This window comes from Leptodactylus fuscus, chromosome 6 (assembly GCF_031893055.1).
Source record: "Leptodactylus fuscus isolate aLepFus1 chromosome 6, aLepFus1.hap2, whole genome shotgun sequence".
In the NCBI taxonomy this organism is placed as follows: domain Eukaryota; kingdom Metazoa; phylum Chordata; class Amphibia; order Anura; family Leptodactylidae; genus Leptodactylus; species Leptodactylus fuscus.
In genome coordinates, this window is record NC_134270.1 from 127,570,661 (window position 1) to 127,714,839 (window position 144,179).

The following is a 144,179-nucleotide window of genomic DNA, read 5'->3' on the forward strand; positions in this document are numbered from 1 at the left end:
GGGGCATTATACTGTGTGTGGGCCACAAGAGGGACATTATACTGTATGGGGCCACAAGGGGGCTTTATATTGTTTGGACATCACAGTTATTGCTCCCCTTTCCCTCATTTGAAAGTTGTGAGGTATGGCACCATCGCTGTACTGCTCTTTACCTATGCTTGGATGAACTGCTTCATTCAACAGCAGGCTATTGAATTCCATTGCATGTTTCTGGCACATTGTGTGTACTGTACAGAGACCAGAAGTCTGCTAGACCTGTTATATGTAAGGATTTATACATCTGTATTAGTTTTCTCATTTTTCTGTAATCTTTATTTTGGGGAGGGTTCCTTTTTTCATCCATAAAGATATTGTCTCAAGTTACAGTATTTTCAAATTATAATAGTCATCTTACACAAATTAATAGAGTAACTGGGGCAGAGTACATTGATAGAGAGCGCCATCTGGTGGTCATATTAAGTATTTCAGGGACAACTGTTTTCCCATCGGGAAACAAAAATAATTATAGGCATTTATGTTTTTCCAAAATTCACAAATAGGAGTTTTTGTAGGGTGTTTCCACTTATAAACCTTGTTTTTAAGATTTCCTCATAAAGTATACTCTACCATTCAAAAGAGTGGGGTTCTGCGACGGTTTTAAAGGTAGGCGCTCTGCTTGTATGACTATTTCAGCACCTCACATAGACCAGAACATATAGCATTACAGCTGGTCTGAATTCTGAGACCCCCTTTCTCCCAAGCATTTGGCATATCCGGTAAATATGATGGGAACACCCCTTTAATTAATATTTCTACACAAAAGGGAAAAATTACATTTTTATTGGTCTCCCAATAACAGAACTGCCTCCTTTGGATAAAAGTTCCTCATCTGGTTTTGGAGGAATCCAAGCCATTGAAGAAGTCTATGCATGAAGTAACCATGTACCAATCACAAATTCAATTAATTGCATCCATTGACCCGTTAAGCTAATCAGCTCCAGAGTAATTGAAATCCCCTTTGTGAAACTTCCTATTTGCAGTAAAACTGAGCTGTATCCATAAGACTAATAAAGTGCCAGGATAATTTATTGTATTGTATGTGTCTCTTCTTGTCACATTTAACTCTTATGAGCGGATATACTTGGTTTTAAAGGGAGAATGTTGTTATTAAATGGGAACAAGAATATGTAACAGGATACTTGCAGGTTATGGATATTGATGACCTATCCTTACAATAGCTCATCATTATCAGATCAGTTTGGGTTGGATACCCAGCACCCACACCAATCAGATTATCACAGCATTAACACTAAGAACAGAACCAAAAGCACAGCTTTGTTCTTTTTGCAGTGCTCATGCTAAGTTACAGCAGCTCAGATATTATTCACTTGGAGCTGCCATAGCCAAGCTCAGCCACTACACAGAGAACCCAGATATTCTTCTGGATCAGTTCTCAGCAGTGATTGACAAGCCCACCAGAGTACCAGAGGATACACAATAATGGACCAGTGAAAGACACCCAAATTTGAAGGGTACTATGATCTACTTCCTAGGGCAGGGGTAGGCAACCTTTTTTGTTCGGCGTGCCGATTTAAATAAAAAAATCAAAGATGAGGTCCTCGGAGTGCCGGGCAATAATTGTAAAGCTGATGACACCTACACTAAAGTCATATAGCACAAACCACAACATAGGGGTGCTGTCATACTGCGCTCCCAGCCACATGCGCTTACTACTATTTGCCTGGATACACATGTTCTTTTCCATTAGAAGCAATGTAAGTACATGCGTAACCCACAATTAGTGGTAGTGTATGTGACTGGGAGCAGAGTAAGGTCATACCTGTAAAGCGCTGACACACAATGTACTTGGATGCTCCATCCAGTCCCTTGGCCCTTCAGTTTTCTGTAAGTGAAACAGATTAATTTCAGTCACTTTTAGTTCCTGGTGGTGCAGTAACCGCAAAACCCTAGCCAGGAATTAATGGGTGTCACACTTACACCAAAGTGACCGCACTGGTGCCCAGGAACTGGATTTGGCTATAATTGCATCTAGTTACAGTGTCACCACCCAATAGAATCACACCAAGTCTGAGGCCCCATATTACAAAAATGCAGCTTTTTTTGTTGCAGATTTAGCTGCGTTTTTTTTTCCGTCAAAGCCAAGAATGACTAGAAAAGGAACGGGAAATATATAGAAAGCTTCTTATATGTCTCCCTCCTGCTCAATCTACTCCAGGCTTCGGCTCAAAAAACACAGCAAAATCTGCAACAAAAAAAAGCTGTTTCTGCAACGTGGGGCTTTAGCCTAAGGCTGAGGCCCCCATGTTGTGAGAACACAGCTTTTTTGTTGAATATTTTGCTGCGTTTTTTTGAGCCTAAGGGCTCGTTCACATCTGCGCCCGGTCTCCGTTCTGCAGGTTTCCGTTTCCTGCACAAAACAGAGGCAGGAGACGGAAACCTGCAGGTCGTGAGCGTCGGTGAGCGTTTTATGCTCTCCGCCGCAAAACCGTTTTTTTTAAATCGGACACAGAGTCGGACATGCAGTACTCTGTGTCCGATTTTAAAAACCGGACATTTTGGCCCAGATACACAGCCACAAAAAATTGCTGTATATATGGGTCAATTGAAATGTATAGGTCTGTACTCTTATCCAAAGTTGTGGATAAAAAGTCTGGTCATGTATATTACAGCTTAGTAACTCATATTAATAGCAGTTAACCCCAATATGTCCCTCACATTAACCAACTGTGTGCTTTACATAAGGGATACTGATATGTGAGACATATGGAGGTAATAAGTGAACATCTTCATTATATAGATCCTTTATTAGTACCCCTATATGTCTCAAACATCAGTAACCCTTATGTGAGCCACACAGGGGTTAATATGAGGGATATGATGGGGTTAACTGTTATTAATGTGAGGCACATGGAGTTACTAACACTAAATTAATAACCCCAAATGCCTGACATTAATAAGAATAGTTAGTAACACACGTACCTGGTGTTTTTACTTTCACTTTGCTTCCTCTCCTCCTCTCCTATTCAGGGCTGCAGACGGCAGGAGCTCCTCACATGTAGCAGCAGGTCCAGGGAGCCCTTATCCTGTGCAGTGAGAGGCTGAGAGGTTCATCTCTGATTGGTGGCAGGGAGGGAAGGGGGCGTGTCCTACACCTCGGCTTTAGCCGAGCTTCTGAAAGGACGCTCTCTCTCTCAATTTAGTGCATGAAGGTTGCAGGCTGGCTGCCGTGCCAGCAAAATATGCCTCGCGTGCCACTCTTGGCACGCGTGCCAGGGGTTGCCGACCCCTGTCCTAGGGATTGCTGGGCTGTAGTGTGGGCCCCCAGAATCTTTTTATCTAATGGACCCAAAGACTTTGTCCGACACTGGTTCTCAGTGTTAGTTTTTGTGCTATCAGATGCCCAGAAACACCATACCCATTTATCAGAATATACAATGATGAATTTGTGTGGCAATGTACATACACACTTCAGCCTGTAGACAAACAGGTTTTTATAACAGGTTATTTCTAAAATGGTCAAAGAATGATCATAATCTCGACAAAATATAACTAAATAAATTGTGTTTAATAAATGAAGAAAGATATTACTGGTGTCATACTGATAATAATACTAGTTACAGTTGTTTACAAATAATTAATAATTCTTCATATGATGAAATGGGGCCCCGTTGTATTACATCCTTAAGACAAGGGCATCGAACAGACAGGTCTCTCACAAAGGTACACTACACAAAGTAGCCTCTGAGAGCTTTTTTTTTTGTAAGGTAGGGGGAAGTACTTTTACACCTTCTTGTGTCAAGACCCAGTGTCTAATCAGACCAAGCCTGTGATCAATTATGTTGTAATAATAATTTTTTCCATCACCACTTTCCAAGACCCATAACTTAATCATTGTTTTGCTTATTATTTTGGAGGAAAGACATGAATGTTTTTTATTTATGTAATTTTAAGAATGACAATGACCGACTGGCACAGTGGGGTAGAGGGCCCTGCCCGCGAGGGCTAACAATCCATGAGGGAATAGGGATAGAGACAGAAGGAGAGGAGGAGACTGTATAGATGGTGGTGTGGTGACAATAGTGTTATTGGAGGTTGTAGGCCTTCCTGAATAGGTGAGTCCTCAGGGCCTTCTTGAATCCTGTGATTGTGGGGGTCAGTCTTATGTGTCATGGTAAGGAGTTCCAGAGTATGGGGGATGCACGGGAGAAATCTTGGAGACAGTTGTGTGAGGAGTGGATGAGAGCAGAGCGGAGCAGGAGGTCATTGGAGGATCTGAGGTTACGTGTGAGCAGGTAGCGGGAGATTAGGTCAGAGATATATGGAGGGGACAGGTTGTGGATGGCTTTGTATGTCAGTGTTAGTAACTTCAACTAAATTCCCTGGGCAACGGGTAGCCAGTGAAGGGATTGGCAGAGGGGATCAGCTGATGAAGAACAGGGGGAGAGGTGTATTAAGCGAGCAGCACAGTTTAAGGTGGATTGCAGGGGGTGAGCGTATTCACTGGGAGGCCATGGAGAAGGGTGTTGCAGTAATGTATGCAGGAGATTATGAGGGCATGGACTAGCATCTTTGTAGTTTCAGGGATGAGGAAGGAGCAAATTCGTGTGTTTGTGGCATAGCCTAATAGGCATCCGTAAGGACCTTCATTACTCCCAGGGTTTCCATGAAAAGGCATTGGGCCCCTCTAATCTCATGCTCGTGGTGCCTATGCCTCCAGGGGGGAGCCCCCTCTATACAAAATGGCATCTAAGGGGATAAACACTGGTGATCAGTTGGTTGCAAATCCCAAGCATTAGGAACAGATTCCTGAGCATATAGGAGATGCCACATTATTACGTTAGTCATTAATGGGTTAAGAGACTCCTTAATAATTCTTGGGAGGTCACATGCACCAGAACTGAAATCTACACCAGCCAGGGGTAACTTTCAGCTAGAACTCACTCACATCAGTTTTCAGGTGTGTTATAGGACAGTACATTCTCCACATATGCCACATGGAAAATCTCCTTGCGGAGCTAAAACAGAATGACACTGCCCACCAAGATGTATAGCTCCACTGGAATACCTTTTATTATGCTGTCAAATTCCATTCTGCCTTTCCTACCCCTTCCTTTCTAAACCCTCTCCCTATCCAGTCACCTTCTTTTTCCTCTCTTACCTTAGTTTTCCATTCTCTCTTTCTGCTAGAACTCATCTCTCACTTTTCAAACAACTGCGTTTCTCTATATACTCATGGTGGGAGGGTATCCTGGGTTGTATCCTGGGAGGGTATCCCTGGGGCTGTTTCCATTCCCCCATCCCTTACCAATGCATAGCAATACGTTTGAATTAATGTTTTTGTTATTTTACTCTCCTGTGACAGAGTATTTGTTCAGTCTCCTGCCCCCGTCTACTCTATTTTTGCTCCCCTTCTGTTGTTGTACCCTATGTCATCTACCCTCTCCCCCTTCCCCTCTCCCCCACCTATGCCTGATCTAAAGCTTCTTCTGTTGTTCAATTTTTGTTACCCTTCTTATGAAAATTAATACAATTCTTCATGTAAAAAAATGTATTGAGGGACAACAAAAGGACAAAGTGGCACATCTTTGGTGTAAATCATTGCCACGTGCTAAAGATGCTCCAGTACTACTCTAGCTTTCTGGCATAAATATATGAAAAATACATATAGATAGATAGATAGATATTTCTTTTAGCCTTATAGCCAGTGGAATAAATACCGGAGTAGCAGCGGTAGCAGCTGCCACAGGGCCTGGGACAGTAGGGGGCCTAGCGGACTCCTTATGTTTTTTGATTTATTGTTTTTTAACAGGCCGTTACCTGCTGGAGTAACCTCAGCAGGTAACGGGCCCTATTTACTTACTGATCCCCGCTCCTGCTCACAGCCACAAGCGCTTCTCCTTCTGCGGAAGTGGAGGCAGCTGTGATCAGGAGTGGGGGTCGGTAAGTGAGGCCAAGGGCCCACAAACCCCAACATACACTGCTATCATTATACTCTGGGGTTTTATGAGACCCTGGAGTATAATGATTGGAGACCCAGGGTAGGTGAGGGAACATAAAAAACACTTTTACTTACCTCTCCTGCACTCCAGCATTCTGCAGCCCTGTCTGGTGTCATCCCAGATGTCACATGGGCCAGGCTGACGTCATTATGCGTCGTGACACAGGCCTGCCTCACGTAACCTCTGGTTCAACATTGAAGACGGAAATGTGGCAAGGAGTGTGCCGGAGCCAGAGAGAGGTAGGTAACATTATTTTTTATGTATCCTCCCTTCAGTCTCCAATCATTATACTCTGGGGTCTGCAAAAACCCCAGAATATAATAATTGTTCATGGGTGATCCACAATGTGGGCCATTATGGGGCATAACACTGTGCAGGGGCCACTATGGGGCATAATATGGTGTGAAGGGGCCACTATGGCAAATAGTAGTGTGTGCAGGAGCCACTATGGTAAATAGTAGTGTGTGCAGGAAGGCAGTTTGTGCAGGGAGGACGGGGTGGGGGGCCCCATGTAAATTATTCTCCGTGGGGCCCAGCTATTCCTAGTTATGACACTGCAAATAGTACAATATTTTTGTACCTTTTTTGGAAGATAGGAGAACCTGCCCCTCTAATGCACTGCCCATACTTAAGACAGCAAGTCTAATTGACAGATCCACTAAGTTTTTGCAAAATCGTTGTGTGACAATCACTTACAACCTATTACTGCAACCAGAGAACACACACAATAGAAAAGAACAGTTTGTCTTCCCTGCTCTCAGTTACAACACTCTTTATTCCAAGGGCTTTATAAGCAGCCATATATACTGTCTCAGCTCACGTACAATGTGATATGGGGCTATTAGTGTAATCTCAACTGAGTTTTTATATTATGACTTGGAATCTCTATTTATATCTTCATTTTTGCAGTCTATTATATTATTTTAGGATATGTTCACACAGCAGTAATACGAGTCAGAATAATATGCTATTGTGCCTGCTAGAGAAATATGAGGCTGATCCTTGGGTTTCTGTAGTGGTTTGTAGTTTTGAACGTCCGAAGGTCTGCACTATTCAGTGGGGCTTCTCAGTGTGACCACCCACCACTATTTCACAACTGTTTTTGATCAGAAGGCAGATAGTAGGCATTTTGCATATTGTAATCGGGAGGGGGGGAGGGGTTGTGGTGGAGTCAGTGTGACGATACTCTTATTCAAGAGATCATACTATATCAGATTTCAGGATTCTGACCAAGTTCATGTGACAGCTCCCATCAGGGCTGACATCACCCAGCTTTCCAAAAGAACAGGCAACTCAAGAACATTTCTATTGGAAATTCTCATGAACCTTGATTCTTTCCCTTTCAAACACCACCTGCAGTCCCCCTGGCAGAATACAGGTCTGGCTACCCCATATATCTTGATACGTGAATCCCTACTGATCAGATATTTATGGGATATGCTGTGGATATTCCATAATTATTTATGGTGGGGAAACCCTTTAAACTGTTTGTACAGTGTTAACATTAGAATTCACTTATCCCTCGTTCACATCTGCGTTTGTATTTCATTCGGTGTAGTCCGCATGGGGACCCCCGAACGGAATACCAAACACATTTGCAAGCGGAGTGTATTAAAAGCACACTGACCCCATAGAGTATAATAGGGTCCATGTGCTTGCCACGCATTGTCCGCACGAATCATGCGGACAGGAACGTAGACTGTGAACTACATGCGGACTCCCCCAAAAGAATAACAATGCAGATGTGAACGAGGGATAAGGGTTCTCATTTTTAGGCTGTGGCTTAACAAGTGACCCTCCATGTCCCCATAGGAAAACACATATTGTGTTGTGACGAAACCATTGAATTGCTCAAAATCCGTCAGCCTTGTGTTAAAAGAGAATTATAAATGGAACCTAAAAGGAAATACATCATTGCAGAGAGATTACTTCAGTTTCTTGCATGAAATGATCACATTATTGAGTGTTACTTGTATGTAAAGTGCTTCTAATGGTACTGGATAAATACCCTGACACATACAGACCTTGTGCTTTTCAGTCCACTGATGTTTTACTCTATGTTTCTATCTCCACAACAACCACAAATTCACTATAAATCACTTAAACAACCAACCATAAAAACACAATCAAGGAAGCCCTAAAACTAATGTTGCAAAAGACAAACTGCAGTAAATCGAGGACAATAAAACATAGATTTATATTAGTTCTCAGCTAAAATCTTCATCCACCGTGAAAGCTTCATGGAAAAAGTGTCTCATTTTTCCTCAATATCAATTCAATTAAATACGGGCTAAGTAATTACAATTAACGCAGGCAATTTCATATTGTAAATGTTTATGTTGCAACAGCCTCTTGGTTTATGCTCTGAGCATATGTAGTAGAAAGACTAGAATTTAAATACCACCAAGGAACATATTTCTCTCTCCAGGACTTATTTCAAGTTATTTCTAAGACTGTCACTATAGTTCAATGTGACAAAGTGAATAAAAAGCGTAAAATACATCGCAAACAAAATGTCTGTTAGTGTACTAGCTCTACAGTGATATTAAAGGCATTCTCCAGATACCATATATGACCTTCACTTATTCTAGATTTCGGAAACCTTTGTCCCTCTATATTAGGATGACTAGTAGGCCAAGTATTCGTGCCACCATACCATACTACTCAATGGAAGGTATGGAAGCCGCCACATTAACATGCTCACTTCCATCTGTAACTCTCGTAAACTTGTATACATCAGGAATCCATTCAACTCCACTCCAAGGCAGCAGTAATATTAAGGATAAACAAGGAATAATCTTCACTTCACTGGAGGTCTTAAGCACAATTACATGTCTTCAGGGACTCAGACTACAGATAAACTCAGTGTGTAGTTTGATGCTATCTATTAACACCTTTTTATTCTGAGTGCAATTTACACCATTCTTTACATGCAGCACAAGGGTAAATACTCAAGGCTCGTTCACATCTGCGCCCAGGGCTCCGTTATGCAGGTTTCCGTTTCCTGCACAAAACAGGGCAGAGACGGAAACCTGCAAGCATCTTTCAAACCCATTCATTTGAATGGTTTTGAAAAGTGTCCGGCCGTGAGCGCCGGTGAGTGTTTTATGCTCTCAGCGGTGAAACCGTTTTTTTTTTTTAACTGGACACAGAGTCGGACATGCAGTACTCTGTGTCCGGTTTAAAAAAAAGTGCGGAGAGCATAAAACACTCACCGGCACTCACGGCCGGACTTGGCATGACAGGTTTCCGTCTTCTGCATGCAGAAGACGGAAACCTGATAACGGAGACCCGAACGCTGGTGTGAACCCAGCATAAGCTGGTCCTGAAGCAATGCTTCGGTGCATCAGGCAGGGCCGGTTTAACCATAGGGACAATGTCTCACTTACACGAGACTCTACAGTAGCAGAGGCCCCTTTGGACAGCAGGGCAGTCCTGCATTTGCTGTCTCGCTCTCGAGGGCAGCGGGTCCAGGCTGGGAGCAGGAGGCACAATGTAGTGATGTCACTTTCACGCACCTGTTGCTTCTTCTTCTAAGGGGCATTATAATATGTGGGGGCCATTGAGGGGATATTATAATTTGTGCATGTCAGGTATTTCTAAGTAGTGGTGATAGGGGCCCCACTTACGAATTATTTGCACAGGGCCCACCAATATGATAAAACAGCCCTGCCATCAGGCCTTCATCAGACTCTAAGTAAAAGGAAGAGGTGGTTGGTGCAGAACAATGTGGGCTCCCTAGCAGAACAGTCTGCATTTCTCTGCACCAACCCCATCTTCCTTCATGAATGCCTGATGCGTCGAAATGTTACTCTTGTACCGTATGTGGATGGCTTGAATAATAAAACATTGCCATACTGTACACTAACAAGGTGCTTATATTCTGTTCTGTGGGACCCTACTTGAAGCCCCCTAACTTCTACAAGTCAAAGTACTGCACACGCCTGTATTACCAAGCTGGTCCTGTTATAGTGGCGCAGTGGTGTAGCCACCTGTAGATACGTTTCTTGGCTCATGCTTACTTACAGTCTCAGTCTCTCATTTGCCTTTGATCGGGCACAGGGTTGGATTTGTTGGAGTTTAAACCATGGTCCGGAACAATACAAAGCCACTAGTTTCTTTGTTATAGTCTTTCAGACTTGCCATCCTCTGTGGCTTTCTTTCTGCAAGTGAACACTTGATGGCTGTCAATTTAAAGACAATGCTCACTCTCAGTCACTCTTTCAGCTTACCCAAGTACCCTGCGGTGACAAACCAGGCCTAAACACACAAGGTTATACGGTCAACCTTCAACTTCACCTGATGCAACAAAAGAGTCCTTGTAAGGGTACACGTGTGTGAAGAAGTCGGGACCGATAGAGAGATGGAGTAGTTCTCCAGTATCGGGTGTGCCACAGTGAGTTGTAGTAAAATAACTAAGAAGCTCACACCTCTTAATACTTCTGGCACATCTTGGATGGTCCATGTGCCAAAACACCAGCTGCAGACTGGTGTGGATGTCAGGAATTATTTGTTCTTGCACAGATCATGTTAAATTTGTCACTCCATGAACCCCACTACTCTTCTGTCCACATCCTTCCCACTTTTTAGTGCTGAGTGGGGGAGAGTAGTAAATATGACTGTGCACCCAAAATTACAACTTTTATCATACACTTTATGCTACAAACTGGCATAGATTATATTTCACCCACTACCTTCCATTCTAAGTTGTGTTTTTTTCTGTTTAAGTGACAATTAAAGCTATTAAGCAAATTATCTACAATGCTTTAGGGTGCATATGCTCACAGCACTGCTAAGTCCTGGGTTTTATAACATTGTTATCACATTTAGTGAATAGTCACATTAAGAATCACAACCAGACTTCATCCTAATAGCAGGAAACCTTCCACTTACGCAAAGCCTTATCTTATAATAAGCTAATAATACAGGAAACATAGTGAGGAAGAACTGGGTGCGTTCACACGATGTAACGTGCCGCGTGATATGTCACGTATACGGCGTGTGAGAGTTTGCGCGCTGTAAACGCTCCCATTGATTTCAATGGAAGTTAGGATCATATACGCCGCGTTATTTTGCGGCCGTGATTTTGCGGCCGCAGAATCACGGCTGCAAAATAGTGCGGCGTATACGATCCTAACTCCCATTGAAATCAATGGGAGCACTTACGGCGCGCAAACTCTCACAAGCCGTATACGTGCCAGATCACGCTTCACGTTACATCGTGTGAACTTACCTTTAAAGGGGAATTTCTAAAGTCACCTTTACTGGAGCTTGCATTGGTGCAATTTGTGACCAAACTTAGCAAATATTGCACAATGTTTGATAAATTTGCCACATCTATAACTTTTTTTTTTTAAGGGATTCTATCATTAAAATTGTATTTTTTCTGCCTACCATGTCGGAATAGCCTTAAGCAGGCTATTCTTCTACTACCTTTAGATGAATTCTCCGCGCCGCCGTTCGGTAGAAATCCTGGTTTTCGTCGGTATGCAAATTAGTTCTCTCGCAGCACTGGGGGCAGTCCCCAGTGCTCAAACAGCAATGGGGGCGTCTCCAATGCTGCAAAAGAAATCTCCAGCGCCGCCTTCATCTTCATCTGGAACGGCCTCTCTTTGTGTCTTCTTCCAGAGCTGGGTTCAAACTTCTAGGCCTCAGGCCTCGGGCAAAGCCGGTGGGCATGCACAGTTTGAACCCAGTGCTGGAAGAAGACGCAAAGAAAGGCCGTTCCAGACAAAGATGGAGGCGGCGCTGGAGAGTTCTCTTGCAGCATTGGGGACGCCCCCAGTGCTGTTTGAGTGCTGGGGCCGTCCCCAGTGCTGCAAGAGAACTCATTTGCATACCACCGAAAACTGGGGTTTCTACCGAACGGGGGCCCAGAGAAGACATCTAAAGGCAGGAGAAGAATAGCCTTTCTTAAGGCTATTCCGACATGATAGGCAGAAAAAATACAATTTTAATGATAGAATCCCTTTAAAGTGGAGTGAGGGCTGCAAAAATCCCAAAATTTGCAAATGAGCTAAAAAAAAAAAAAAAAAGTCACAAAATTTGACTTTTCAACATTTTGACACCAAATTCTTGAATGCAAGCCTTAATAACTTAGCTCCCCTGTGTATACTGAATGGCCCTTATACAAGAAAAGCCAAGAGTATGCAGAATAATGGACAGTCCTCATTTCTAATGAATTCATGTTTTTGATTTTTTTTGTAAATTTTTGCCTTTAGCTTATTGATATGTGTCCTTAAAGTAGACGTTAATTTAATGTATTGAGGTTTAGAAAGAATGTTGTTTTATTCCAACACCACGACTACAGTGATATAATAAAAATACATTTATTTAATCCAAACGTTAAAAGACATACTGTGAGCATTAAGACATTGTACAGAGCATTGCACCAAGGAAGCCCACCCTTCTTACATATTTCAAACTCACACCCCTAGGTCCCTATGCTCAGTTCACATCTGCAACCGGTCTCCTTACAAGCATTCCATTCGCCTCTCCGCATGAAAATTGTGGGGAGAAAAGCGCAGCAAGCAGCGCTTTTCTCGCTGCATTTTTCATCCTTTTAGTGCAGAAACCGAGCGGAAACTACATGGACCCCATTAGAGTCTATAAGGTTTCCTAAAGTAACCGCATTTTTATGCGGATTTGGTTTCCGTTCGAGGGATTCCCAAGCAAAGCCACCCGAATGGAAACCCATGCACAGATGTGAACCAAGCCTTAAAGGGGTTGTCCCACAAACTTTAGACTGGATGACCTTTCTCTCATTCCTGATTGCAGCCAAGGTTAGCTTGGATAGGACTGGTGGTGGTCGATGGCCCCACCCCTGCACTCCCTCACCACATTTCCACCACAGTAGCAAGGGCAGCTTAAAAACCAAATTTACACTAAAAATTGGGACTTTTTATGCCTTCTACAGCAGAAAACTGATGAACAAGGCATAATAAATCTAGGTCATCATATTTTAGTTTCTGGAAAGGTCACTATATTGTGAAGGGCATTGATACTGAAAGCCCCTATGATCAGCTGCTATAGAAGTGTTTGTGCACTTTTTTTTGCCATAGCACTTCTTTAGGAAAAATAAGGTATTACAGCCACTGATATGAACTTGTTATTAATGCTCTAATCCACTTTATTAACTTAGCACCCCTAATAGGGTATAAAGGAAATCATCATCTAAACTGGACAATAATGTCCCCAGCATATTCTATGAGATATTTTGGAATGTGTAATCTAATAACACTTCAGATAGATATCCCTCTCCTTGTATATTTCCCTGATGTAATAAACAGCTCTCTATCTGGTCAATGAAGCATCCATTATTATCTATTGATGACCTTTCCTTGTAAAAAGTTTCCATTCAGAAATCCCACTCTATAAACATGGTCATTTACATTGGTTTAATTACTGTACATCACAGCCTGAGTATCAGGTTAAATTGACTCAATAGGTGCTAATGAAGCAAAAATAATGAGTTCAGCTCTTGTACATCTGGCATGTATCTGGGCAACCTATACGTGTATGTCACAGGGTATATAAAGTTGTGTCACTCGCCATGAGAGTCAGGAGTACAGGAGACTGCTCACGGTAAGCAGCATGGAGTCCTCACTATTAATGTGCCTGTGTTATATAGCATTGCTATGTATAGACTATTCCTTGCATTCTATTGGCATATTGATATGGTTGTTGGAGGTTTATCTATTTCTCTGCAGTGGCTTTAATCCTAACCTTAAATATAGATTATTCTGCATACATTCTCTTACTCTGTGATAGGACACCATCTGACATCTTAACTGGGTAAGAACTGTCACATTACAACTGCAGTATCAAGTACAGAGCAGGAAATCTAAGGATTGGTACATAGTTTGGTGGGAACAAAATTTGCTTAGCTTTTGCTTTTTCATATAATTCTATCACTCTCAGCCTAGGAGTTATACAGAGGGTCCAATTCAGTGAATGTCAGATAGTTCTCCATAGGAGATGGTTGTCAAACACTGAATAGGCCAACTGAGAGACTTGAATGATTAAATCACAAGTTAGGCTTGGTTTACACTACCATCATTATAGTCTGTTATTCTGATTGGTCATAGGATCAGAGCAATGGACTTATATGCCATCTAGCTTATAACATTATAGTAAATGGGTTCCCCATCTGCATTAGTCATTCTATTGCATTTCAGTCAGATCTTGAAAGGAATCAGAACAACAGACTTAAATTACAGCAGTAATTTTAGAACCATAGTTTTCTCCTTTGTGCTACAGAAGTCATATCTTGTATTGTGTGGGGCTAGTTCTATTTTTATAGAAGCCAAGTATATAGCAATTATGTGAAATTAAAAATAAATAAATAATAATATTACATTTTTTTAATACTCTTTGACTTTTCTATATATTACCTGACTTTTCACTGTAAAAGCACTCAGATGCTGGCACTATATAGCGGTATTATTAAACACTTTACTGTAAAATCTAACTAATTTCTTCTTTTCTGCAGATTAAAGACAAAATGATGACCACAAAATATTTAGCTGTCTTTTTCACCTTTATTGCCTTCAATACCATAGATTGTGAAGAAACTAATATAAGGTAAATTGGACACTATATAAAACACATGAACAGTATACTTCTATATAATGAGTGGTCAATAAAGTATATTCATAGAGATCTGAGGGTTTATCAATAGAATTGTTACACTTGTTTGTTACAATCATTTGGTCATTGATAACTGATCTTATAATTGAAAGATCTGTGACAACCACAACCCAAGGCAGAAAAGCATCCCATGAAAGCTTATACAGCCTGACTGCTACTTACTTTCATGTCTGGGACCCCAGTGTAATGTGGACCCTCGCCATATACATTTTACATATTGTAATTGTAACTCTTCTCTCATCTAGAGCGTCAATGAGCAGTGAAGAGGCGCAGCCCGTACAGAGACGATACTCAGAGGCCATTCTAGCCAGTGACTACAGCAGATCAGTTGATAACATGCTCAAAAAGAATTTTGTGGACTGGTTGCTGGGCAGAAGAGAGAAGAAAAGCAAGTATGTTTCCTAAGCCCCATTTTACACAATCAGTATACCAAATCCTTGATATTTTATTGTAAGGCTGAGGCCCCACACTGGGAAAATACAGCTTTGTTTTTATGTAGATTTTGCTGTTTTTGTTTTTGAACCAAGAATCGCTACAAAAGGTATGAACGGTCCCTTCTCCCATTGAAATCAATGGGAGCGTATACGGCCCGCAAAAGCTCCCGCGGCGTCTACGTGCCAAATTATGAGCCAAAAGACATCGTGTGAATGCACCCTTAGACTTACGTATAAGCTTATACATGTTTGCCCCCTTGCAATCGTACCTTGATAAGGAGTTACAATGCTAGTCAGTATGCCTTTAAAGTCTTGCCAGAAGCAGAACCTAATAGGCTGAAATATACAATATACTGCAATATCGTAGTATACCGTGTGGAGGGGCCACTATGGGACATTATACTGTGGATCATAATATTGTGTGGAGGGGCTACTTTATGGTATAATGACTTTAGTATAGGGGTTGTGAGCTTTATTATTGCACGGCACGCCAAGTACCTCATCAGTAATTTTTTATTAAAATTGGCACACTGTACAAAAAAAAGGTTGCCTACCCCTGATATACAATTTGAAAATTCCTTTATTATCCAAACTAGGCCATATCCTTAAAGAAGCAATGTTTTTCCACAATGGGAAATTATTGCATATTTTTTGGATATGCTTTATTTGCTTTTCTCTGTCACCCTCAAAGAAACCCCACTTTTTCTTAAACAATCGAACTGTTAAACCAGAGCTTTGCTCACTTGTTTGGGAGTTAATGGCAATGTATAGGGTAGAGCCTTGGGCATATGGGGCAGATAAGTACTATTATTGTAAGCAAGTGTTCACCTAGGATCATGCATGCACACAATGATGTATGCTTGACTTTCTAAATCTGGCTAAGTAACTTGATTGAGTACATATATGTCATATATACATATCATGTATGCTGGAACCACAGCGGCCACTTCTCTGCTGCAGTAGTAACAGCCTGCCCAGGCGGGAGCAATATGCCCATATACTCTATATGCCCATGTAGGGTTTTATGTGCCATATAATAAAAATGGCTGCTGCCCATTATTTTTGTGGTTATTATGTTGTAAAGAAAGAAATGTGAACCCTTTGACCCGTGCCTGTTCTCTTCCATAGCAGTATTTCTGACTTTGCCAAAAGACAGGTGGATTTCCAGATACCAGATTTCAGTACAGACACCGAATCACTGGAAGGTTTTGAAGGGAATAAGAAATTTATGCCCTGGATCTTGAAATACAAACAGATGAACAGGTAATAAAATGAAAATCTTTACCATATATAATACATAATATATAGAAATCACCTGTACACATGCTACCAGCGCCATGTCTATGGACAGTAGGTCATTTTGTTGCCCCTGTTTTGGTTGATCATTTGCAGTGCTCAGAATGATGTGAATGCAGCAGTGTGCCAGCAAACCTTGGATCTACTCATGGCGATGGATTTATGCAATGCTAGGTGAGCTTTAATCTACTAATATGTAGCAAATTGCACTAATGGTGTCCATCCACTGAAAAATATGACACATTACTGTGCATCATCTCAGTATGTCTATGTACTTCAAGAAAATGGCAGCAATGTGGACGACCTTAAGTTGCAAAATACTTGGGATAACACAAAGAGAATTTGTTCCAAATAAAGGACACCTGGAACAAAGTGTCTAAATGTACTTTTTTTTTTTAACTTAATGGGGGTTAAACACCTCCCCCAAAAAAACTCAACTGCTACCACCACATTTCGGTGATAAACACCATACTTTTATTATATATCACTTTTTTTATTTTGGAGAAAATAGGGGTAACGGGCCTTCACTAGTGACTATACTACCCATGGCATTAAAAATATATGAACTGGAATCAGTAATGAATTGCTATTTAACATTACAGCTGCGCCATATATAAAACCATACTGCAAATTTGGCTGATCCCCAATATCCGCCACCAAGGCCAATTCTAACTTTTCTGCTGTCTGAGGTGGAAATTGAAATGGCGCCTCCCCCAACCCCCTCCTATAGTTAGAAAATTAGGCTTGACTACCACTACACATGGGCACCACTCAGCCTGAATGAGATATGTCTTGTTGAATGAAAACATTGATAAAAATAGTGCCCATGGCATAGTCTTATTATATCCGGCAAGTTACTACATAATAGTATGGTGAAAAGCATGTTGGGTAGAATGTTATGCTAATACAAGAATTGTTTTTACCTCCACAGATTCCCCTAAGCAGCATCACATCACTCAATTCAAGAACAGTTGTTGGAGAGATAGTGGAAATATTTGAAGCTTTATTATTGACCAGCATTAAATATGTATTCACAATGCAATAAAAACATTCATATAAAAATAATCAGCTTTCTGGCTTTTCTTGACCTTTTTGATAACATTTACTGTCAAAGGGGCTGCCCTACAATCACAAATTGTCATGTATTCACCAATGGTAACGGTCCTGTGCCCCCAGTTTGGATGGATCACTGGTCCCATATGAGCACTCTCGTTTTGTCTATGTAATTTAGGAGATAGCCTAGTATAGCACAGCTATCTTCAGTCCCATAGACTGAGTGAAGTGGCATCATGCATGTGTGACTGTTGGTTAATTCATATAGGGGGGCACAGGACCCATGTTCTCATAATTAGTAGGGGTCCCAATGATCAGGCAATTAACTATCCTGTGGATAACTAATAAATTATGAGCATATATCCCATGCAAGGGATTGTAATAGCTAGCTGCATAGTGAATTGTGTGCTAGACCAATAAAGTGGTTGACTAGGAATTGACAAACAAGACTGTTTTTTTCCAATACTAGCACCATATCTGTTGTGATTGGTATTGCAGCTCATGCCGATTAAAGGGGTTTTCCAGGCAAATTTTTTTTTTAAAAAAATGGTCTGTTAGTGCTACTAATGGGTTAATAAGTTTACCCAAATACCTTTAGCAGTGTTTTGAGTGATTTCTGGCTTTCTCTGGGAGCTCCTGGTATCCTTTTCATTTGTTTACATGGGTAGTGTAGTGTTGTAGTGAGGATATAGGTCTTCTGGAATAAGTCCACTATGAGATGGTTACTCTTGTAGATCAGAACACTTTATTCCATGCTTCCATCATGGCTCCCTGTCTAGCAACTCCCCCCTAAGCTTAGCTCCTCCTCCATTACTACCTCACTGTTGCTAGGCAGACAAAGCAAGATAAGTGAGCAGAAAAGAACATACAGAACATACTTATAACAACATCACAGGTAGCTTCCTGCTGTTTTAGCCTACAACTACTATGATGCACTGCAGTTCACTCAGATCTCCCTCATAACCTCCCCTGTTTCCCTAGCTAGCCACGGACTACTAGCCTTACCTACCTAGCTAACTTGGTACCCAATCCCCTCCCCACCCCATCATGTCTTCTTACCCTGGAGATGACTTTGAGGTGCTGCTGTCCCCTCTTCTGCCTGCAAAATAGAACGCTGGCAGAAGCAAAGAGAAGCAGTGGGCCTGCCACGCATGCGGAATGCAACGCTGCTTCTCTTTGCTTCTGTCGGAGTTCTATTGCGCAAATGTCGGCTCCCTTGTGAAGGAAGCGACACCTAGCAGAAAAAGAGGAAGTGAGCATCGGCGAGTATGATGGAGATGGGGATGGGGGAGTATGATGGAGATGGGGATGGGGGGGGGAGAGAAAGAGGAGCACTGGTGACCTCCCGACACCGAAACAGCAAAACTGGACGTCACCAGGAAATCAGAAAATGTGCCTGGGGCGGTGTTTCCTGCACCCCTGTATTTTGGAAGCCTCCTGGAGCTTTCACGAGAGTTGACAAACTAGTTTAATCCTGTTCATACTATGACAAAGATAGTTATAGCATACCTCCCAACCGTCCCGATTTCCGCGGGACATTCACGATTTTGGTGACGTGTCCCGCGGTCCCGGTTGGAGAGAGGTATGTCCGGATTTCAACTCAGATCTGCGTTCGGAGGATGCATATCTGAGTTGAATACATACGCGGCTAAAGCAAGGAGCTGTCACAGTTCAGCTCCTTGCTTTACCGCATCCTCCGGCTACTGGCTGTGTAGACGCGATGTGATGACGTCACATCGCGCCTACAACAGTATTAGCAAGACTGCGGAGAGAGCAGCGGGGGAGCGAGGAGAAGGTAAAGTGTAATGTGTGTATACATTGAGGTGGAACATGAAACTGGGGGCAAATGAAGGAGAGGACGGCATGACACTGGGGGGACATGAATCTGGGGGCAGAGATGGGGGGACATGAATCTGGGGGAAGAGATGGAGGGACATGAATCTGGGGGCAGAGATGTGGGGACATGAATCTGGGGGCAGAGATGGAGGGACATGAATCTGGGGGCAGAGATGGAGGGGACATGAATCTGGGGGCAGAGATGGAGGGACATGAATCTGGGGGCAGAGATGGAGGGACATGAATCTGGGGGCAGAGATGGAGGGACATGAATCTGGGGGCAGAGATGGGGGACATGAATCTGGGGGCAGAGATGGAGGGACATGAATCTGGGGGCAGAGATGGGGACATGAAACTGGGGGCAGAGATGGAGGGACATGAATCTGGGCAGAGATGGGGGACATGAATCTGGGGGCAGAGATGGAGGGACATGAATCTGGGGGCAGAGATGGAGGGACAGGAATCTGGGGGCAGAGATGGAGGGACATGAATCTGGGCAGAGATGGGGGGACATGAAACTGGGGGCAGAGATGGAGGGGGAACATGAAACGGTGGCAGAGATGGAGGGGACATGAAACTGGAGGCAGATGAAGGGTGTATATGAAACTGGGGGCAGAGATGGGGGGAACATATAATTTATGGGTGACTGTAGGAGGATTATACTGTGTGCGGGCACATGAAAAATTAATGAGACTGGGCAGGGTCAACAAAAAGTGGGCGGGGCTAAATTTGCCACCGCACGCTACACATGCCGCACATTTTGTCCTTCTTTCGGTTCTTCAAAAGTTGGGAGGTATGGGTATGGTTATAGCTTTCTTTATACTTTTATAAATTGATAATATTTTTCATGACTTTTTAGCATGTCCTGTTTTGTACTCATATCAGATATGTTACAATGACACGTCACCTGAAGTACTCTGATAAAAACTAGTTATATTTATTAAAACCTAGCCATCAAACAACTCAAAACTGAGGAAATATCATGACATAGAAGGAGAACATTAGCTAGTCTACATATACATGGCCGCCACTACGGACACAGCTAGGACACATTATGAAAGGCATTTGTCATCTCATCTCCCCCTAGCGTTTATAAATATGTTTATGGTCATGTCGTCATCATCTGGTGTCGGTGTCGCACGGTGGTGACGTAAGACAAGTGCGGAAGTGAATCTGTGAGCTGCAACGATGCACCGGAGAGGGGTGGGAGCGGGGGCGATAGCCAAGAAGAAGCTGGCGGAGGTGAACGGGCTGGGGTTAACCGGGTCTTGGCCTCTTCGCGTGTATGTAATGTGTAGACGTGAGGGAGGCTCGTTTTGCACCCGGTGTTTCTCCGTACATTAATGCAAAAGCTATAAATTAAAATGGTGACGTCACCAGAACACGTAATGAGAAATATGTATTAAAATGGCTGCAGGGGAATAATAGCACTGTTACCCATAGCAACCAGCCGGGTCCTTTATTATGATTGGTTGTTATGGACAGCACTGTTTTCTATACTGTAGGACAGCCCACTGTTCACATTAGCGGTTTATGTGTATTATCTTACATGTAACAGTCTGCAGTCCTGTAATGTCCTCTCATCAGTCAGTAGAGGAGAACACCCCAGAGGCTGGAAGCCGGTCCACACTGGTTAATGGATAGCCGATCACCTAGACTGGATTAGTGGCGTGATACCCCGACAGACTCCATTACTAGTCACCCATAGGGGTTAATAGCAGCAAACCCTCAATTTAGCTTTACAAACCAGCACAAATTTCAGTGCATGAATGCCAATAGGGATTACTGACCACAGAGAGGTCCTATGAAAGTAGTGGAAAGCTCTTCGTTATGAACTGTTTAAGGGTCAGTGCACACAGAGTTTTGATGCTGAATCTGCCTCCAAAAAAGCCTTCCAATAGAACTCTTAGGACGCTGATTTTTAGGCCGATTCAGCATCAAAATCAGCGCCCAAAAATTCAGTGTGCACTGACGCTAAGGCGTAGTTCACACGGAGTAAACGTGTGTGTATTTTGGCGAAAAACGTGTAAAAAATACGTGTTTAAAAATAAGACTCCCATGACTTCAATGACATTTTACACGTGTAAAAAAAAAAAAAAAAAAAGTGTCATTGAAGTCAATGGGAGTGTTATTTTTACACGTGTATTTTTTGCACATGTATTTTGCCAAAATACACGCGTGTTTACTCCATGTGAACAGGCCCTAAGGGGTATTTCCAGCTGGACATTCGTGGCCATGTCCTCAGCATACGCCATATGTGTCCCAGCTCTGAAACCCACAGAGAGCCCCCTGACTCCCATCTTATGGCAACAGGTTAAAGAGCAATGACTGTGCATATGTAAGTCTATATAATAACGCTACAGGAGTTCTGAAGATGGCTGAGGCCGCCAATTTCTTTTCTTGAGATGACTGCTGGTCGCAGAGGTGTTTTTGGGGGCGTCAATTTCATTTCCTGACTCTTTATCCATAAATGTCCTCTTTAAGCTTTATATACCACAAATGAAACTTCTCTCCTATGCACAGGATAGAGGATAAATGTGTGATCAGAAACATGGATCCTCAGTGTGAACGGAGCTTTAATACGCAATGCGTGGCCACCTTTCCATACACTTCTATGAGACTAACATATCTCTGTACTTGGCTATCACAAGCAGTCACATGGCATTGAAGGGATCAATGGTCTTCATTAAGCAATGGATTGCTGTTTTTGTGATTGGTGTGTGTCCCAGTTGGTCAGACTCTTATCCTCCATCCTGTGGATAGTGGTCTTCCTTTAGCCTGTGTTGTCTCACCTAGGGCTGTGCAGTGAATCAAATTAAGTTCCTCAAAATCTACTTCAAACCTTCCTCTCCACCTAAACTTCTTCTTTTCTCCACTTAGAGCCAATTTCAGATGACCGTGGCCGATATCCATGTGCTGCACGTGTTTCTCCCAGATAGCACACTGACTCATTCATTTCTATGGGCCTGTACACTTGACCGTGAATTACACAGTCACTTTTATGGGCTGACAGTCCAGGCCGCAAAATATGCAACAGGTCCTATTTTACGGCCCTGCTCCTATTGATTTAATAAAAGGGGGCAAGGACGGCACATGGGTGCTATCTCTGTGTGCACCGCCCTTTAATTCACGGCCGGTTGTTGGGCCACAGTCGTCAGCAGCTGACCTAACTGAGGAAAATAATATAGTGTCATGCCTTGTCTTTGGGCAGAAAATTTTCCACAATCATTGGGAATCAGAAAAACCATCAGCATCAAAATCAGCTTGCAAAATTAAAAAAATTTTTTGGGAAATGCACGGATTGTGGAAACAAATAGAGATGAGCAAGTACTATTCGAAACGGCAGTTTTGAATAGCATGCTCCCATAGGAATGAATGGACAGGGCTGGCGTCCTGCCGCTTAACCCCCTGTGTGCCGGCTGCTCCCATTCATTCCTATGGGAGCGTGCTATTCGGAACTGCCGTTTCGAATAGTACTTGCTCATCTCTAGAAACAAACTTTACAATTAATATTTTTTTACAAGGGTGGGGGACCTGTGTCCTTAACCCTATAATGAGAGCAAACAATCTGAATATATATGTTTATGGGGGTTATATATTTGTATTGTGATTGATCCAAAAACCCCAAACTCTATTTTGATTATAGGATTTGATTTAAAGAGCATCTAATATTCCCTCCCTTCTTTTCAGGCCAAGTACAAAGAGCGAGGGACTGTCTTGGCGGAGGACCAGCTTGTACAGGTAACTAAAGCCATAGCTGTATTTTCGATCAAAAAACCCTTCTGTAGCAGACGTGGACAATTCTGGGGCACCACATTGCTATTGTTGCACTTGTACTGGTTGTCTTGGAACATAACAGAGGGGTTAGTTTAAAAAAAACAACAACATAGGAGCCACAGCTGTACTTGCTGTGGGGTGCTATGACTTGTAAAACTCCAGGAGAAGGAACATTAAGGGGCCAATTTAATGAGACTACTCCTACTCCTCTGCGTCCATTGTTTTTAGAAAGTGGTTATTTGGGTGCAAAAGGCAAAGTCATAATTTTTGCACAAAAGCACAACCTGTGACTTTTTTATGCCACATCTAGAAAAATCGTGTACAAGGCATGATCAATCGCCCGCCAAGTTGTTTCTGTTTGGTTCCTTATCTAAACATGCCACATAGTGTAGGTGACACAACTTTCCATGCACCTGATCCTGTTGTGTCACCTGGTATACATGCGCATAATGAGTCATCAGGACTTGTGGTCAACCCAGTGAGGTCTTTTGGATAGCCACTAGAGTGGTTACTCAGGAGGGGTGGGGCACATTAACTACACAAAACCCACGACACTGTGAAACAGTTAAGGACTGCATAGGAGACTTGGGATTGTAACTCTTACACGCATCATACTTTTTCTTGAACATGCGACTGATAGGATTAAGTTTGAAGGGAGTTTTTTTTATGTCCAAATTGCCTCCTAAACCCATAATAGTGCTATGTAGGGGCCTTTAATGGGAACAGAAACATACCTTTAGCCCACAAACTGATGTAGCAATGCAGAGATCATTTTTATAGATCTCCAGATCAGCTGGCAAGTGCACCAGAGGCGGGGCCTGATTCGGCAGATTTACTTACAAAAGGCTGTGATCGAGGGAAAGGCTGAAAGTGTAATTCACAGCTATAGGGAAGCCATTAGGCTGTGCATTGAGAGAAGAGCTAAAGCACTTGCAGATGTGTGAAGGTAACATTGGCAAGTAAAGCACTGGATGCACTTGGAGGCTGATTTGCAGATCCCAGAACGTAATGCCCTTTCTCTACATTGGCTCATTTGTTTGAGGTCGTAAAGGTATGTTTCTGCTCCTATTGAAGGTTCCTACACATTTTGAACCTGACGGATTCCCTTTCCACTGCTTTACATGTAATCTATGTAGTACAGTCAGCAGTGTTGAGGGGTCAGAACTGCTACTAGACTCTATTTATTGTATTTGCTAACAAAAGCAGCATGAGCATTAGACCCCAATGCACATGACCAAGTTTACAGTGAAATGCCATCCAAGTGCATTCTGTGATGTTCTCACCTCAATGGGGGCTTCCGATCCGTTCTGTTCTGATGAAACGGACCTGCTCTATTTTCATCAGAGCAGAATGGACCATCAGATGCCCTCGGACATGTGCATGGAGCCTTACATTTTCTTAGCACTGCTGCCACTTTGTTGTGGCAGGTGACATTAGTTGGATACCCCACAGATGGGTATTTGATATGCCACCAATGTCTGATGTGACAGCCCTTTCAGCTTGGCCCAAATAATGAAATAATTGTAATCAGACCCTGTTAGTGATAGTGATTTGCTGTGAATCACTTGTTCTTTTTCTTATTGTAGATGTCTAAGCAGCTAGAAATGTTCAAAACAAATCTAGAAGAATTTGCCAGTAAACACAAGCAGGAAATTAGGAAGAATCCCCAATTCCGGGTTCAGTTTCAAGATATGTGTGCAACAATTGGAGTGGACCCTCTGGCCTGTAAGTTTTACCTGTCTGTAGTAATGTCATGTGTATTCATTCCAACTGGCTCAGTCATTTACATGCTACATGGGCTTTATATGCAGGTATGACATACATGTCAGAGAGTTACATTTCAGGTCTAGAGTGACTGTTGTGTTTTGTTTTCCAGCTGGTAAAGGCTTTTGGTCAGAAATGCTGGGTGTCGGAGATTTCTACTATGAGCTTGGTGTCCAGATAGTAGAAGTGTGTCTGGCTCTCAAGCACCAGAATGGAGGTAAGTGTTAAGTGGGGGCTGTGCCTTGGGCGCATCTCTCTACTCAGTTCAAGGGTGGAGCAGCAGGACTATATGAGTCACAAATCTTTCATTTTTTTCAAGTGGAATCCCCGAGCGCAGATGTGAATCCAGCCTTGGGGGACATTCATATCATGTATTGATCATCAGTTTAACTGATCTAAGAGCAGATGGAAAGTGATGGCCATCAGTTTACATAGAGTTAAATAAAAAGGGAACAGTTTCTCTCCATTTTTTGGAGGATACAAAAGTGGTGTATCTCCTACAGTAAGTGATCTATTTTTTATTTAACATGGACTTTATGTAAATTGATGGTCATTAGAGATGAGCGAACACTAAAATGTTCGAGGTTCGAAATTCGATTCGAACAGCCGCTCAATGTTCGTGTGTTCGAACGGGTTTCGAACCCCATTATAGTCTATGGGGAACAGATACTCGTTAAGGGGGAAACCCAAATCCGTGTCTGGAGGGTCACCAAGTCCACTATGACACCCCAGGAAATGATGCCAACACCTCTGGAATGACACTGGGACAGCAGGGGAAGCATGTCTGGGGGCATCTAACACACCAAAGACCCTCTATTACCCCAACATCACAGCCTAACAACTACACACTTTACACACTCAATACCACCTCTCTGACAGTAGGAAAACACCTTGAAACATGTGTATTTGGCACTTGCAGTGAGGAGAGCTTGTCACCAGCAGTGAATTTGGCCCTTGTAGTAAGTTGAGGTTGGCACCAACATTTGTTTTGAAAATCAGGGTGGATTGAGCCTCTAACCAGCAGAGTTTGGGCAAATTCATGGTGGAGGGAGCCTCTAAACACCCCAGTTTGGGCAAATTCATGGTGGAGGGAGCCTCTAAAAACCCCAGTTTGGACCAATTCATGGTGGAGGGAGCCTCTAACCAGCCCAGTTTGGGCAAATTCATGGTGGAGGGAGCCTCTAAAAAACCCAGTTTGGACCAATTCATGGTGGAGGGAGCCTCTAACCAGCCCAGTTTGGGCAAATTCATGGTGGAGGGAGCCTCTAACCAGCCCAGTTTGGACCAATTAATGGTGGAGGGAGCCTCTAACCAGCCCAGTTTGGACCAATTAATGGTGGAGGGAGCCTCTAACCAGCCCAGTTTGAACCAATTCATGGTGGAGGGAGCCTCTAAACAGCCCAGTTTGGGCAAATTCATGGTGGAGGGAGCCTCTAAAAAACCCAGTTTGGACCAATTCATGGTGGAGGGAGCCTCTAACCAGCCCAGTTTGGACCAATTAATGGTGGAGGGAGCCTCTAACCAGCCCAGTTTGGACCAATTCATGGTGGAGGGAGCCTCTAAACAGCCAAGTTTTGGGAAATTCATGGTGGAGGGAGCCTCTAACCAGCCCAGTTTGGACCAATTCATGGTGGAGGGAGCCTCTAAACAGCCCAGTTTGGGCAAATTCATGGTGGAGGGAGCCTCTAAAAAACCCAGTTTGGACCAATTCATGGTGGAGGGAGCCTCTAATTAGCCCAGTTTGGACCAATTAATTGTGGAGGGAGCCTCTAACCAGCCCAGTTTGGACCAATTAATGGTGGAGGGAGCCTCTAAACAGCCCAGTTTGGGCAAATTCATGGTGGAGGGAGCCTCTAACCAGCCCAGTTTGGACCAATTAATGGTGGAGGGAGCCTCTAACCAGCCCAGTTTGGACCAATTAATGGTGGAGGGAGCCTCTAACCACCCCAGTTTGGACCAATTCATGGTGGAGGGAGCCTCTAACCAGCCCAGTTTGGACCAATTCATGGTGGAGGGAGCCTCTAAAAAACCCAGTTTGGACCAATTCATGGTGGAGGGAGCCTCTAAACAGCCCAGTTTGGGCAAATTCATGGTGGAGGGAGCCTCTAAAAAACCCAGTTTGGACCAATTCATGGTGGAGGGAGCCTCTAACCAGCCCAGTTTGGACCAATTAATGGTGGAGGGAGCCTCTAAACAGCCAAGTTTGGACCAATTCATGGTGGAGGGAGCCTCTAAAAACCCCAGTTTGGACCAATTCATGGTGGAGGGAGCCTCTAACCAGCCCAGTTTGGACCAATTAATGGTGGAGGGAGCCTCTAACCAGCCCAGTTTGGACCAATTAATGGTGGAGGGAGCCTCTAACCACCCCAGTTTGGACCAATTCATGGTGGAGGGAGCCTCTAAACAGCCAAGTTTGGACCAATTCATGGTGAAGGGAGCCTCTAAAAACCCGTTTGGACCAATTCATGGTGGAGGGAGCCTCTAACCAGCCCAGTTTGGGCAAATTCATGGTGGAGGGAGCCTCTAAACAGCCCAGTTTGGGCAAATTCATGGTGGAGGGAGCCTCTAACCAGCCCAGTTTGGACCAATTAATGGTGGAGGGAGCCTCTAACCAGCCCAGTTTGGACCAATTAATGGTGGAGGGAGCCTCTAACCACCCCAGTTTGGACCAATTCATGGTGGAGGGAGCCTCTAAACAGCCAAGTTTGGACCAATTCATGGTGGAGGGAGCCTCTAAAAACCCCAGTTTGGACCAATTCATGGTGGAGGGAGCCTCTAACCAGCCCAGTTTGGACCAATTAATGGTGGAGGGAGCCTCTAAACAGCCAAGTTTTGGGAAATTCATGGTGGAGGGAGCCTCTAACCAGCCCAGTTTGGACCAATTCATGGTGGAGGGAGCCTCTAAAAAACCCAGTTTGGACCAATTCATGGTGGAGGGAGCCTCTAACCAGCCCAGTTTGGACCAATTCATGGTGGAGGGAGCCTCTAAACAGCCCAGTTTGGGCAAATTCATGGTGGAGGGAGCCTCTAAAAAACCCAGTTTGGACCAATTCATGGTGGAGGGAGCCTCTAATTAGCCCAGTTTGGACCAATTAATGGTGGAGGGAGCCTCTAACCACCCCAGTTTGGACCAATTCATGGTGGAGGGAGCCTCTAAACAGCCAAGTTTGGACCAATTCATGGTGAAGGGAGCCTCTAAAAACCCGTTTGGACCAATTCATGGTGGAGGGAGCCTCTAACCAGCCCAGTTTGGGCAAATTCATGGTGGAGGGAGCCTCTAAACAGCCCAGTTTGGGCAAATTCATGGTGGAGGGAGCCTCTAACCAGCCCAGTTTGGACCAATTAATGGTGGAGGGAGCCTCTAACCAGCCCAGTTTGGACCAATTAATGGTGGAGGGAGCCTCTAACCACCCCAGTTTGGACCAATTCATGGTGGAGGGAGCCTCTAAACAGCCAAGTTTGGACCAATTCATGGTGGAGGGAGCCTCTAAAAACCCCAGTTTGGACCAATTCATGGTGGAGGGAGCCTCTAACCAGCCCAGTTTGGACCAATTAATGGTGGAGGGAGCCTCTAAACAGCCAAGTTTTCGGAAATTCATGGTGGAGGGAGCCTCTAACCAGCCCAGTTTGGACCAATTCATGGTGGAGGGAGCCTCTAAACAGCCCAGTTTGGGCAAATTCATGGTGGAGGGAGCCTCTAAAAAACCCAGTTTGGACCAATTCATGGTGGAGGGAGCCTCTAATTAGCCCAGTTTGGACCAATTAATTGTGGAGGGAGCCTCTAACCAGCCCAGTTTGGACCAATTAATGGTGGAGGGAGCCTCTAAACAGCCCAGTTTGGGCAAATTCATGGTGGAGGGAGCCTCTAACCAGCCCAGTTTGGACCAATTAATGGTGGAGGGAGCCTCTAACCAGCCCAGTTTGGACCAATTAATGGTGGAGGGAGCCTCTAACCACCCCAGTTTGGACCAATTCATGGTGGAGGGAGCCTCTAACCAGCCCAGTTTGGACCAATTAATGGTGGAGGGAGCCTCTAACCACCCCAGTTTGGACCAATTCATGGTGGAGGGAGCCTCTAAAAAACCCAGTTTGGACCAATTCATGGTGGAGGGAGCCTCTAAACAGCCCAGTTTGGGCAAATTCATGGTGGAGGGAGCCTCTAAACAGCCCAGTTTGGGCAAATTCATGGTGGAGGGAGCCTCTAACCAGCCCAGTTTGGACCAATTAATGGTGGAGGGAGCCTCTAACCAGCCCAGTTTGGACCAATTCATGGTGGAGGGAGCCTCTAAACAGCCCAGTTTGGGCAAATTCATGGTGGAAGGAGCCTCTAACCAGCAGAGTTGTGGGAAAGCAGGGTGGAGGGAGCCTCTAACCAGCAGAGTTGGTGGAAATCAGGGTGGAGGGAGCCTCTAACCAGCAGAGTTGGGGGAAATCATGTTGGAGGGAGCCTAGTATTAGCAGAATTGTGCAACGCTTATGGTGGATGAGTATGAGGATGCGGAGGAATTGGAGAGGTTGAGTACAGACATGGAGTTTCATGTTGGGGTGCTTTACACAGGTGGGCACAAAAATGACGGCTCTACCCAGTGGTGGTTCATTTTTATCAAAGTGAGCCGGTCGGCACTCTCAGCTGACAGACGGGTGCGCTTGTCAGTGATGATGCCACCGGCTGCACTGAACACCCTCTCAGATAGGACGCTGGCGGCAGGACAGGACAGCACCTCCAAGGCATATAGGGCAAGTTCAAGCCACAGGTCCAACTTCGACACCCAATACGTGTAGGGCGCAGAGGGGTCGGAGAGGACAGGGCTGTGGTCGGAAAGGTATTCCCGCAACATGCGCCTATACTTCTCACGCCTGGTGACACTAGGACCCTCCGTGGCGGCACTTTGGCGAGGGGGTGCCATCAAGGTGTCCCAGACCTTAGACAGTGTGCCCCTCGTTTGTGTGGACCGGTGAGAACTTGGTTGCCTACTGGAGGAACTGCCCTCCCTGCCGCCACTGTCACATGCTGGAAACATCTCCATCATATTCTGCACCAATTGCCTGTGGCAAGCATTGATGCGATTGGCCCTCCCCTCTACCGGAATAAAAGACGAGATGTTGTTTTTATACCGGGGGTCAAGGATAGCAAAGATCCAGTACTGGTTGTCCTCCATGATTTTGACAATACGCTTGTCGGTTGTAAAGCACCCCAACATGAACTCAGCCATGTCTGCCACAGTGTTAGTTGGCATGACTCCTCTGGCCCCACCGGAAAGTTCAATCTCCATTTCCTCCTCATCCTCCATGTCTACCCATCCGCGCTGCAACAATGGGACGATTCGAAGTTGCCCGGAAGCCTCCTGTATCACCATCACATCATCGGACAACTCTTCTTCCTCCTCCTCCTCCTCCTCCTCCTCCTCCTCCTCCATTAAACGCAGTGAAGCGGACAGATGTGTGGACCTACTCTCCAGCTGTGACGGATCGGATGCTATCCCTAACTCCTCTGTGTGATCTGAGTTATCCCTGATGTCAATCAGGGATTCTCTCAGAACACACAAGAGCGGGATTGTAAGGCTCACCATCGCATCCTCAGAGCTCACCCTCCTTGTGGACTCCTCAAAGACCCGTAGGATGTCACAAAGGTCTCTCATCCATGGCCACTCATGGATGTGAAACTGAGGCAGCTGACTTTGTGGCACCCTAGGGTTTTGTAGCTGGTATTCCATCAAAGGTCTCTGCTGCTCAACCACTCTATTCAACATCTGAAACGTTGAGTTCCAGCGTGTGGGGACGTCGCACAAAAGCCGGTGTTGTGGCACATGCAGGCGTTGCTGGAGAGATTTTAAGCTAGCAGCGGCTACTGTCGACTTGCGAAAGTGGGCGCACATGCGCCGCACTTTCACCAGTAGCTCTGGAACATTGGGGTAGCTCTTTAGGAAACGTTGCACCACTAGGTTGAAGACGTGGGCCAGGCATGGAACATGTTGGAGTCCGGCAAGCTCCAGAGCTGCTACCAGGTTCCGGCCGTTATCACAAACGACCATGCCTGGGCCCAGGTGCAGCGGCTCAAACCATATTGCCGTCTCATCGAGGAGGGCATCCCTCACCTCGGAGGCAGTGTGCTGTCTGTCCCCCAAGCTGATCAGCTTCAGCACAGCCTGCTGACGTCTACCAACGCCAGTGCTGCAACGTTTCCAACTCGTAGCTGGGGTCAATCTAACAGCGGAGGAGGAGGCGGTGGCGGAGGAGGAGGCGGAGGAGGAGGCGGTAGAGGAGGAGGAGGAGGGGGGTGTTCTTCTCGTGTCCCTGCCAGGAATGTTAGGCGGGGAGACGAGGTACACCGGGCCAGTTTGGGAAGCAGTCCCAGCCTCAACTACATTCACCCAGTGTGCCGTCAGTGAAATGTAGCGTCCCTGTCCGCATGCACTTGTCCACGCGTCGGTGGTCAAGTGGACCTTTGTGCAAAGCGCGGAACTAAGGGCCCGCCTGATGTTGAGTGACACGTGCTGGTGCAAGGCGGGGACGGCACACCGGGAGAAGTAGTGACGGCTAGGGACGGCATAGCGAGGTGCCGCAGTTGCCATCAGGTCCAGGAAGGCGGGAGTTTCAACAAGCCGGAACGCCAACATCTCCTGGGCCAGCAGTTTAGCGATGTTGGCGTTCAAGGCTTGCGCGTGTGGGTGGTTAGCAGTGTATTTCTGCCGCCGCTCCAATGTCTGAGAGATGGTGGGTTGTTGTAAAGAAACGCCTGATGGTGCCTTTGATGGTGCAGGAGAAGGAGATAAGACAGGACCAGGGGAGGATGAGGTAGAAGTCAACAAAGTGGCGGAGGCAGATGAAGTGGTGTCCTGGCTCGTCCTCTGGAGTGCATCGCCAGCACAGTCAGCAGTGGCAGTGGCAGAGGCAGAGGCAGTGGCAGTGGCGTGAACGGCAGGCGGCCTTTGTCCTGCCGTTGCTGCCTGCCACTGATTCCAGTGCTTGGATTCCAAATGACGGCGCATTGAAGTGGTGGACAGGTTGCTCTTCTCAGAGCCCCTAATCAATTTCGAGAGGCAAATTGTGCAGACAACACTATATCTGTCCTCGGCGCATTCCTTGAAAAAACTCCACACCTTCGAGAAACGTGCCCTCGAGGTGGGAGTTTTTCGGGGCTGGGTACGAACTGGAACATCTTGGGAGATTCCGGGTGTGGCCTGGCTTCGCCTAAGCTGCTGACCTCTGCCTCTGCCTCTAGCTACCCTTTTTGGTGCTGCACCTGCCTCAACATCCACACTACTTTCCCCGCTTGACATCCCCCCTGTCCAGGTCGGGTCAGTGTCCTCATCATCCACCACTTCCTCTTCCAACTCCTGTCTCATCTCCTCCTCCCGCACAATGCGCCAGTCAACTGGATGCCCTGACGGCAACTGCGTCACATCATCGTCGATGAGGGTGGGTTGCTGGTCATCCACCACCAAATCGAACGGAGATGGAGGAGACTCTAGTGTTTGAGCATCTGGACACAGATGCTCCTCTGTTAGGTTCGTGGAATCGTGACGTGGAGAGGCAGGTTGAGGGACAATGAAAGGAGCGGAGAACAGCTCTGGGGAGCAGGGACAGTTTGGGTTATTGTTCTGTAAAGCTTCGGAATTTTGGGAGGAAGGAAGACAAGACTGTTGGGTAATAGGAGGAGAGGAGGCAGAGTCTGACTGGCTGCTGGACAATGTGCTGTAAGCGTTCTCTGACAGCCATTGCAAGACCTGTTCCTGGTTCTCGGGCCTACTAAGGTTTGTACCCTGCAGTTTAGTTAATGTGGCAAGCAACCCTGGCACTGTGGAGTGGCGCAATGCTTGCTGCCCCACAGGAGTAGGCACGGGACGCCCTGTGGCTTCACTGCTACCTTGCTCCCCAGAACCATTCCCCCGACCTCGCCCACGGCCTCGTCCACGTCCCTTTCCGGGAGCCTTGCGCATTTTGAATTCCTAGTTAGAAATTGGCACTGTATACCAGTAGTAAAAATTGTGGGTGCACGTAACCCCAATATATTCTTTGAATTCCCAGTCAGACACTGGCACTATATGGCAGTAGCAAGAAATGAGGGTATTTGTATTCCCAATATACTCTTTGAATTCCCAGTCAGACAATGGCACTGTATACCAGTAGTAAAAATTGTGGGTGCACGTAACCCCAATATATTCTTTGAATTCCCAGTCAGACACTGGCACTATATGGCAGTAGCAAGAAATGAGGGTATTTGTATTCCCAATATACTCTTTGAATTCCCAGTCAGACAATGGCACTGTATACCAGTAGTAAAAATTGTGGGTGCACGTAACCCCAATATATTCTTTGAATTACCAGTCAGAAACTGGCACTATATGGCAGTAGCAAGAAATGAGGGTATTTATAACCCCAATATATTCTTTGAATTCCCAGTCAGACAATGGCACTGTATACCAGTAGTAAAAATTGTGGGTGCACGTAACCCCAATATATTCTTTGAATTACCAGTCAGAAACTGGCACTATATGGCAGTAGCAAGAAATGAGGGTATTTGTATTCCCAATATACTCTTTGAATTCCCAGTCAGACAATGGCACTGTATACCAGTAGTAAAAATTGTGGGTGCACGTAACCCCAATATATTCTTTGAATTACCAGTCAGAAACTGGCACTATATGGCAGTAGCAAGAAATGAGGGTATTTATAACCCCAATATATTCTTTGAATTCCCAGTCAGACAATGGCACTGTATACCAGTAGTAAAAATTGTGGGTGCACGTAACCCCAATATATTCTTTGAATTCCCAGTCAGAAACTGGCACTATATGGCAGTAGCAAGAAATGAGGGTATTTGTATTCCCAATATACTCTTTGAATTCCCAGTCAGACAATGGCACTGTATACCAGTAGTAAAAATTGTGGGTGCACGTAACCCCAATATATTCTTTGAATTACCAGTCAGAAACTGGCACTATATGGCAGTAGCAAGAAATGAGGGTATTTATAACCCCAATATATTCTTTGAATTCCCAGTCAGACAATGGCACTGTATACCAGTAGTAAAAATTGTGGGTGCACGTAACCCCAATATATTCTTTGAATTCCCAGTCAGAAACTGGCACTATATGGCAGTAGCAAGAAATGAGGGTATTTGTATTCCCAATATATTCTTTGAATTCCCAGTCAGACAATGGCACTGTATACCAGTAGTAAAAATTGTGGGTGCACGTAACCCCAATATATTCTTTGAATTACCAGTCAGAAACTGGCACTATATGGCAGTAGCAAGAAATGAGGGTATTTATAACCCCAATATATTCTTTGAATTCCCAGTCAGACAATGGCACTGTATACCAGTAGTAAAAATTGTGGGTGCACGTAACCCCAATATATTCTTTGAATTCCCAGTCAGACACTGGCACTATATGGCAGTAGCAAGAAATGAGGGTATTTGTATTCCCAATATACTCTTTGAATTCCCAGTCAGACAATGGCACTGTATACCAGTAGTAAAAATTGTGGGTGCACGTAACCCCAATATATTCTTTGAATTACCAGTCAGAAACTGGCACTATATGGCAGTAGCAAGAAATGAGGGTATTTATAACCCCAATATATTCTTTGAATTCCCAGTCAGACAATGGCACTGTATACCAGTAGTAAAAATTGTGGGTGCACGTAACCCCAATATATTCTTTGAATTACCAGTCAGAAACTGGCACTATATGGCAGTAGCAAGAAATGAGGGTATTTGTATTCCCAATATACTCTTTGAATTCCCAGTCAGACAATGGCACTGTATACCAGTAGTAAAAATTGTGGGTGCACGTAACCCCAATATATTCTTTGAATTACCAGTCAGAAACTGGCACTATATGGCAGTAGCAAGAAATGAGGGTATTTATAACCCCAATATATTCTTTGAATTCCCAGTCAGACAATGGCACTGTATACCAGTAGTAAAAATTGTGGGTGCACGTAACCCCAATATATTCTTTGAATTCCCAGTCAGACACTGGCACTATATGGCAGTAGCAAGAAATGAGGGTATTTGTATTCCCAATATACTCTTTGAATTCCCAGTCAGACAATGGCACTGTATACCAGTAGTAAAAATTGTGGGTGCACGTAACCCCAATATATTCTTTGAATTACCAGTCAGAAACTGGCACTATATGGCAGTAGCAAGAAATGAGGGTATTTATAACCCCAATATATTCTTTGAATTCCCAGTCAGACAATGGCACTGTATACCAGTAGTAAAAATTGTGGGTGCACGTAACCCCAATATATTCTTTGAATTCCCAGTCAGAAACTGGCACTATATGGCAGTAGCAAGAAATGAGGGTATTTGTATTCCCAATATACTCTTTGAATTCCCAGTCAGACAATGGCACTGTATACCAGTAGTAAAAATTGTGGGTGCACGTAACCCCAATATATTCTTTGAATTACCAGTCAGAAACTGGCACTATATGGCAGTAGCAAGAAATGAGGGTATTTATAACCCCAATATATTCTTTGAATTCCCAGTCAGACAATGGCACTGTATACCAGTAGTAAAAATTGTGGGTGCACGTAACCCCAATATATTCTTTGAATTCCCAGTCAGAAACTGGCACTATATGGCAGTAGCAAGAAATGAGGGTATTTGTATTCCCAATATATTCTTTGAATTCCCAGTCAGACAATGGCACTGTATACCAGTAGTAAAAATTGTGGGTGCACGTAACCCCAATATATTCTTTGAATTACCAGTCAGAAACTGGCACTATATGGCAGTAGCAAGAAATGAGGGTATTTATAACCCCAATATATTCTTTGAATTCCCAGTCAGACAATGGCACTGTATACCAGTAGTAAAAATTGTGGGTGCACGTAACCCCAATATATTCTTTGAATTCCCAGTCAGAAACTGGCACTATATGGCAGTAGCAAGAAATGAGGGTATTTGTATTCCCAATATACTCTTTGAATTCCCAGTCAGACAATGGCACTGTATACCAGTAGTAAAAATTGTGGGTGCACGTAACCCCAATATATTCTTTGAATTACCAGTCAGAAACTGGCACTATATGGCAGTAGCAAGAAATGAGGGTATTTGTATTCCCAATATATTCTTTGAATTCCCAGTCAGACAATGGCACTGTATACCAGTAGTAAAAATTGTGGGTGTATATAGCCCCAATTCTATTGCTAGGGGACTTGCAGGGTATTTCTGGGGTGAAGGTGGGGGGGCACACCGTTGGAACGGGTATCGGGGTATATATCGGGTATACGGGAATACACTGACAGTGTATTCCATTCAGGATCCTGGGAAAGCTGGGTTGCGGCGATTGAGCCCGTCAGTGCCACGTTACACTGACAAGCTTCTCCCTGGAATTTAGCTCTTACAAGAGCTGTTGGTTGTCTTCTCCTTCCTATCCTAGCCTGTCCCTGCCTACCCAGAATCTAAGCCCTAGCTAGCTGGACGGAAACCTCCGTCCTCGGTGAATTGCAAGCTCAGAATGACGCGAAGCTGGGCGGCGCTGTTCTTTTAAATTAGAGGTCACATGTTTTCGGCAGCCAATGGGTTTTGCCTACTTTTTTCAACGTCACCGGTGTCGTAGTTCCTGTCCCACCTACCCTGCGCTGTTATTGGAGCAAAAAAGGCGCCAGGGAAGGTGGGAGGGGAATCGAGTAATGGCGCACTTTACCACGCGGTGTTCGATTCGATTCGAACATGCCGAACAGCCTAATATCCGATCGAACATGAGTTCGATAGAACACTGTTCGCTCATCTCTAATGGTCATCACTTTCCATCTACTTTCATCCATTTTTCACATAAGTGTTTTTTTATATCTGCAAAACTGGTGATCAAAACATGATGTGAACACTTCTAAGGGGCCGTTCACATGGAGTAACGCGCCGCACATTCAGGCACGTATACACGTGTCAGAGCGCGGCGCTTCAAAACAGATCCCATTCATTTCAATGTGTGCCGGCATACGCGCGATACACATTGAAATCAATGGGAGACGGAAATCGATGGGAGAGAAACTGGACAGGAGACTGAAACCACTTGAATGGGTTTGCAAAGTGACCGCCCGTGAGCGTCTTGTGCCTATCCACAGCGAAACCAATTTTTTTTTAACCAGACACAAAGTCCTGCATGTCTGACTTTGTGCTTGGGAAAAAAAAAACTGTTTCACCACAGAGAGGCACAAGACGCTCACAGGCGGTCACTTTGCAAACCCGTTCAAGTGAATGGGTTTGAAAACTGACCACCAGGTTTCTGTCTCCTGTCCAGTTTCTCCTGGGCGCAGGTGTGAACCCACCCTTAAGAGTGCAACTAAACTTTCAAACAACGTTTTATTTTCTGACAGCATTTGTGACTTTAATAAAGTGTATTGCAAGATGTAGATGCAGCTTCTTGTCTGTATTCATAGTTACATAGTAGATGAGGTTGGATAAAGACATTAGTCCATCAAGTCCAACCTATAACCCTACAATTCTTTCCAGAGATATCATTGGTTGGGTGCACAGTCAGGATTGGAAGCCACTACAGCTGGTATATAAATATGCCAATCCTGACTGTATTGTCAACTTTTTGACACTAAAATCTCTACCATAAGTTTTTATAATTCCCAAGATAGAACTGCTTGAAATGACCCCAAACTGCTTCGCCTCAACTTCCCTGCTTTATAGAAGTGCCCACCCAACCCCTCTTCAATGGAGAGCACGATCCCATGAATGTTCAATTGGCAAGCAATAACTAAATAAAGGTAATGCTCGCTGAATTACAGCGTATAGATTGGGGAATAGGTTCCTAATGAGAGTGAAAAAAAGTTGCGCAAGTTCTTTAACAAACATGGCAGCATATTTGAAGGTGAAGAATCCCTCTTAAGTTTCATTATTTTTTTGTACCAGATGAATAGACATCTTGTGTAATGTAAAGCTGTGTAAATACTAACCCCTCTCTCACTATTAACTTGTCATATTGTTTTCCTAGGTCTGATAACCCTGGCTGAGCTCCACCAGCAGGTTTTGAAGGGAAGAGGGAAGCTGGCTCAGGACGTCAGTCAGTGAGTAACCTGCACATAGAGCAGGGTCACTGGGACATATTATTTAGCCCTATTTTTGTGTGTCTGTCACGTAAAAGGTAATATTTGGCAAAGTACCAGAGTATTAGTTACAAACACATAGAGCTGTTGGTATGTTATTGAAGACGCCTTCACTGGTCCAGTCCCATATGGTGGCCATGATGCAACTGAAATCCATGTTTACATGAAAGTCTGTGCAGTTTTCAGACTAATTGGTCATTTTTATGGTTGAATGTTGATTCGATGGCACCATTTTTTGGTACATATAATTTACGCATTACCATTAAATACATTTTTGGTGGTGATAAAAACATTTCTGACGTGTTTTTTTCTTTGTATTGTTTAAGGTGGTAAGAATAACATGTTAATTTTCTTCTACAAGTCTGTGTGACTTCGGTGCTACCAAAAACGTATAGTGTAGTGGAGATTTTTTTGTTTTGCACCATAAAAATAGGTTTTATACATTTTTTTTAATATATTTATAAAGTCATCTTTATTCTGTGGCTCATTGTGACAGTAATATACATGATCTGTATGATTCTGCTGCTAATCCTGCTGGTACATCATGTGATCAGATCCTTGTGCTACTACGGTGCAGGTACTTGAAGCACTCCTGCCTGATCCGTACTATCACGGTAGGCGAGTAGGCAATGTTGTTTAGACAAACTTTGCATAAACCAATACTACAGGTGAATATAAGGAATTTTGTAATTAATGTTATGAGAGAAATTTTTTCTCTTATTATGCGGTTTCTCTGCTCTGAAAATCCTGTGTTATCCATCACGAGATGGGCTGCAGGTCACATGTCAATGGAAAGGGAGGGGGCTAAACAGAGGGAGATGGGAACAGAGGTTTCTTCTGATGCTGGAGCCAGATAGCTTTTTGTCACAACCAAAGTACTTTCCATTAGTATCCATTTCAGTACAGGTCAAGTACTTCCGTGTGTATGTCCTGCATGGTCCCAGGGTTGCTTTTACATAAGAGAGAGAGCATATTCTCATCTGATTACTTCACCAAACAGCTCAAAGAGAAGTGCAGACTATAGATATAGCATGTAAAGGGGAAAACCCTTTCTGCACAATGCAAGTCATATTATAGCCAGACACAGTGGTACGCCTCATGACTACACAGCAGCTTATCATTTTAATGAAATGTCAGGAATGCTTTAAAGAGGACCTTTCATCACCTCCAGTTACTTGTTGTGCCTGCACTAATTCCAGAGATTTCTCTCTAGCTCCCAACTTTCCAGAGCAATAGGTGCTGTTAGGTTTTTTTTTTTTTTTTGCCTGATATTCTACTTATTATCTCAGTTGGTGGTGTCAGGGCAAGGGGTGTGATTCAGAGTTAGCCAATGTCAGAGCTAAGAATCACACCCTTTCCCTGCTGCTGTCTGACACTAACTTTCTGACTATATAGAGCCTAAATAGCATATTTCATGCTTCACAGCACTTACTGCTTGAAAATGGTGGAGGCTAGAGAAAAAATTCCAACTATGCCAGAACTAGTGAATGCAAAGAGTTGGATTTAGTGAAGGTGCTGAAAGGTCCTTTTTCAGCTACTGGAGTTTTTATGGAGTGAAAGAAAAAAAAAAAATAATTAAATCAAACATTTCGATGGTATACATGGCATTCCTGCATCGCTGTGCTTGTTTTCTAGTTACATTACATGTATCCATGTTTGCTGCTTTGGATGTTCTTCTCTGATTGATTTTACTGAGCTCATTTCTTATTTTAGGGATGATATCATCAGAGCAATTAAAAAATTAAAAGTCCTCGGTAGCGGTTTTGGTATCATCCCGGTTGGTGGAACCTACCTGGTGCAGTCTGTTCCTGCCGAGCTGAACATGGATCATACAGTGGTCTTACAGCTGGCGGAGGTTAGTAAGATTGGCAGCAGTTGGTGGTTTATACATTTCAGATGTGTATTATACCAGATTCTGCATTTCATTGTGTGTGGGCTTCACCATAGGCCCCACATTACAGAAAAGCTACTTTGGTTTTTTTGGGTTTTTTTTTTTTTTTTTTGCAGATTTTGCTATGGTTTTTAAGAGCCAAAGTCGAGAATGACTTGAAAAGGAAAGCGACTTCTGGCTTTGGCTCAAAAAAATGTAGCAGAATCTTCAACAGCAAGTAAAAGCAGCTTTTCTGGAACGCTGGGCCTTTACCTTTAGGCTAAGGCCCCATGGTGCGGAAACGCAGCTTTTTTTGTTGCAGATTTTGCTGCGTTTTTTTGAGCCGAAGTCAAGAATGGCTACAGAGGGAATGCGAAATATATAGGAAGTTCATTTAGTCCACTCCTGACTTTGGCTCAAAAAACTGCAACAAAATCTGCAACAAAAGAAGCTGCGTTTCCGCATCGTGAGGCCACAGCCTAAGAATGGTTTTGTATAGAGAAGTGTGTTCATCATTTACCCTCTCTTTTCTGCAGAAGAAGGGCTACGTGACAGTCAGTGAAATTAAATCAAGTCTGAACTGGGAAAAAGAGAGAGCTAAACATGTGCTGGTAAGTGTTGTCTATTCTATGGAGACAGTGCTGACCTCTGGAGCACTTACTTCACAAGTAGCATTACTAGTTATTTCTGTCCCTAAGTTACAAGTCTGCACAGAGTTCATACAGTTTTTTGGCGAGGATTTTGGAGAGGAAAAAAATCCGCTTCAGGAATTAGGAAATGCTTTTTTGAGATGTTTTTTTTACGAAGCATTTTTTTGAGGCGTTTTTAGTTTTTTTCCTCCAGCACAGTGCATAGACCTTGAAAAAACCGCTAGTGGTTTTTTTTTTTTGTTTTTTTTTTTTTTTTTTTTTGGGGGGGGGGGGAGTGTCAAAAACCACAATGTGGTTTTTCCACCTCCCATTGTTTTTTTCAGGTGGAATCCGCCTGAAGAGAGATCAGCTTGTTTCCTTTTTTTCTGCTAGCGCATGCTTTAGAAGTCAAATGGGAGGCGTTTTTTGGAGGCGGATTCCACATCAAAATCCGGACCAAAAAAACTCTGTGTGAACCCAGCCTAAGATGTCAGCGAGTCTGATGTTTGTCACTACACTGGGATAAAGATCATGTAAGAACCAGCTCCTTCTCTATATCATTCTACTGTCTCTATCCACAAATGTCAATGCAGAGCTTTAGGGTGAATTCACATTATTTTTTGCAGAAATTAGACCTATGAAATTCTGCAACGTACAATGTAAATCAATAGTGTTTAACATAGGCAAAGGGGCGGATTTTGACAGCGGATTTCGCTTCAAAATCCGCCCCTTTACAATGGTGGTCTATGTAGACCACCGGGCTTTTTTTTTCCGCTAGCGGCGGGCTGCCGGAGGAGAAAAGAAAGGACATGCCCTTTCTTCAGGCGGAAGCTGCGCGGGCTCAGCCGCGCGGCTTCCGCCCCCGGCAGCTCCCTCCTATGTCGGCTCATTCATTTGAGCTGACAGCGGAGGGGAAAGCCGCGACCGCGATGGTCGCGGCAGGCAGGTTTTGACAAGAGAGATGCGGCTCACCGCGTCTCTCTCGGTGTCAAAACCCGTGCGGGCAGTTCACGTGTGAACTGACCCTTACACGGCACAAAATCTGCAGAGCATTCTAAGGCGTGCTATGGACACTCAAAACCACAACTTGTTCTGCTTCTTGAAGAAATGTTGTGTGTTTTCACCACAGGGAAATCCACATGTAATATATGCAGACTTCATTGTAGATTTGGTTTGTATTTGTACAATAACTGTAGTTTTACGCTGTGAACTTGGTCTTGTTTAGTTTTTGAATACAGGAAACTAAGGATCATAGAGAGGCTTGTCACAGAGCTTATTCTCACAAAATCTGATTAATATGATAACCAGATAGGGCACTCAGTGTGTACTGCCAAGCTCTTGCCTTATCTGCCCCCAGTCTTAAGTTTGAAGCTGGGTCCCCATGTGGTGTAAACGCGAATCCTATCCACACATTGCGGAAAATATGCTCAGTGGGCATGCTGCGATTTCCAAAACCATTGCTGTTTAGAAAATCACAGCATGTCAGTTATACCTATGGAAACACGTGGGGTTTAGCCTGAAGCTGAATTTGCAGTGATAGGTGGGAAGTTTGACTGTATGCACAATGGATTTTTCATTGTGGATTTAGAGGGTGAAAAATCTGCAGTTTTTAGAATAGCAGCAAAGTGGACTAAGCTTGAACAAAATCTTATACACGCTGCAGAAAATCTGTAGTGGCAATTGATCTGTGATGTGGATTTTAGTTATGCAGAGAGTTAAAGAGGACCTTTCATGTCCTTGGGCACATGTGGTGTAATACACTGCTAGAAAGCTGACAGTACGCTGAATTCGGCACACATTTGGCTTTCCCCTTCTGTGCCCCGCTGAAGACCTATTGGATGTCGTTACTGTAGCTCTTCAGTGTCAGAAGGGCGTTTCTGACAGTCAGTCATGACGCTGAGCGGAGAGGAACACCCCACCAGTACTTGTCTATAGATGAGTACCGTATTTTCCGGACTATAAGCCGCACATAAAAACCTACGATTTCCTCAGAAATCGTAAGTGCGGCTTATAGTCCGGTGCGGCTTATATATGGATGGAAGCGGCGGCAAAGACTGCGTGCCGCTTCCATACATACATAAAAGGCACCGTAAGGGTGCATTCACACTACCGAACGCCGGCGTGTATCACAGCCGTACACGCCGGCGTTACAGCAGGGCTGCCGGACACTTCCTATTCATTTCTATGGGAGCCGGCGTGCGAGCGCTCCCTATAGAAATGAATGGAAAAAAGCAGTCCATTCATTTCTATGGGGAGCGCTCGCATGTCGGCTCCCATAGAAATGAATAGGAAGTGTCCGGCAGCCCTGCTGTCACGCCGGCCTGAAACAGAACGTGAAACTTACCCAGCGGTGCAGGGCGGGCATCCAGGCCTCCTCTGCCTCCGATGTTCCGTCCTTCTCCTCCGGCGCTCGCTGATAATGGCCGGGGCGCATGCGCAATATCATAATGCTTCTACTGCGCATGTGCCCTGGCCATTATCAGCTTGCGAGCGCCGGAGGAGGACGGAACATCGGAGGAAGAGGAGGCCTGAATGCCCGCCCACCCTACACCGCTCGGTAAGTTTGACATTCTGTTTCAGGCTTTTATTTTAAAACGGGGGGGGGGGGGGGGGGGGGGGGGTAGTTTAACCTAACATTTACGGTTGGGCTCTATCAGCATGATTTTGCTGATAGAGCCCCTCCTCGCCTGCCGAGCGCTTCCAATAGAAGCGGCTGGCACGCGGGGGGTTAAGCGGCCGCTGGCAAAGTCTGCCTGCCGCCGCTTTCAATAAGATATAATGCGCACCGGACTGCGGCTTATAGTCCGGTGCGCCTTATATATGAACCGAGACGGACTATAAGGCGCTCATGGGCAATGCGGCTTATAGTCCAGTGCGCCTTATAGTCCGTAAAATACGGTACTATCAGGAGTAGGGGGCAATCCAGCGTCATCACTGGGCGGTAAGGAACGCCCCCTCTCAAAGTACAGCGCAATAGATGCTACTATGAGGAGGGGCGCTCCTGACTGACTGACAGACACGCCCTTATAGGTGTCAGCTAGAAAGGTTAATTGTTACTGTGCCGACAGCCATAGGGCAGTTGCGGATTGGCAGCATTCTTATCATGCCAGGTCCCATTATAGCCACATTACGAAGATTCTGCCATAAATACATTTATACTTATTATTATACAAGCTAATAATGTAACCTACCTGAAATACATGAGGCATACTGAGTGATTCCTGTGTCTCCCCTTCCAGGAGCATTTACTAAAGGAAGGCTTGGCCTGGATCGACACACAAGCAGCAGGGGAACCTCAATACTGGCTGCCAGCTCTCTTTTCTGAACTTTATTCGCAACAGATTACCCCAGATGAGAGCAAGGTGGAGGCTCCCTGACACCTGTTACTCATGACAGAAATCTCCACTACCTCAGACTCAACTGTCTATAAAGAAAAAAGCCTCTGAGGGAAAGTTTTCTGCTGGGGTGTAGCTGACATGGCTGCAGAAGGTATATTTACCTCTTTCCTATAACTTAAGCACTTCTATTCCCATTTTTCACTGACTACTGGTGATTTTCTCCCCAAAGGGCAGTAAGTGTGATGTTCAGCAGCGGGCTGGACGTCCTAATCTGTACATATGCAGAGTATCTATAGTATCCCTTCCCATGTTTCTGAGGCTCTGTGAGTACCCAGCAATGTATGCAATCCAACATGGAAGGTCTAAGCTTATAGCAGCATCAGCTGATCCAAAACAGCCTGGATGAAGAGCAATCTTGTGTAACAATGTAATATACTTTATATTAATAAAATCTTGGAATATTTAAGTTTTTGGGTATAATGTGAGTGTTTATGGGGATTTTGCCATTTATGCAGGGTGGAATCATACATTCAGGTTTTTAGATGCTGTTTTTGAAACAAATACTTGGAGTGGATTGACAAAAAAAAAAAAGTAGCCTGTTCACTATAATTTTGCGATCTACAACTGATTTTTGGCTTCTAAAGCTGTATCTGAAAAACCTGAACATGTGAATCCAGCCTTCCAGTGCATATGACACAATATACTTATGCAGCAGTAGACAGAATCCACTGTATAGCTTCAGCAGTAAGCTCTACGGTCAGAATAACGCACCGTCACAGGATTCAGATGGTAATTTCTTTATTCATAAAAGATTTAGGGTTACCAAATAAATCCTTATTGTACTTATAATCCATCTACCGGTAATAGACTCCTGACTTGACTGGCAATGAACATCACAACATAACAGAAGCAAGCAGTGTTCTTGAACGTCATGTTATTGAAAGGAGGTTGGACGTGACCGATCAGAGCTGCACTTAGAAATACCAACACTATGACGTGATGGATCCAAGGGACACAAATGAGCGTTTTATACAAGTACCTGCTGTGTCATTTACCAGACTGTGATATACGTATGATTCCTCAATATTTTCTTCTCTGCAGAGCTGTAAAGTTTACAGGGTCTGTTAAACAGTATTCATGTTGCTGCAAATAGATTTCTAGAATGGAAAGTTATACAATATTCTAATTTATTTTCTCTATCAATTCCTACAATCTTACAACCATTTAAAGGGAGTCTGTCAACAGGGGGAAGCGTATTAAACCAGAAACACAGATGGGTCAGGCTTACCTGAATGTAATGCCTTTCCCCTCAATGCCTTTTTTGGCAAGATATTCATATATTTTACAATATGCAATTGAGAGATCTGAATGGAGCCTAACTGTGCTGCTGGTCTAATATGCTTCACTCTCTTTAATAGTCCTTGTTTCCTTCCTTCGGGCCTGCTGCTGAATGCACTATTATGTAGTATATACACCTGTATAATAACCAGAGAATTAATGACTGCATGGGGCTTCCGGAGAGTGTGGATGAACCTTAGCGGTACTATCAATGTAACAAGCTGTGTTCCTGTGCGATCATCACATGCATAGGAGGGATTTTATGTGCTGAAAGTAAACAATCCAGATTCCTATTGAATGACAGCAAGCAGGGATCTTAAAATGAGAAATTGAAGCAGAAACTAAGCTGAAATATGTCACTTTTTACGTAGACATGCCATGTGTTTGCTGAAACCAAGATACCCTTGAAAGAACTCTTTAATGTGGCCAATATACTTTGATTAGACAGATTACTATGCAAGCAAGAGAGAGATCGGATCATAAGAGGGCCAGCAGGTTCCCACTCAAGTTACTACAGTGGAACTTCAGCTTATTCATGTGACAGAATTATCAAGTCATTCAGATATTAATCAGGATATATAATTTTTTCTTTTTTCACTGTTGTGATTCTGCACACAGGCAGAATGTGGTTCAGAAAATCCAGACTATATTGATGTATTTCACAGACCGAATCTGGTTGGGAGGCAAAGACTCCAAATCTATGCTAAGAGTCCCTGCCCCCACACCGTTCTGTTCTTCTGCACTGTATATAGTGTGACAGAGCCACAGGTAGGTATGGATTTCCCAGACTGTATCTGCCCATGTGTAGTAGGCCTAAAAGTATCCATATGTCAGCTTCTTACTGCTACTTCTTATTACTACCCTTTTAACTGCAGCTATGGGTCTATTGCTGTACCTGTAAGCCTCACTAGGTAACAGCCCATTCTTACATCAAAAGCAATGTAAGGTCACAAAGTGACAGGTTGGTATTGGTGGCCAGCTAGTTGGGAAAGCATATGCAAGACATTCACAAATTGCATATTTGGAAGCGAAAACCAGAGAAAACGTAATAAAGAGTTAAAGTTTTGTCAAAAGAGTTAGCATCTAATGAGTCTAGGTACTGCGACATGACAATCACAAGAAATCCAATGTTAGATTTTGGTTGCAGGTCACATGCGACTTTCACTATATAGCCCTAGCCATATAGTTTCAAAGGGTTGCATTTTTTTGTTTGTTCTGCTTTTGTCCACACTTACTCCAAGGCCCGGGTCACATCTGTGTTAAAGTTTTCATTTAGGGACTCTGCTTGAGGACCCCCTGAACAGAAACCTATCTGCATAAAAAAGCAGTTACCTAAGGACACTCGCAGACCCCTCAGACTATAATGTGGTCCATATAGTTTGTGCACCAAAAATGCTGCTTGCAGGATTTTTTTCTCCGCATATTTTGTGGATAGGGGAACAGAATGGCCTGAAGGCAGATGTGAACAGAGCCTTCGTGCAATATTCTGTACTGATTAACTTAATATATTTATAGCAGTCTGGGCTCTATTTTTCTGACCCCAAATCTAAATTGTTACAATCTGGCTGTTACTACTAGGGGGACGTAGGAACTTACTGCTTACTATATTATTATGAAATACAATATGTAAACATTTTTCCCCTAGTGCTGTATCAAAGCAGCTACAGTTTAAGGCTAGGGATACTTGGCATGACAGTCTGTGCCTATCGCACAAGTTTTCTTCAATCTGATTGTAAATATACAGACAAGTTGCTGGCATCTTCCACTTAAGTCTGTACTTAAAAAAAAAAAAAAAAAAAAAAAATTGCATGTTCCCTTGTGACCAATATGCAACAGTTTGGATATTCTGTTCCGTTCCATTGCACCATCTTTGCATTGCTTTATAAGTTTGTGGCCACAGCGGTCGTTGCTGCTCCTATTAAAGGCCTCTATACACCACTATGATTGGTTTGGGAGGCATTTCAGTACCTGACAGACTCCCTTTAATAAGTTAACACTATGGCTACAAATGAGGGTTGAAGCTCTGTATTACAGAATTATCGCTCCATTATACAGAAATCAATCAGAACACATTTGCAGCCTGTTTAGATGGAAACTGTGTAGTGGTGGACATTCACTTTAAGGAGGTAGCTATCTAAGTTCTCTCCATCCAAAGAGCAGGACAATACCAACCACAACAGCTAGTAGAATTTTTACTACAGAACAACAAGTTTAACTTAATTTCTATCAATGTGATTCCCACCAGATATCGCTGTGTGAACACTCACTAGGCACTTTGATGTGATCAGACACGAGAGTGAGCGCACGCCTTTAGAATACAGTCTAAGTCTCATCATTGTTATATAGAAGATCTGCAATAACCACACAGGGAATATTTTTTTTGTAGAAAGGCTTAGATGATTTCACTTTTACTGAGCATACTCCATAGACACAGCACAGGACCTCATTTTACTCTGGAAATGTGGCAATTACAAAGATCTAAATGACATTTCTGTAGACTATTGGTAGAATAATCCAGAACAAGTCAAACAATTGATTCTGATCCGTTGTTGATGTCAGCATCTGCTTTTCTAAGGCTTTTCTAGGTGTCTATGGCTCTATTCACATCTTGGCATTGCCTTGGTTTTGTAATTGACCGTGTTTGTCAAATATTATTGATAAATGACAAGTTGGCCACGGATTTTCAATCTATTCAACTGAACAGTCTTATTCATCTTATGAAAATCACAACACGCGTAGATGTGAATGAGCCGTAATGAATTCTAAATGGGTTTGTATAAAGTAACACAATCATTCACGTTGCTTACTTGGATTTACAGCAATTACAAATATAATAAAAAATAAAAGACATAGAACCTTGTCTAGTTTCTGTAGGAAACCTGTCAGGTAAAAGACAAAGTGTTGGTTTTTGAAGGGGTGAAAACAAAGTAAAAAGATGACGGGTCATTGCGTCTGTCGTGTGGTTGCTCCTGTGGCTGGGCAAGGCTTGGCTCGCTTGAACGTGAACTCTTTGGCTTGTCTGGGCCGATAAGTGACCATATCACAAAAGAACGTAAGGATTAGTATAAGTGTTGCTTCCATGTCTGATCCAGGCTCCATTAGTCCAAGCCCCGCTGCTTTGTTAGCTAGAAACTAACCACAGGTTGTCTTTCCTTAGTGCTGGCAGAGAGATTGGCTGACTCTGCTTTGATACAGCCGCCAAAAGCATAAGTGGCTTTGTGCTCAACGAAGTCATATTATCCAGCATGACAGCCAGAGTCTGATGTGACGACACTCAATGCTCTACATCTTACAATCCCATACCTTATGGGTTTGAACTTCCTTGCATGTCCAAGTCTGTCTCAGAAGAGCTGGAGTCCGAGTCTATATCCACAGTCTCATGCCGGTGTTTTTCCCGAACTCTCTGATGGATAAGTTGCAGACGACTGAGAAGATGCTGGTAGTCAAAAAGTCCTCGCTTTTCACCAAATGGGTCCTAGAACCAGAGCAAAAAACTATGTGAAATGCCACCAATACAGTGCCCAACCAACAACAGGTTTTGTGAGTCTCATAATAACATCCAAGTTAATGTTTATCTAAAGGAGCCTTCACACGCAGTTTATGCTCACTCATTATGAACGTAAAACTCGTTCAGAGTGAGTGGCGTTAAAACAGATCCCATTGATTTCTATGGGTGCCGGCATACGAGCGTATCACATTGAAAGCAATAGGTAAAAAAAAAAGCCTCCCATTGATTTCAATGGGGAGCGCGCGCATTCCGGCACCCATTCAAGTCAATGGGATCTGTTTTTTACGCCGCTCACTCTGAACGAGTTTTACGTTCAGAATGAATGAGCGTAAACTCTGTGTGCAGGCTCCCTAATTCTTTACAACTTAAAAGGAGTCACCAGTGCCACCAGAACAGGCCCTAATGATCTATAAGTCAGGTGGTCATGGTTCACCTAAATAAAACACTTTCTGCTTCATGATCAATGTCTCCATTGTTAAAATATTAGCTTTTTTTTTTTCCTCCATTGTTTAGTTCAGCAATGATATCGCTGTTGCTCTCCCGCACCAAAGTGCTATGCTTTCCAACACCCAATTCCTCCCTGTTATGATTAACATGTGTGCTGCCGGGCCCTGTCAATCATAGCAGGAATATCATCAGATGAATGGAAGAGAAGAGGCAAAAAGAGTGATGGTCCAAAATAAAAGCCTTTATTTCTTTGGATTGACACATGATGCATTTCAGTATCCCTTTCTCAAGCGTGTATATAACAAATGATGGGTACCGGGCGCTGCGCGCGCACACACACACACCATAAAACTGGGGACCCCCCCAAAAAAAAGAAAAAAAAAAAAAAAAAAAAAAAGTGGTAGCCCCGCCCACTTAGGGCCACAGGTTAACATTTGAAAGTACACTTTACATAGATGTATGATATGAGATGTATGATAGGGTCAATTGTAACATGATTTTCTTTTCTGCTTTTGTAATTATGATTTTCTCTGTATCATAGCAGGGAGGTAGCTATGTGATGAATGCAACAATGACACCCTTGTTGCACCAAACAGCTCATTAGCATATCAGGAGAAAAAGTGTGTTTCTATTTATGTTAACACCAAATATCTCGCTGTTCGTATAGTTTAATAGGAACTGTTTGGGTTGACCAATTACCTTTAAAGGGGTTGTCCCATCACAAGGATCCTATCTATACTGCTTGATAATGTGGATGTAAGACTTTTCCTAAATACACTGCTTCAGCAAAACTGCTTTGTTTGTCCACTATCTTACTTTATTCAATTCTTTGTGGCCACAGCCCTGACCTAGCTGCTCATGAGGAGCTAAACGGCAGGTTGCATGTGAAACCCCGCCTACCAAATGATGCAAGAAACCAGGAAGAAAGAAGATTTTACAGCAGTAAAGACTGATGAGTATGTGAGGTGGGAATACCCCTTTAAGGCCTCAGACTAAGACTGTATTCACATGACTAAGTCTCACGCACGAAAAACAGTCCTGGTCCAAGTCGTGTTGCCTAGAATGTGTGAAATGCACTCACTGCATCATAAATCACTCTGAAGCAGTGAGTTCAATTCAAACAGCAAATCTCAGTCCAGAAAATTCAGACAATACGCAACTGTTTTCCCAGGCGGGTCTCAGTTGTCTGAATTCAGACTTAGTTACTTTCTTCCAAGAACAGCACCAAATTCACTCACAGGTTGTCTGTGGTTTGAATAAAAACCCATATTTGTGCAATGATGTTTGCATACAATTGTATAGAGACTTTTTATGCTTTGCAAACACAGATGACATGCCCTGACCAACACTTTGTGATATGTGAGAGGTATCTACATTATGTATTGTAATTCAGTAATTCATCACGCATGTAAAGGAATATTTCTGATGAACCATTTTAACAAAAGGGATGGCAGGAACACAGTCCCTTTAAGGCTAAGGTCCCACGTTGCAGAAATGCAGCTTTTTTTTGTTGCAGATTTTGCTGCGGTTTTTGGAGCCAAAACCAGGAGTGGATTGAGCAGAAGGAAGAAGTATAAGAACTTCCTTTATATTTTCCATTACTTTTGTACATCTTTCTATGTATTAACCATATGTCTCCTGCCGGACATGAACACCATAACTCACCTGCATGCTTTGTCCCTGTAAGTGAAATCTATCCTTGCAAACCACTTCATAAAAGTCATAGTATTCCAAGAAGGATTTTTCCATTACACTCCTAAAAGGAAAGAAAGTCAATGAGATAAGCATCTCCTCTATGGCAAAATATTAAACTGGACATTTGCAGCCTGCATACATTTCACAAGAGGAAGGACACATGCACGCGACCGTAGTGGTGTTTACAGTCACTAAAAATGGATATGTGTTCTGCAAAATATGTCATCTGTAATCACAGATCCACTAAAATACATACAAGCTTATACTATATTCTTATATGGTTGAGCCTGTGCTGCAAACATGGACAAGAATATCCATATTTTTTAGATGTTTTCTACAGCCCAGACACTGATATGTAAAAACTGTAGACATATATATAAGGCCATAGAAATGAATGGTTATACTAGTTGTACTTAGGGATTGGTAATTGTGGATAATATATGGAAAACATTGTATGCATGGGGCCTACCAAGCATACAGCAATATCCTCAGCTTCAGTAGTCTTAGGGTTGGTTAACACTAGCGCTTGTATTCCGTCCGCAAGGAGTCCGCATGGAGACCCCCCCCGGATGGAATGCAATTGCAAGCGATGTGCAGTTACGCACACGGAGCCTATAGACTATAATGGGCTCCGTGTGCTTTGCAAGCACATCGCTTGCGATTGCATTCCGTCCGGGGGGGTCTCCCTCTGGATGCCTTGCGGACGGAATACAAGCGCTAGTGTGAACCAACCCTAACTGAAGGATTGGACATTAAATATGTCAGATCCTCAAGTAGTTAGTTTACCAATGGGCAGCTTTACTGTATAGAAGTGATATGCTCATCACCTATGCACAGCGGTGCAATGACACTGTGAGCTGAACCGACAGGCACCCCAAGGTAAGTGGACTAATAGATGACAAATCACTACAATTCCACATGGGGGAAGAGATAAGGAAGTCATTACATGTTTTCTCACATAATAATTCCAGCTCGTGTTCGTTGATCGCTCATCAGTTAATAATAACCATTTCTGTTCAGAGCACTGTGTCAGCTCAGTAAGATATAAAAGAGGAGAAGTAAAGCAGCCATATTGGTGATCACTGAGCATTCACAGCAAGAGCTACAGCGAAAAAATGCTCAAGTGATTTCACAGAAAATGAAAACTCATAGACATGCTATTCAAGTCTCCACTGTGGTAACCCTTCCCCCCAAATAAGAACGAATAAGGGGTCTGATTGCATAAATCCATCTATAGCATTAAAATAAAAAAAAGCGACATTTGTCTGAAAGTTTTAGGCTAGTGGCATAGTATAGGTTTTTAAATGTTTTTAGTACTGTTTTGGCAAAAAGTCACAAGTCCAGACATTACAGGTCAGCATTCATTTATTTTTTTAAAAAAAAATGTTGTTACACAATTGACCGGCATATTCCTTGCCAGTTGTGATAACCCCTCGTCTAATTTATGACAAGGTATAGACTCTTGATAATTAGGCACATCCTCCCACAGTCTGTGCATTGATACGGAAATCTACACCAAAAAAACTGGCAGGGCGATGGCTCCATTTTTTTTTTGTTAATGTGGTGAGGGCAGTGAATAAACTCCGCTTGGAACAATTTTTGTGGCATTTTAGATTTGAAAACCTATCATTTGCAACTTTTTTATGCTACTTTGCCCCTGGGTCTGCACAAAAAGTGACTGTCAAGGGGCAATATGGTGGCTCAGTGGTTAGCACTGTAGCCTTGCAGCGTCGGCGTCCTGGATTCGAATCCCGCCAGGAGAAACATCTGCAAGGAGTTTGTGTGTTCTCCCCATGTTTGTGTGGATTTCCTCCCATTCTGCAAAGGCATACTGATAGGGAAAGAGAATGTACATTGTGAGCCCTATATGGGGCTCATAATCTACATAAAAAAAAAAAAAAGTGACTGTCAAAAACATGCCAAAAAAGCACAAACATTCCTGGCATTTTTAAGGCAAAAGAGCAGGATCCCACAGCACTGCCTCATTTGTCAGGTGTCCTTTGGAAAAGAAAAGTGGGCAACGCTACACTTCTCCTTTTCACTAGTCTGGTAAATCTCCTCCATCGTCAGAATTGTTGATATCTGAGATACAAAACACCAAGGGGTGCGGCTAAGGAGCCAAAATACTGCAAGGTGCGAGTACATCTAGTTAGACTTGTAGAACAGGCATCCCCTTCCAATTTATTTTTCGTGCAACATATTTTACGTATTTTGTAGATTGAGTAAAAATGTAACAAACATGTTGCACTTGATCGGTGGTCCTTATAGCGTCCTACAAGGGCTATGGGCAATGTATTTAATGTATGTACAAGATATCTCAGGAGAGCTTGTGCTAACATGTCAGCGCATCACCTACCGTAAGGCCTCAGGACACTGGCACTTTCCCTCCAGCATTTCACATACTGCCACTCTTATGGTCTCATGACGAATGCATTCATTGTAGTTCTTGCTGTCTCCTGAATGTCTTTCCTAAGAATGAGCACAGAGTAAGTATTACAAACATAGTCTAGCTTTATAACATGAAGAAATAGGTAGAAAGATTACCGAAAAAATCTAATACCTGCTCAAATCCAGGCTCATTGTGATAAGGGTTCTCAGTCATCAGGGACTGGATGGAGATGAGCACTGAGGACAAGCTCTGAGCTGGACTCCAGGCAGGTCCTGTCCAAGTACTGGTGGAAGAAAACAAACAGTAAAGAGTCTGACATAGGCTAAGCCACACTGGAACTCATACAGTAGCTCTGCCGCTGCAGACTGTTTATGCAATACTAGACTATTATCTATGCCAAAGAGAAACAGAGGAAAGTCACAGTGCAGTCACAAGCAGCTCCTTACCCAAGAATACTCAGACAGACTTTGCCATTACGATAAAAGTTGGGGTTAAACCTCACAGTATTGTTACCAGTTGTCATCAGTTTAACTCGAGGGGGATGAATTGGATAATCTGGGGGGCACCGGAACAAGAACAAGAAGAAGCCGCCTTCATAAGGTGTATCGAATGGACCTGTAATAAGTGCGTGGATCTGCAAGTAAGAGTTTTTATATTACTAGTAAGAATTAAGCAGTAGATCAGACATATGAATGGCTTTAAGCTGTAAAAAAGTTGGACATTATATAAGCATATACCTACCTCTCATCCACATATAGAAATACACCATATAAAGCTGCCAACAATCAAGTATGTATAGTGTGGAGCAACTCCCTATGTGTAAAACCCGCAACCTGTAACTTCACAACCACTAACTTAGGATGGGTTCACACCAGCCCTGGCTCCCTGTTCAGGAATTCCGTTCCCCTCACCGCCTGAAAGCAAGCAGTGCTTTTCTCTCTGCATTTTTCGCCCTTTTCAGGCAGAAACCAGTCGGACCGCATAATAATCTATGGGGTCCATGGGTAACCGCTTTTTTTTTTAGGCGGATTAGATTTTTGTTTAGGGAGTCCCTAAGCTGAATGCAGATGTGAACTTAGCCTAACTGTGATTTAGTGTGCTTATCCTAGGGCTGCGTTCACACGGCAGTGCTTCGTCAGTGATTTTGTTCAGTGATCGTGAGCCAAAATTAAAAGTGGAGACTACACAGAGATCAGGTATAATAGAAATATTTGTACCTGTTCTTTGTTTTTAACCCACTCCTAGTTTTGGCACACAGTTACTAATGTAAATCACTGACCAGACACTGACCATTTGAAAGCAGTCTAAAACTACATGCACATGACCATGTGCATATGACTGGTCCGTAGTGAAACACATGATGACATCCATGTGTCGCCTGTACGTCTATGGAGCTGTTTATTTCATCCAAAGCACGCAAGCTGTAAGATGGACAGGTATAGGTCCTGTCCCAGGCTCAGTGCTGCATAAACAGGTTTGTGTATGGGGCCATAGAGAGGAATGGGTTAGTGAGCTAACCATGCAATAAAAGCTAGCAAACTGACAAAGCAAACAATGATGTGCATTGAGTCTAAGGCTAAGGCACTACATAGTGGCCGCAGAAAAAAAGCACTGCGGGAAAAAATGTGGCGGAAACGCTGGTTTTCCTGCATCGCTTTTCCCTTTGTGGACTTTCTGCTTCAATTATACCTATAGAGAAACCGTCAGCATTTCTACAGGTATAATTGACATGCTGCAATTTCCAAAAACACAACGGTTTTGGAGATTGCAACATTTCCACTGCACGTATTTTTCTGCAATGCTTGAATGGGATTCACTAGAATACTTAACATTTTTCAGGGGCTGTAAAATGCAGAATTTTTTGCCACAGCATTTACGCCACATAGGGCCCCAACCTAGGAGTTTTCAGATTAGAAGCTATGGCAGGTCTCTAAGACACACTATCATTTCCTGATCTGTGGATGTTTGAATCCTCCAGGATTCCTTACAACAGAGCTGGCGCAGTTAGGGCTAGTTCACACGTGGGCAAAGGGGAGTTTTTTGACAGCGGATTTCGCTTCAAAATCAGCCCCTTTACAATGGAGTCCTATGTGAACAGCTAGCTTTTTTTTTCCACTAGCTTTTTTTTCTGCTAGTTATTTTTCAGCTAGCAGAAAAAATAAGCGACATGACCTCTCTTCAGGCGTTTTCCGCCTGAAGAAAGCAATAGAAATGAATGGGAGGCAAAAACCGCGCGGGAAAAAAAACGCTAGCGGTTTTTTCAGCCCATTCACTCATATGGGAGGGGAAAACAGCCTGGCTTTTTTGGAAGCGGTTTTTACCAAAAAAAGCTCCAAAAAAAGCTTGGCAATGTCAAAAAAAAGCTTCCTAATTAGGAAGCGGTTTTTTTCAGGACCAAAATAAGCCAGGAGGTTTTTACGTGTGAAATAGCCCTTAGGTATGTGCTGCAGCGCCTTCACAGCAGAGCCACAATAGGTGTTTGATCAGTTCCCTTCACAGGAGATAACCAGAAGCCTCTCTGACCAGGAAAAAGAAAAAACTTTTGGAAACCCAGTCCCTTCATTCTCAGTGCAGGTCCCAGAGGTCAAACAATCACTGATTACAACCTTATGGCATATCCTAGTGAATAGAAATCACCCTCTACTGAATCCTGTGCACATAATTTTAAAGAATTCCGTTTTTCATAAATTTAGTGGTGGAAGCATGGCACACCATCACCTATAGAAATAAATGTCCCCGTAAATAAAATCATATACATTCCCAAATAGGAAAACAGGGTGCATGAAGCTTGAGAAATGTCAATTATTAGAGCACAACACATGGAGTGACTTGCTGAATCCTATGTACATGCAAGGGCCATAGCCACCTATAGATACAGAGTAACTAACAGAGAAGACAGAGTGTTTACCTTTGTCATGTCATGGGGATCTGGCACCACAAACATACCAGGAGGCGGCTCTTTATATATTGACATAATGTCCCTGAGAAGAAACAAAAAGAAAATTTACTGCACTGAACAACAAAAGGCGTGCAGACAAGAAAGCATTAAATAAGATGTTAGGCATATCTAGCTTCTCTTCTTTCTGCAGCTGGATGGTGGGATGAGGTTTGGAGGATAAGAATTAACCCGACCCCCACCTATTGTTAGGATATCCCGTGAATGTGCCATGTATGCCTGAGATGACACTAGCCCTTTAAATGTAACGTGAAAGTGAAACTATTCTAGTAGAGCAGAACATTTCCTGGTATTTTCAATAAGCACAAAAGTATCCTCAGTAACAAGTGGGGGTGGAAGGGGAATTCACTGACATGATGTAACTAACAAAGGAAAACATCCTATGCCATTATGAAAGCAGGGCATACAACATGGGTTCCATAGGCCTAAAATACTCCTCACACCTCCATTGTGGCCTCTGTTTATAATGACGCAGTACCACAAGTGCCCACCAAACCCTCCCTCAGAAGTTACAATGTGGCCAGTCAGGATTCTATTCATTTTACTAGAAAACTAGAGTTGCTGTATTCCTATTGCCAGGGACATAACTAAAGGTTCCCAATCCAGCTCACCAGAAGGCAGGAGATAAACATGTTGTCCAGGGTTGAGGTTTCTATGGCCTACCCTTAGCTATTTATGGCGTATGATCGTTGGGAAGCCAACAGTCGGCCCCCAGACTGCTCAACAGCTTCTGGCACCTTGCCTACACACAATACAAAGCTCCATCTCCTGTACAGCCATCAGGCGCTGTCCACGTCAGCTCATCTCCCACTGGTACAGCATAAATGTAGTATCAGTAATGGAACTTATAAAAATTAAACCCATAACAAACATGCGAACAGAGCCCAATGTTTACAAGTGACTGAAGTTACAAATGAGACAAACTGCTCCCTGGATGTAACCCACATATCCTGTACTTATGGCCACCACCACAAACCTCTCTTCAGCAGTACCTGGGATTGGACTACAGGGACATTAAAAGGGAAGAAGGAAAATGTATTAAAATTGATACACAAATTGCAAAAAAAAAAAAAAAAAAAGAAAAAAGCAGCACATGCCATGGTGGCCGTGAACTCGGTTTATTCTCTGCTTTACTATTTTTTGCACCTCACTAGACAATCCTGAAAATATCTATATAAAGAAAGGGCTAAGGCTGTGGTAAATACACCAGCTGTATGAATGGCAAGTGCCGTCCTTCTTCACAAAATATTGTAATTCAGTAAGCCAGCCAAGAGACGTAGAAGGAGTAGAAAAGTTTCTAACATGTCTACTATGATGCACCAAGTTTATCACACACTGTGATCCACTACGAAAGATGCATTTGGAGCAGTTTCTGACTATTCTACTTGTATCCTATCTAGATATATAGGATAGTACTAATAAAGCTCCCCACCGTGTCTAAAACACATCACGTACAACAATGTTTTGGCTCATTTGCATGTTACAGAGTGAGAATCTTCTTTTGTTCCATCTGCATGATCTGATGATCAGCACAGCATGACCAGGCTTCACCGCAGAGAAAATGAGAGTTTCTCACTATTCTGCCTTTCAGATTTGGTTATGAAATAGAAAGAAACTGGGAAGTTTCTTTAAGCTGCGCAGGGTGCAAGTGAACTGTATATAGGTTTCTTGTATGGGGTAGCGTTATTATCTCGAAGTGTACTTCTAGTATCAGAAACCTGTGACACGTCATTCCCTGTGGTCAATGTGAATCTGGGTGTAGAGACATCCACAGATTGCTGTGCCCCTTTAGTTTGCTACATTCTCCTTGGAGCTGTACAGTGTGTATAGAATCACATACTTTCAATGAGTGCATACATGGCTAACCCTGCCATTCTGATTCAGCTAGAAAGAACCAATCACAATCAAAGGGGCAGAGCAATTAATGGGGGTCTCCATCCCTAAGATCAAAATGTCTGATAATTTACTTTGAGATTTCAAAGGTTTCCTGAAACTGCAAGTACACTTTAATAGATTGCTATCGGTCCCGATTCAACTACTTTTACACATGCTGGTTGCTTGCTTGTGTTTTTCTTGGTGTTTTTTCTACACCATGTCTTACGTAAGAACTGGATTTTATATCAAATCACTCTGTGGCATGTCACAGGTAAATATTATCCACAGGCCAGGGGATAAGTGTCCAAATGCCCAGGGGGCCCCCAGTGATCTGGAGCACAGGAATCTGAAAGTACCCTTAAAGCCTTCTTGTGAATGAAGCACCAGTGCGTTTGTGTGTCCAAAAGTTCATTGACTTCTATAAAGCTGCCAGGGCTGTAATCTTCCACCCCCCCCCCCCCCTGATCACTGAGGACAATCACGCCTCCAGAGATCACACAATTATCCCTTCTTTGAATAGGAAATGTGTGTCCATAACGGCACAACCCCTTTAAACAACGCTGGAATGACAGATGCATTCACTCCGGTGTAATAAATGTGACAGAAGATTTCTTTAGTCATGTTTGTTTACTCTCAGATGGAAGAAATAGTCTTGCATTCCTATAAGTATTCCTATAATTCTAAGAGGAGTAACAGGACAAGACACAGAGGTAGGAAAAGATGCTAGCCTTGGAGAGCGCATCATCACTTATTTTATGGAAGTTCCATAGACATGAATGGGGAGAGCCAAGGCTCTGAGCACTGTACTTTGCACTCGCTTCTGCAAGGCGCCCTGTTCTGAGAGGTGGGACCCGTATTTATTGGACATTTATAGCATATCCTGCAGATATGTCATACATGTCCCAGACCGGAATACCTTTTAATAGAATTTTCCTTAGAAAAAAAGAAAAATTCCCAAAATAACAAACCCGCCATTTATTATTATAAACTGCAGTAGTGACATCACAGGAACGGTTTGTCACTGGTTGGCCACTGAAAAGACATCTCAGGAGCCTAAGCAGATGTGATGTGGCAGAAGACTGGAGCAGGAAGGAAAGGCTGGCCATGCTCATGTTTCTCCAAGAAACCCCTTTAATAGTAGCCATTATTCTTGCACTCTGGGTCCCTGTGGGCAGGACTGAGAGAATGGAACCATCTTCGATCTCCAGCCCCGCCCACAATGGTGCCCCCTGTATACAGGCTGGATGACCCTCTGTCTCTCACCGCTTGATCCGCAGCACACACTGCGCTGACGCCCTCTCGTTGTCCCAGTCAGCACTGGCTGTTGGATCCCACACGGATGAGGTTGTAAGGTGTGAGGTACCGGGGGGCTGGAGGCCGCTGAGGTGAGGGACCATCCCTCCCCCAACCGCCCCCTGGAGAATAATCGCCTCCGCCGCCGGACTCTCCGCCATTCCTTTTCACTCTTGCTTCCGGGACTCCGGAGCAGCGAGACGATAGCACAGAGAGACTTTCACTGTCATAGAAACGCCAGCCAGACAATCTGTTTACTTCCGCCGGAAACTGGACCATAGAGTCTATGGGTGTGCTAGAGCGACCTGTTTGCCAGCTGGTGCTGACTTCCGGCGGAATAAGCTGGGCAAAACCGTGTTTTGTCGCATGCTAGACGGTAAGTGGCCATCTTGTTGGTTGTGATAATGGGAGAAAGCCTTGAGCACAGGCTCAGCAGGACTTGTCTAGTGGTTTGCACATGACTCTGCAGCACCTGCTAATATAGCATATGGTTAGTGTAAAAGAGGTGTTCTCCAGTAGAACTGTATGATAGCTATATAATGGAAAGTATGGTGCAGTACCAGATTGCAGTGGATGACACCATCTTATAATGTGTCCTTCAGGTTATGTAGTGTGAACAAAGCGTAACTTTACAAAACACTATTGCAATGATAATTCAGTTTAATGTGGTATTCTCTAGCTGGACTGGTGTCTCTGCTTAAATAGTGAGTGTCTGGTACTGGAGATAATCCCCCTTCAATTGAATGGTATGAGCCACCTTAGAACAGGCAGACATTTATAACAACCAATGTTACATTCTCAGAGATCCCTCTATTAAAGGTGTTTTCCAGGGACTTGAAATTAACTTACCTGGTCCCTGCGTTTCTTGCACCTGGATCTGGAGGTTGGGGACCGTTCCTGACCATGGGTCATATGATCGGAATCAGGCACAGGTCTCTGGGGTCGCTTCGTCCCCATACCCTCACCTATTGGCACAGGTAAGTTACCTGTTCTATAGGGACTGGCTTTACTATAGTCCAATGTTTCTCTTTTCAGACTCTGGGCACCCTTGTAGAGAAAAATATATCCTCAGGGCACCACTACAAAATAATTAAGGACAAAGATAATATTGTTTGCAGTCTTCTTCCTAACCAGAGTGTTGCGACACCCGGCAGGTTTCAAAGACACCATTGTTGGGAATAATTGCTATAGTCAGTCAGCCTGTGCAAGCAGCAGAGGAGAGAGGGGGGACGTGCGGATTCTGATCCTGTAATCCAGGTAGCCCAGGTACAATTGCAAAAAATACTGGGATCAAGTAAATTAGTTTCAAGCTACTGGACAAGTCCCCTTTTATTTACTCTCCCTATGTGGCCACTTTTTAGGGATCATGAAAACCATAATGAAACATTAAATTACCTGTAAATGTAAGCAGCTCTTGTGATCCGAATCTTTCCCAGTGACCCATTTTGTGGAATCTCTTCAAGGTAACATCAGGAAGGTGGAGTGCAATCCCCCTTCTGGAAATGTGTCTTTATCCCTTCAGATGGTCAGCACAGCCTGGATGACATTGGGAGCATTCTGCACAGAAGATGGCCAGCAGCCCTTTGGAGGAAGCATACCATGAGCCCCAAGCTCAGAGCAAAGACCACAGCGTGGACAGTGATAAACCTGATGAGCACATGGATCACACCTATTCAGTGGGATGTGAAATCATAGAATGTGATATCCCTTACTCTGCTCTGAGCCCTGATACAATTGAACTTAGAAAGAAAATCCGACGCTTACATCGACGAGCACAGAGGCAGAAGCATAAGATTAAGTGTATGAAACAACAGATTAAACAACTAAGGGCTACCACATAAAGATGTGCAGATTGTGGGATAAAGTAATAATCCAGGAGGCAGCCATTGTTTTGGACTTCTTGACAGAAATTTATATTGAGGAACACTATGATCAGCCTCCCCACAATCCGAAATGGGTTTTACATGGAGCAGCAATTTTACTAAACTGAACTGCTGAGTGAGATAAGTTGGAATTAGAGTACCTGTAATTCGACAGACAGACATAACTTAAAAGCAATGTATTGCCAACGTTCTCAATTTATTAATTTTTTTTTTAATTCTATTTTTTGTACATTAAGGGGGCTGCCATCTGACCTGATCTTTTTCTCTGCTCTGTTTGCAACATTTAGTTTCATGTTTATAGGCAGCAATAGACTAGAGTTGACTCACTGTCTAAGCCTAGTTGCAGACCATGTGTCAGTGTATCTCCATCATCCGTGCCGTATTTTTGCAAAAACAGTGTGTCATCAGTATGTGATCTTAGTTTGCGGATCCGCAAAAAAAAAAAAAAAAACCCACAGGAGGCATTTAATGATATCCCTAGCTTGTCTGCAAATACGGACTGCACACTGATGACACACTGAGTACATGCATGTGCCGTCTGTGGTTTTTATACTCCCATAGGTTTCTCTGGGCGAGTTCGTGCCGCAAACACTGAACAGAATAGGACCTGCCATATATTTTGTGGTGTGGACTCACAGGGACCGCACACTGATCCTTGGAAATCACAGTCATGTGCATGGGCCCATAAAAATGAATATGTCATTGTGCTGGGATAAACACAGATAGCACAATGATCTCACCCATGGTCGGTCGTCTGCAAGGGGCTTTAGGGAGAGTTTACTAGACAAACTCTGTGCAAAGAGGGGGAAGAGATTACCTGTGAAATCATTTGTCAGTAGTCGATGCAATAATGGTTCAGTGGTGTTCTCTTCTATTGCACTCTTGTCTTGGCTGACGAAAAATAGATAACAGCTGCAGAGAAAACCACTAAAGAACTAGCAAGTGCCTATTATACTTAGGAGTATTGAAGGATATAGTGACCTAAAAAATGATCAATTCTTAAAAATATGCTTAACATAAAACTTAATAAATAAGTTGTTACTGGTGGCACATATTTCCTTTAAATCTTGTGAACTGGTAATCAATACATGTAAAGAGCCCAATACTTAAACAGTCTGCGGTTTAAAGGGAGTCTGTCAGGTACAAACTGTGCCAAAGCTTAAAGGTAAAAAACGTTTTATACTGTCACTGCTATTGCACCCCTTGCGCCAGTGCTGTTCTTCTCTGAAGGTAGAGCAGTACACCTCCGCTTCAGTGCCCATGCCCTATACCACTGCCACTTGTGCAATGGAACCAGACTGTACGGTCTCAGCTTCACTGAAGAACTGCACAGGCTTTGGGAGCACCATAGATGAGTCTGACAAGACTCATTGGACTCCTCTCTAGGTAAGTATAAAGATTTATGTTTTTTTAAAATGCCAGCATGGATAGATTTAAAAAAGGAGATATTTGGGACACTAATTCCCCCCAGTCTAGGAGTGTGGGTGTTTAGTGTTCCAAATTGGCTTGACAGTTTTTCGTTAAGTATGAAGCTGAGTGGTTTTTTTTTTAATATGTCACCTTATGATTTTCAGCAAGTGTAGCATTGTTATGGATGTTTTTAACCACAATTGAATAAATGTTTTGGACAAGGAGGTTGACAAGTCCCTTGTAATTATTTAATACATTAATCTTAAGGTGAAGCTGAGATGCCACTGCCATATCCTGCTGGCGGCTCATATCTACTGTCAAAAAAGATCAAATGATCGTTGACATTCAACATGCATTCATCCTCATCTGATAGGCTGCTCCGACATATATTAGATTCAGAATTACTGAATGTTGCTGATATACGGTATATATCTAATAATAGTGGCCATCTTAATTCACTGTATCACATTTCAAAGGAATCTTTTATAAATTTGTATATCCCAGGAACAACCAGCAGGGGTCACACACACACAGGGGATGCCTTTTACAGACCTGCACATCTGTGTAACGTGTCTTATGAGCTCTAGTCACATGAAGTTTCACTATTGTGTAAGGACAATTATACATTTTATTTATATAGCGCCAACATATTCCGCAGCACTGTACAATTTATAGGGTTCAGATACAGACATACATAACAAAGAACGTCATTTCACACAATGGGACTGAGGGCCCTGCTCAAAAGAGCTTACAATTGAATTATAATTGAATTTATATTTGAAATTAATTGCAACTGGGCAAAAAAAAATGAATTAAGTTATGGAGCCCACCCTCCAGCATGCCCCCGAAGTTAGACCTTCTGCCTTTGTAGGTACTTTTTTTTTTTTTTTTTTCTTTTTCTCTTTTCTTTTCTTTCAGGTCTGTTTAATCCTTGGCCACACCGAAGAAGATGGCTGAAGCAACCACAAAGTTGAAAAAGGCCCTAAGAAGTGCTCCGTGGATTCCAAAGGCCCTCAGCGTCCTGAGCTGGTAGAGGCTGCTGTGGCCCTTTCTTTCTTCTTTTTTTAAAATGTAGATTGTGAGTCCCATATAGGAATCACAATGTACATTTTACTTTTTTGTCCTATCAGTATGTCTTTCTAGAAAGGGAGGAAATCCCCGAAGAACATACAAACTCCTTGCAGATGTTGTTCCTGGCGGGATTGGAACCCAGGACTCCAGCACTGCAAGGCTTCAGTGCTAACCACTGAGCCACCATGTTGCCCCTATGCTGTGGCCCTTTCTGTGCGGCACTTCCAGGTGATCAGCCCAGGGCAGCTTATTATTGAGGAGCACACCCAGGTATTTATAGGTCCTGACTATCTCAATGCCTGTCCCCTGAATTTGGGGCACTCCTCTGCTTACTAATGTCCACCACCATCTGCTTGGTCTTCCCCGCATTAATCCTGAGGTGGTTTCGCTGGCACCATTCCAAAAAGTCATAAAATACCTATAAGGAAAATGCTAGTGTTTATGCAGGTAGAATTGACATGCTGCAATTTAAAAAAAAAAAAAAAAAAAACTCAGCTTTTCCACTGCAGATTTTTTTTTTTTTTCTGCAATGAGTGGATGGGATTATCCAGAATCCCATCCACTTTTCAGGCACTTCAAAAAGGTATTCACATCTCTATTTTTGGCTATATCCATCGAATATGGCCTAAATACATGATTGATGTGGCTCTGGGCTCTGCAAATGTCCTCAAGAACAAGGGGACCTGTCTTTTTATGAAACTGCAGAGGGGACACACATAGATGTGTCTCTCTATTCACTTGTACAGGAGTTATGGAAATATCCATGTCCACGGTGCTCCGTTGTCTCCCAGCGTGGTCCAGCCCTGCTGCGCCGCTGTTTTTTTCCAAAGAAGCTGCATAAGGAAAAGGACAGGCGATACCATAGCACTAAGGATATGTGAGTACGGGTTTTTTTTTTTTCTTTGTATTTAACTTCCCCTGGCCTAATGTTACTTTTTTTTTTCTTTCAAATCCTGGACAACCTCATTAACTGTGGCTTTATCCTATGTACCAGGATCATTTAAGGAATTTTCTAGGACTTCATATTAATTACTTCACTTTAGATTAGGCCATTGTAATGTGACTTGGCAATCTGACACCCAGGACCCCTGCATATCAGCTGTCTGACGAGGACGCAGTGCTGTGACTTACTTGTGCGGATGATGCAATGTTGATTTGTCGCATGGTACAGCAGAAGCTCGGCCCCATTCAAGTAAAGGGGGTTGGGCTGCAATATCAAGCAAGGCCCCAATGTAAAGTGATTTTGCATCACAACAGCATATGGTGTCACAAGACTTGAAATGCTGAGAAGAAACAGAAGGCGGCCATACATGACAGCACGTCAGAGATATGGACCAAGCAGACCTCAGAGCTTCAAAACGACTAAGAAATAGTATATGTCGCAATGCACAAAAAGAGCACGCCACTATTTATAGTTAGGTTTATATAGACGTTCTTTTATTATGAATCAACCTTTGGAGTTTTTAGTGGAATATGAATTATATAAACAAGTAAAACAGAATCACCTGTAAATATGAGGAAATGAGATTTCTACTACTCTATGTATATAGTATACCGTAGCATAACCATTTCAACATTTAGACTTGAAGACCAGTCACGCTTTGGAGTGTCTATTCTGCTTTTTAGGTATTAGCCCTCATACATATTGCCATATTGCAATTCTTTGTCCTCATACAGCACCATAAAAAAATGCAGCCATAATATAACACACATACATGTTTATGAGCTCTTGCTATACTTAGCTACGCTATCAATTTTTTGCAAGATTTTTGTCAGGTCCTAGATAAATTTAAGTGGAAAAAAAGTGTTTGCATTGTTTCTAAGTGAAAATAGCTGTCTGGTAAGATGGATGCAGAGACACAGGATTTTACGTACTAAAGCCCTTTGGGGGTCTACATGTTGAAAACAAACCCAAGCAGTTAGTTATACCAATATAGTTAGCAAATAAGTCACAAAGGATGAAGTCTGGATATTAAAGTGTACCTAAACGTTCAAAGAACTGTTGATTTTCTTGCAGAATTAGTTTCATTAATAAATTATATCATAGACTTTGTTCATGGGTTTTGGCTCCTTAATATGAAATCTTACCTTGATAACTCCTTTCTGTCCCCCTGTTTTTGGCAGCAGATTTGCTGAGTAATATAGAAGGTATAATACAGAGAAGCTGGAGCTGCAAGGGTTCACTTCAAACACATCTCAGACGTTGTAAAACGTAGAACTGTAGTTCTGGTGTTGTATGAGATATGAGATTCTGCTCTATTATATAACCTAAAGAAGCATCCTACCTTTATTATTTCCAGAGATATATAAAGCATCTGCATATAACTAAATATGCAAATCTTTGGCTTTGTTTTCAACTGAAGAGGTTTCTGAAAATACATTCATTAACGGAAAACCAATGCACTCAGGAATGTCAGATGTCATAACTTAGTATACAGTTATGTCTCAAGCAGTTATGTAAGTGCTGACAGCTGTGATTTGATTACAAACTGGATATTGCCACAAGACAGCTTAAGGATGAAGCCACACTTTGCGGAAACGCAGTTTTTTTTGTTGTAGATTTTGCTGCATTTTTTGAGCCAAAGCCACGCATATATAAGCAGAAGTATAAGAGGGTCTGTTATATTGCCTATTCTTTTTGTAGCCATTCTGTCCTATATACTGTATAAGCTCTCAAAGGTTACTTTAGGGTAGTGTACCTCTTATTTAATCCACTGACCAGCATAAGCAACTCCTACAGTTTTGTCCACCATCCAGACAAAGTTGGCATCTTCATTATACACCTGTGTCTTTCTGGACCATTCCCAGGCACTTAGCAGAAGGAAATTTGGTGTCTCCGTGCTATTTACGTGTCCTGCCATTGACAGTCAGCCACCAATGCCTTTGTTTGCAACTTTGTGTAAACTTGAACTGCTAAGGACTGGAAACATATATTGTCTTGAGCAACAAATCCAGATTGTTTGAAATCAAATGACAGTCTGATTCAAGTCTAGAGACTTTGTGGTGGTGAAGCAATTGTTTTGGTGTGATGATCTGGGGGGGCATCAGATATGACAATTGATCACTCCTAGTAATGGTACACGAGACACAATATGTGCAGGACGTCCTGCAGCCGCATATCCTGCCTCTCATGGCAAGGCGTCTACATAGAATTTTTCCGAAAATCAAAGCTCATTCACACACATCAAGGGTTCCCACGAATACCTCTGCCAGATGCAACACTTCCTTGGCCAGCCCAAGGACATGGACAAGGACCTCTAGCTTCAGCCTCTCTGTATTACACCCACAGTAAGAAGCAATGAGGATATCTGCTGCCAGTAATGCAAAAGAATACAGAGGGGAAAGAAAGTGGATTTCAGGGCAGGACTTCATGGAAAGGAGCCAAAATCAGTTATTAAAGTATACTACAAAAATGACACATGCTGGCAGGGAAGCAAAAGTTATTTTCAACTTTAAGGATAAAGTTGCAGAGCATTTATATACCTTACAGTATTTATCTAAAAATTTGGCAGTCCATTCTGGATCTTAAGAAAGTAGCAACATATACTTGGTGAAGCAAGGGGTCTTAGTGCCTCCAATTTCAAAGTCATCTCTTCTTCTTTCCTTCCTGGGAACATAACATTTTTACTAATATACATAATAAAAATTTGCAGAGATTTCCCCTTAGTGGTGACAGTCTTCTGTCTTGCAAGGTTGCCAATGCATATGACAATTGCACACTATGCAAATGATGCTCAAGTGCAATGGGTGTGCTCCACGACAGAAATCTGTTTAAAGACCGCATATACATATTTTCTATGTACATTGTTGCACATTTGTATATCCCAATTTCATTCCCTATGTCTTTATTTGCTGTTTTTAACTAAGTTTACAATTCATGTTGCTAGGGTCAACACCATAGGGTTATAGGTTAAACTTGATGGACCTGCGTCTTTATTCATAGCAAGTATGTAAAGTTTGTTGTATTCAAGGAGGCGATGTAAAATGTATATTGTTGAGCGGAGGTGTATACATCCTATGCCCCTCTGAATAAAGTTATGAACTGCTGATGGTGAGCGCCGCTGGCTTTCTTCTGCTAATACTGGCTTATGGATGCTGCCACTGGTCTGCTGAGCAACACGGGTTTATGCAAGTAGGCCATGTGTGCCAATCCATGAGGTTTGTGAGGTCACAGCAGTACTGATCCCAATACTTTGTAGTGATCTACAATATCATTCCTAGATTAATATTTTTATCACAAGTCTTTAAGTCTTCAGCATATCACTTCTACAACTAAAGCTACTCTATATTTTATGTGAACAGCTAGAGATGAGAATATGATTATGGCCTGACTTCATCAAAATCATGACACATCACATGATCTTCCAATATTTGACGTTCATGAGACATAAAAGTTTCAGAACATATAGGACACTGTAAAGGACTTGATGGCTGTCTGCTTGTAGAGCTTGTGGTTGATCCATACTGAAATGAGAAGACATGATATAGGAGAATGATCTCAGAGCATATGCTGAATGGGTGTACATATGTTTATATGGCCCCAGCCAGCCAAAAGAGTGTCCTATCTAATCACACATAGAAATACATGAAGGGACAGCACAAAGACCTTTCTAATGATTTTTTTTACTCCTAGACCTGTGACAGTGACAAGGGGGCATCCTCTCCTCCAAGAGGAAAGAACATTTCACCAGCAACATAGACAGAGATTCTTTACTGTAGGAGCAGTGAGGCAATGGAGCTCTATGCCACAGGGAGTGGTGATGGTAAATTCATTGTGCAAGTTCAGACGGGACCTGGATGTATTTCTTGAACTTAAAAATGTTACCGGTTTTAGACTTTGGCAAACATAAGTTGATCCAGGGTTTTACAGCGATTGTCAGATTGGGAATTGGAAAGAAATTCCCCTGAATTTCTTCCTCTGACATAGTGCAATTGGCATCACTCCCATGGGTTTATGGTTTGTTTTTGTATTTTTTTTTACCTTCCTCTGAATCAACACCATAAGGGATTCTGGGTAAAAATATATGCAAATCTATTCTCCAGGATGTAATTAGGAGAACAGTGCCTCTGTATGCTGCCCTCTAGGGGCAGCCCCCTTAACATCATGCATGACTCAGTTAATAAACCTACTAACATGATGCGGAGGTTATTGCCAAACTAGTATTTCTATTCCAAAAGGAACAGATTCCCAGCTATGGACAGTGCTGTTTCGGTCTTTTGGACCTCCCCAGCATAGCGCAGGGATACTAGTTTGGCAGAGTGAGAGACTATAGATGAGGGTCAGGGGATAATCATACACATTAGGAAGAGTGTGTGCCTACATAGGCGTACGGAGACTTACAAGTCATTCCTGCTCCGCTAGGGATTCTGGGTAAAAAAATAGGCAAATCTATTCTCCAGGATGTAATTAGGAGAACAGAGCCTCTGTATGCTGCCCTCTAGGGGCTGCCCCCTTAACATCATGCATGACAGTTAATAAGCCTATTGACATGATGCGGGGTTTATTGCCAAACTAGTGAGGGAGTTATAGGTGGGACCCTATGGACCTGTGTCTTTATCCAACTTCATCTACTATGTAACTCCATGCAGATGTTACCTTTGGTCCAATTAAAACCCAGGACCTCAACTTTGCAAAGTAACAGTGCTAACCACCGAGTCCAGATATGCATGTAATACTGTATTATTTATTCTAACAATTACATATTATAATTCTACTTCAGGGAAAATATATGGCCAGCAGCAGATTACTGATCTGTAGTGATGAGCTGAACAATATATCAAATTCAATAGAAAATGGGGTTTTCCATGTGAGACAATGCCTTTGAACTGGGCCTTATATGGGATTCATATACATTATGTATATATCGTCATCTTTAGCTTAATGAATGCTTGTAAATGATTTAAAAACTACACCATAATTCTGTACTCACCTCCATGGAGAAATTAGGAGAAGTTGCTGAAACATAAAAACATAGATCAATGAAAGCTAGTAAATAAAATGTGAAAATACAGAAAGAGAGATTTGTAGAAATCGATAAATTTAATTGATCTTCACTCAATATCTTCTCTTGTACAGATAACAGGTTGTTTATAAGTACTACTTGTCTACAAATACGATCTATCTAGACAGTACAAACATGTTGGATCATGGAGGTGACAGATGTAATCCTGTTAAGAACACTATTGCAGCACTATGGAATATGTTGGCGCTATGTAAACAAAAGGAAGTAAATAAATGTTTTGCTCACTACGTAACCTGCACAGTTTTGTTGATATGACACCATATCTAAAAGGCTTATTATAGTATAACCACACAAATGTAGTTTATCGGTTATGCCAGTGCACACATCAGAGAGATGCAATGAACTTTAATGTGAACCTGTCTGGTAATTTCTAGCATCTTACTTGAGAGCAGGATATGATGAATGGAGGGATTGAGAGATCGATAAATCTGGAGTAAGGTTTCTAGGTAAAAAACAGAGTAATCCTGACAGGACTCCTAATTGGGACAGTGAGAGTCCTGATTGTCCCTCCCATACACAGTGATTGACAGCTGTACGTGCATCAGTGTGTACAGAGAAGGCTGTTAATCAATGTGTATGGGCGGGGTAATCAGGATTGAAACTGTCTCTCCTAGGAGACCTGTGGGGATCTACTCTCCTTTATACTTAAAATCTGGTCCAAATCATATAGACTTACAGTACAGACCAAAAGTTTGGACACACCTTCTCATTCAAAGAGTTTTCTGTATTTTCACGACTATGAAATTTGTAGATTCACACTGAAGGCATCAAAACTATGAAATAACACATGTGGAATTATATACTTAACAAAAAAGTGTGAAACAAGTGAAAATGTCTTATATTCTAGGTTCTTCAAAGTAGCCACCTTTTGCTTTGATTCCTGCTTTGCACACTCTTGGCATTCTCTTGATGAGCTTCAAGAGGTAGTCACCTGAAATAGTCTTCCAACAGTCTTGAAGGAGTTCCCAGAGATGCTTAGCATTTGTTGGCCTTTTTGCCTTCACTCTGCAGTCCAGCTCACCCCAAACCTCTCGATTGGGTTCAGGTCTGGTGACTGTGGAGGCCAGGTCATCTGGCGTAGCGCCCCATCACTCTCCTTCTTGGTCAAATAGCCCTTACACAGCCTGGAGGTGTGTTTGGGGTCATTGTCCTGTTGAAATGATGGTCCAACTAAATGCAAACCGGATGGAATAGCATGCCGCTGCAAGATGCTGTGGTAGCCATGCCGGTTCAGTATGCCTTCAATTTTGTATAAATCCCTAACAGTGTCACCAGCTTGGCACCCCCACACCATCACACCTCCTCCTCCATGCTTCACGGTGGGAACCAGGCATGTAGAGTCCATCCGTTCACCTTTTCTGTGTCACACAAAGACACGGTGGTTGGAACCAAAGATCTCAAATTTGGACTCTTCAGACCAAAGCACAGATTTCCGCTGATCTAATGTCCATTCCTTGTGTTCTTTAGCCCAAACAAATCTCTTCTGCTTGTTGCTTGTCCTTAGCAGTGGTTTTCTAGCAGCTATTTTACCATGAAGGCCTGCTGCACAAAGTCTCCTCTTAACAGTTGTTGTAGAGATGTGTCTGCTGCTAGAACTCTGTGTGGCATTGACCTGGTCTCTAATCTGAGCTGCTGTTATCCTGCCATTTCTGAGGCTGGTGACTCAGATGAACTTATCCTCCGCAGCAGAGGTGACTCTTGGTCTTCCTTTCCTGGGGCGCTCCTCATGTGAGCCAGTTTCTTTGTAGCGCTGGAAGGTTTTTGCAACTGCACTTTGGGACACTTTCAAAGTTTTCCCAATTTTTCTAACTGACTGACCTTCATTTCTTAAAGTAATGATGGCCACTTGTTTTTCTTTACTTAGCTGCTTTTCTTGCCATAATACAAATTCTAACAGTCTATTCAGTAGGACTATCAGCTGTGTATCCACCTTACTTCTGTACAACACAACTGATGGTTCCAACCCCATTTATAAGGCAAGAAATCCCACTTATTAAACCTGACAGGGCACACCCGTGAAGTGAAAACCATTTCTGGTGACAACCTCTTGAAGCTCATCAAGAGAATGCCAAGAGTGTGCAAAGCATTTTCAGTTGTTTCCCACTTTTTTATTAAGTATATAATTCCACATGTGTTAATTCATAGTTTTGATGCCTTCAGTGTGAATGTACAGTTTTCATAGTCATGAATATACAGAAAACTCTTTGAATGAGAAGGTGTGTCCAAACTTTTGGTCTGTACTGTATGTATTATAACATAGAGTTCAGCTTCTCTCCATATACCCGTTTTATTTTACTGCCAGACAGGGCAGCAGAAATCATCTTCTTGTAATGTAAAACATCTAGAAAGCTACAGGTTGGATACCTTCATATGGATTCCCAAAAAGCAGGCCTTGGTTTGGAGGTACAGAACTGGTAGGCAATCTGTCTAACAAACTGTAGAATGGATCTATCTCAAAAGTGCGATTCTAGAAATGAATAAACACGAGTCAAAGAAGATCACATGTAAGACCTATACAATTCCTACTAATTCCTACTGATATCCTATACATATCCTATACATACAGTACAATCAATGCGTAGCCTTTTATTGTTTTGCAAATTGTATATATGAGATAGTGATAGTTAATAGTTGTTTGACCCAACATTCACAGGACCAGAGACAGGCTGGATTTAATAATATCCTGTATTATCTGGCACGTCTATAAATATCTATATAAACTATAGTATACTACAATCACTTGTAGCTCAGTGTAATACCTTGTCCAAGTCCTGAATTTCAGTTTCACGAAGTTCTATAGTACTTTTCAATAAAATAATTTGTTCTCCGTATTTTCTATTTATATCCTGTAAACAATAAAAACACAACTATTACTTCTGTGTCCTATGATGTAGCTTAGCAAAACATTAAAAACCAAGTCCAGGCAACTTGTTTGTGAATTGTTACAAGTTCTGTAATATAACATACTTCTGTCCCTTATATTTAAAAAGTAGTTGTCTAGTTTCAACAGTTTCTTTCACATACCTTATCAATGCTAATATACACTCACCGGCCACTTTATTAGGTACACCTGTCCAACTGCTCGTCAACACTTAATTTCTAATCAGCCAATCACATGGCGGCAACTCAGTGCATTTAGGCATGTAGACATGGTCAAGACAATCTCCTGCAGTTCAAACTGAGCATCAGTATGGGGAAGAAAGGTGATTTGAGTGCCTTTGAACGTGGCATGGTTGTTGGTGCCAGAAGGGCTGGTCTGAGTATTTCAGAAACTGCTGATCTACTGGGATTTTCACGCACAACCATCTCTAGGGTTTACAGAGAATGGTCCGAAAAAGAAAAAAACATCCAGTGAGCGGCAGTTCTGTGGGTGGAAATGCGTTGTTGATGCCAGAGGTCAGAGGAGAATGGCCAGACTGGTTCGAGCTGATAGAAAGGCAACAGTGACTCAAATAGCCACCCGTTACAACCAAGGTAGCCAGAAGAGCATCTCTGAACGCACAGTACGTCGAACTTTGAGGCAGATGGGCTACAGCAGCAGAAGACCACACCGGGTGCCACTCCTTTCAGCTAAGAACAGGAAACTGAGGCTACAATTTGCACAAGCTCATCGAAATTGGACAATTGAAGATTGGAAAAACGTTGCCTGGTCTGATGAGTCTCGATTTCTGCTGCGACATTCGGATGGTAGGGTCAGAATTTGGCGTCAACAACATGAAAGCATGGATCCATCCTGCCTTGTATCAACGGTTCAGGCTGGTGGTGGTGGTGTCATGGTGTGGGGAATATTTTCTTGGCACTCTTTGGGCCCCTTGGTACCAATTGAGCATCGTTGCAACGCCAAAGCCTACCTGAGTATTGTTGCTGACCATGTCCATCCCTTTATGACCACAATGTACCCAACATCTGATGGCTACTTTCAGCAGGATAATGCGCCATGTCATAAAGCTGGAATCATCTCAGACTGGTTTCTTGAACATGACAATGAGTTCACTGTACTCCAATGGCCTCCACAGTCACCAGATCTCAATCCAATAGAGCATCTTTGGGATGTGGTGGAACGGGAGATTCGCATCATGGATGTGCAGCCGACAAATCTGCGGCAACTGTGTGATGCCATCATGTCAATATGGACCAAAATCTCTGAGGAATCCTTCCAGCACCTTGTTGAATCTATGCCACGAAGAATTGAGGCAGTTCTGAAGGCAAAAGGGGGTCCAACCCGTTACTAGCATGGTGTACCTAACAAAGTGGCCGGTGAGTGTATTGTATGATTTATAGCTAACTGTTAGACATGAGCTTATACTATACATGTACCTGCTGCTTTGCCAGTTTCTGTTCTATGCAGAGCTTCTCCTCTTGAGCAGATTTCAGCTGTGTCCTCAGTTCTCTCACTGTTCTTTCTGCTTCCATATTGCTCTAAATAAAATGTGCAGATAGAAATCATCCCCCACGTGGTATGCATGTATCTCATCATGACCCTTCTTTTCTGCTGGACTGAATTTATTTTCACATAAGCAGGGTCACATCAGGACTGGTTGAACCTAGGCTTTCAGGTTATTTTCTACCAATGGCTATATAATTAATGTACAAGTGGAACGCCTGGTCTATTCTCGTCTAATCCGCTAACTCTCTGCTTGACCCCTTACAATCTGGTTTCCGTGCTCTGCACTCTACTGAAACGGCTCTCACAAAAGTCTCCAATGATCTCCTAATGGCTAAATCCAATGGTGACTTCTCTCTTCTTATTCTACTGGACCTCTCTGCAGCCTTTGACACTGTTGACCATCATCTCCTCCTCACTATGCTCCGCTCAGTCGGCCTCAATGACACTGCGCTCTCCTGGTTCTCCTCTTATCTCTCAGACCGCACTTTCAGTGTATCATTTGCGAGCTCTGTTTCCTCCCCGCTTTCCCTTGCTGTTGGGGTTCCTCAGGGCTCGGTCCTAGGCCCCCTGCTCTTTTCTCTCTACACAGCCCCCATTGGACAAACCATCGCCAGATTTGGCTTCAGGTACCATCTTTATGCTGATGACACCCAATTATACACATCTTCCCGGGACATCACCCCTGCACTCATACAGAACACCAGCAACTGTCTCACTGCTGTCTCAAATATCATGTCCTCACTCTATCTGAAACTAAATCTCTCCAAGACTGAGCTACTACTGTCTCCACCATCTAATAGATCTGTCCCTGATATATCCATTGCAGTCTCAGGCCTTACTATAACTCCTAGGCAGCAGGCCCGCTGCCTCGGGGTCATGTTTGATGCAGACCTTTCCTTCACCCCTCATATTGAATCACTCGCACGTTCATGTCACCTCCACCTCAAAAACATCTCCAGAATACGTCCTTTCCTTACCAGAGATACACTAAAGACACTTATTGTCTCTCTGATTCATTCTCGCCTTGACTACTGTAACTCCTTACTAATCGGTCTTCCCCTCACTAAACCCTCCCCTCTACAATCTATTCTGAATGCAGCGTCCAGGCTCATCTATCAGGCTAGACGCTACAGTGATGCCTCTGGTCTGTGCCAGTCACTACATTGGCTGCCTATTCATTATAGAATAAAATATAAAGTTATCACACTCATCCACAAAGCTCTCCATAATGCCGCACCTCCCTACATTTCCTCCCTCATCTCTGTCTACCGCCCAACCCGTGCTCTCCGCTCACTCAATGACCTAACACTTACATCCTCTATTATCAGAACCTCCCACGCTCGTATACAAGACTTCTCCCGAGTTGCACCACTTCTCTGGAATGCTCTACCCCGGACAATCAGATTAACTCCCAATTTCTACAGTTTCAAACACAAACTAAAGACGCATCTTTTCGGACAGGCCTATCACAATGTCTAACGTAAACCCTTAACCCTCCTCTGTCTCCGCTCCCACACTTCCCCACATGATATGATGTCATCTAAGGATAACTTTATCTGTCCAAGCTCCATCCACATGTTACAGGACACGACTGTCAACTGCTCATAAAGTCTTATGTTTATGCAATGACAGTCACCTCTATTACAAAAGTGTCTGACCTCTGCATAAGCAATGCCGCCCCTGCTACCTCTTGTGTCACCCCCTCTACCTTATAGATTGTAAGCTCTGGCGAGCAGGGCCCTCAGTCCCATTGTGTGAAATGATTTTCTTTGTAATGTATCTTTCTGTCTGGATTTGAACCCTACAAATTGTACAGCGCTGCGGAATATGTTGGCGCTATATAAATAAAATTTATTATTATTATTATTATTATTACTACAAGTGCTAATCTTTGGCTCTTGGAATGGACTAGTCAATGCCTAAACCCTACAATACTCTATACCTTCTCCAAAAACAAAGAGGGGATCTGTGCATTCAAAGTGGTGTTTTTTTTTTTTTTTTTATTTGTTTGTTTGTTTTTTTATACACCATCCCCTCAAGAGGGCTGCAATCATTAGATCGCTTATACCATAGGTAAAATCCTTGTATAACTATTGAAGCATGCCACATATTTCAATAGTTATATTGCTCTGGTAGGCCAAGGAACCTTTAGAAGGATTGAGGAAGCACAAATATCCGCTTTACTATTACTGCAGAAGTTGGTTTAAAGAATGATGAGACACCTTAAAGGGATTCTACCATTAAAAAAACTTTTTTTTTTTTCTAGTTGACACGTGGGAATAGCCTTAAAGGCTATTCTTCTCCTAACTTTAGATGTCTTCTTCGCCCCGCTGTTCGGTTAAAAATCTGTTTTTCGTCCGTATGCAAAGGAGTTCTCTTGCAGCACTGGGGCTGGCCCCAATGCTCAAACTGCACTGGGGGCGTGAGAACTCTCCAACGCCGCCTCCATCTTCATCAGCAACGGCCTCTTCATCTTCTTCTTCCAGCGCTGCGGGGGTCACACTTGTACACCTGCGCAGAATTCCAGTGAAATAACCCAATAAAGGTTGCTCCCTTTTGCGTCATGCTCCACAAACAAAGGCCTCTTGGAAGGTCGAGCATGACGCAAAAGGGAGCAACCTTTATTGGGTTATTTCACTGGAATTCTGTCTTCCCAACTACATCAGGGAAGTTAGGCTTGCACATTCCAGTGAGCGCCCTCTATTGTTTTGCAATACTGAGGCAGCATCTGACTTCCTAATTACATAATGGAAGACAGATTTGCAAATTCTTCCCATGGTCCATTGCAAAGTGGAGTGCTAAAGGCTTAATGAGTCTCCACACACCTATATGGTGGTCTCTCCCTAAGGAGTGACAATATCCCCTTAACCCTGAATTTTCCATGTGACTCATTTGCTTTAAAGAGGAACAAAAAAAGTGTGTTTTTTTCCTAATTTACTCTGAACACAACTACAACACAAAGAGGGTGGGGTGTAGCATTCACATACAAGATAATTGGGAGAACCATGCAAATGTGGCCATAAGCTGAGGTTGGAGGACCCCCCTTCTTGAGAGACCCACACTTATTTGACACGTATGTCATATTTATGGCATATCTGCAGAATGCCCCAGTTTGGACTGCCCTATTAGGGTGGCTACATATACTAGACAAATCCTGACTTGACCCATAAATGTTGGTGAAATAAGTCAATGATCTAATGTGTATAAAAACAACCCTACTCTCACCTGAATGCAGACGTTGGGGAAAGCACGATCAGACATGTTGCTTTTCCTCCTACTGGGAGACAAGCTGGTGCTAGATGTGATACCGTAGTAAACAGTTATGTATCGTTACCCTAATAAAATGAAGCGCTGACTAGAGATGAGCGAACACTATTCGCTTTAAGTTCTCCAAACAAATTAGTCGATGAGTGATTTATTTTGCACTAAAAATACATGTAATACTAAGCCCCAATCTAACAAACTGAATCAAGAATACGTCTAGCTCCCTTGATGTTACATATTATAGTTACTTTTTTCCAGTTATATTTCATCAACCATGGCAAACATTGTAACAATCTATCATCTAGAGTAAATGGAATTACCTTGCACTCATCTTTCATTCTCTTCACCTCACCCTCCAACGTAGCAATAGTTATATGCATTGCCCCCATTTGTTTCACTTTAGCTTCATTTTCAGCCTGGAGAAATAAGACAGAACATAGATCATCATCATTAGGAATCCATAGAATAAATGTGCAAGCAGCATCCTCTGTATACACATTACCCACATTACAACATCTCCAAGGATGATCAGTAAATTGGTTTCCTGTAAAACAACTGACCCGTGTGGGTTTTGGGATGAGTGCCTGTACAACACCACTAACTCTCTTACTGCACAATGTTCCCTGCACTTTAAGTCCCCTGGTGAGAAAAGCACATTTTAGACATTGTCCTGATTCGTCTGCAATGGCGTTGTACCAGAAACTAGAATATAAGGTCTATTGTATTCTTAGGCCTGGTACACATCTACAATTGGTATTTCATTTGGGGAGTCCACTTCTCTAAAACCTGATCTGGACTCTTATGACAATTTACTTATCCAGCACTCCATATCCTCAAACAGGGGCCTGCCAAAAATCCATATAAGAAAACTGTGACCTAGCTACACGCCATAGGAAAGCTATGACAACAGTTCATACCCTTCCAAAGTTAAAATGAAAACACCCCATACCAAACTATGCCTTCATATTGTGTCTGCTACATATCATATTATATACCTTAAGTGTGTCCACCTGCTTGTGTAAGCTGGTTATTGTCTCTTCCGTGCCTTTAAGCTTTTCATTATTCTGCTTCACAATATGTTCTAAGTCAACAGCCTTCCTTACCTAATAAAATAACAAAAAATAGCTTTAATTTGATTAGTTGTTATTGCTGTTACCCATAGTTTATTGACCTATAGCATATGCTGTGTCTAGTAATTTCATTGTATTTAGCAACAGGAATTGGTCAGCATGCTTACTGTTTATGATGCTTTTATCCTATGTAAATTTATTTTATGTATATTTTGGCACTAATTTATTTTTCTGTTAGAATTACAGATACATCCAACATTGTAACATTTCTAGTACCTGTATATTCTGTTTACTGCAATGGTCAGGTAGATTGTCTTCAATCAGAAAACAAAGAAACAGTGCTAACATTGTCAATGGGATGTATTTGGTATTTGCATCACAAACCATGTCAATTGACTGAATCTACAAAATACAAGGGGGTGGAGGAACGAGGAAGCACTTTCTCCAGTGGTTGATCTTCGATCAGTCTGCCCCAGGGTCTTCCACATAAATCAATGTGTAAAATAGTGCTGTCTCTACTTCACTAATTGAATAGAATGAAGCTAACCCATAACAGCAGACACAGACTATGGACAAGGGAAGTGAAAAACTAAAGTTATTTTTGCAATATCAACAAATCCTTTGAGGATTCTGAACAAGTATATGTATTCTTGTATGTATATCGTGATACCTTTTTACAGTATTTATTGAGTACTAGCTCTTACCCGCGACTTCGTCTGCGGTGATTTGAGAATTGGGCGGACACAGACGTGTGAAACTGTAAAAGTGCTTTAAAAAGTTTGGTGGGCTAGCAAATGTGATGTGATGTGTTATATTGTGTATGTAGTGATACAGACAATGTGATGTGTTGTATTGTGTATGTAGTGATACAGACAATGTGATGTGTTATATTGTGTATGTAGTGATACAGACAATGCGATGTGTTGTATTGTGTATGTCGTGATACAGACAATGCGATGTGTTGTATTGTGTATGTCGTGATACAGACAATGCGATGTGTTGTATTGTGTATGTCGTGATACAGACAATGCGATGTGTTGTATTGTGTATGTCGTGATACAGACAATGCGTTGTGATGTATTGTGTATGTCGTGATACAGACAATGCGATGTGTTGTATTGTGTATGTCGTGATACAGACAATGCGATGTGTTGTATTGTGTATGTCGTGATACAGACAATGCGATGTGTTGTATTGTGTATGTCGTGATACAGACAATGCAATGTGTTGTATTGTGTATGTCGTGATACAGACAATGCGATGTGTTGTATTGTGTATGTCGTGATACAGACAATGCGATGTGTTGTATTGTGTATGTCGTGATACAGACAATGCGATGTGATGTATTGTGTATGTCGTGATACAGACAATGCGATGTGTTGTATTGTGTATGTCGTGATACAGACAATGCGATGTGTTGTATTGTGTATGTCGTGATACAGACAATGCGATGTGTTGTATTGTGTATGTCGTGATACAGACAATGCGATGTGTTGTATTGTGTATGTCGTGATACAGACAATGCGATGTGTTGTATTGTGTATGTCGTGATACAGACAATGCGATGTGTTGTATTGTGTATGTAGTAATACAGACAATGTGATCTGTTATATAGTGGAAAGCTATATGTAAATGTGAGTGAGTAGAGTGAGGGCTACTCCTGAGGTGACAGTAAGGACTGTGCAGGCAGGTTGAGGCAGGAAATGCCAGGCAGTGTGTGGGAGTCTATAGCTGGGGCTAGGAGTCCTGCTTTTGTGAGTCTCCTGCTAGGAAGCCATGTAGTTTAGTGGCACCAAAAGTAGCCTGTGATTCAATCCTAAGGGAAAACTATGTTTGTGGAAAATTGCACGCAAATCCGTCCAGGCGTTTTAGCGTGATTGAGGAACAAACATCCAAACTCACAAACATCCAAACATCAAAACACACAAACTTTCACACTTATAATATTAGTAGGATAAGCATTCTTACAGCATTCCATTGTGAGTTCAACATAATGTTTTTACTACATTTTATTACATTCTATATATCTTCTATGACACACAGCTTTAAAGAGGACATTTCACCACCTCCGCCAAATCCAATTCTTTACATCATTTAATAGGCGATGATTCACTGATTCTAGGACAGTTGGATTTTTTTTCTCTAGCCCCTACCATTCCTGAGCAATAAGTGCTGTAAATTTTAGTTCCTGATATGCCATTTAGGCTCTGTACTGTCAGGGGGACTGTGTCAGAGAGGAACATACAAGGGGTTTGATTCTTAGCTCTGACAAGGCAGCTTTTTATTGGAGCTCTGAATCACGCCCTGCCTGACACTGCCCTTCTGATATTACAGAGTATAAATAGTGAATCGGAAGGCAAAACTATCTGCGTTTGTTGCTCAGGAACAGTCGGGGCTATAGAAAAAAATTCCAACTGCACTGGAATCTGTAGAGTGGCAACTATTAACAGATAAGAACTAGAATTGGTGCAGGTGGTGAAAAGTCCTCTTTAAGTGGTCTGCTGCAGTGAGTTATGTGTAAGAAGAGTACTGAGATGCATCTTTACCTCTTTATCCAGTGATTGCTTTAGATTCTCTTTCTGTTTCTTCTCTTTTTCTAGTGCACATGTCTGAAACTGGTATGGGAGAATGTTAGCATTGATTGAGAGATTCTGTATGATCAGGATTTGAAAAGATTCAGGTGAACATCCTAGCATCAACCTACTAATAAGTAAGTCTATGTTGATACACAGCAATCAAACCGAACAAGCAGAGCTGCAGTGTAAAGTATAGGGTAGGCATATAGAAGATATCAAATTAATTTCCTACAGCAAGACCAGACGGCAAAACCTACAGTAATAGTATTTGCCCTAGGCTTCTGGTTCCCTACATGCACCCATTATAACACACGGTCGTGTTTGTGGTTCCATAGAAAATAATGGTGTAATGACCAGGGCCGTAAGGGCCCGCAGCCAGCTGGAGTTGACCACGCGCCCGGACAACCTTGATAGAGATCAAGGAAATACTCATACTCACCTTTCCTTGGCTTTTGACAATCCCAGCATCCTCTCTTGCGCTCTTCTGAACTATGATTGAGGTCATCTTAATGACATCAGCACATCCCACATGACTTCTGAGGCGCATCATAGGCTCCAGCAGTGACGTATTGAGCACCTCAGCTCAGTCACAGGTAGAAAACTACCAAGGAAGATGCTGAAGAGAGCGAGGATGTCCAGAAGAGGCAAAGTGAGTATAAGTGTTGCACAGTTACTTAATATAATAATAACACTGAAGAGGTGGGCCAAACCTCACGAATAGTCCTTGAATTTCGCAAGGTTTACCTCAAGTGGCTCTAGGGGGGCTCTTGGGAGCATATTATACTTTGTGAGGCCACTGTGGGGAGTATATAATACTGTGTGTGGTCATCGTGGAGCATACTGAACTGTGTGTGGGGGCCACTGGAGCATATTGTGCTGTTTGGGGGCCATTGTGGAGCATATAATATTGTGTGGGGGCCCTTCACTATGCACATCACACGCCATCTGTTTTATAGCGGCTGTGCACTATTATTACAGGCTGTAACAACACTACATGGTGATTATAAAACAGATACTGTGAATTGTAAATAGTGAAGTAGTCACATCAAAAGCACCACAATATCTTCAAATAGTTGATCAGCAGGGGCCCTGGGTGTTGGACCCCCACTAATCTCTTAGACTGTTGCAACCCTGAAAATCAGCTGGAATCCACAGACCACCTCCAAAGAGCTGCAGCATCATCTTGCTGCAGATGGTGTCACTGTGCATCGGTCAACAATACAGCACACTTTGCACAAGGAGAAGCTGTATGGGAGAGTGATGAGAAAGAAGCCGTTTCATAGGACTGTAATTTATTGGTTACTTTTTGTCAATACTTCATTAGGCAACTGCAATTGCCTAAACTTTTATTTGGACTGTATTGTATACATCATAACTGGTTATTAACTTAAGAGCAAAAAGGACTGAAGGGTGAAACTGAAATGGTGTTTCTTTCAGTTATGTAATGTACTATAACACACAGTGCAAGAACATTTTTCATATGCACAGTATGCTAGATTATTTCTTAGATAAAATAATGTGAAATCTAAGTTTCCCTTGTAATTTTAATGTTTCCTCTGTAAACAGGCACTCATCCTTGGTTTTACCATTTTGAAGTTGGCCATCAAAAATGCCATGCTTGTATATAACAAAGACACAGTACAAAAATATGTACCATATACTGCACCACACCTTTCTATATACACCATACCTTATAGGTACTATATAACTAATCCATTACTAGTGCTTACTTCAAGTTCTGCCTTCAGTTTCACAGTTTCTTCTTTGCACTGGTTAACAGTAGAAGTTAAGGTCTCTACAGTCTTCTTCTTGGCCACATCTGTGCTCTGTCAGATGAACATAAAATATAACATCCTCATAATCCTCATGTAGTACATGCATGATAACTATAATATTGTAAGTGTCCATCCATAGAGCTGTAATAAATATATATATATATATATATATATATATATATATATATATATATATATATATCTCAAGGATTAACCGTCAACATTTTGAAAAATTGTTGCAAATAAAAGTATATTAAAGGGTTTTCTCACCAAAGATATTTATGTAACAGCCACATAATCTGCTATGAAGAGGTGGATGTAAATGTGTATCTCACCATTTGTATGCGACTTCTTTAAAAAAAAAAAAAAAGACAAGTTTTGGGTGCTTGACTGTTTCCAGTACTCTCTTAGAAGTGAATGGAGAGAGTTGCACATGCACAGACATGTGATGGGTGTCCCAGACCCCTATTCTCAAGACATGCCCAGGCATTTGAACCACATCTATAAGATATTTTTTTCATATCCTGTGGAAATGGGAAAACCCCATTAAAGGGAATGTGTCACCAGAAAAAGACCTAATGATCAGCACACAGCTATTCTGTATATGTGGATAGGACTCAGAATCCACCAGTCACAATAGAGGATTTCACAGTATATATAACCCCCCCCCCCCTTACACAATGACCTGTCAGAGGCCACAGCGCATGTCTACAAAACTCTCCCATAGAAGTTGATAGGGTCTGCTCAAGACCATTGTGTCTATGGCCCATGGTCTATCTCCAGGAGACAGAAAGTCACAAACTAATTTAGGTTTAGTAACAATAAAATTAGGAACAACATTACCAAAAATTGCTAAAAACTGTCTTTTAATAGAAAAAAAATGTGAAAAAAATATATATATATTGTTTCCGGATGACACTTTCATTTTAAAGGGTTTTCCTAGAAAACAACATGCCAACAATGTCAAATAGATGTGGGTACCACCTCTGGTACCCATACTTATCTCTAGAATGAATCACCCTCCTCGCCTCCTCCATACTGTGCCACATAACTTACTGCGACCTCACTGAGAAGACTCTCAGCTATGGGTGAGCTAATCTGTTTCCGTAACTCCCAATAGAATTGACTGGACATTACAGAAACTATGAATAACAATGTGGCTGTAACTCCCATTCACATTTATGGGCGTTAAGACAACAGCAAAGCTCAGAGCTCTGCTGTTTCCATAAAGCCCAACCATAGCCGTCGGTCTTCTCAACAAGGTCGTGGGCAGGCAAGTAGACAACATGATGCGTTTTTGCTGCATTTTTTTTTTCAGCAGCATTTTGTGGCTGTGGTTCACTATGTGGATCCTTAGCCCAAGAACTTATTCAGACTGCCATAATACAGTTATATTATACAGACTGTATTACAGCCACAAATCCTCTCCCAACCACAGGCCTTATGACCCAAGCTAGCAGGTAGGTCCCAATGATGATGCTAGTTTGGGTCCTTAGAGCCATAGTCAAGATGGAATTGCAGCCATATTTTGGTCTGTATAATATAGTTGCATTACGACCATGTGATTAATAAATGACTAGCATAAAGTCACGTGCACACATGGATTTCTAGCAACATAAGCAAAATAAGTGAATTTGGTTTCACAGGGCCCCATGCAAATTATATTAAAAAATATGGAGATATTCTGCAGATTTCTGAATCTCTACCTTGTTCTATTTGCTGCAGTTTTTTTTTTTTCTGGATCTGCAAAGGATCTCATGTATTGCTTTGGAGGGGATGAAAAATCCCTTCTACAAAATCTTCACTAAAATCCGCACCATATCCAAAATTTTAAGCATAGGGTCGAACGGGCAAAAAAAAAACATCAGAAAATCCTCAAACAATCCAAACATATATATACCTGCTATAGTTATACAGGACACCTACTTGGAAGCGAAGCCTTTCAGCCTCTGATTTCTCTAAAGCTTTTTCCAACTCCTCCCTGTCCAAGAGAAATTTCTGCTCCTTTTCTCTGTACCTATAGAGGACAGAAGTATTGTGGTGGTATCCGGTCAGATTTACAGTGATAGAACCAATATCGCCACTGTATCCCTAAAATATACCAGGTAGCGAGCATCCCAAAAGTTGCCATATAAGAAGACACCAGTATTATACGAGATGATACATGATAGATGGCGGGTACTGTTACAGATTTTTCATTAGTAACAAGTGTCTTAGAAGTTACACTTCTACACATAAAAAGATATTTATCAAAATGCCATGAAGGTGATATTGTGGATCTGAAACACCTCAACATTCTCTGTGTAAGTATTCAGTGGCATATCTGTAACTTTATTTTTACTTAAAGGGGTTGTCTAGTCTAGAAAACACAGTTTCATACAACATATTAGGCACTTCTGAATTACTAGATCCTGTTCTACTCCTTATCTCTTGACCAGATTGGATTGGAATATGAATATGAGTGTCTGAAGGATCTATCCTGCAGACAACCCACTGATGTGTAAGGCACTGTGTAATACTGAATTTCCCCTGTGATGGCGCTTCAGGGAAATGAAACATTTACTGCCAGGATTTCCTACAGACTACAGCGGATTACCGGAGGCCCCACCCTTTATGATCTGCTTGGGACACTATAAATAAATAGAGATTATCCAATTCGGAGACCGCCGTTGAATTGTTATCCTTTTTTGTTCAATTATATCAGCTTTATCGTTCTATAATGTGCATTAGTACCTGGTGCATTGGCACTGCACTGGTGGGCTGTATATTATATCTACAGTCATAACCAGGTAACCAAGGGGCACAGTATTGTCAAGTGATACCTAGCTAACCAAAATACTGTAAAACGAATCCTGATGCTGAATATGCTGAAGGAAGTGGCCTAATGCCCCATGAGCTTGGGCCTAAACAATACTTTGCCCGTTTGTGAGTTATGATGGTATGAAACTATACAATAATGCAGACTACGTCATCTCAGGTACAATATCAACACAGGTTTAACTATATTCAGTATGAACATACAATTTCAGCTCCGACTCCAGCTTGTTGTTTTCCTCCTGAAGGGTTGTCATGTGGGCTTGTCTTTTCTATAAATATAAGAAATAGTGAAATTAGTAGTAACTAGAAATCCTGCAGTAAGCTATGGAAATTTTTTATTAGGCTGCAATGCTGGTAGAGAAGACTTTACATGTCTCTAAAAGGAACAAAAGGTTGTTCATGAAAATATCTATAAACAGCAAGCACAATGCCGCCGATCACAAAAAGAGAGACAAGTTCAATCCTCCAAACATGCATATAAAGAGGCAAGATTGTACTTGTTTACCACAAATAAAAGGTAATGCCACTAGGTTTCAGGGAAAACCAAGCATTGATCTGTAGGGTGCTACATTCCAAAAAGTCGTGCTAGAGCAGGTTTCCCTTTTCCACCAAAGGAGAACTTCTATCCATATTCCTTTCTCAGGATTCTTAGCAGGTCATGTATGTTCTATAAGTCCATGTACAGCAAAAAATGGACTAACAAAGGCACCATCTCCTTGAGGAGGTATAGTAGCCCTTCTGACCAATGAAAAGTTATATAAAATTATACAGTTTTCTCAAAAGTGCTTGCTCTATGTTTGCTGTCAGTAAATTGAAACCTACAATCTACATTAACAAAAAAAAATAAAAAATACAATATGGATAGACTAACAAATTGGTGGTGGTCTTAGTATTGGTACCTCTTCTGATCAGCTAATTGGGGGAGGGGCACAACACCCCATAGAGCACTGTATTCCCTTATTCTTTACCCAGGAACACCTCTGTGCATTTTTCTAGTTTAGTTAATTCTCTAGGCTTCTTATAGTTCAGTCCCTTTCAAATGAATAACATTGAGGTATAATACCAGGCACAGCCTCTACAGAATGTACCAAGCTGTGCTTAAGAAACAAATAGGAACTGCATCCCCTTAAATTGACTGGAAGGGCTAAGAGGCAAAACACCACTGATCTGATATTGATGGCTTATGTGAATAATTTTCTGCAATGTACCAATGTATTTATCATGTAGTGATAAACAATACAGACAATAATTTACTGACTGCAGAGATCTGTAAAAACATAAGCAATGTATACACTTGGTATATTTATTAAGACGCTGCATCATGTGTCATTAGAAAATTAAACTGGAATATTGATTGAAAACCATACATGGCACAGAGCGTCTCCATTCTGCTAAACCTACTCCCATTAGGGGTCCACTAAATCTTACACCCTTCATATCTTCATCACAGCAAGTCATTATATAAAAGTTATATAAAAACATGAGATTTCTCTTTGTTTGCACTGACCTCAAAGTGCTTCTTTTCTTCCTTAATGTTATTGAGCATTTCCTCCATCTCCTTAATTTCTGAAAGCAATTTCTGCTCTTGACTCCTTTGCCTGTAAAGATAGATAAGATTGTGTATTGAGAGTACATGATAGTTTTATGTTGTATCATGGTAGTTTATGGTGGCATATTCCTATATAGGTATCCATTAAAAGTGACATTAGTAGAGTTTGTCATTCATTATCACTTAAGGAATCCTCAAGGAACTATAACTAACTACACATTAAATTTGACAGCTATTCAATCAGTATATACCGTACTTACATTTGCAAGTCCATGCCCAATGCTTGAATGGTTTTGTTTATCTTCTCAATTTCATCCTCAAGACTCTTAGTTTGGACTGTCAGCTCCTTCAGTATTTAAAACAATAAGCACAGGATTATCCAACTTTTTACATGGCCTTTATACACGGTCTATCCTTTTCTCTTTCTTTTTCTTTTAAATGTTTAATAGGGACTGCTGAAGAACCCATGGATATTAAAAAAAAATGTTACTCACCTCTCCCCAGGCTTCCATTTCCAACAGTGGCCGGTCCAGTCTTCAGTTTATAGGTCCTCAAGCTGTTTATGCCAGTTGCTGTAGTCAATGGTCAACATTTCACAAACAGCTATTTGTGAAGAGGTCACCACTGACCAGTAGTCATCCAGTATAAATGGGATATTGCTGCTAACATCAGTCAGTGGACCTGTTTACAGAAGACTGGAGCTGCAGAAGCCCCTTCAGCAGCTCTATTAAATATAAGAAAAAGCCTCACAACTTCTTTAAGATAGGCAATAAGATGAATTTTAGATGGTCTGACTTCTGCAATCCCACCGATCAACTGTGAGAAAAAGCTCTGCTTAGAGCGCCCTACTTTTTGTAGTGGCTGTTTTGGGTATTGCAACAATGTTCAGCTGTTCACAGGCAGGATGTTCTAAAAAGTATGGCGGTCTGAGCACAGCAGCACCCGATATAAATAACAAGGCTACAGCAATTGCACAAGGATAAGCCATTCTGAGATTTTTCAAGACAATACGACCATGGTTGTGCTCATGATGATATTCCATTTACTAGGAAACACTGTTTTAATATTATTTGTCTACAAACTATTAATCCCAGATTAAAATGTGATCAAGTTCTGAATGCCAGAAAGTAATTATACAACTTTTTTAGGATCATTTGCACAAACTTTTTGCAACTTTCTTTCCACTTTTGGAAAGTTGAGAGGATAGCCTGTCGAGACGGACTTATCAAATTAGCTAAAAAATGCCACAAGCTCAGTCCATAAGGCTATGTAGCATAGAAAGTGGAATAACATTTCAAAAGTGTCAGAATTAAAGATGCCGCAAATTTATCAAACATTGTGCAACATTGTGTCTCCAGAAAAAATTATTTTAAAAATATCCTTCATTAAAAACCATCCCCAAAATTCTAAAGAATACTGGATTGCTCTCTCCCTTTCTGAAACTGCTACCTTCCAATATGTACATGGCAGATGTAATGTAAAGGTTAAATCTGATTAATTGTCCAATAACCCAGCACCATTACCAGTCAGTGGAACTGTGGGGATTTCTTGACAGTGAGTGATACGTATGGGCAAGTTTACCCAGGCCTGTCAGGGGATGCTTGTTATTAAAGATCAGTGCTGACTTAGCTCAATAACACTTACAGGTCACAGCCTATGGACTATACGTTCCACTTACATAGTGTAGTCTCAGTTTTCCTTTCTTAGTATATTACCTAACCCAGTTATTTTACAATACAGAATTAATTATTGTAGAATATGCAGAACTTGGCATGGCTGTGTATTATATGGACAGCCTAGTGACTGCAATGAGAACTGTGTAATACTTCATTTTACCTATGGTGGTGCTACAGAAAAATTTCACTTGCTGCCACTACAGATTCCACTTAATGGCTGGGAGTCGCAGGTGTAGGACACTTACCACTGGGGGCTCTCCATTTAAAGTACACTCCACTGGTTTTAGGTCCTGATATTGGTATCACTGACACTTACCATATTTTCTGTTTCCAGCCTCTGTGTTTTCTCTGTAGAGCTCAGTAGATCTTCTTGGAGACTCTGGATTCTTCTAGCCTGGGTCTGGTTTTCATCTTGCAGCGAAGATACTTTTTCTTGCAGTACTGAACTCTCCTCTGTCAACTTCTTTACTATTTTCTAGAAAAGAAGTGGCAAAGTCGTTTTAAGGTTTTTAGGGTAATTTCCAGTTGATAGTAACATTCTGTTGCTGCAGACATGCATAGTTGGCTGCATTATCTGGGGTTGGGACAAGACTCGGCAGGGAAGCAAGGAGTAGGCTCTACCACCTATTCTTGGTCTTTTAATAGGTCACAGCATAGGGTCCAGTCTGAATTATTAGAGAATTAATTATTAAAAGCTAATGTTAGGGTCTGGGGTTGCTAGGTGGGGTGGCATAGACTCAAAAGTCCAGATTCTTTAGTCCAAAACAAAGGTAGAGTTTTATTTTCACTCAAAAAAGGTAGCAGCAAAAGGAAACAATACAAAAATAAATACCTGCCCAGCTAGGATCTAACTAAACATAGAATAGGTTACCTCACCTAGAATAACAGAAATCAAAAGCCAGTAACAGTCGCTGCAGGAACAAGCGCAAAGTGTGGACTGGAGGGGGGTGGAATGACAGGTTCCACTACCAACCTACCTGTCATTCCTAAAAATCCAGCCCAGTAACCCGGAACTTTGAAATAACCCTCAGCAGACAATAGTTATCTGCTGAGAAACGTAGTTCTACGGAGAACAGGAGCGTACTGCGCATGCGCGCGTAAGCGGCCTTCAAAAAAATGTCCGCCAGCCGGCCTGTGCACTCGGCTCTTGCCTGCATCCCGATGGCAGAGCCGACTGCACAGGCGCCGGAGTGTGACCCCAGCCGGAAGAAGACAGGAGAAGAGGCGGTTGCTGTTGAAGGTGGAGATGTCGCTGGAGCATTATTGGGGACGCCCCCAGTGCTATTTGAGAGCTGGGACCCGCCCCCAGTGCTGTGAGGGAGCTCATTTGCATACCGGTAAAAAACAGTATTTCTACCGAACAGCGGGCCGGAGGTGACTGAGAAAGGTAGAAGACGAATAGCCTTTCTTAAGGATATTCCGACGTGTTAACTAGAAAAAAAAGTATTTTAATGGTAGAATCCCTGTAAGGCTTGAAAATGCTTTTCCTTTTATATGGCCTGGAGGTTATTACTTAGGGCCCATGCACTTAGAATTGCATGCACATTCTTCACTGTTTCACATAGGGTGCCTGTGGTTTCTGAATGCTGAATGGTGGTTCATTGCATTGCATAGACATTGGATCTCAGGGTGAGTTTGGTCTTTCCTATTGCATACATGGATCTGCTTATATTCTAGAAATAAATGTCTATTTTGCACTACTTGCACTACTCCTTCAAACACAACTGGAATGAAAATTATTCATTATTAAAGCTGTGTAGGTGCAACAGCCCAGTAGAATAAGAATGTTGGGAGCTGTTGTAGTACTCGCGTTTCACATTGAAAGCAATAGGGAAAAAAAGCAGCCCATTCATTTCAATGGGGAGTGCACGTATGCTGGCTCCCATAGAAATGAATGGGATCTGCTTTGTAAGCGCTCATTCTGAACGTGTTTTACATTCAGAATGAGCCGAGCATACTCAGTGTGAATGCACCCTTAAGGTGTTTCTTTTCGGGTGCTGACACACTGTGTAGCCAAATGCAACTATAACCAAATTCAGTCTCCGAGCACCAGTTCTAGCACCTTGGGGTAAGTGTGACACCCGTTAATTCCTGGCTGTAGTTTTGCTGTTACTGCGCTGCCAGGAATTAAATATGGGTGAAATTAATCAGCATCACTTACAGAAAAGTGAAAGTACCGGGGACTGGATGCAGCATCCAGGTACATAGTTTGTCCCCATCCTACAGGTGTTACCTCACTATACTTCAAGTTTCATACATTTACTACTAATTGTGGGTTGCAAATGTTCTTACATTGCTTCAAATGGAAAAATACAGGTGTATCAAGGCAGATAGCGGTAAAGTCATGTGGCTGGGAGCACAGTATGACAGTACCCCATGTTACTGTTTGTGCTATATGACTTTAGTGTAGGTGTTGTCATCCTTAAATTTATTGCACGGCACTCTGAGGACTTCATCTTTGATTTCTTAATTTAAATCGGCACGCTGAACAAAAAAGGTTGCCTACCCCTGGTTTAGAACATCCCTTAGCACCTCTTTGCAAGACTAAACAAATGTAACTCTTTAATCTCTCCTCATAGCTGAGGTCCTCCATGCCCCTTATCAACTCTGTCGCTCTCTGTTGTACATTTTCCAACTCTATGGTATCCCTTCTATGAACTGGTGCCCAGAACTGAAATTTAGAAACAGTTCTTTAGGAACTTCCACTTTGGATGTAGCTGAGGCTGAAGCTGAGCTGATGGGACTTCTTGGGTCAGTCAGTGTTTCCCTTGCAGGGACAGTCTTCCTCTTAGTATTTGTCACTAATACTTCTTCCTCTGAACCCACAAGGTGTCTGCAATGCCAAGGCTGCAGGGTGCAGATACAAATAGGTAACCTGTTTGACCAGAGGCTAATAGGCACTGTTATGGACTATGGTCCATATGGCAGTTACCCTCACAACTTCTTCTTGTACACTCATCTCTAAAGAGGAGATGGGAGCAATCCCTGCTTGAAACTGTAGACCACCACTTGGACTAACTTCAGCATAACCAGTGACACTTTTTTTTTTTTACATCCATTTAGCATATCAATTTAATGGATACAAAAAACAGGAACACAAAAACAAGGACACAAAAATGTAGTATACCATGATACCATCTCTATGTATACGGACCGCCATCCATTTTGCATTAAGTTGTTTTACATTTGTTGATGCAAAAAAAAATAAATTGTGAAAATAGTGTAAATAGACTCTCACACATTTCCTCCTTCTTGCTTACTAAGAAGACTTGTAGATTCATAATTAGTAATTTAACAAGTCCAGAGCCTCTTATTGAGTTCAACAGGGAGATCATCATACTGTGTTCGTAACAAAACCCAGGACAATAGCAATGTGATATTTTTACCTTAAGTTCAGAATTCTCTTCGATTGTCTTCACCATCTCCAGCTAATGAATCAGATAATAATTGAATCAGAATGCAACAAGGCAGAAATACATATAGTATAGTCATATCAGCTCCTACAGTTACACAAATACATAACCTCTTTGAGACAACCACCCAAAATTGCATGAAAAAGTGGTCTTTGAGAAAAGTGGTCTATGAGAAATTTGGTCTTGTCAAAGAAGATAGATAGCATGATAAACTGAAAATTCTTCATAGAAAATATGGTCTGGTTAAGCAGGTAGTCTTCTCAAAGAGGTGGTCTTTTGGACAAGTTTCACTGTATATAAAGGTAGATTTAGAGTTACAGGTTCTGACTTTTTGGTCTTCTTAAGGCAGCGGTTCTCAACCTGTGGGTCGCGACCCCAGTGGGGGTCGAACGACCAAAACACAGGGGTCGCCACATACCTCCCAACCGTCCCGGTTGGTGGGAGGTATATCCCGGTTTCAACTGTTCGGCGCCCAGAGGACGCCGATGAGTTGAAAACACAGACTATTAAAGCAGGAGCTGTCACAGCCAGCTCCTGCTTTAATGCTGCGCTGCGGCTTCTGTATGTGTAGCTGCGATGTGATGACGTCACATCGCGGCTACAACTATATGAGTGAGCGAGACTAAGCGGGCAGCGAGGGAGCGTTGGAAGGTGAGTGTAAGTGTTTTGGTTTTTTTTGTTTTAAACATTAAGGTGGAACATAATGAAGGGGCAGATGAAGGGGGGACAGCATGACACTGGGAGCAGAGATGGAGGGACATGAAACTGTGGGCAGATGAAGGGGGGACGGCATGACACTGGGAGCAGAGATGGAGGGACATGACACTGGGGGCAGATGAAGGGGGGGACGACATGACACTGGGGGCAGAGATGGAGGGACATGACACTGGGGGCAGATGAAGGGGGAAGGACGGCATGACACTGGGGGCAGAGATGGAGGGACATGAAGCTCTGGGCAGAGATGGGGGAACATGAAACTGGGGAACAGATGGGGACATGAAACTGGGGGAAGAGATGGGGGACATGAAACTGGGCAGATGAAGGGGGGTACGACTTGGCACTGGAGGCAGAGATGGGGGGACATGAAACTGGGGACAGAGATGGGGAGACATGAAACTGGGGGCAGAGATGGAGGGACATGAAACTGGGGGCAGAGATGGAGGGACATGAAACTGGGGGCAGATGAAGGGGTTATATGAAACTGGGGAGAGATGGCGGGGGGACATATAATGTACGGGTGACTGTAGGAGGATTATACTGTGTGGGAGCACATGAAAAATTAATGAGAATGGGCGGAGTCAGCATAAAAGTGGGCGGAGCTGAATTCGCCACGGCGCACAGCATATTTTGTCCCCATTTCTAATCTTCAAAAGCTGGGAGGTATGCCTAAAGCCATCAGAAAATACATATTTCTGATGGCTTTAGCCACTGAGAAGCTGCGCTACTGTCTGCAGCAGCGCTATTCAGCTGGAACGCACGCCGTTATGGACACGTGTTCCAAACTGAATGGGGTCACCACAGCATGAGGAACTGTATTGCGGGGTCACGGCATTAGAAAGGTTGAGAACCACTGTCTTGAGTAGTCAACTATATGTGTCTTTTAATTTAGCACTTGCAATCTGGTAGCCAGTCAGAACATAGTCAATAAAAAAGGCTTAGGGTCCAACTGGCCCAACATAGTACTAGAGAGTCCTTTTGTGAACTCAGGCTATGTCACAATAATGCACCTTAGGGGCCACATGGTGGCTCAGTGGTTAGCACTGCAGCCTTGCAGTTCTGGGTCCTGGTGTTCAAATCCCACCAAGGGCAAAAAACCATCTGCAAGGAGTTTGTATGTTCTCCCCATGTTTGTATGGATTTCCATCCCATATTCCAAAGACATACTGATAGGGAGAAATGTACATTGTGAGCTCTATGTGGGGCTCACAATCTACATTTAAAAAAAAAAACAAACAACAACAATAATGCACCTTAAAAGACCACCAGAGACCAACCCCATTTGAAACTGACTGTGGACTAGGGCCCATTTCTTACCAGTAGCATCATGCCTTACTGTGTTGGATATTGCAGTAAAGGGGCACGGCCTTCCTGTTTGATAATCTTTGCTTATATAAACTGTTTATACTGAAATACTCAGAAAATAAAAGGCAAAATCAGACCTCAGTTGTCACCATCAGGATATCATCTTCATCTTCTGGGATGTTGTGACAGAACTGAAAAGGAGTGCTGGCTCCTCGAACTTCTCCATTATAGTCCACATAGCAAAACTGGTAGTAGTCATCATCCTTGGGCAGATAGTATGCTGGAAGAAGACACATCAGGTTACTTACTTATGGGGCTATGTGAGAAGAAAGCCTAGTGTTCCATTGTGTACATTCTCTTTACTGAAAGCCAGGCCCTGATATGGTCACTATGATCTAATAAGTGCATGTTAGGTCAGTGCTTAGTAATTTTAGTCAAATGTAGTAAATGTATTTAAGTGACCAAGAAATGTTTTATTCATAGAACTGGACAGTAAAGATACCAATTCACTGGTCAAACATAACTAATGTCACACCTACTTCTAACATTTGCATTAGCTATTAGTCTAATGTCCTCATTGCAAACTCTTTTATTTTAGCCATAATTATTCATTTGACCAAAATGAGAATTGTCTTACTTAAAGAGGTTATATTGTCTAGGAACCTATGTTTCCAACACTCTACTAGGGCGTAGAGAGTGAAGGTTGACTACAAGATGCACCTTGCTATGGGGGACCCACCACACCACATTACAAGGACAACCCACTGATTTGAAAGAGAATTGTGTAATACTTTTCACCTGTATTGAATGGGAATTGAACACTTACTATCAGCAGGGGTCTAGCTATAGGGGGTACAGCGATAGCAGCCTGTACTGGGCCCTTGACGCTGATGTGGCTGGTAGGGGCTCCATTACTGATTTTGCATTGGGGCCCACAAGCTTCAAGTTATGTCTTTGGCTACCGGTCTACAGATTACAGCTGATCACTGGTGTTAGCAGGACACCCACTATGTGATCAAATTATCATGAGGGACCCTATCAAGCAAGAATGCATTGTCCTAAGCAAATCCACGGATGAAGGATAAAGTACAAATGTAAACCCTATGACTTAAAATGTGCCAGACTTGTAATAATGGTTGTTGGATAATAAATCTGGTGCATCTTTGGACTGTCTAATGTAAGTTTATGCCTCCTACTGTATTTAGTTGGTTTACTTTGAGCTAAATTTTTATGCCAGAGTAATGACAATACCTTGTAGGGCTGCTTCTAAACTCTTCAAAGATGCTTTTCTTATTCTGTATCACAGCTCCATTTTCATGAAAATCAGTGTTTTAAGTTCATGCAAATTAGCTGAAAAGGCCTTTAGGGACATGTCTTCTCCTGCTGGGCCATCACTCTCTGCCTTAGATAATCGCCCCCTAACCATTGCCCAGATCTGTCTCCATTGCTTGAGTGACATCTTCCACTTTGTCTGCAGTTAGGGGCGATTATCTGGAGTGCAGTGCAAAGCCTTGGAAGGAGAAGAAACGCCCCTAAAGCCATTTTCAGCTAATTTGCATAAAAATTACACACTGATATTCATGAAAATGGATATGCAAAGCACAATAAGAAAAGCATCTTTGGAAAGTATAGCAGCCACCCTACAAGGTACTGTCATTAGTTTGATACCGATTTTCCTGTTGACAGATTCCCTTCAAGCTATATATGACTCCTTGTCAAGCTAAAAGCAGATGTGCCTAAATGCATGTAAATTAATTGACTTTAGGCCAGAATTCAGGCACAGCCTTCATAGTGAATTCTTCCCATGTGAATTATAGTTCCTTAGGGAGAGATCACCTTTTCAGGTGTGTGGAGACTTATACAGTCATAGTTGCTCCACTGCAAGGGAACATGGGAAGAATATGCAAATCTGTCTCCCAAGATGTAAACAGGGAGACAGTGCCTCTGTTATGCCGCCCTCTATTGGAAGCACCCTGAACATCATGCCCAACTTTCCCAGAAGTCTTTACTGCATAATTATGTATATACAGTATATACTTATATAATATGGTGTAATACCTCATTACATATTAATACTTGTGTACTTCTCCTCTGAGGATTGTGTCATGGCTGTAGGGTCACAGATACACCAGGTATAAAATGCATTCCCATTATAAGCATATAAACAATTCTGACCTGTGAATAGAACAGTGTTGTCCTCACTGGTCCTTGCTGAGATCCAAGTGAAATATTCTCTAGTAGTTTTCCATCCAACCTTAAGATTAAAGCAAAGACAAATCCAACCTTACATAATGAGACTGGACAGGCAGGAGGTATAGGGGTCTATCAGAAACTCGCACGTTTATTATATGTTCATCTGTATTATTACTAGAAATGGGATAAGCGCTTATCCAAAGCCAGAAATATATAGTGGCAAAAGTAAACCTAAGGTCCCTTGTACACCATGTGTGGGAGATCCAGTCTTCTCTACATCTTCTTGATAAAAATGAGAATCGGAAAGGGTCACAAGGAAGGGGAGAAACTTTATTGAAGGATCCCTCAAGTTCAATATTTATGTGGCCTTAGATGCTAATGCAACTTTTTATTTGACTACTAAAGAATTGATCTATTACAGTATATTCTCAAAAGTGCCAGCTTACATGGAGAGCCAAATGGCATGAAGGGAGTTGCAATTTCGATAGAGCTTGAAAGCTCCAGCTTACTAACCAAGCAGTAACAGTGATATTTCCTCCAAAGTTTTTCGGTAGTTTTGGTTATTTTTCTTAAATACTGATGCAAGTTGAGAAGGAATGTGGAACAAAGTAACATGAAGTGTTACAAGAAGGAATTTCCAAAAAAATTCTAAAGCTTTCCTACATTCAACACTGACAGGATATTGACTTGAGGCTAGCTATAGATATACTACATTTATATACCTGTGCCTGTTAAAGGGGATCTATCAGCAAAATTTTGCTGTATGAGCCCCACATATGCGTGCCCAACTTTTAAAAGTCTATTCAGGCACCGCTAATCTTATTTTAAACCCCCGTCCCGTTTTAAAATAAAACTATAAAAACATATAGGTAAATCATACGTGAACATGCACCCTGGGCGGTGATGCATGATAAGACGTCATCTTCTGGCACACCTAGCGAAAATCTCCAGAGCTACTGCGCACCCTCCGGTGGCACTGCCATTGAGAAAAATGGCGCCGGAGTGTGCGCAGTAGCTCCGGAGGGAGCGCTACTGCGCACGGGCCAGATTTCAACCAATCAGACTTGAACCGCCGGAAGAGGATGAAGATGAAGCCGGGGAAGAGCCAGGACCGGAGGGCGTCGCCGAAAGAAGTAGAAAGATGAGGTAGGCGTGCCAGAAAATGACGTTGGATCATGCATCACCGCCCAGGGTGCACGTTCACGTATGATTTACCTATATTTTTTTTTACAGTTTTTATTTTAAAACGGGACGGGGGTTTAAAATAAGATTAGCGGTGCCTGAATAGACTTTTTAAAGGCTATTCACGCATATGTGGGGCTCATACAGCAAAATTTTACTGATAGAGCCCCTTTAAACTGTATTCACACTTGATTTTCTTGCAACAGAATTTAGACAGGTTTTACTGGGGAAGGAAAGTGGGGAGAGAAATGCTGCAGTCAAAATGACGCAAATGAACACAACCCAATATAGAATGAATTTGTTTGCCCAGATCTGAGCACGGAATCTGTTTGTTTTAAAAATGGATTTCTTTTGATTGTTTGTTATACATCAAATAAACTTATTTTATATTATTACTAGCAGTACCCGCGGCCCACTCCCCTGCGGCGCGACCCACCTCCAGCGGTACCCGCCCCCCCCCCCCCCCCCGCTTCGTTGCCTTGCATCTGCCACAGACCCCTTCCACACCATAACACCCGTGAACCCCTGGCCCCACCCCTGCGCTCCCGGTTCCCCTTATTCCTTGCTTATAATTTGGTATTTGCTGGTGTTTATGAGCCGCCACGTGCCCCCGCAGCCCCTTCCCTCCCGCTGGCCCCCGCAGCCTCCTCACCTACCACTTGTCCCCGGCTCCCCTATCCCCCTTGGCCCTGCACTCTTGCTCCATCCCGTGCCCCTGGGCCCTCTTCCCCACTGATACCCACGTCCTGCACCCATGCCTCTTCTCCCCCGCACCCCCTCCCTCTGGCCGCAACCACCCCTCCCCCGCCGGGGGCCCCGGCCACACTCCCCCACGGCCCCCAGCGCTCTGCTGTATGGCGTGTCAACCCTGCTACATCGCATCCTACGCTGGTGTATGGAGGTACCTGCATCTGCGGGACATACTGTGCGGGGCTGCAGCTTTCCCCTCACACAGCAATGTAGTTACCAGGTGCAGCCGATACAGTGTTCACGTGGCCGTCCAGTAAGGCTGCCTGTCCGTCCCTGTCCCAAGTTATGCCACTTGTTGGCTCCTCTCCCAAGTGTGCGTGTGCAACCATTTTCTCCTGGCTGCAGTCAGGCCGATAGCTCCACCCACACAGCAGCGGCAGCTAATCGGGAAAGAGTTGAAGGGCCTGAGATGACGTCATCTCAGGTCCTTCAGTTTAGGTGAACGGCAATTCAGCGGTTGCGGTGGCGAACTCCGGCCGTGTACCGGTAAAGTAAGTAGCCTATGTATCAATCTGGCTGCCAATGTATGTATGTGTGCAATTGCAGGCAAATCCATTCAGCTGTTTTCCCGTGATTGAGGAACAAACATCCAAACACACAATTAGTATTATTATAATTATTTACTACTAGCTGGTACCCGCGACTTCGTCTGCGGTGATTATAGAAGTGGGTATATACAGGTGTGAGTAAGGTTTTCGTAGTGTGTATAAGTTTCTCTGCTCCCAGAGTCATATGAGGTCTTAATTTTTCCTGGGACAAATTTTTCTTCATGATGCCGCCATTATTTATTCTATATAATGTACTGGGAAGCAGGGAAAAAATTCAGAATGGGGTGGATTTGAAGTAAAAATGCAGTTCTGCGACTTTCTTACGGGCTTTGGTTTTAAGGCGTTTACTGTGCAACCAAAATGACATGTCCCTTGTATTCTGTGCTTCGTTACGATTCCAGGGATACCAAATTTATAAGGTTTTATTTACATTTTGACCCCTTTAAAAAAGGCAAAACTGTGTTAAAAAAAAATTTTTTTTTTGAAAAGTCGCCATATTCCGACAGCCGTAACTTTTTTATACGTGCGTGTACGGGGATGTATAGGGCGTCTTTTTTTGCGGGACCGGGTGTACTTTGTAGTTCTACCATTTTCGGGAAATGTTATTGCTTTGATCACTTTTTATTCAAATTTTTATCAGAATCAAAACAGTGAAAAAACGGCGGTTTGGCACTTTGGACCATTTTTACCGCTACGGCGTTTACCGAACAGGAAAAATATTTGTATAGCTTTGTAGAGCGGGCGATTTCGGACACGGGGATACCTATTATGTATGTGTTTCACAGTTTTTAACTACTTTTATATGTGTTCTAGGGAAAGAGGGGTGATTTGAATTTTTAATCCTTTTTATTTGTTTTTATATTTTTTTTACTTTTTTTTAACCTTTTTTTTTTTTGCATTTATTAGACCTCCTAGGGGTATTGACATGGGTGGGCGGTGTCGCGGATTGTCAGAGCGGTGGGGGTTGGCAAACATGGCTGCTCCAGAGCATTAAAGAGCGCCTCCTGGAGAATCGTTAAGGTGAGGGGCAAAGTGGTAAAGTCTACGTATATGTGATTGTGTGGGGTTAGGGGCGAGGCTGTAGAGGGCAATATGAATTTTGTGGATTGCTATGGTCCAAAGTGTGTGAGATTGCAGAGATGGTGGTGTGAATTTGGGTTTTGTGGGGGTCCTGGCACAAACGTATGTGCGCTATTGTGACGAAAAGTAGCCTATTGCGCAATCGAGTGTATTAACTATGTTTGTGGAAACTTTCAGCCAAATCGGTCGAGCGGGTTTTGCGTGATTGAGGAACAAACATCCAAACATCCAAACACACAAACATCCAAACTCACAAACTTTCACATTTATAATATTAATAGGATTAGGACCAAATTGGAATACTATTTTATCCTATACTCATGGTATGTTACCTAAACATGTATTAGCTTCCATTACAGATTATAAAGCAAAATGATCACAGTGCTAAGAAAATGAAAATATATAGGCAGTAGCTAGTTTCACTTTTCACCATACATGTATATTTAGGCTGAGGGCATACATCAGGTATATTTCTTGAGGGAGGCTGGATGGTAAGTAAACAGTTAAAAAGCACATAAATAATGCATATGAACACACACTGAATAATATATAGGCAGGAGCTGATAGCTCCCCAGTGAAATTGCTAGCAACTAGGCATGCTGGCCATTGTAGTTCAGTATTACCATGATAGAGGGATAAAGTAATTTCTTGATGGACACTTAGTGGATTTTTATTAAGAAATTTGTGAATTTCTAAACCTACAAAGAACGTACAAGAAATAAAAAAGTATCCTTGGTCTTCCTCCCTAAATCTTTCTTCACTCTTTGTTTACTCCCAAGGTGCAGGTGCCATTCTCAGACCTCAGTGCAGAACATTGATAAGATCCATCAGGAAATAATTGCCCAAACCCCAGGCAGCATTGACCCTCACCTACAACACATCCTCTCTTCATCTCGCCCTACTACCTGCAGTAGTAACCCCTTCCCCTCACACCTTCTCCAGTCTCTGTCACCTAGTGCTATTTAACCTCTCTCTCTATCTTCTGGAATTTTCCCATCCTCCTTCAAACATACTGTCAATACCCTGATATTGAAGAAATCTTTCATTGACCTGTCCTGTGCTGTCCTACCTGTCCTGTGTCTTCAACCTCCCCTTCATCTCCAGAATCCTAAAACGCTTGGTCTATTCTCATTTCATCCGCTATCTTTCTGCTAACTCTCTTCTTGAGCCCTTAAAATCTGGCTTCCGTAAACAGCACTCTACTAAAATAGTCTTTAGAAAAGTCTCCAATGATCTCCTAATGGCTAAATCTAAGGGTGCATTCACACTGAGTAAACGCTAGCTTATTCTGAACGTAAAACACGTTCAGAATAAGCGGCGTCTAAAGCAGCTCCATTCATTTCTATGGGAGCGGGGATACGAGCGCTCCCCATAGAAATGAATGGGCTGCTTCTTTCACTCCGTGCAGTCCCATTGAAGTGAATGGGGAGTGCCGGCGTGTACGCTCCGGCATGAGCAGAGCTTGCCGTATACGCCGGCACTCCCCATTCACTTCAATGGGACTGCACGGAGTGAAAGAAGCAGCCCATTCATTTCTATGGGGAGCGCTCGTATCCCCGCTCCCATAGAAATGAATGGAGCTGCTTTAGACGCCGCTTATTCTGAATGTGTTTTACGTTCAGAATAAGCTAGCGTTTACTCAGTGTGAATGCACCCTAAAGGTGACTATCCTCTTCTTATTCTTCAGGACCTCTCAGCAGCTTTTGACACTGTTGACCATCAACTCCTCCTCACTATGCTCCGCTCAGTCGGCTTCAATGACACTGCGCTCTCCTGGTTCTCCTCTTATCTCTCAGACCGCACTTTATCATTTGCGAGCTCTGTTTCCTCCCCTCTTTCCCTTGCTGTTGGGCTTCCTCAGGGCTCGGTCCTAGGCCCCCTGCTCTTTTCTCTTCTACACAGCCCCCATTGGACCCCAGATTTGGCTTCCGATACCATTTTTATGCTGATCACACTGAACTATATACCTCATCCCGTGACATCACCCCTGCACTAATACAGAACACCAGTGACTGCCTCCGCTGTCTCAAATATCATGAGTTTGTTGCAGAGTTTGTTGAACTACTGCTGTCTCCATCATCTACTAACAAACCTGACCCTGATATTTCCATTTCAGGCCCTGGCCTTACTATAACTCCTAGGCAATATTCCAACTGCCTCAGGGTTATGTTTGACTCAGACCTTTCCTCCCCCCCCCCCCATATCCAATCACTCGCACGCACATTTCATCTCCACCTCAAAAACATCTCCAGAATACCCCCTTTCCTTACCAGAGATACATTGAAGACACTTATTGTCTCTCTGATTCATTCTCGCCTTGACTACTGTAACTCCTTACTAATCGGTCTTCCCCTCACTAAACTCTCCCCTCACTAAACTCTCCCCTCTACAATCTATTCTGAATGCAGCGGCCAGGCTCATCTATCAGTCTAGACGTTAGAGCGATGCCTCTGGTCTGTGCCAGTCACTACATTGGCTGCCTATTCATTATTGAACACAATACAAATTTATCACTCTCATCCCAAAAGCTCTCCATAATGCTGCACCCTGTATAATGCTGAGCTCTTGTATTACCCCACAGGACATGGTCCCTTATCAGAATGTAACCTTATAGGTTCAGACACCATCTGCACATTTATTTGTATGTGTAATTTAAAAAAAAAAAAAAAAAAAAAATCACAAAAACAGCAATGCTATCTCCTATGCCGCCCCTGCTACCTCTTCTGTCACCCCCTCTACCTCATAGATTGTAAGCTCTTGCGAGCAGGGCCCTCAGTCCCATTGTGTGAATTGACTTATTACTCTGTAATGTCTCATTTTGTCTGTACTTGAACGCTACAATTTGTAAAGTGTTGCAGAATATGTTGACACTATAAATATAATGTATTATTATTTTATTCTCTGTTTCTATTTTGTCTCATGTTAAAATTAAAAGTGAGAAATATATGTGTCCCAGAAGATCAGCCATATCCTAAGGGCCGGTTCACATCTGTGTTCGGTTTTCCGTTTGAGGAGTCCACTGTTAAATCTCATAATTTGCTGAACTTAGAGTGTGAGTGGAGAAGGTCATGGAGTAGCATTTGTGTCCAGCATGTCATCCTTGACAGATGAAGGGGCTAGTGGAATGTTGGGTGGAGGTAGAAGAAGTCTCGTTACTAACAACAATACGTCAGTGTAGCCAAACTTAGGGCTATGGTCAAACAAGGAACGATCCGGAGTACATGGAAGGATCATACCTACACCTTTCCTTATGGGGAAAAAACTTGGATGAGGGTAAAGCATCCTCAGCCTTTATAAGCAGGCTTTGGTAACATGGAGGTAGAGCACTAACTCCACCTTCATACCAGCTCTCACTCTCTTCATATTGACACTTGTTATTTGTCATGCATATTCTATGTTCTTTTAACTTTGTTTAATTTTTGGACTGTAACCTATCTATTCGTTTGAATTAAACCTTCGTTTGCTGTTTTAACCACAAATTGGATTGGACTCCAGCTGCTTCTTGGTATCACCGAAGTACACCTCTTGTCTCATCAGTCAAGTGGTGTGGGACGTTATTTAACATCCACAAGCAGCACTTTTCTCTCTGCATGTATTGTGTGGACACCAAGTGGAAACCACATGGACCCCATTATAGTCTATGGGGTCCATGTGATTTCTTAGCTAACCGCTTTTTAATGCGTATAGGTTTCCGTTCAGGGGGTCCCCAAAATGGACACCCCGAACCGAAGGCAGATGTGAACAGGGCCTAACTATGTTTGGCTGTAAGATAAACGGCTAGAACTGAAGCCTGTTATGGAATTGCTATATAAGCAATTCACTGATCTATGTTAGAACTGCTACTTAAGCAATTCCCCAATATGCCACAGGAAACAGATAAGGTCTACTACTGGCAAATAAGCAGCTATCTATAATCCAATACTGTTTTAGATTACAGAGTCTAAGGCACCCCCAAAGTATTCACCAGAGCCCCCCACCTGGCAGGTCTTTGCAGCTCAGGACCCAGATTGCAAAATCAAAATTTGGTACTAAAAAATATGGGCACCATCAGAGTGAGAACCAAAGTAAGGCTAGGTTCACACTAGCATCCAGTTTTCGTCCTTCAGGTCCACATGGGGACTTACTACTTTACTCATATCCCAGGTCACGTGTGCACACAAATATCTGACAGCTCTAGCGACAAGTCAGTATCAATAGAACATCATGTAACTCAAGTAGAATAAAAATAAAGAATGTATCCATCTCTGATCTACAAAAACCTGGTCATTTCTGGTTTCCTATATAAATTATACTGTAAAATACAAGGTTACATCACAACTGTTGTCCTTATTTAATTATTTTAAATGGATGTTTGTAAATTGAATTGGCCACTTGTGGATCAGCTAGTCAGTGACTATTTTTAGCATGGGAAATAAAAAGAATAAAGTCTTTCAGGCAGATGATATAAAAATACTGTTGTTAGTAACAGACATGTCAGGCGCCTGGGCTCCTCCTCGTCGTGGCAGCTGACTCTGTTTTAAGCCAGAGAGACATTAGTCCATGTGAATACAGAGATGGTACATTCTATTCCCATCAGCTGCTGGCACAGGGTTGGCATAAGGTTATCTTTTTATTTGTTATTATGGTTTTTGCATCTTTATTTTATCCCAAGTAGCACAGAAATTGTTACAAGAGTTTTTCTTCTGAAAATTTTTAAGCTATTGTTCTCCTCCTTCTACTATTGGAGAGTAGAATAGACGGCTCACGGGCTGAACACTGTCACATTGTAGTCTGTGGACATAGTCACATGTCTGATTTTCCACACCTAAAGGCACTACTTTTCAAGTCATTTAGCTCAGACTGCAGACAGAGTTTTAAACATAGTAAAGTCAGTTCTTAAAGGGGTTGTGCTATTAATAAAAAGGACAATAAGTAAACGGATTGTGCATATGCGTTCAAAAAGGTCTACACATATCCTATGTTCTGTTAGTACTACATGCCCAATAAAATACAGTGCAACTTATGCTGTATCCTCAGTGAAAGGTATGCGTGGGCATAGACTATCCCCTGCTTCTCAGAGTGAAAGCCCAGCCTAGGCAGTAGCATTTCTATTAATAAAAAAATACTTGTCCTGATACAGACATCAAAAAGTGAGGGAAAAGCAATCAGATTCCTTAGCACTTAACCAGTGGCGTAACTACCGGGGTAGCAGAGGTAGCGGCTACCACAGGTCCCAGGACATTAGGGGCCCGGCGACAGCCGCTACCGCTGCGTTTCTTTTTCTTAACAGGCTGTTACTGGCAGGAGTTACTCCAGCCAGTAACGGGCCCTATTTACTTATCGATCCTGGCAGGGGCTGGGATCGGTAAGTGATGCCGCGGGCCCCACATACACTATTATTATACTCGGGGGGTCTTTTCAGACCCCCGAGTATAATGATTGGAGGCCCGGGAGAGATAAGGGAACATAAAAAACAGTTATTCACCTCTCCACGCTCCATACAGGCATCGGGCCTAGTGTGACATCCCTGACGTCACTTGACTGGGACCTCCGTCCTTGGTCATGTGGCATCCTGATGTCATTGAAGATGGCCGACACCACAGAGGACTGCAGCGGAGCCAGAGATAGGTAAGCGACAGTGTTTTTTATCTTTGTATCCCCCCTCAGTCTCCGATTATTATATCTTTTCAGACCCCAGAGTATAATAATTGTTCATGGGTGTTCATTATGGGCCATAATACTGTGTGCAGGGGCCACTATGGGGCATAATACTGTGTGCTGGGGCCATTATGGGGCATCATACTGTGTGCGGGGGCCACTATGGGGCATAATACTGTGTGCTGGGGCCATTATGGGGCATCATACTGTGTGCGGGGGCCACTATGGGGCATAATACTGTGTGCTTGGGCCACTATTTTGGGCATAATACTGTGTGCAGGGGCCACTATGGGGCATAATAGAGCGCGCAGGAATGCGGGAGGGGGGTCAGACGGTCGAGGTCTTTGTTGTTGGTCAGGGGGCCCCATGTCCAAAGTTTGCCACAGGGCCCCGCCATTCCTAGTTACGCCACTGCACTTAATCATCTTTACATTTGAACACCAGGGTGTGCTACAAAAAGCAATTAATTGTGATATTTATGCAAATAAATGTTAGTAGAAACAATGCTTCTAAAATGCTTCTACAAACATTACTTTTAAAATGCATATTAAAAGTGCTTTCTAGTAATTGGACATAAGCAGGGCCGGTTTTAGACAAAGTGTGGCCCTGGGCAAAATTAAAAGTGGGGCCCCAAATTCTCCCATATTGTTCCAACAAAACAAACGCATTCAATTGTTAAACTCTGTGTAGAGTGCTGCTGAATTGATTTCTAGCATTAGGGTATTTGCTAGGATCTTAGAAGTTAAAGGGTCCAACTCCCTACAGGCACAAGAAAATTATTTATAAACATATATCTTTATTGAATAATAATGCTATACAAAAAAATAATGTAAACATTATGTCCATACTGTTATGGAACAAAGCACCCCGTACACTGTTACCAATGATACCTCTATACAAGGCCCAAATAATACTACCACACTATGACGGCAACCATTACATACCACCATACTGTTACTGCCACTATACAAAACCAATATTACCACAATACAGTGACAGATACCTCCTCTACGCAGATGATCTGTTGCCCCTAATAACATATAATGCCAGATAGTGCCTCATATTTTGCCCAAAACAATAGTTGTGCTGCAGACGGCAGTCATGCACTGCACAGTAGTTGTGCCAGCTTTTGTACTCAATACAATAATGGTGACCACGTACTTTTATCATAATAAAATGTGATTATGTAATTAAAATAATGATTTTGTAATGTCTCACATGATATTAAAGCCCACCTCTGTGCCCCTACACAATAACGATGCCCACATATCATCCCTACATGTCCACCGCTATGCCCCTGCAAAGTAATAATGCCTCTCTCTGCCCACTACACAATAACCATGCCCACCTTTGTGTCCTTTACAAAACAATAAAGGTGGGCATTATTATTATGTGGGGGCAAAATGGATTATTACTGCTTTGGGGATGAAAGGGGGTCTTATTGTTATTGTTAATAACACTCACTTTTTGTCCCGCAAACAGTACAACCCTCTATATGCCTCCACAGAATAACAATGACCCACTTTCTACCCCCTAATAGGTAATAATGTCTCCTCATAGATTAGAGGGTGTTCACACTACCGCCGCTGTCTGCCCAGGGGTTTCCGTCCTAAACCCCAGGGAAACTGGACAGGGGACAGCTTGCCGGCGGTCAGCTTTAAAACCTATTCATTTGAATGGGTTTTTAAAGCAAACCGTCGGAGTCTGTATGCAGCCTCTCTGCCTAAAAAACAGGTTTTTTTGCATGGACACAAAGTCTTGCATGTCCGACTTTGTGTCTGTACAAAAAAAACTGTTTCCCTGTGGAGGCGCCACGTATGGACACCGGTGGTTTGCTTTAAAAAAACATTCAAGTGAATAGGTTTTAAAGCTGACCACCAGCAAGCTGTCCCCTGGCCAGTTTCCCTGGGGTTTAGGACGGAAACCCCTGGGTGGACAGCGGCAGTAGTGTGAACGCCCCCTTACAGCTCTTCAGCTATAGTACCTTTTTTGTTATAGTGCCCCTTTATTACTTCTTGTTCCCCCTTATTAGTTCTACTTCTCCCTTACTAGTATTAGTTCCTTCTTATTATGGTGCCCCTTATTATTTCCCCCTTATTATAGTGTCCCTTATTATAGTGCCACCTTTTTAGATCCCCATTGTTATTGTGTCTCTTATTAATAACCCCTTATTATAGTGTTCCCTTATTAGTTCTAGTCCCCCCTTTTCCCTAATTATAGTTTCCCCTGTAGTTCTAGCGCCCTCTTATTGTAGTGCCTTTTAATAGTTACAGCGCCCCATTTCAACTTTAATCCCCTTCTGCCCTCCAGAAAATAAAAAAAAATATAAAAATCTACTCATGTCTCCAGATTCTGTGACAACCAAAGCTGATGAGGTCTCTCGCACTCCACAAGAGGTCCGGCACAGGCTGTGTGATGCAGTGATGTCAGTGTGTGGCCTGAGCCAAGACTTACGATGCGTACTATACAGTGGCTTACAGTATGACAGCGCATGGCTAGATCTCCATGCTCTATCATAGGTTACAGGTTAAATTGTATTGGAGTCCCAAGGACTAGTTGAAAGTGGTGCTCTCATGATCGGAGGCACCAAGGGAAGTGTCAGGTGCCCCGATTCCACTGGGGGCCCGTGTAGGGTGTGGGGCCCTGGGCAACGGCCCATTTTGCCCCCTCCCTAATGCCGGCCCTGGACATAAAAGTCACCAGGCCCTCTCCAGCAACCGCTGGAGGTCACTGATTAATTTCAGCATTCACGTAGGACACAGGGCTTCTGAGGACAGAGGCAGGGCACACGACCAAACAATGGAGCACCAGGACAGGTGATTATGTTTTTTTTCATGTTATACATGCCCCAGGCCCCCTGCAAGCAGCACTTATCTGTCTGCATGTTTCGTGTGGAAACCAAACGAAAACCACACGGACCCCATTAAAGACTATGGAGTCTGCAGGTTTCCTTAGGTAACCACTTTTTAATGCGTACAGATAGGTTTCTGCTCGGGGGGTTCCCAAGTGGACTCCCTGAATAGAAACCCAAACCTAGATGTGAACCAGGCCTTACAGAGAGGGAGGGCCAAATCCCTTCTGCTCCTCCAACGGATTTCCTTCTTTATAGTAACTATATTGTCCAAAAACTAAGGCCTTGCCCCAAAACAGAGGTCTATTTTCAACAGAGGAAAACTTTTCTACCAAAATAGCGATGCATTATGAATATTGCTATGGTGTACCCTCTCTTCTATGCACGCCACTAGTTGAACAATGCACATCCAAAGAACCTGGATTTGTCCTTCTCCAAGAAGTCATTAATAGACTTCTTATTACAACTACAATATATAGATATGACTATAGATTTCTTATGTAAGTAAGTAAGTAAGTAAGCGATTGGGTAGACTCGGCGTTTTACTGTATCTACAAGTAGATATATTGATGGGTTTGTTGAAATAGGCAACTGCCCCACATGATACTAGACAAGTGCTGCATAAAATAAGAGCTGTTTACAAGCCATATCAGTTTTTTCTTCCCTTGGCACTTTTATGATATTTATAGAACCCGAAAGTTCTTATCTAAAAGTTTCTATGCAACACACTCACACCTTTTTTTTATACCTATTAAAATGTACTAGCAAAGTCCACAAGATAACAATGTACAAGAATGATTCATAAAACAAAACAATGGTGGTGTCTTTACCATACAAGTAGCAGTAAGTACAAAGCTAGACAACATACAGAGGTCATAGGGAACTTACACCTATGTATTTGGCACACACCACTATGATCAAAAGTTTAAAGTCCATGGGCACACAGTGACCATAGTGTAAACAGTCGACACAATAGCCGAAGAATCTTGCCAATATTATGTAGTCATTTAAAGGTCAACCTTGATCAAAAGTCAAGAGTACAAAACAGAATAACACCTATGCAGCTAATAGCACCTGGTGCACCTTATTGTTCAGACAAACAAAGATTTTCAAAGGGTGCTTGAAAAGTCGGTGATAGGTAAACATTGGTTGAAGAAGAGGTGCGCTGGCTCATGGTAGCTCTTTAACAGAAACTTCTCAGCACAATTTTGCAACCTAAATCCATTAGCAGTACCCAAGAAGGCATCTCATCTGTTGCCACAGCTGCCTGCAAAATCTCTACAGGCAGTACTGGGTAACAAGAGAGATGCCCTTTTGGGTACTGCTTATGGTTTTAGGGACAAAATCGTTCCGACAAGTTCCATTTAAGAACTGAGAATCACTGTGTTGCATACAGCTAGGAACCCAAGAGAGTGGTGTCAGTAAGGAGGATGCTGAGCCCTTAGACCCCAAACAGAGGAGCAGAAAAGACACACAGGATATCGTGCTTGGAGGCACCAATGCAGAGTCCAGTAGGGTAAAGTGGGACAGTGGCACGGAGTTGAGAGGAACATGGTAGCAAACGGTAGGAAGGGATAAGAAATCCATTGCTTCTTGGCCATGTGAGCTTGAAAGGGAATATATATTAAGATCACCTTAACTGATCCATCAGACACTGAATGTTGGACATGGGGGACCCACCAGATCATGTGGTCAGAACCAGCCCCCGTCCTTCCAACATGATCTCACAGGTGATTTACTTCTGCAGTAGGGACTGGCTGAGATCAGGGAGGAGGGAGGGGACAGAGTGATCTGGGGGCCAGTGCTAGTTCCAATCACATGACCTGGGGGTCAGAAGCAGGCTGGGACCCTCAGGTCCATCATCCAGTGTCTGCCAGATCAGTTAAGGTAATCTTAACTCCCCAGACAACCCCTTTAAGGCATCAGACAGCTCACAAACTCAAAAAGGACTATAAGACCATTCAGTTGCCTCTGTATGAGAACAGGACAGATATGGACAACATAGCAAAAACCATATATAATAATGTTCAGCTGATCTTCAGTACAATCTATGTGATGTAACATCAATCTCCTCAGTACTTAGTATTATCAGATTAAAGTTTCCAGGAAACTAAGAAATGAGCTAAAGCTGATTTAAGCAAAACGCTTCTGCTCAGTAAAGGTTTATTCACACATCGTTTCTTTTTTAGATATATGTTGTCAGCAGTGGCGTAACTACCGTGGTAGCAGCAGTAGCAGCTGCCACAGGGCCCGGGACATTAGGGGCCCGGTGGCAGCCGCTACCGCTGCGTTTTTTTTTTTTTTAATAGGCCGTTACCGGCTGGAGTTACTCCAGCCGGTAACGGGCCCTATATACTTACCGATCCTGGCAGGGGCCGGGATCGGTAAGTGATACTGCGGGCCCCACAAGCACTATTATACTCGGGGGTCTTTTCGGACCCCCGAGTATAATGATCGGAAGTGCAGGAGAGGTAACTGAACATAAAAAACTGTGTTACTTACCTCTCCAGGCTCCGCGCAGGCTTCGGCCTACTTGTGTGATGTCTCAGATGTCACATGATCGGGGCCTGCGTTCTTATGCGTCGCGACGCAGGCTCCCGGTCACATGACGTCCCTGACGTCATTGAAGATGGCCGCCAGCGGGGAGTCGGGAGACAGGTAAGTTACAGTGTTTTGGTTTTTTTTTATGTTGTTCTTCCCCCGGGTCTCCGATTATTATACTCTGGGGTCTGAAAAGACCCCAGAGTATAATAATTGTTAATGGGTGTCCACAACGGGGCATAATAGTGGGTGAAGGGGCCACAATGGGGGATAATACTGTGTGCAGGGGCCACTATGGGGCATAATACTGTGTGCAGGGGCCACTATGGGGTATAATAATGTGTGCAGGGGCCACTATGGGGTATAATACTGTGTGCAGAGGCCACTATGGGGTATAATACTGTTTGTAGGGGTCACTAAGGAGCATAATACTGTATACAGGGGTCACTATGAGGTATAATAATGTGTGCAGGGGCCACTATGGGGTATAATACTGTGTGCAGGGGCCACTATGGGGTATAATACTGTGTGCAGGGGCCACTATGGGGTATAATACTGTGTGCAGGGGCCACTATGGGGTATAATAATGTGTGCAGGGGCCACTATGGGGTATAATACTGTGTGCAGGGGCCACTATGGGGTATAATAATGTGTGCAGGGGCCACTATGGGGTATAATAATGTGTGCAGGGGCCACTATGGGGTATAATAATGTGTGCAGGGGCCACTATGGAGTGTAATAGTGTGCGTAGGAATGCGGGGGGTGGGGTCGTGCGGGGTTTTCGGTGTTGGTCAGGGTTTTCGATGTCAGCCGGGGTGGGGGGGGGGGCCCCATGTCAAAGGTTCACCACGGGGCCCCGCCATTCCTAGTTACGCCACTGGTTGTCAGTGCTTTCCATTGATAGAACGCGGACCTATTGTTTTTATGGATGCGTTTCATCCGTGATTGATCCATTATATGTATGTATGTATGTATATTTATGGAATCCATGAGCTTTTTCACAGACCCATAAACTACCGTACAATGTGGGCGAATATTCTGCAGAATGGACTGGTCCAAAACAGAGAATATGCATGAAAAAAGAGATGTAACCATAAAATTAAAGAGGACCTTTCACTACTTCCACTGATTAAAGTTCTTAGCATATGTCCACTGATACAAGAGTAGTTGGAATTTTTTACTCTACCCCCCACCATTCCTGAGCAGTTAGTTTTGGTGCCTGATGTGCTAGATGTCAGAAGGGCAGGGGACGTGATTCAGAGCTCCAATCAGAGGCAGCCAGTGTCAGAGCTCAGAACCACACTCCTTGTCTGCTCCTGCCTGACACCACCCTCCTGAATAAATAACAACACAGATTTCTCAGGAATGGTGGGGGATAGAGAAAAAAATCCAACTATACCAGAATCAGTGGAACAGCATCTATTAATTGATGTAAAGAGCTGGACTTGTTGGATGTGGTGAAAGATCCTCATTAGGCTAAAGGCCCCAAGTAGCGGGCTGCAGGAAAAAAAGCACTGCAGGAAAAAACGCGGTGGCAACGCATCACGGTTTTTTCCCGCAGCACTTTTCACAGAAAGTCTGCAGAGGTTTCCTCTGCAGATTTTTTGCTCCCATTATACCTATATGCTGCAGTTTCCAAAACTGTAACGATTTTTGAAATTGCTAAACATATTTTTCTGCAAGTTGTGGACAAGATACGCTAGATGCATTGATAGGATTCGCTAGAATTACATCCACTTTGCAGGGACTATAAAACTCAGAGTTTCATTTTCTGTGGTGTTTACACCACATGGGGCCCTCGCTTTAAAGGGGTTGTCCAGGCAAAAATGGACAACCCCTTTAGCTTTTAGATCAGCCGGGGACATTGAAAAAAAAAAAAAAAATCATACTCACCTCTCCCCGATGTTCCAATGTCCTCCCTGTACGTTTCGGTCCTTATGCTGAACGGGTCTCTTCTAGAGTTCAGCTGAAGCTGCTGATTGGCCTCGGTGGTCATGTGACCACCGAGACCAAGCAGTGAATGGTATGTGATGTCACTGCCTGTGACATCACGGGTCACTTCCTGAGGCCTGCTGAGGACGCTGATTGGCCTCAGCAGTCATGTGACCTCTGAAGCCGCTGATTGGCTGTTTGATAAATTTAGCCTATGTTTGGACTGTGTGCTCTAACTTTCCACTAATTACTAGTTAACTTAGAATACTACAAAAAATACTACAAAAATCTGGCACATGGTGGTGCACTTTAGACCACGCCCACTTTCCAATAAACCACGTCACTTTCCCACAATGACAAGTCATAAATGTGTCTAAAAAATGACCAAAACGCTTGATAAATATGTCACAAGGCAATTATACAGTTGTGATAAATTACAGAACTCATGAGTATTTTGCTTAGTAAATCTCCCCCAACATGTTTGAAATCCTTCATCTTCATAAACTTTAGTTTACTGTGTATGGGCACCTTAAGACAGCATAGCAGCCAAGTGTCTGAATCCGCTGGAAGGTCAGCTTACAGAATCGCAGCTAAAATGGTAAGACGTGAATCATCTCCAAAGCATCTGCCTGAAAATTCCCACTGCGATTGAGCAGGAAAATCTCATGTAAACCACACCTTGATGAAATGGATTCTGAAAGTTTTTGCTATATCAATAGATTCTGACTATCTGACTATCTAGGCTAAGCCTAGGACATTCTTTTACAATAGAATGTAATTGAAGTGACATGTGAGTCGCAATCGTATGCAACACGTCTACATCTTGACTGTGTTTATACAGCTATAAAAAAAGTCGTGCAACAGCAAGTTGAAGACAACTCACACAACTGTTTTATTTGGGCAACGTCTGTGCGACTTTTTGTTACCATGTAGCCCAATCCTAACTATGTCAGATTTTATGAGCCCAATTCTTTCTTCAAACAATGGTTTAGTTTGATGGATATGACTCTTAAGGTACTAGCACACAATGCAGCTCTGACTGCCTATCGGGTTTCACTGAACTTATTGATTATCACCTTGATATTGGCTGTGTAGTTCTACAAGTTATGGCACAGGCAATAGGAGAAGGAGAACACAATAATCCATAAATGTATTGCTGAGGCGGCACCCGTACATGGCTGAGGCCCCACGCTGCGGAAACACAGCTTTTTTGTTGCAGATTTTGCTGTGATATTTTGAGCCAAAGCCAAAATATTGGATTGAGTTGATTGAGCAAAAGGTAAAAGTCTAAGCATTTCTTATATACTGCCCATTCCTTTTGTAGCCATTCTTGGCTTTGGCTCAAAAAAACGCAACAAAATAAGCTGTGTTTGCACAATGTGGGGTCTTAGGTTTGTAACTATGGTTCCCAGAATGTATCTCATAGCTGCTTATCCCCTTTTATATGGCAATATACACTACATCCTCATGGTGACGCTATACACAGATTTCTCCCAACACCCTCTGTTTACATCATGAATTGTACAATGTCAGAATATATTATTATTATTATATTGGTATAAAACACATTCAGACTTACTTTAAATATTCCAATCCAGTCTCTAGGATTGCAGGCAAAGTTTTCCTCCCTCCGGAATTTGCACAGTATGTCAGTTTTCGGGGGGTAGAATTTTTGCACGTTGGTGAAGATGACCTGTGAAAAGTTATATTCTGCAGGAGAAATAATAGACGTGGGTGGGTCTTCTGTTTCACAATCCATGATCAGCTGAACTCCAAGGCCTGAAATATGTCACCTAGGCCCCAAGGAAATAAGATGACAGGTGGATGTAAACAAGTTGGAACAGTTTACTGACAGCTCACACAGACAAGTCCTTGCTACATTCACACAGTCACACTGCAGCCTTAAGCCACTAGCTGTATAGCTAATATCTTACAGATATCCGCAGGGAAGCTTGAGGATTCAAGATCTGCGTAATAGTCTGAAATGAAAGTGAAACATGCCGTATTACAACCTATGTAAGAAGCCTCTACACTGATTCCCTGCTGGAACAAACAAAAAGCCTATCCCTTTTCCACTCCCAGCTATGACATAGCACTATGTGCCTGCTTCTTAAAGCTACAGACTACAAAATACATCTCAGAAATCTCACATATATTAATCGTGGTTTTTTAGTTTGTATTTTAACACATAAACCCAACTGTTAACCCCTTCCTGCTGGAGGAATTTTTTCGATTTTCATTTTTTAGTTCCAAACCCCATAACTTATATATTTTTCAATTCAAAAAGCCATATGAGAGCTTAAAGGGGCTCTATCACTGAGAAAAGTCATTTTTAACTGATCACATCCTTGCGTAGCCTTTAGAAATGCTATTCCAAACCTACCAAACCAAATCAAAAACTTTTCAAAAATGTTTGTAGGTAATAGTCGCCATATTCTGACACATGCAACTTTTTATACTTCCATCTACGGAATGCATACAGCATCTTTTTTGTGGTGCCAGGTTTACCTTTTAGTTATACCATTTTTGGGAATGTCTATTGCATTCATCACTTTTTAACAGAGGCGAAACAGCGGTTCAGCGCTTTTGTTTTTTTTTTCCCCGCTACAGTGTACAGCAGAGACCCAGCAGCTATGGCGGCTGCTCAGCTCCTGAGCAGTTTCCATATGTAAATACCCGACATCCACTGTACTATTACGGCGGATGTCAGGAAGGAGTTAAATAATAACACAAAACTAAATGACAAACCATAGCGGAGGCCATATTCAGGACCCCACATAGCGTAAACACTCTTAGAAATATTGCATTTCATATGGTGGCCTTACAGTGGTCTTGTGGGCATCGACGCAAACTTTTGTCAGACTCCAGGGTATAATAATCGGAGGTCCAGGGAAGGTGATTATAAATTACAATCAATCATACTCACTTTGCCTCACCTTTCCTGGGAAGAATATGCAAATCTGTCTCCCAAGATGTAAACAGGGAGACAGTGCTTCTGTTATGCTGCCCTCTATAGCAAGCACCCTGAACAACATGCCCGACTTCCCAGAAGCCTTCACTGCATGATGCGAGGTTATAACCAAATCAATTTCTCAGCTACGGATGGCACCGTTTCTGTCTCTTTGGACGTCATCAGCGCAGCCTAGAGAGAATTGATTTGGTTTAAGTCAGAGGCTGAGAGACCAGATTATGGGGATGAAGGTGGTCTCTCCCTAAGGATAGACGTTATCCTGCTACCTTTTGTGTCACCCTCTCTACCTCATAAATTGTAAGCTCTTGCGAGTAGGGCCCTCAGTCCCATTGTGTGAAATGACTTTCTTTGTAATGTGTCTGTATTTGAACCCTACAAATTGTACAGCGCTGCGGAATATGTTGGCGCTATAGAAATAAAATTTATTATTATTATCTCACCTTTCCTGGGCATCCTTGCTCTGTTCTGCTGTCTTCAGCATCTTCGGCCCTCTTCAGACTGAATGGGCCTCAACGGTCACATGGCGCACATTGACATCATTACCCCGCTGCGCCCTGTGTGACTAATGGGACCTAATCACAGGTCTCAGTCAACTGACAGAAGAGCGCCAGAGAGGGTGCTGAGTCCAGGAGAGGTGAGTACAAGTATTATTTATTTTTAGTCACCTCCCTTGGCTGGCATCAATTGGAAAGGGACCTGGTGATATGCCAGTGCTCATTTCCATTAACTGTATGTATAGCAGTCAGAGAACCAGGTTTTCCTTGACTGCTATCATAGTGGTCCGGGGCCCCAGCCATCTCCAGCTGGATCTCAGGAGAAACTTTTCTGGAGTGACATGCAATAAATGTATTGGATCTTTCACCAGAAAGTCAAACCTATGCCCTGAACTGATGTAGATTTGCACTATAATTTACACCAGTTTCTGGGCAAAATGATAGTACTTCTATCAAGTCAATAGCAGCTCCTAATGGACCTCACCCATGTTTTTGACAAAACCTGCGATCCAAAATTTGTGACTTTTTTTACAGCAGAAAATTGCAAAATTAGCATTGCATATTCTCCCATGTGCCAAGGAACTCCACTAACTAACTTTTACGTTAGTAATATTTAAGTCCCATTGGACTGCCCCGGGACCTCCCCTGCCCAAAATGTGATCAGACCAGACATTTTTTGCCACAGTTTTGTAGACCACACTCCTTTTTCAAACTGGTACATACCATATTTTGTCCAAGATTGTTTCTAGAAATTTGGGACTGTCCCAAGAAATTTGGAGTACCGTATATACTCGAGTATAAGCCGACCCGAATATAAGCCAACCCCCCTAATTTTAGCACAAAAAACTGGGAAAACTTATTGACTTGAGTATAAGCCTAGGAGGGAAATGCAGCAGCTACTGGAAAATTTCAAAAATTAAAATGGTCGGAGTTTTTGGGTGCAGTAGATGCTGGGAAAGGGGAAGGGGTGTTTTGGTTGTCTGTCTGCCCCTTCCCTGAGCTTGAGGACTGTTTTTTTTCCCCCCCACTTGGAATTCAGTCTGACTGAATATAGGGTATCTGCAGTGCTCCTATTAACCCCTTCCCAACGGAACAGGAGCACTGTAGATACCCTATATTCAGTAGACCGGGCACTTTCAGACACATGGATACCTAATGTGTATGCGTTTCACAGTAATTTTCTACTTTTGTATGTATTCTAGGGAAAAAATAAATAAATAAAAATTTGCTGACTCGAGTATAAGCCGAGGGGGGCTTTTTCAGAAAAAAACTGTGCTGAAAAATTTGGCTTATACTCGAGTATATACTGTAGTAACTATGCACTAAGATTGCACGATTTGTAATACTGGGTCTTCTTATGCGGCCGAGAGCCATTATCTACCCTCAGGCACGAGGTGCAACTGCTAATTCTGTGCTCTCTATAGCCACTCCATATCTAGCCTCCTTCCCTTCCTTAGTTTTCTGCCACAGATTAGGGGAGCACATATGGACAAAGGGCATTTTGAAATAATAAAAACTGAGACTAGATTTTATATTATGCTATCCTCTGTGGATTTGACCTTTGTACCTAAAACTGCCATGCAATAAAAGTCTACTGTTATCAGAGTATAAATTCTTCCTGGTCATACTGCAAAGCTGTGCCAGATGGCTTGACACTTCAGACTTATAACTAGCTGCATAAGAAGGGTTAAACCCCCTACCCCTGCCCCAACTGTGCAATAGTTATGATGGGAGTGTGGTGTTAGGTTCTTTGCAGCATATTGGCTCAAGGTTTATTGTTACATTGTTGTATCAAGGGTTGTAAAGTAATTGCACAAAATTGTATATTGTGTTATGCTTATGTCACTTTAAATGGTGCAAATCATTGCACAGTCAGTGTTCCATACCTCCCAACTTTTGAAGAACCAAAAGAGGGACAAAATGTGTGGTGTGTGTAGCACACATATTTAGCTCCGCCCACTCTTATGTTGACTCCGCCCATTCTCATGAATTTTTCATGTGCCCCCACACTATATAATCCTCTTACAGTCACCTGTAACTTATATGTCCCCCCCTCTATCTCTCCCCTAGTTTCATATACACCCTTCATCTGCCCCAGTTTCATGTCTCCCCTCCATCTCTGCCCCCAGTTTCATGTCCCCTCCATCTCTGTCCCAGATTCATGTCCCCATCTCTGCCCACAATTTCATGTCCCCCATCTCTACCCCCAGATTCATGCCCCCCATCTCTGCCCCAGTTTCATGTCCCCCCATCTCTGCCCCCAGATTCATGTCCCCCCATCTCTGCCCCCAGATTCATGTCCCCCATCTCTGCCCCCAGATTCATGTCCCCTCCATCTCTGCCCCCAGATTCATGTCCCCCCCCATCTCTGCCTCCAGATTCATGTCCCCCATCTCTTCCACCAGATTCATGTCCCCCCATCTCTTCCACCAGATTCATGTTCCCCCATATTTGCCCAATTTCATGTCCCCCATCTCTGCCCCCAGATTCATGTCCCCCATCTCTGCTCCCAGATTCATGTCCCCCCATCTCTGCCTCCAGATTAATGTCCCTCCATCTCTTCCCCCAGATTCATGTCCCCCCATCTCTTCCCCCACATTAATGTTCCCCCATCTTTGCCCCAGATTCATGTCCCCCCATCTCTGCCCCCAGATTCATGTCCCCCATCTCTGCCCCCAGATTCATGTCCCCCCATCTCTGCCCCCAGATTCATGTCCCCCCATCTCTGCCCCAGATTCATGTCCCCCCATCTCTGCTCCCAGATTCATGTCCCCTCCATCTCTGCCCCAGATTCATGTCCCCCCATCTCTGCCTCCAGATTCATGTCCCCCCATCTCTTCCCCCAGATTCATGTCCCCCCATCTCTGCCTCCAGATTCATGTCCCCCCATCTCTTCCCCCAGATTCATGTCCCCCCATCTCTTCCCCCAGATTAATGTCCCCCCATCTGTGCCCCAGATTCATGTCCCCACATCTCTGCCCCCAGAATCATGTCCCCTCATCTCTGCCCCCAGAATCATGTCCCCCCATCTCTGCCCCAGATTCATGTCCCCCATCTCTGCCCCAGATTCATGTCCCCCCATCTCTGCCCCCAGATTCATGTCCCCCCATCTCTGCCCCAGATTCATGTCCCCCCATCTCTGCTCCCAGATTCATGTCCCCTCCATCTCTGCCCCAGATTCATGTCCCCCCATCTCTGCCTCCAGATTCATGTCCCCCCATCTCTTCCCCCAGATTCATGTCCCCCCATCTCTTCCCCCAGATTAATGTTCCCCCATCTTTGCCCCAGATTCATGCCCCCCATCTCTGCCCCCAGATTCATGTCCCCCCATCTTTGCCCCAGATTCATGTCCCCCCATCTCTTCCCAAGATTCATGTCCCCCCCATCTGTGCCCCAGATTCATGTCCCCACATCTCTGCCCCCAGAATCATGTCCCCACATCTCTGCCCCCAGAATCATGTCCCCCCATCTCTGCCCCAGATTCATGTCCCCCATCTCTGCCCCAGATTCATGTCCCCCCATCTCTGCCCCAGATTCATGTCCCCACATCTCTGCCCCCAGAATTATGTCCCCCATCTCTGCCCCAGATTCATGTCCCCCCATCTCTTCCCCAGATTCATGTCCCCCCATCTCTGCCCCAGATTCATGTCCCCCCATCTCTGCCCCCAGATTAATGCCCCCCATCTCTGCCCCCAGATTCATGTCCCCCATCTCTGCCCCCAGAATCATGTCCCCACATCTCTGCACCCAGTGTCATGCCGTCCCCTCCTTCATCTGACCCCAGTTTCATGTTCCACCTCAGTGTCTACACACAAAAGCCCCAGATTCATGTCCCCCATCTCTGCCCCCAGATTCATGTCCCCCCATCTCTGCCCCCAGATTCATGTCCCCCCATCTCTGCCCCCAGATTCATGTCCCCCCATCTCTGCCCCAGATTCATGTCCCCCCATCTCTGCTCCCAGATTCATGTCCCCTCCATCTCTGCCCCAGATTCATGTCCCCCCATCTCTGCCTCCAGATTCATGTCCCCCCATCTCTTCCCCCAGATTCATGTCCCCCATCTCTTCCCCCAGATTAATGTTCCCCCATCTTTGCCCCAGATTCATGCCCCCCCATCTCTGCCCCCAGATTCATGTCCCCCATCTTTGCCCCAGATTCATGTCCCCCATCTCTTCCCAAGATTCATGTCCCCCCATCTGTGCCCCAGATTCATGTCCCCACATCTCTGCCCCCAGAATCATGTCCCCACATCTCTGCCCCCAGAATCATGTCCCCCCATCTCTGCCCCAGATTCATGTCCCCCATCTCTGCCCCAGATTCATGTCCCCCCATCTCTGCCCCAGATTCATGTCCCCACATCTCTGCCCCCAGAATTATGTCCCCCATCTCTGCCCCAGATTCATGTCCCCCCATCTCTTCCCCAGATTCATGTCCCCCCATCTCTGCCCCCAGATTAATGCCCCCCATCTCTGCCCCCAGATTCATGTCCCCCATCTCTGCCCCCAGAATCATGTCCCCACATCTCTGCCCCCAGTGTCATGCCGTCCCCTCCTTCATCTGACCCCAGTTTCATGTTCCACCTCAGTGTCTACACACAAAAGCCCCAGATTCATGTCCCCCCATCTCTTCCCCAGATTCATGTCCCCCATCTCTGTCCCAGATTCATGTCCCCCCATCTCTGCCCCCAGATTAATGCCCCCCCATCTCTGCCCCCAGATTCATGTCCCCCCATCTCTGCCCCCAGAATCATGTCCCCACATCTCCGCCCCCAGTGTCATGCCGTCCCCTCCTTCATCTGACCCCAGTTTCATGTTCCACCTCAGTGTCTACACACAAAAACCACTTAAACTCACCTTTTCCTCGCTCCCCTGCCGCTGTCTCCACAGTCTCGCTAACACAGTTGTAGGCGCGATGTGACGTCATCACATCGTGCCTACACAGCCACTAGCAGGAGTGCAGTGGCAAAGCAAGGAGCTCAGCTGTGACAGCTCCTTGCTTTAGTCATGTATGTATTCAACTCAGATCTGCATCCAGAGGACGCAGATCTGAGTTGAAATCGGGACATACCTCCCTCCAACTGGGACCGCGGGACACGTCACCGAAATCATGAATGTCCCGCGGAAATCGGGACGGTTGGGAGGTATGGTGTTCTAGTGTTGTCTGCAAGCTGTATCATGTTCTGACTCCTTACCCCTGGTTCACATTAACGTATGTATTCTGTCCGGTTAGAGTCTGCATGGAGACCCCCCCAGATGGAATACAATCGCAATTGCAAGCACTGTGCTGTAAAAACATACACGGACCCCATATACTATAATGGGGTCTGTGTGCTTGCCGCGCACTGCCCACACGAATGATTAGCACGAACAAATTAGCCCCTCTGAGTTGCACTGCAGGAGAAATAGTTTCTTGCTCTACTGAGCTATGACTCAATGACATCATCATTCAATGCCCAGATTACCCAGGGTGCAGTGGCTTAACTAGGAATGGCGGGGCCCCAAGGCGAACATTTGACATGACCGAATTCCCTTGAAGACCAACCAACAACTTCCCACCCCTCCCACAGTCCTGCACACACTATTATGCCCCATAGTGGCCCCTGCACACAGTATTATACCCCATTGTAGACAACCCATGAACAATTATTATACTCTGGGGTCTTTTCAGTCCCTATAGTATAATGATCAGAGACCCAGGGGAGGATACAAACATAAAAAACACTATTACTTGCCTCTCCTGGGGTCTGGAGCACTCCCCACTGATTTCGGCCATCTTCTATGATGTTTGGGACATCATGTGCACAGGGGCTTGCATCGTGACGTATAAGGACGCAAGCCCAGCCCACGTCACCTTTGGGACATCACCAAGTAGGCCTGAAGCCTTCTGGAACCCAGGAGAGGTAAGTAACAGGGTTTTTTATGTTCCCTCACCTCTCTTAGCACTCCGATCATTATACTTGGGGACCTGAAAAGTCCTCCGAGTATAATGATAGTAGTGTTTGTGGGGTTCGCAGGCCTGCGGCCTTACTTACTGATCCCCCTCCTGCTCATAATCGCCTCCGCAGAAGGGGAAGCACAGGCAGCCATGAGTAGGAGTGAGGACCAGTAAGTAAATAGGGCACGTTACTTGCTGAGGTTACTGCAGCAGGTAATGGCCTTTTAAAAAAGAAAAAAAAATCAGGGGCCCTTAGGGCCCCATAATGTCCCAGGCCCTGTGGCAGCCGCTACCGCTGCTATCCCGGTATTTACGCCCCTGCCAGGGTGGCAATGGCTATCTAGTCCGTTCTTGCACTTGAATTAAAGTAGGCCAGCATTGAGGACAGCTGGGACATGGCTAGCATGGAATCTTGTTGGATAACTTGTGGACCAAAGTTACACTCTTAAGCCAAAGAGACACAAATCAGTTCCATGAGCTGACACACATAAGGATTCCTGTGAGTAGGAGAATGGGTTCTCCACCAATGGTAAGCAGTGCATCCCCTGCAACAGCGGTAGCAGGTTGCTCATCATAATGTCCTGAGATCTTAGGGTCCATTCACACGGAGGAAAATGGCGCTTTATTTGGCGCTGAATTTTCTGCACTGAAAAAAAAAGCCTCCCATTGATTTCAATGGGTTCTGTTAGCTTTTTTTGCACTCACTCACCTCATCCTCTCTCTTCTAATTCTATATTCAGCTCCATGTAAAGGTATCGCTGACCCAGTACAAGTTTACAGGCCCTAGGGTTTTTACCGATCTGTGACTTCTTGGAACTGTGGCCTAGTTCAGACCTGTGCTACTTCAGGTGAGTACATGGTAGTCAGGGTAGTTCCTGTTAGGCATAAATATCATTGCATAGCAGGGACAATGTTGTCACAAAATGGCTTCCAATTTCCCTCAGGTTTCCCTTGTATTAAACTTCACTTCAGCCCTGGTGGTCAAATTTTACAGAAACATGAAATATATTTTACATCTACAGTATATCAATAAACATGTTCCACAGTATTAAGGGGTTGATGGCTGCTGAGAACAGCTGATCTGAGGGGTGTTGAGTTTCAGACTGTCAAGGTGAGTGTCAATGTCATCCTTTAGGCCGGGGCCCCACTGGCCGGAAACGCCGCAATTTGGCTGCGGAGGAAAAACCGTGGTAAAAATCACGGAGTTTTACAGTATTTGCAAAGTGGATGGGATTCATGAGAATCCCATGCCCACATTGCGGAAAAAATTGCAGTGCAGACACGCTATGATTTCCAAAACCATTGCGGTTTTGAAAATCGTAGCATATCAATTATATCTACAGAAACGCCAGCGGCTTTCCTATAGCTATAATTGTAACAGTAAGTTTGTTGAGGAAAACTCCGTGAACTCTCTGTTGAAAGCGCTGCAGGAAGAACCACAATGTGTTCATGCCGCAGTTCTTCCCACAGCACTTTAGCGCTGTGTTTCCGCCCAGTGGGGCCTTAGCCTTAAAGGACAGACACATGCAGCGGCTATGGCTACACGCTAGGCTGGGCCACCGGTGATCTCACTTAAGAAAGTAAAGACTGAGTGATTATTGCTTGCTCCTTGTTACTGGGTGTGATGGTTACCCACAAGACATAGCAGCCTCCACATTTGAGTCTTCTTTGTTATAGCATGAAAATAGCAACAGATTTCAGGCCATACAGGAAGCAAGCACTGAACTCACTCTCTCTGACAACCTGTTCTGTGCAGCTTTTTACAGCCCAGGGCCTGGTTGAGGGGTAGGTGGGAGTAGGCAATTACCTAGGGTGCCATCCTGTAGCAGGCAAGAGGGAGGCACTATTGTGCAGCTACGCTGTTTATCCTGGCTTGCCTGGTACCGTGCTGCCTGCCCTGCAATGTACCACACATTATTAATGTGATATATGCCACATCTTTCAGAAATTTGTCGTAAATCACTCAAAATTTCTCTTTTATTTAGACTGTCTTTACACATTTGGGCCACTATCTGGTCAAGTGGTCATTGTTGAGTGGAGCCCCCTCCTAGGTTTTATTATGGGGCCCTATGGCTACTTGTAACCATCTCTTTAGTATGTTTGCTATTTTTAGACAAGACCCTAGTGACGTAACTACCACGGAGGCAGCAGAGGCAGCTGCCACAGGGCCCGGGACATCAGGGGCCCGGTGACAGCTGCTACCGCTGCTATCATTATTCTTGGAGGTCTTTTCAGACCCCCGAGTATAATGATCGGGACCCCCTGTTGGTGGAATACTTTGAAGCTGCAGCAACGGCTGACACACAGGAGCTGCAGGTCTGGCTCCTCTCAGCGCTTCAGGACGCTCCCCCTCTCTCCCCCCTCCCTTTCTCTGCCTGTCCTCTGCCCACCAATGAGAGGGCTGAGGAGAGCCCAGGAGGCGGGGCTTATCCCTGCCGAGCTCCTGCCATCCTGCAAGAGAAGAAGAGGAAGAAGAAGCTGCTGCTCCAGGAAAAGGAAACTGAAGATACACAGGTACATACTGGGGTTACTATGCTTATTAATATCAGGTACACAGGTACATACTGGGGTTACTATGCTTATTAATATCAGGTACACAGGTACATACTGGGGTTACTATGCTTATTAATATCAGGTACACAGGTACATACTGGGGTTACTATGCTTATTAATATCAGATACACAGGTACATACTGGAGTTACTATACTTATTAATATCAGGTACATACTGGGGTTACTATACTTATTAATATCAGGTACACAGGTACATACTGGGGTTACTATACTTATTAATATCAGGTACACAGGTACATACTGGGATTACTATACTTATTAATATCAGGTACACAGGTACATACTGGGGTTACTATACTTATTAATATCAGGCATTTGGGGTCATTACTTTTGTTTTAGTAAGTCCATGTGCCTCATATTAATAGCAGTTAACCCTATCATGTCCCTCACATTAACCCCTGTGTGCCTCACCATGAGTTACTGATATGTGAGACATATGGGGGTAATAATAATGAAGATACTTTATTATTACCTCCATGTCTCTCACATATCAGTAACTCTTATGGTGAGGCACACAGGAGTTAATGTGAGAGACATGATAGGGTTAACTGCTATTAATATGAGGCACATGGACTTACTAAATTGTAATGCACATGACCAGATTTTTTTATCCACCTTTGTCCTGGTATAGCGGTGACATGACAGTATTTAGACCTGTAGGGGCCACTAAGGGACATAATACTGTGTGCAGTGGCCACTATTGGGGTTAATACTGTGTGCAGTGGCCACTATTGGGTATAATACTGTGTGCAGGGGCCTCTAAGGGACATAATACTGTGTGCAGGGGCCACTATGGGGCATAATACTGTGTGCAGGGGCCTCTAAGGGACATAATACTGTGTGCAGGGGCCACTATGGGGGATAATACTGTGTGCAGTGGCCACTATTGGGTATAATACTGTGTGCAGGGGCCTCTAAGGGACATAATACTGTGTGCAGGGGCCACTATTGGTCATAATAGAGCGCGCAGGAATACGTAGGAGGGGGTCAGTCGAGATCTTCGGTGTCGGGGGGGCCCCATGTCAAAAGTTTGCCACGGGGCCCCGCCATTCCTAGTTACACCACTGCAAGACCCCCTGTCGCTACTGTATTTCGTTGCTCAGGCATTAACCCCATCAGGGAGATGTAACCCTGCTGATCAGATATCTAGTTGTACTTCTGGAATACCAAGTGCTAGTGATTAGAGATGAGCGAACACTGTTCAGATCAGCCGATCCGAACAGCACGCACCCATAGAAATGAATGGAAGCACCTGTGACACTGGCGGCCGGCGTCACAGGTGCTTCCATTCATTTCTATGGGTGCGTGCTGTTCGCTCATCTCTACTAGTGATCAATCTACTCATTGTCGCTATGAAAGGAGCACACCAGACAAAATACAATATATATATATATTTTTATATAGCTTTTATTAAATAGTAATAAGCAAGATTGTAGTGAAAATATATTAAAAATAAGGAAAGGAAGGAGGAAGAAAGCTGTAGGGTGAGGCAGCAGCGGAGATGGTTCTGTGCCAGAATAGGTTCCAACCCGCAGTGTAACCTGTAGATCTAAATGGAGCTGTCTTGACATTTCCCCGAAAAACTTCACAGTGCTGGAGTGTAGGCAGATGGGTTTTTCTAAAACAAGAATGACTCAAAGAATGTCTATAATCATAGCAGAATATAATAAAATAGTGTTTAATAAATGAAAAGAGATAATGGTGGTTACAAATGATGTAGGAGCTCACTGGATGTGGAGCCCCATTATAACATGCCCTGATATATACCCATCGTTCGATGACTTTCAGAGTTGCATGGCAGGCATTTATGGTCCAAAGCCAAAGCTAACTTGAAACAATAGGCATATGTTTTCTATAGTACATTTGGGGAGTGTGAGGGGCTGATCTTATGGCCTGAGCGGTCAGCTTATAACATAACCATTTGTGGTACAGCAATTTGAAGAAATTCTTATCTACTGAGCAATATGGAGTGGCCAGTCTTAGTACACAGAAATACTGAGGTAACAGTCGATATTCACTTATTCATCCCTGTTCCTACCTAGTGACTCTTCCTCTTTGTCTCCAACCTCTTGCTGTATATTACATCCTGAAGCTGAACAACATCTGGACATTTCATGCAGCAACTGCTGGAGGCTGAAGGAGAGACGGAGGAGACTGTGGGCAGGAGCAGGATGGGTAAGTGAATATTGGATGTTACCTGCAGGAATAATCTAGTAGGTAACAGACTCCTATTTATAAAAAAAAGTCTGCAGAGGTTCAGGCACCCTAGTGATGTGAGCCCCATAGCATGGCTGCTATGACGGTAGTTCTGCAACTGGTAAATGATTACAATATTAGATCAAGGGTTGCAATTCCAGAAAACCCTTGTGTATGGGCGAGCTTTATCCTGTTGAAAAAATGCCAGTTGGAAGCCCTGCCATGAGAGGCAACATAGGATGTCCTGCACATATCGCTGACCTGTTAGTGTCCCTCATAATACTATTAGGGGGTGCGAGTGTCATATACGATGGCTCCTCAGATCATCACACCAGTGGATAGGTAATAAATGCTACTTGCTAGAATAACTCTTCAAGTCCAACTGAGAGGTTAATTAGTGGAGGCAAATTAAAAGACCAGGTAGATTAGATGAGGACTGATACACCAGAATAGCTTTTAGTGAAGCCATTTCGAGACTACAATCAATTCTGCCAAGTGAGTTTATACTTTTGTGTGGATATTTAAATGATAAAGTTCTTTGCCTACACTTTCACGTATCACTGACTACGATTAGAAATGTGAGGTTCTTAGCGCACAGTTTGGTCAATTGTGCAAGCCCATCTGCCACGTCACGGCGACCTCCTTCAGATGGGTCCCTACCCTAAGACTTTACTTGAATAAGAAATGCTGTACTCCCCCTATAGATAAGACCCCAGAGATCAAGTTCATAGAGACTGCACTGTAATAGTGAGACTATAAGAAGGTGATCTCCCCTCCCATATATAAAGTGTTAGTGTAGGGACCCATCGTAATAAGGCCACTAAGTGGTCGATGGGCTCTATTATATATAGAGATTCTTATTACATTATTGGTACGTCCTGCAGTCATCTATCTATCTATCTATCTATCTATCTATCTATCTATCTATCTGTGAGATATATACAGAAAGATCCACCACACAAAAATTTGGATATTACCTAGTGTCAGACTAGCAGTTTACAGGTCCTGTAATCTGACACTAGAGTGGGACCATGTATCTCAGAGGTGTGTTTCTGGTGGGACACTTATTGTAGTACACCTCAGATAGCAAGAAGAAGGGAGGTCCTACTCTCCATATTGATGCATGTCCCTTATGATTACAGGTACAGTGATTAATTGCTGCAGCCATGTTGTTGTTATATTCTCATATTGTATTGTTCAGTATATGTTGATACAGTCACTGATGTTAGGAATGACTGAGAACTTGATGCTAATGTATAACTACTAGATAGTATGTAAGGACACTTATTGTAGTGCACCTGAGATAGCAAGAAGAAGGGAGGTCCTACTCTCCATATTGATGCATGTCCCTTATGATTACAGATAAGGTGAATAAAGAATATAAACCCCCCAACCACACCAGTGTTAGTTCATTAGGTGTGCAACATATCTATCTATCTATCTATCTATCTATCTATCTATCTATCTATCTATCTATCTATCTCTATCTATCTATCTATCTATCTATCTATCTATCTATCTATCTATCTATATGCCTAAATATAGCAAAGATTAACTTGACCCAGAAAACATTAACTTGATATTCAACACATTACATACAATTGAATTAATGGCATGTAACGCCTTGGGTGCTAAGTTGCTAAGTTAACACTTGCTATATCTATCAGTCATAACTATCTATACACACATATTTGTTAAAGAAAGTCATTTTGTAACAGCATAAAAAATTAAATCTCCCCAACTAGCACAGCAGAACCCAAATGCAGGGTTACTTACAATCCAGAAAAAAAAATCCAATCCATCAGCAACTTGTAGATTGATGGAAAAGTCCTTCTTTATTTGGAAAGCATTACACCACATATTGACCAATAAAGGGGTCTTTCTCACTTAATACATGGTCTGTATATATGTGTGTATATATATACACATGCATATAACTACCTCTTAAGTAATATGTTAAAGGTCATATTAAACTTAGCAAAAATCTATATATAAATATAGATACAGTACCGACTTTACAAGCTGTATTCATATATACCGTATCTATACATATTTATATACAAACACACACATATAAATACCAATTACATAACATGTTAAAAGTCATATATATGGCTACATATAATATACTCAATACATAAGTGAACACTATATGAAAATATAACAATATATTAACTATAACAATCTATTTGGGATGTTCTGTTGCACTGCCAGAGAATTAACAATGAATCATTCGTGGAATAATATTATAGCAGGGCCACAGCTACCATTTAGCGGCAGTGGCTTCTCTATGATTTATCCTTGTTCAGCTGTGATACAGCTGGTGCTAAATTCATTTGGGCCAATCACTGAGGAGATTATTGAAATTAATGGCAAGTGTATGATCAAAGCAGGGCCGTGCCCAGTAATAGCAGCAGTGGCCCCACTATGAATGATCGTTGTACTATGACACAATGATGTCACAGTACAGGGATAATACCATTGGTGGGCAAGGATAAAAAAAAAGGGGTTGTCCAGGATAGCCACTTTTTTAATATTACATACTAGGAGACACTGCGCTGCGAGACACCAGAGCACAATGGACAGGTGAATATGGGTTTTTAAAGATTTTTTCACCTTAAATATTAAAAATGTGGTTATCCTGGAAAACCCCTTTAATACATAAATGGCCACTACTTAGTCATATCTATCTATTTATCTATACATATTTATATACAAACACATATAAATACCAATTACATAACATGCTAAAAGACATATAAGATAATATATATATATATATATATATATATATATATATATATATATGTAGTACACACTTTACACAAACTATATTTAAATATACTGAATACATAAGTGACCACTATATCGATATACATATATATATATCTTGATACTACCCCTGCTGTACTCACAGCAAACATGCCCTACATGCTACCTTGATACTACCCCTGTTGCCTCCATTATACTTTGCCCTATGAAGAAACAAAGATAAAATCATGTAAGTTACCAAATCAGTCCATGACAGACATAATGGTGGCCATATATATGTCCTGTATAGACGGAGGGGGGGCAGCCACAATCACTTCCTCTGGTGGTCCATAGACCCCAGTCTCACCCAGTACCTTATCACATATAGTAGAAGTAATGCTCCTCAGTATTAGGATTGGATCTCTTCCCAAACACGTCACCATAAAGTGATGGCCGCGGCAGAGCCGATCACACAGACGTCCGTCTCCCATCACTGACCAGTAACTGACTGCAGACAACTGGTTTTTCAAACTCAGATCCAGCAATCCTATTGGCTGCAGTTACCATGGTGACCTATGTAGCTGGGGATTTAACCCATTGTGCACCAATACTGCTTTGGCAGGTTTCCTCCCGCACTCCTAAGACATTCTGATGGGGAATTTAGATTGTGAGCTCTATATGGGACAGTGCTGACTATATAGGAAAAGTGCTGTGGAATATGATGGCTCTATATAAGTAAATAAAATAAAGGCCTTTTTTTCAGTATTTGTCATTGCTATATGAGGATGGTTTATTGCAGGATAAAGTACATACATACATATCACTTATTGATTAATATACAAGTATATTAAATCTTTTTAGGGAGTGGGATGCCAAACAGTGCTTCAGTCATGCTAAATGCACAATGGGGGTAAAACACCCCTGTTCTAGGATTAGTGGGGGGTCTCAGTGATCAGACCCCCACCAATCAGATATCCTAAATCCGATGGATAGAGGATAAATATCCTTCACGGCCTAACCATTCTACTCAATGGCCCTGATAATCAGAACAAGAAACATGACACACAGTCATTCTTGCTAACATTTTTGGAAGGGTTAATGGTGCAATTCTGAACCCCATGCTCCCAGCTACATCATGTGTGAATGAGACCTCAGCATTGGGTGGAGAGCCACATACCTGAGCATACCGTCCTCTTCAAGCTATCAAGCTCAAGTGAGCCAGGATGGCTCAGGTTAAGAACTTTAAACATTCCATACCAATTGTGATATCACATGGAACTTATGATGTCATAAGCCCTGTGATGTCATTGTAACGGAACTCTTGTTTTCTTTATTCAGCTATGTTTTATTCATTTGTACATTTTAGACAAAAACATAATAATAATGCAGAAAAAACTATGAGATACTAACATCACTACAGTACACTACTAATAGATGACAGTGGAAGCTTTGTACTACAATACCTATTGAACCTGTAAAGAAAATACACATCATGTGCTTTCTGTCCATACAAAAGTAAAAAAATGTATTTTCTGGAAAGGTATTTAGGAAGAATAGACATTTTCATATTCTGCCAAGGAGTGATAATTGTAATGACTTTGATTTAAATAGATGCCTACTGATATCTGAGATTAATGGAGGGAAATTTTCCTAGTAGAGCGTAGAGTTTGGTGAATCCCAGATATCAAATCACTTGTTCTCACCATATGTACAGGAAAGAGGTTGTAAGCTTTTTGTGTGCATGTGATTGTTGGGACATAACCGTATCTTGATAACCTACACTCCGCCCCTTACCCACAAACTACGCAGACACCATGAACTTGTGGTTAGTGGGATTGACCACAGCTTTATTTGTTGTAACATTTAAACATAAATATTGACATGAACTTTGACCTGTAGCATCAACAAAAAACACTTCCTTCATGTCCCTGCGAGCATCTAGCCTTGAGCTTCGTCGTAATGACAACCGCTGACCACCAGCGGGCATGTAGACCATCCACTTGTCATCCATGGGACATGGACCACAACCTCGCCTTGCTGTGACAACTGGAAAAAAAACCAATACCAAGAAAAACAAAACCATCCTCCAAAACTAAAAACCGTTGAGGCAAGGGTGGGTGGACGTGCTTCTCGTCCTCCATGACAGAAGGTATGGAGCCCTTCCCACGTGACCCCAAATATATATACACCACCAATATTGATACTTTCCCTTAGCAACAGGCTGGAGTTGTATTTGAACCATCACTATTCCTTGGCAACTGTGCACCCTGGCCCAGCAGTCCCAGCCCTTTTCCCTACTCGGTGCAAGGACACCAAGCCATATCTGTAGTTGAACATCACGGAAGGCACAGAGATAATATCTGTTTGTCGCCTTTTCCTCCACAGCCCCATTTACTGCCTTCAGTGAGCCCAGGCTGCAAAATGGAGAAGTATAGGTCCTATCTAGAGATGAGCGAACACTAAAATGTTCGAGGTTCGAAATTCGATTCGAACAGCCGCTCAATGTTCGTGTGTTCGAACGGGTTTCGAACCCCATTATAGTCTATGGGGAACAGATACTCGTTAAGGGGGAAACCCAAATCCGTGTCTGGAGGGTCACCAAGTCCACTATGACACCCCAGGAAATGATGCCAACACCTCTGGAATGACACTGGGACAGCAGGGGAAGCATGTCTGGGGGCATCTAACACACCAAAGACCCTCTATTACCCCAACATCACAGCCTAACAACTACACACTTTCCACATTCAAAAAAACCTCTATCAAAGTGGGAAAATACCTGGAAACCTTCTTTACTCCCCAAATGGATGGACACAAACCCCAATTTAAGCTCAACAAACAGTAACAACCACCCCTTTAAATCACGTTCCCCATGACAACCACAAATGGAATAGGCAATGGGAATTCCAAAAGCCCTCACCCTTAACTGTCATTTTGAGTGTGTGTGTGTGTGTGATGTGGTAAGACCTTCCAAAATTCACTTTTCTAGCCCTTAACATGAGCCCTTCCAAACAAAGTTACAGGACCTTAAGCTGAGCTACCAGCAGAGATTGAGGCCCTTGGCATGAGTAGAGCCTTGCACCAGCAGTGTTTTTGGCACTTAGGGTGAGTTGAGCCTTGTACCAGCGTGTGTCCCTTAACATCGGGCGGGCCCTAAGTTCTGTGCTTTGCACAAAAGTTCCACATTAACTAGGCTGAATGGTACAAAGATTAGTAGGCCCGAGAACCAGGAACAGGTCTTGCAATGGCTGTCGGATAACGCTTAAAGCACATTGTCCACCAGCCAGTCAGCCTCTACCTCCTCTTACCCAACAGTCTTGTCCTCCTTCCACCCAAAATTCCCAATCTTCCCAGAACAATAACCCCAACTGTCCCTGCTCCCCAGAGCTGTTCTCCCTTCCTTTGACTGTACCGCAACCTGCCCCTCCATTTCGCGATTCCACGGACCTAACAGACGAGTATCTGTGTCCAGATGCTCAAACACTAGAGTCTCCTCCATTCCATCTCCGGTCGATTTGGTGGCGGATGACCAGCAACCCACCCTCATCGACGACGATGAGACGCAGTTGCTGTCAGGGCAGCCAGTTGACATGCGCATTGTGCAGGAGGAGGAGGCGAGACAGGAGTTGGAAGAGGAGGTGGTGGACGACGAGGACACCGACCCCACCTGGACAAGGCGGATGTCAAGCTGGGAAAGTAGTGTGGATGTTGAGGCAGGTGCAGCACCAAAAAGGGTAGCTAGAGGCAGAGACATGTCCAGAGGCAGAGGTCAGCTGCTTTGCCGAAGCCAGGCCAGACCCGGAATGTCCGAAGATGTTCCCTTTTGTACCCAGCCCAGAAAAACTCCCCCATCGAGGGCACGTTTCTTGAAGGTGTAGAGTTTTTTCAAGGAATGCGCCGAGGACAGATATAGTGTCGTCTACACAATTTGCCTCTCGAAATCAAGTAGGGGCCCTGAGAAGAGCAACCTGTCCACCACTTCAATGCACCGTCATTTGGAATCCAAGCAATGGAATCAGTGGCAGGCAGCAACGGCAGGACAAACGTCGCCCGCCGTTCATGCCACTGCCTCTGCTCACAGTGCCACTGCCTCTGCTCACAGTGCTGGCGATGCACTCCAGAGGACGAGCCAGGACATCACTTCATCTGCCTCCGCCACTTTGTTGACTTCTCCCTCATCCTTCCCTGTTTCTGTCTTATCTCCTTCTCCTGCACCATCAAAGGCACCATCAGGCGCTTCTTTATAACAACCCACCATCTCTCAGACATTGGAGCGCCGGCAGAAATACACCGCTAACCACCCACCCACGCAAGCCTAGAACGCCAACATCGCTAAACTGCTGGCCCAGGAGAGGTTGGCGTTCCGGCTTGTTGAAACTCCCGCCTTCCCGGACCTGATGGCAACTGTGGCACCTCACTATGCCGTCCCTAGCCGTCACAACTTCTCCCGGTGTGGCGTCCCCGCCTTGCACCAGCACGTGTCACTCAGCATCAGGTGGGCCCTTAGTTCCGCGCTTTGCTGCAAGGTCCACTTGACCACCGACACTTGGACAAGCACCTGTGGTCAGGGATGCTGCTTATCTTTAAGGACAGGCAGGGTGAATGTGGTGGAGTCTGGTCCCGGGGTGAAAACTGAGGTACCCTATCTCCTCTCCCAGGCCAAAATTCATGGCAGGAGTAGACTGAAACCCTACGACGCTGCAACCTCCACCCCAGCTACTAGCGGCAAACGCTAAAACACTGGTGTGGGGAGACGTCAGCAGGCGGTGCTGAAGCTCATCAGCTTGGGGGACAGACAGCACAGTGCCTCCGAGGTCAGGGATGCCATCCTGGCTGAGATGGCATTTTTTTTTCCCTGCTACACCTGGGGCCTGGCATTTTTACGCCTGTGATAATGGCTGGAACCTGGTAGCGGCTCTGGAGCTTGCCAGCCTCCAACACGTTCCATGTTTGGCCCACGTCTAACCTAGTGGTGCAAAGTTTTTTGAAAACATACCCAAATGTACCGAAGCTAATGTTGAAAATGCGGCGCTTGTGCGCCCACTGTTGCAAGTGCACAGGAGTCGCTGCTAGCCTGAAAACACTCTAGCAAGGCCTACATCTGTCCAAACACAGGCTGTTGTCCGTCATTCACACACGCGGAAACCCTACAATACCATATCTTGAGCAGGGTGTGTGAGCTGCACAGACCTTTGATGGAGTTCCATCTACAAAACCCAAGGGTTCCTCAAAGTCAGCTCCCAAAGTTTCTGCACCATGAGTTTCCAGGGGTGGCAGAGTTATGGCTAGGGGCAGAGGCATGGATAGGGATGATGTCTAGGGGCAAAAGCAGTGTGGATGTGGAGGCAAGCTAAGCAGGAAAAACTGGGGGTACAAGCTAAGGCATGGACTGGGGTGATGTCTAGGGGCAAAAGCAGTGTGGATGTGGAGGCAAGCTAAGCAGGAAAAACTGGGGGTACAAGCTAAGGCATGGACTGGGGTGATGTCTAGGGGCAAAAGCAGTGTGGATGTGGAGGCAAGCAAAGCAGGGAAAATGGTGGCTAGAGGCAAAGGGATGTCCATAGGCAGCAAGGGCAAAGATGCAAAACTCTCCCCTGTTTCAAGAATTTTCCTGACTTGTCTCCCCACAAAACATTCCTGGGAGGAGGGCTGAAACACCACCCTCCTCTCTCCTCCGCTGTTAGATTGACCCCAGCTACGAGCTGAAAACGCTGCAACACTGGTGTGGGGAGATGTCAGCAGGCTGGGCTGAAGCTCATCAGCTTGGGAGACGGACAGCACACTGCCTCCGAGGTCAGGGATGCCATCCTGGATGAGATGGCAATTTGTTTATCCCCACTGCCCCTGGGGCCAGGCTTTTTTGTCTTGTTGGAGGGCTCTGGAGCTTGCCAACCTCCAACACGTTCCATGCCTGGCCCACGTGTTCAATGTAGTGGTGCAATGATTTTTAAAAACATACCCCAAATTAGCTGAGCTAAGGGTGAAAGTGCGGCACTTGGACACCCACTTTCCCAAGTCTACAGTACCTGGAGCTAGCCGCAATACACTCCAGCAAGGCCTACATCTGCCTGAAGCACCTACTGTTGTGCGAGGTCACCACACGATCTAACCCTAGATACCGTATGTTGAGCAGGGTGTGTGAGCAGCAGAGACCTTTGATGGAGTACCAGCTACAAAACCCAAGGGTTCCTCAGAGTCAGCTCCCTCACTTTCTGCACCATGAGTTTCCATGGGTGGCAGACTTATGGCTAGAGGCACAGGCATGGATAGGGGTGATGTGTAGGGGCAAAAGCAGTGTGGATGTGGAGGCAAGCTAAGCAGCAAAAACTGGGGGTACAAGCAGCCGGTGGCATCATCACTGACAAGCACAGCTGTCTGTCAGCTGACAGGCTGACTTTCACCAAAATGAACAGACAATGGATAGACTCATCATATACATGTCAGTTACATGACAAATTTAGTGCAATTTGCAAGTCCAAGATGGGTTGGAGATCTGCAGAGAGGAATCTCACCACCTCTTGCGGGTGCCATCATTTGGAAGGCAAGCCCTGGGCTCAGTGGGTGAGAGCAAGCGCAGGATAATCGTCGTTTGGCCTGGCGGCCACTGCCTCTCCCACTGTTGACAGGACTGGCGCTGCAGTCCAGACCAGCAGCCAGGACACCTCCACATCTGCCTCTGACACTTTGGGAGGTTCACCCTCATCCTCACCTTTTCCTGCCATTTCTCCTTTTGCCCGCGCCATCATGCGCCTCTTCCCAGCAACTCCCCATCTCCCAAGCCTTTCATTTCATGCTAAAGTACAGCGCAACCCACCCACATGCCCAAGGCTTCAATGGCCTCATCTCAAGAAATCTGGCCCAGGAGATGTTGGAATCCCGGCTGGGGGACACTCTGCCCTTTTTGGGCAGAGTGTCTACTGCGCCACCGCACTGTGCCGTCCACACCAGCACTTTCCCCCAAACATGAGGCAGTGCCTAAATTCAGCGCTTAGCCCTAAAGTTCCACGTGACCAGTTACGAATGGACAAGTGCATGCGGACAGGGACGCTACCTTTCAATTTTGGCACAGTGGTTGAATGTAGTTGAGGCGTGGATCGGGTCACAAAATGTGGTGGCCTGACTTGTCTCCCCACACAACATTCCTGGGAGGAGGGCTGAAACACCACCCTCCTCCGCTGTTAAATTGACCCCAGCTACGAGCTGGAAACGCTGCAACACTGGTGTGGGGAGACGTCAGCGGGCCGTGCTGAAGCTCATCAGCTTGGGGGCCAGACAGCACACTGCCTACAAAGTGAGTCATGCCATCCTCGATGAGACGGCAATGTGGTTTTTGCCACTGCACCTGGGCCCAGGCATGTTGTCATGTGTGATAATGGCCGTAACCTGGGATCGGCTCTGTAGCTTGGCAGCCTGCAACATATTCCATGCCTGGGCCACGTTTTTAACTCATTGCTGCTAATCTTTTGAAAAAGGTACCCCAATGTTCCTGAGCTACTGGTGAAAGTGTGGCGCTTGTGCGGATAGTTTTTAAAGTCTATAGTTGCCGCTGCTAGCCTCTATGCACTCCTACAATGCCTGTACCTGCTGGAACAACGGCTGTTGTGCGACGTCTCCATACTGCTGGCACTAAACATATCATGTGTTGAGCAGAGTGTGTGAGCAGCACAGACCTTTGATGTAGTTCCAACTCCAAAACCCTCGGGTTCGTCAAAGTCAACTCCCTCAGTTGCTCAACCATGAGTGGCCATGGGTGGCAGACTTATGTGAAATCCCATCCCATCCATTGCACTGGACACAAAACATTAGCATGCGCTCAGCACAACTTCGGATATGGCAGCTGCGTTAAGCAGGGTGCAGGGTACAACACAGACCAGGCCCGAGCACCAGGAACAGGTGTTAGAAATACTGCAGCATCTGCCATTTCCTTCCAATTTTGGGGTTTTGGACCCGCCACCGACTTGTCTGGACCTAAGTGGGGATCATGAGACACAGTTGCCATCAAGGCAAGCTGTGGTCATGTGCGGTTTGCAGTAAGGGGGCAGTGCGCAATTGGAAGAGGAGTTGGTGGATGACGAGGCCACCGACCCCACATGGACAGGGGTGATGTCTAGGGGCTAAAGCAGTGTAGATGTAGAGGGAAGCTAAATCAACAAAAAACCTGGGTAGAAGCAAAGGCATAAACTGGGGTGATGTTTAGGGGTGAAAGCAGTGTAGATGTGGAGGGAAGCTAAGCAGCAAAAACAGTGGGTAGAAGCAAAGGCATGCAAAACTCTACCCTGTTGAAAGACTTATTCCTAGGTCTGGAACACGTTAATGGCCCCCCTGGACAAATTACTGCCACTCAGGGGCCTAGTGTCACCAGGATCCCTCTGTGCTCTACAGCCTACACTTATTTTCTCATCTTTTTTTCTGCACTGCACATCTCTTGCCTGCTTCCTTTGGGATCTTACAAGTGGTGGTCCACTTCCAAAGATGGTAATTTCACTAGACAGTGTAACGGGAGTAGCTGAGGGATCGCTGTCTTAACCACTTTTTGGCACAAAATTAACTTCCAAAGCCAAATATGGTGCAAGTATATGATGCAAGGACACCTACACACCTATCTCTGACACATTGGGGAGTTCACCCTCATGCGCCCTTTTGGCCTGCACCATCATGCGCCTCTTCCCAGCCACTCCACATTTCCTAAGCTTTTCATTGCAGGCAGAAGTACAACACAACCCACCCCCATGCCCAAGCCTTTAACAGCCTCTTCGATAAACTGCTGGCCCTGGAGATGTTGGTGTTTGTTTATGCTTCTGGAGACCCAGGCCTTCCGTCAGCAGATGGCAGCTGGGGCACCTCCCTATGCTGGGCATAGCCGTTACTACTTCTCTTGGTGTGCAGTCCCTGCCTTGCGCCTGCATGTGTCCCATAACATCAGTCGGGCCCAGAGCTCTGCGCTTTGCTGCAAGGTCCACTTGACCACCGACACATGGACAAGCGCCTGTGGTCAGGGATGCTGCAGTGCTTATCTTTAATGACAGGCAGGGTGAATGTGGTGGAGTCTGGTCCCCGGGTGCAAACTGGGGTGGCCTATCTCCTCTCCCAGGCCAAAATTCATGGCAGGAGTAGACTGAAACCCTACGATGCTGCAACCTCCACCCCAGCTACTAGCGGAAAACACTGTAACACTGGCGTGGGGAGATGTCAGCAGGCTGTGCTGAAACTGATCAGCTTGGGGGACAGACAGCACAGTGCCTCCGAGGTCAGGGATGCCATCCTGGCTGAGATGGCATTTTTTTTTCCCTGCTACACCTGGGGCCTGGCATTTTTGCGCCTGTGATAATGGCTGGAACCTGGTAGCAGATCTGGAGCTTGCCAGACTCAAACACGGTCCACGCATGGCCCACGTTTTCCAACTTGTTGGTGCCATGTTTCTTTGAAACCTACACCATTGTGCCTGATATACAGGTCAAAGTGGGGCCATTTTCGTAAGTGAGAACTAGCCTCTGCTAGGCAGAAAACATTCAGAGTACACTCCTCTCATCTTCGCACCGTTGGCTGGCGGAGGAAGACGAGGGGGTTGGAGTGGCATCTGATGTCCCTGTCCCACACGAGGCTAGAGGGTGCACTTCAGTGCATCCCATTGCTTCACCACAAATGGTGTGAAGGGGAGTGGAAAATGGAGGAAATGGAGAGTGACCCTTACAGTTGGGGCCAGCAAAGGCATGCCAAGTAACACACTGGCACACATGGCTGACTTCATCTTGGGTTGCTTTTCAACACATATTTCACATCATGAAGAACAAATAATACTGGATTTTTACAAGCCTCGAACCCCGGTCTAGGTCTAATGTCTGTTCCTTTCTTATATTAGGGGAGAGGGAAAAAAAATTACTTCAGTGATACGTTTAGCGTACATAGACTGACTATTAATGTGTATCCCACTTAGTGTTGTTAGGGTTACACACCGTCACAACCTGGCTAAAGCTTCTATAGCTGGTAATAAAGTCAACATAACTTTACGGTATCCAAAAAGACAGCTGGTACCGACAGAGAGCAAGACAAATGTCAACCAAAGCTGTGAGCTCTGAACACCCACAGTGACTTTGGCGTCATCATCATTATAAGGGAGCGGGTGGTAATAAATAACTTGGCAGTGCCTAAAACCCAAAAAGCTTATACAACTATATTTACATTAAGATACACAAATGACACTTTTCAGTAGCATGTCATGAGACAAGCTGATAAGCTCTTCCTTTGTGCAGTGCTATTTGAAAGTTAAACGCTGCCTTTATTTTAATTCTGGAGAAGGTGCAGACATTAGATTTAGAACATGATGTCTTCATTGTCCAAATCCTCTATATAGGTAACGTGTTTTTCGGGCCGAGCTGTCTGGGAACGAGCTGGTGCAGCACTGACAACCTGGGTGAATATGGCAAGAGCCTGAGATGTAGGGTGAATGAATCCCCAAATTATTTGTGGAATTCCCAGTGAGACAATGGCACTATATACCAGTAGCAAAAATTGTGGGTGCACATAACCCCCATATATTCTTTGAATTCCCAGTGAGACAATGGCACTATATACCAGTAGCAAAAATTGTGGGTGCACGTAACCCCAATATATTCTTTGAATTCCCAGTGAGACAATGGCACTATATACCAGTAGCAAAAATTGTGGGTGCACGTAACCCCCATATATTCTTTGAATTCCCAGTGAGACAATGGCACTATATACCAGTAGCAAAAATTGTGGGTGCACGTAACCCCCATATATTCTTTGAATTCCCAGTCAGGCAATGGCACTATATACCAGTAGCAAAAATTGTGGGTGCACGTAACCCCAATATATTCTTTGAATTACCAGTCAGAAACTGGAACTATATAGCAGTAGCAAAAATTGTGGGTGCACATAACCCCCATATATTCTTTGAATTCCCAGTGAGACAATGGCACTATATACCAGTAGCAAAAATTGTGGGTGCACGTAACTTCAATATATTCTTTGAATTCCCAGTCAGACAATGGCACTATATACCAGTAGCAAAAATTGTGGGTGCACGTAACCCCCATATATTCTTTGAATTCCCAGTCAGACAATGGCACTATATACCAGTAGCAAAAATTGTGGGTGCACGTAACCCCAATATATTCTTTGAATTCCCAGTCAGACAATGGCACTATATACCAGTAGCAAAAATTGTGGGTGCACGTAACCCCCATATATTCTTTGAATTCCCAGTCAGGCAATGGCACTATATACCAGTAGCAAAAATTGTGGGTGCACGTAACCCCAATATATTATTTGAATTACCAGTCAGAAACTGGAACTATATAGCAGTAGCAAAAATTGTGGGTGCACATAACCCCCATATATTCTTTGAATTCCCAGTCAGACAATGGCACTATATACCAGTAGCAAAAATTGTGGGTGCACGTAACCCCAATATATTCTTTGAATTCCCAGTGAGACAATGGCACTATATACCAGTAGCAAAAATTGTGGGTGCACGTAACCCCCATATATTCTTTGAATTCCCAGTGAGACAATGGCACTATATACCAGTAGCAAAAATTGTGGGTGCACGTAACCCCCATATATTCTTTGAATTCCCAGTCAGACAATGGCACTATATACCAGTAGCAAAAATTGTGGGTGCACGTAACCCCAATATATTCTTTGAATTCCCAGTGAGACAATGGCATTATATACCAGTAGCAAAAATTGTGGGTGCACGTAACCCCCATATATTCTTTGAATTCCCAGTCAGGCAATGGCACTATATACCAGTAGCAAAAATTGTGGGTGCACGTAACCCCAATATATTCTTTGAATTACCAGTCAGAAACTGGAACTATATAGCAGTAGCAAAAATTGTGGGTGCACATAACCCCCATATATTCTTTGAATTCCCAGTGAGACAATGGCACTATATACCAGTAGCAAAAATTGTGGGTGCACGTAACCCCCATATATTCTTTGAATTCCCAGTCAGACAATGGCACTATATACCAGTAGCAAAAATTGTGGGTACACGTAACCCCAATATATTCTTTGAATTCCCAGTGAGACAATGGCACTATATACCAGTAGCAAAAATTGTGGGTGCACGTAACCCCCATATATTCTTTGAATTCCCAGTGAGACAATGGCACTATATACCAGTAGCAAAAATTGTGGGTGCACGTAACCCCCATATATTCTTTGAATTCCCAGTCAGACAATGGCACTATATACCAGTAGCAAAAATTGTGGGTGCACGTAACCCCAATATATTCTTTGAATTCCCAGTGAGACAATGGCATTATATACCAGTAGCAAAAATTGTGGGTGCACGTAACCCCCATATATTCTTTGAATTCCCAGTCAGGCAATGGCACTATATACCAGTAGCAAAAATTGTGGGTGCACGTAACCCCAATATATTCTTTGAATTACCAGTCAGAAACTGGAACTATATAGCAGTAGCAAAAATTGTGGGTGCACATAACCCCCATATATTCTTTGAATTCCCAGTGAGACAATGGCACTATATACCAGTAGCAAAAATTGTGGGTGCACGTAACCCCCATATATTCTTTGAATTCCCAGTCAGACAATGGCACTATATACCAGTAGCAAAAATTGTGGGTGCACGTAACCCCAATATATTCTTTGAATTCCCAGTGAGACAATGGCACTATATACCAGTAGCAAAAATTGTGGGTGCACGTAACCCCAATATATTCTTTGAATTCCCAGTCAGACAATGACACTATATACCAGTAGCAAAAATTGTGGGTGTATATAGCACCAATTCTATTGCTAGGGGACTTGCAGGGTATTTCTGAGGTGAAGGTGGGGGGGCACACCGTTGGAACGGGGATTTGGGGTGTATATATGGGGTATACGGAAATACACTGTCAGTGTGTTCCATTCAGGATCCTGGGAAAGCTGGGTTGCGGCGATTGAGCCCGTCAGTGCCACGTTACACTGACAAGCTTCTCCCTGGAATTTAGCTCTTATAAGAGCTGTTGGTTGTCTTCTCCTTCCTATCCTAGCCTGTCCCTGCCTACCCAGAATCTAAGCCCTAGCTAACTGGACGGAAACCTCTGTCCCCGGTGAATTGCAAGCTCAGAATGACGCGAAGCTGGGCGTCGCTGTTCTTTTAAATTAGAGGTCACATGTTTTCGGCAGCCAATGGGTTTTGCCTACTTTTTTCAATGTCACCGGTGTCGTAGTTCCTGTCCCACCTACCCTGCGCTGTTATTGGAGCAAAAAAGGCGCCAGGGAAGGTGGGAGGGGAATCGAGTAATGGCGCACTTTACCACGTGGTGTTCGATTCGATTCGAACATGCCGAACAGCCTAATATCCGATCGAACATGAGTTCGATAGAACACTGTTCGCTCATCTCTAGTCCTATCCTAAGTTTCGCCCCAGGCCAAAAAAAGTAGTACTCTATGTACACTTGCAATGCAACCTGTCATGTGCATGAAGTATAATAGAGGATAGCAAGCGGGAGGGTATATTAAGAGGAAGACGTCTTGACTTAGATGTGTTAAAGGGATGCTATCACTAGACTCCCGTTTTTAGCTAAATCTAATTCCGAATAGCATTAAGTAAGGCTATTCTACCCCTACTTTTAGTTGTCTTTTCTGCGCCACCATTCGGTATATATTCCCGGTTTCTTCATTATGGTAATGAGTTTTCTCGCTCTCCAGCCCTGCCTTCTTCTTGTTCTCTGCCTTCACCTCTTCTCTCCTGTTCGGCCACAGGAAAATGGCCGACTGCCCCCACTGTGGTTGACTGTGTCTGGATGTCCATAGGTTTTGGAGCATATCTCCGCTTGCAAAAGTCCACCACCTTCTCCTTGGTCTTCCCAGCATTAATCCTGATGGGGTTCTGCTGAGACTAATCAACAAAATCCTGGTTTAAGTCTGTGTTCTCCCTGTCATCTCCATCTGTGATAAGGCCTACTACTGCAGAGTCATCTGAGTACTTCTGTAAGGATCAGCTAGATGAGTTGCACCTAAAATCTGCAGTGTAAAGGGGCAAGAACTGTATCTTGTGGTCATCCTGTACTACAGATCACAGTGTCTGACACACATCCCCAGGCTCTCACATACTGAGGTTGGCTTGTGAGGTAGTGTAGGATCCAGTTGGAGAGGCGGTGGTCCACTCCAACAAGGTCCGGCTTGCCCCTCAGTAGCCCTGGCTGTATGGCGTTAAAAGTACTTGAGAAATCAAAGAACGTTTTTCTCACAGTGTTCCCTGGTTTCTCCAGGTGGTAAAGAGCTCTGTGTCACAAAAAAAATCAAAATCTTAAAGAATTTATTCTGTGCCAAAAGTCTTTGAATTTCAGGATTGTTTCTTATCTGAGCCGCTAAGGGCTCAATAATAAACACATATACCCTGATGCTCCAA

General features: G+C 43.5%; 4 protein-coding genes across 5 annotated transcripts; 2 read left to right on the forward strand and 2 right to left on the reverse strand.

Annotated features, from left to right (window-relative positions):
- The first annotated feature begins 13,551 nt into the window (after positions 1 to 13,551).
- Positions 13,552 to 17,397, forward strand: GIP (gastric inhibitory polypeptide). Of its 2 annotated transcripts, none has more exons than XM_075278704.1 (6): positions 13,552 to 13,583; positions 14,491 to 14,582; positions 14,894 to 15,040; positions 16,211 to 16,345; positions 16,475 to 16,552; positions 17,310 to 17,397. In XM_075278704.1, exons 2-6 carry the CDS (start codon positions 14,503 to 14,505, stop codon positions 17,317 to 17,319), a joined length of 450 nt encoding a protein of 149 aa, XP_075134805.1. In that variant the 5' UTR covers positions 13,552 to 13,583; positions 14,491 to 14,502; the 3' UTR covers positions 17,320 to 17,397. The 2 variants fall into 2 exon arrangements, with proteins under 2 accessions (XP_075134805.1, XP_075134806.1); XM_075278705.1 differs by having other exon boundaries at positions 16,214 to 16,345.
- A 3,010-nt stretch (positions 17,398 to 20,407) lies between these two features.
- Positions 20,408 to 44,171, forward strand: SNF8 (SNF8 subunit of ESCRT-II). The gene is made up of 8 exons (XM_075278706.1): positions 20,408 to 20,509; positions 22,958 to 23,008; positions 24,631 to 24,769; positions 24,921 to 25,025; positions 37,771 to 37,843; positions 39,596 to 39,737; positions 40,289 to 40,363; positions 43,621 to 44,171. Exons 1-8 carry the CDS (start codon positions 20,456 to 20,458, stop codon positions 43,756 to 43,758), a joined length of 777 nt encoding a protein of 258 aa, XP_075134807.1. The 5' UTR covers positions 20,408 to 20,455; the 3' UTR covers positions 43,759 to 44,171.
- A 343-nt stretch (positions 44,172 to 44,514) lies between these two features.
- UBE2Z (ubiquitin conjugating enzyme E2 Z) lies at positions 44,515 to 59,397 on the reverse strand. The gene is made up of 7 exons (XM_075278377.1): positions 59,191 to 59,397; positions 56,005 to 56,077; positions 53,543 to 53,730; positions 53,268 to 53,379; positions 53,064 to 53,176; positions 50,678 to 50,768; positions 44,515 to 48,532 (listed from the first exon to the last, which is right to left on the reverse strand). The coding sequence occupies exons 1-7, from the start codon at positions 59,379 to 59,381 to the stop codon at positions 48,362 to 48,364; spliced, it is 939 nt and encodes a 312-aa protein (XP_075134478.1). The 5' UTR covers positions 59,382 to 59,397; the 3' UTR covers positions 44,515 to 48,361.
- A 5,597-nt stretch (positions 59,398 to 64,994) lies between these two features.
- Positions 64,995 to 114,925, reverse strand: CALCOCO2 (calcium binding and coiled-coil domain 2). Its single transcript, XM_075278290.1, has 19 exons — positions 114,805 to 114,925; positions 114,450 to 114,663; positions 96,332 to 96,410; positions 94,294 to 94,436; positions 92,108 to 92,149; positions 89,038 to 89,196; positions 87,306 to 87,391; positions 87,004 to 87,094; positions 85,701 to 85,765; positions 84,606 to 84,696; positions 82,635 to 82,730; positions 80,875 to 80,943; positions 78,254 to 78,361; positions 77,579 to 77,674; positions 73,925 to 74,026; positions 72,367 to 72,453; positions 71,972 to 72,074; positions 69,515 to 69,540; positions 64,995 to 68,048 (listed from the first exon to the last, which is right to left on the reverse strand). The coding sequence occupies exons 2-19, from the start codon at positions 114,627 to 114,629 to the stop codon at positions 67,905 to 67,907; spliced, it is 1,767 nt and encodes a 588-aa protein (XP_075134391.1). The 5' UTR covers positions 114,630 to 114,663; positions 114,805 to 114,925; the 3' UTR covers positions 64,995 to 67,904.
- Positions 114,926 to 144,179: the final 29,254 nt, after the last annotated feature.

Coding starts and splice junctions, on each gene's coding strand:
- GIP (XM_075278704.1), top strand. CDS start 14,503: ATGATGACCACAAAATATTTAGCTGTCTTTTTCACCTTTATTGCCTTC. Junction 14,583..14,893: donor TGTGAAGAAACTAATATAAG/GTAAATTGGACA, acceptor TCTCTCATCTAG/AGCGTCAATGAGCAGTGAAG. Junction 15,041..16,210: donor AGAAGAGAGAAGAAAAGCAA/GTATGTTTCCTA, acceptor TCTCTTCCATAG/CAGTATTTCTGACTTTGCCA.
- SNF8 (XM_075278706.1), top strand. CDS start 20,456: ATGCACCGGAGAGGGGTGGGAGCGGGGGCGATAGCCAAGAAGAAGCTG. Junction 37,844..39,595: donor CTGGCTCAGGACGTCAGTCA/GTGAGTAACCTG, acceptor TTCTTATTTTAG/GGATGATATCATCAGAGCAA. Junction 39,738..40,288: donor TGGTCTTACAGCTGGCGGAG/GTTAGTAAGATT, acceptor TCTTTTCTGCAG/AAGAAGGGCTACGTGACAGT.
- UBE2Z (XM_075278377.1), bottom strand. CDS start 59,381: ATGGCGGAGAGTCCGGCGGCGGAGGCGATTATTCTCCAGGGGGCGGTT. Junction 56,078..59,190: donor TGTGTGCTGCGGATCAAGCG/GTGAGAGACAGA, acceptor GTTTCTTCTCAG/GGACATTATGTCAATATATA. Junction 53,177..53,267: donor ATGAGCCTGGATTTGAGCAG/GTATTAGATTTT, acceptor GCTCATTCTTAG/GAAAGACATTCAGGAGACAG.
- CALCOCO2 (XM_075278290.1), bottom strand. CDS start 114,629: ATGGATTGTGAAACAGAAGACCCACCCACGTCTATTATTTCTCCTGCA. Junction 96,411..114,449: donor ACTGGATTGGAATATTTAAA/GTAAGTCTGAAT, acceptor TTTAATCTTAAG/GTTGGATGGAAAACTACTAG. Junction 82,731..84,605: donor CTGAAAGGCTTCGCTTCCAA/GTAGGTGTCCTG, acceptor TTCATCTGACAG/AGCACAGATGTGGCCAAGAA.